General features: G+C 38.9%; 1 protein-coding gene across 3 annotated transcripts; it reads left to right on the top strand.

Annotated features, from left to right (window-relative positions):
• Positions 1-16,397: 16,397 nt before the first annotated feature.
• Positions 16,398-98,585, top strand: LOC137710039 (uncharacterized). Of its 3 annotated transcripts, none has more exons than XM_088680800.1 (2): positions 16,398-17,431; positions 98,347-98,585. In XM_088680800.1, exons 1-2 carry the CDS (start codon positions 16,585-16,587, stop codon positions 98,460-98,462), a joined length of 963 nt encoding a protein of 320 aa, XP_088536926.1. In that variant the 5' UTR covers positions 16,398-16,584; the 3' UTR covers positions 98,463-98,585. The 3 variants fall into 3 exon arrangements, with proteins under 3 accessions (XP_088536926.1, XP_088536924.1, XP_068305100.2); XM_088680798.1 differs by lacking the exon at positions 98,347-98,585 and adding an exon at positions 36,631-36,796; XM_068448999.2 differs by lacking the exon at positions 98,347-98,585 and adding an exon at positions 17,528-17,711.
• Positions 98,586-120,031: the final 21,446 nt, after the last annotated feature.

Genomic DNA, 120,031 nt, shown 5'->3' with positions numbered 1-120,031 from the left:
CAATTGTGATTTGTTAAGTTGTGATTGCAATTCAATTATCTGTTTATTAAAAACTTGTTTGTGTATGTTGATTAAGGATGCATACTTAGTTTTCATGCATGAACTCAATACTAGTTTATAAACGAGTTTCACCTAATCGTCACAAGTTTATAAACATGAGTAGTGAAGGTTGCTAGTCACAATCGCGTTAATTGAATTCTTGGCAAGAGTATCATGCATTCATAGTTACAATTGCCTCGTCAACACTTATGATTCTCATAGAGCATAATGATCTCTCACTGTACCTCTTCTATGCATTCATGTTGAGGACCGTTGGAGAATAATTTGAATTGTCGCATGCATCATCCAATTGAATGACATAAGGAAATCTGAGGGTTAATTAGTGCATCACGGTTAACTTGGGGTGTTGAGCATCATAGTTAGTGAAAAGCAATTGGAAAGTCGATTCATATACAAATATGTCATGTGTGGAGAATGGACCTCTAACTAATCCATCCATCATCTTGTTTTCAAAATTCGTTTTACAATCTGCCTAGTTTTATAACTTGTTTTGTTATTTCAATTTTCGTCAAATCAAAACCCCCCTTTACTTTCTTGTTCTATAGTGTTTAGAATCTGTTTCGTTTGTGTTTTAAAGTGTTTTGAGTCAAACCATAACCTTAAATTCGTCCAAAATTGTGTTTAAGGTCAGAAACTGCCTAGTTAGTGTTTTTAGGCAGTTTTGAGTCTTTTGAACCTGTTTTGAGTCCTTTGAGTCTTTGTGAACGTTTTTAACTTTGTTTTTATGTTTTTAAGTCAGTTTAGAGGTTTTAGCAAGCCCTCCTAATCCCCGGTCTTGAACGATCCCTACTTGCATCCTTACTACAATTTGACAACAAGAGGGTTAATTTGTGTGCTTAACTATTTTCGCATCAAGCACCAGGGACAGTGACATCTTGGGAAAGTATGAAACGAGCGTTCTTGGAGAAATTTTTCCCCACTTCAAGAATCATTCTCCTGAGGAAACAAATCAGTGGCATACAACAAAAGCAAGGTGAATCCTTTCCTACTTATTATGAACGTTTTAAATCACTTGTTGCTTCTTGTCCACAGCATCAAATGAAGGAAGAGTTGCTCCTTCAATATTTCTATGAAAGCCTTCTACCAATCGAACGTCAAATGCTAGATGCCTCGGCGGGGGGAGCTTTGGTAGATAAAACACCCATGGCAGCCAAGACACTCATTGCAACCCGTGCATTGAATGCACAACAATACGAAGGCATGGGACAAAGGGATAACCCACGGCCACAAGTTAATGAGGTAAGCTCTTCATCCAATATTCAATCTCAATTAGCTAATCTTACTTCTATTGTGTCTCAGATGGCCGAAGGTATGAGGATCCAAGGACCAATGGTGTGTGGAGTATGTTCTATCCAAGGACATGTTTCTGACAAGTGTCCTCAACTTATTGAGAATGGTGGATGGGAGACCGGGAATGCAATTGGATTTCAAAGCCAAAGTCAACCAAGGAACGATCCATATTCCATCACCTACAATCCCGGTTGGAGAGATCACCCAAACTTCAAGTGGAGGGAGCCACAACAAACCCAATCACAAGGAGGCTTTAGGCAACAACCCCCGGGCTTCTACAACAATCCATACGCACCCACACAAGCACCTCCACAATCTGCCCAAACAAGTTCAGGTAACACTTTAGACAATGATACACTTCTTAAATTACTAACTAACTTGTCTCAGGGGCAAGAAAATCAAGCCAAGGCAATGCAAAACAATGACAAAAGGGTGGATCAATTGGAGAAACAAATTGGGCAGATTGTGGAGTTTGTAGGGCAATTCCGAGACCAAGGCAAGCTCCCAAGCTCAACCATTCCAAACCCAAAGGGAGGGTTCGAAACGGCCAATGCAATCATCTTGAGAAGTGGAAAAGAAGTTGGGGCAGGTCCTAAACCATCCAAAACAAGTCCTAATGACGAAGGGAAGCTGCAACATGAGGAGGAGGATGCAAGCAAGCCCACGGCAAGGGTACAAACACCATTGCCGCAACTACCTAGGCACCCTAATGCATCCAACTCATCCAATTCGGCCACCAAGGGTAAGTTGGGTTCAAATTTGATTAATTCTAACCCCATTCCACCCAATGTTCCTTTTCCTCACAGATTTTTGCAAATTGGAAACACTAGATTTGAACAATGCATGTTAGATTTAGGTGCTTCTATTAATGTCATGCCATATTCCATTTATGCATCTATGAACCTTGGTGAGTTAAAACAAGATGGCGTTATAATTCAATTGGCCGATCGTTCTAATGTTTATCCCAAGGGAGTCCTTGAGGATGTTTTAGTGCAGGTCAATCATCTCATCTTTCCTGCAGATTTTTATGTCTTAGAAATGGAGGATTCGAGCCATGCTCCATCATTGCCAATCTTGCTAGGCCGTTCGTTCATGAAAACAGCCCAAACAAAGATTGATGTGGCCAAGGGAGCACTAACAATGGAGTTTGGTGGTGATATAATTAAATTCAATGTTTATGACTCTATTAAGAATCCTAACGATAGTCATTCTTGTTTTGTCGTAGATGTGCATAAGGAAATAGGGCCGAAAGGATCCACACTTATCACGAAGGATGTATCAAGAACCACCATTGGAGAAGAACTTGGAGTGATTGCCCTACAACCACCCAATATGGCCGAAAGTAGCCATGGTGACATTGTTGATAGGGCTGCCGATTTTGAGCCTTCACCACAATATGTTTGTAAGTCTTCAATCCCAATTTCAATTCCCATTTCAATTAATAGGTTGTTACCTTCTTTGGTGCAGGTGCCCAACCGACTTAAAGGTGGTGGGAGCATTTACATGGACTTTCGAAGCTAAAACACCACCATCAGGGAGGATCACTACCCCCTCCCATTCATTGAGCCATATTATGAAAGTGTTGAAGGGCATGTTGTGGAAGAGATTCCCTTGCATGCCGTGGGTTCCAAATTGGAGTGAAGATGTGCTTCGTCCGGCTGTACGACGTTAAAGCAAGCGCTATGTGGGAGGCAACCCATCCATTCAACAAAGGAAGCCCTAGGAATCCCCCAAATTCCAGATTTGCATTCCTCAAACCCTTCTCTTTGTTGTTGTTTCTATTCTGCCATGTTATGTTGTTTAGTTGCTGTTTGTGTGTTTACTTGTGTTTTATTGGAATTTATGATTAAAACATTGAGGACAATGTTTGATTTAAGTGTGGGGGGGGGGGGGGTAACTAAGTATATTTGATGCAAATTCGTGGGATTTTATCACCCATAACTTCAAGTGTTGTTCCTTGCTGTTTTAAAGTGTTTTTAAGCTGTTTTGGAGTGTTTTAGTGTGTTTTGTGTTATAACTCCGAAAATCATATAAAAATTTGAAAAACATGTTTTGAAAAGCCTAAAAAGAATGTTTTGAGTTGTTTTTGTGTGTTTGTGTCTTAGGGTACCTTCCAACACAATGATGAGGATTTGGTTTTTAATTGCATGACTGTTAAAAAGAGTTATAAACATGGAGAAAAGTTTGATTTACTCTTGGTATATGCTTGGTTATGGTTATAATGTATGACTTCACATGCAATCATAAAAGAAAAATTAGTTTTTGTAACATGCTTGAAGGAAGGAACTCAAACAAATACTACAACCTTGTGAGACTTGAGCCTAAACGTTATTTGGAGAGTTAAAATCTGTGCATTATTGTTTTCTAAAGTCGTTGCATGATCTCATTATTCTTTGCTTGGTTACTACTTAGAAGGCGTTTCATTATATAGTTCCAAATGCTAGAACTCATGCCCATTTCATTCGAAGCATGTTATTGATTTGCATAACACATATTCAAGAAGAAGTTGTGTAGTGACCACCACCAAAGCCAAATTGCCGTGTATCCTACTTCATTATATGTTTAAGTTAACCCCATTGAGCCTTTTAAGCTTACATTCTTTGTTAACCCACTTTATCCTCACCTAGCCTAGATTAGGACCATCCACACCCTTATTCTTGAAGCATAGCAAAGCATGATTTGAATTGAACTCCTTTTGATTAATGTATGGCAGAAAACAAGTGTGGGGGAAGTATTTCTCATGTGAGTTAGTGTGCCATAGGCACGGGTGGAAAAGAAAAAAGAAAAAAATTCGTGGAAAAAGAAAAAGAAAAGAAAAAGTTGTGAAAAGAAAGAAAAAAGAGTATGAAATCAATGAAAATAAGTTCACATGTTTATGGTAGTTGAAGAAAGGGTCCAAAATGTTGAATATGGCCCTGAGTGTTGCTTAGATCTTCCCTTTGTGTTAAAAGTTGATTTCTGTGTTTTAAAGTGAATTCTAAGTCTCAATTTCATTACTTTGCTTGCTATTGCTTCGAGAATGTTTGTTATCCCTATCCTTCCATTGTTAACCAATACCCCAAGCCCCATTACAACCCTTGACTTCAATCTTGAGTGTTATGTGTTTCAATTTGTGGAGTTTGAATTTGGTATGAGCATATGGTGTCACTGGTTCTCGCGTCTAAGTAGTAGCATTCCATTCATGAGATCATATCTAAACATGCTTATTAACTCCAGAAATTGCTTTCTTTGTGATACATATATGTGAGTGTTCGTTTTCATGTTTACATCAATCTTCTCACATATAACTAGATTAGGGTGTGTAGTTAGAAAATCTGAGTGAAAATTGAGTGCATATCTTGTAAGGAATTGAGCAAATTCTCTAAGGCATGTTACTCCACTCAAAACATGGTTTTAAATGCTTAATTGTGAACTAGTATGTGGTGACTGTGATTAAGTATGTGCTCAAGTGTAAAGATGACCAAAATCTGTGGGAATGATGATTTTTAACATGTCATGTGCATTGGAAATCCCTGAGGCAAATGTTGGAAGGTTTAGGTTGTGTTTTGCTCGTTTTGTCTAGTTTCGTGTTCTTTTGTTTGTTTTGTTTTGCTCGAGGACTAGCAAAAGCTAAGTGTGGGGGAATTTGATAGGAGCATATTTATGCGACCTAATTGGCTTGTTCTCATGCATTTACGTTGTGTTTTCTTAGTTCTTTAAGTCTTTTAAGCCATTTTCGTATGTTTTCAGGTTCTAAGGGCTAAAGGAGCAAAGAAGTGCATTTTGGAGTGTTTTGGAGCACTTTTGGGCCAAAGATGGATAGCTTATGCTTGGAGCCAAAGTGTTGGACGAAATTGAAGACCAAGTGAGCCTAGAATCGAAGGAAGAAGGAGGAATCAAGAATTGGAAACCAGTTTCCATTTGTGAAGGTGTCCATTTTTGAAGTTTCCAAATAATGTTGGTTGCCTAAATCACATGTTCTAGAAGCCCTAGACATGTTCTAAATTGTGCCGCACCTTACCTTCCTTTTCTCTCCCAAAATCTGCAAGATTATGTCACAATCCCTTTCTTAAAAGTCTTAGCCGCACCTATACATTCCCTTTCACTCAAAATCTGCAAGTTTAATTGCACTTTCCCCTTCTTTTCCTCCCTTTTTCCGCAAGACTTAGCCCTTCTCCTTAATTCCTGATTCTTAGAATGGATTTGGGGAATTAAACACTTACTTATTTCCTATGCAAGCCTTGCCGTGCAAGGGAGATAGTTCTTTCCTATTTCCTTGCATTAAAACACATTACTATTGTGTTTTATGCCATTGCCACCTTCCTTTAATTTTCTGATTTGATTTCCTATTTCTAGAAGCTTTTGACGTAATTTCTGTTTACCTAAATAACCTAGGGTTTTAATTCCTGAAATCCTATAAAGAAACATTCTTGTTGCAGCCACAAATGAATTGATTCATTCACCATTCACGCCAGAAAATCATCCCATCCCTCTAACACATCCATACTTCACCATTCTCCATTTTTTTCTGCCCAAAACCAACTCTTTGCCGTCCCCTACATCCTTCCCAACCCTAAATCCATCATTCTACATCATCCATAACCCCCAAAACTCACAATAACCTCTTGTGCCGCAGCAATTAGGAGAGGAATGAGGCCTTGAACGTTTCATGCTTGCAGATTGGAGCGTTCTTAGGTGTACTTCGTTCTTGTTTTCAATGTTTACTTTGTTATTACTTTCTGAGTTTGCTGTAATCATGAGTGGCTAAACCCCTAATTAGTTAGGGGAAAGTTTGAAGCTATGAACATGTTTGAGATATGAATTGATTTCTTCCAATTGTGATTTGTTAAGTTGTGATTGCATTTCAATTATCTGTTTTATTCAAAACTTGTTCTTGTATGTTGATTAAGGATGCATACTTAGTTTTCATGCATGAACTCGATGCTAGTTTATAAACGAGTTTCACCTAATCGTCACAAGTTTATAAACATGAGTAGTGAAGGTTGCTAGTCACAACCGCGTTAATTGAATTCTTGGCAAGAGTATCATGCATTCATAGTTACAATTGCCTCGTCAACACTTATGATTCTCATAGAGCATAATGATCTCTCACTGTATCTCTTCTATGCATTCATGTTGAGGACCGTTGGAGAATAATTTGAATTGTCGCATGCATCATCCAATTCAATGACATAAGGAAATCTGAAGGTTAATTAGTGCATCAGGGTTAACTTGGGGTGTTGAGCATCATAGTTAGTGAAAAGCAATTGGAAAATCGATTCATATACAAATGTGTCATGTGTGGAGAATGGACCTCTAACTAATCCATCCATTATCTTGTTTCCAAAAAAATTCGTTTTACAATCTGCCTAGTTTTATAACTTGTTTTGTTATTTCAATTTTCGTCAAATCAAAACCCCCCTTTACTTTCTTGTTCTATAGTGTTTAGAATCTGTTTAGTTCGTGTTTTAAAGTGTTTTGAATCAAACCATAATCTTAAATTCGTCCAAAATTGTGTTTAAGGTCAGAAACTGCCTAGTTAGTGTTTTTAGGCAGTTTTGAGTCTTTTGAACTTGTTTCGAGTCCTTTGAGTCTTTGTGAACGTTTTTAACTTTGTTTTTATGTTTTTAAGTCAGTTTAGAGGTTTTAGCAAGCCCTCCTAATCCCCGGTCCAGAACGATCCCTACTTGCATCCTAACTACAATTTGACAACAAGAGGGTTAATTTGTGTGCTTAACTATTTTCGCATCAGTAAGTGAGCCTTGGTATGCGGATTTGGTGAATTATTTGGTGACTAAACAAGTTCGAAACACTCTAAACAGAAACCAACGTGAGAAATTGAAAAAAGATGCTAAGTTTTATGTTTGGGATGATCCATACTTGTGGAAATATTGCTCGGATCAGATTATACGTAAGTGTGTGCATGACATGGAATTCAATTCTATTTTAACATTCTGTCACACTTATGCATGTGGGGGACACTTTAGGACACAACGGACAACCCTTAAGGTTTTAGAATATGGAGTTTATTGGCCAACTTTATTTAAGGATGCTAGAACCTTTTGTATGTCTTGTGATCATTGCCAAAGAATGGGTAACAACGTCACGCATAAGGTTTCAACACCTTATCATCCTCAAACCAATGGGCAAGCTGAGGTTTCAAATAGGGAGATTAAGCAAATTCTAGAGAAGACCGTTGGGACAACAAGGAAGGATTGGAGCATACATTTGGAGGATGCATTGTGGGCAGATTGCACGGCATATAAGACACCCTTGGGCATGTCCCCATTTGATGTGAAAATTACTTGACACACAAATTAAACCCTATTTGTGACAATTGTAGTAGATATGTAAGTAGGGATCGTTCTAGACCGGGGATTAACTAGGGATGCTAATCTATACAAATAAGACTCAAAAACACTAAACTAGACTCTATAGACTTAAAACTAACTTTAGACACTTAAAACAGCAGCCAATACTCAAAAAGACTCAATTTTAGACTCAATAAGGGTTTTGGACGAAAATAGGACTTGACTTGACTCAAAAGACTCAAGGAAAACAAGTTTTGACTCAAATATGAAGACTAAGTAAAATGGGGATTGTTTTTGACGAATTTTAGACTCAAAACAAAAACTTTATAGGAAACACTTTTGAAAAACGAATTTAAGTAAAATAAATGGGTAAAAGGCTAGTTAGAGGGTCCTTCTCCACACATGATATATGCATACAAACCAATGTCCAGTTATTATTCCTTTAGACTATTAATGACAACGCCCCGAATTAGTTGCATCGCACAACTAACCATCAGATTTTCCTTATTTCATTGAGTTAGATGGAATACGCATCTAAACCAAATTATCTTTTTCAAGTTCTTTATATGAGACGCATACAAAGATACATATCAAAAGTCATTAAGTTTTGTGAAAACTATAAGCATTGACAAGGCATTCATCACTATGAAACACATGAGACTCATACCGAGGATTTACTTAACGCGATTGTGACTAGCAACCTCCACTACTTGTGAATATAAGTGAATAACTATTATGTGAAACCCCTTTATATTCTAGCATCAAATTCATGCATGCAAATTAAGTGTTAACCCCCAACCCACATACATAGACCAGTTTTAATAACTTAGATAAGCAAATCTCATTCATGCCTTAAGAAATAATAACCGGACGTAATCAATTCATATAAAACATATAATCATGGCTTCGAATTCACCTCCAACTAAAAAGAAATTAGTTCCTCACGTTCACAAAACAAAGATAATTAAATTTAAACATTGAACTAAGACAAAGGATAGAATACACCTAGAAACTCTCCACACCCCAATGGCAGATTTCAAACCCTCCTTGGATGGCAGATTGCACAAGTCTTCTTCTCCTTCCTTCCTTGCTTGCAGCACTAGGGTGGTGTAGGGTGAATGGTGGAGTTTGATGGCTGAAAGTATGAATGAATGAATGAGTGAATGGATGGATTAAATGGTGAGGCATTGGCTGTTTATATAGGCTAATTATGCACACTTAGTGAAGGACAAGGATTGCACAATCCCATGGAAAAAGGGTTAAGTCTTTGTAGAAACCAAAAGGGAAAGGGATAGGGAATTTTTGCCAGAAATTAAGGGCTTCTAGAAACTAGGTATTTTTTGGCAGAATTTAGACATCTAGAAGGGGTAAAGGGTAGATTTCTGGACCTAAATGGATAAGGACTCATGATATAGGTGTAGAGGAAGGATTGCAACTCCTAAACCTACAAGGAATGGTCCACATGCGGCAAACAAATGGATAAGGCTTCTAGAAACTGAAATAGGTGTTTTAATGTGTAATTAATCCCCTCTAATTAGCTAGATTTAAGTTTTAACCTGATTTGGATAGGATAGGATAGGATAATGTTAGAGTTAGGAAAGGATAAGGTTGGTTGGGATAAGATAAGGTTGGATAAGATTCCTTATTTCTTGTTATTTCCTTATCTTCTTTGCATTAGGACTTCATCCACCAGATTTGTAGCCTTTCCTAGCCCTTCTTGACTTCAATTTCGTCCATCCTCTATGCTCCATAGTTAAGCTATCTAATCCATGCCCAAAACTGCTCCATTTAGCTTCAAAATGCCCTTTCTTGCTCCTTTTGCCATTAGGACCTAAAAACATAAGAAAATAGCTTAAAAGACTAAAATAAATAGTAATTAACTCACCAAATGCAAGGAAACAACATAACTAAGTAGCATAAATATGCTTCTATCACCATTTCGGCTCATTTATGGCAAACCATGCCATCTTCCCGTAGAATTGGAGCACAAGGTGCATTGGGCTGTCAAAACATTCAACATGGACATTGACGCCGTTGGAATTCATAGGAAGCTCCAATTGAATGAACTTGAAGAGATTAGGAATGAGGCTTATGAAAACGCTCGAATTTACAAGGAGAAGACAAAGGCTTTCCATGATAAGATGATTCGAGGCAAATCATTCTCCATTGGGCAGAAAGTGCTACTCTTTAATTCCCGCCTTCGCTTGTTTCCTAGTAAGTTGCGTTCCAAGTAGGTTGGCCCGTTTGTTATTACTAATGTCTTTCCTTATGGTGCAATCCAAGTTCAAAGCTTGAAAACAGGACAAGAGTTCAAGGTGAATGGCCATCGGTTAAAGCCCTACTATGAGAGTTTCGAGGAGCATCTTGTGGATGATGTACCCCTCCAAGCCGTGGGGACTAGTGAAGCTTAACATGGCATATTTGTCCGGCTAGAAGACGTGAAAGCAAGCGCTTCGTGGGAGGAAACCCATGCATTCAACAAGGAGAAGATGGAACTTCCACTCCAAACCCAGATTTGCGTTTCTAAACCCTTCTCTTCGCTGCTTTATGTTATTATGCTTAATTGTTTGTGTTTGTTTGCTTTTGTGTGAGTGATGTGATATATAATAGCACACAAATTAAACCCTCTTTTGACAATTGTAGTATATGTATAAGTAGGGATCGTTCTAAACCGGGGATTAGGAGGGGTTGCTAAAACACTTGAAAACTGACTCAAAAACGTAAAACAAAGGTTAAAACACTAAACTAGACTCAAAGAATGTAAAACTAAACACTAGAACACTCAAACAAACCAAAAGACTCAAAACAGCAACAAAACACTCAAAACTGCCTTAAAAACACAATCTGGGCAGTTTTGAACACTTAACACTAATTTGGACGAAAATACAATTTGTTTTGACTCAAACGACTCTAAAACACACTTTTGGAAAGATTTGGAATAAGTAAGAAAGGGGGATTTGTTTTTGGACGAATTTAAAAGAAAACAAGTAACTTAAAACTTAAAACAGATTTTTGGACGAATTTGAGTAAAACCAATGGATGATGAACTAGCCAAGGGATACTTCTCCACACATGATACATTCAAACATAAGTTGATTTCCAGTTGCTTTTTCTATAAACCATGAACCTCAACACCCCAGATCACGACATCACTAATTAACCCTCAGATTTCCCTTAAGTTATTGGATTGGATGACATCATACGACAACCCAAAGATCATTACGTTCAATGGAAATCATAAGTATTGACAAGGCACTTGTAACTATGACATCATGATACGCATGCTAGGAATTTACTTAACATGATTGTGAAAACAACCATAACTACTTGTGAATATAAGTTTGTAACGATTATGTGAAACACCCTTATATTCTAGCACCAAATTCAAGCATGCAAATTAAGTAGGCCTCCCTAATCAACATACAAGAATAAGTTATCCATCAAACGGTTAAGTAAATTGCATTCACAATTTATGAAATCACAACTGAAATTTATCAACTCATATTATAAATATAATCATGGCTTTAAAGCATCCCTAGGCTAAAATGAGTTTAGCCTCTCATGTTCATAACAAAACAAAGGAAATTACAATTAAACATTGAAAACAAAAGATAGATTACACCTAGAAGCGTTCCAACACTTCAACTCGAATGCATAAACGTCCAAGGCTTCGTCTTCTTTCTCCTCTTCTTTGCTAGGTCACGGCACAAGTGCTAAGGTGGGTTTTATGGATGAGTTTCTGTGTTTAAGGTGGGTTTATGGAGGTATGGTGGTGCGGCAAGGCTAGTGGTGGTGTAGGGTGGTTTGGACGAAGGTTTGAAGGTTGAAAGATGGTGGAAATTAGGATGGAAAGCTGCAGCAAGGCTGGATGTATTTGTCAGTGAAGGCTGGTTGTGTGGAAGGGGGAATTAGCTTTCTAAAGGTGCGGCACAAGGGTATTTATAAGGAAGAAAAGACCTAAAGGCTTTATTACTTGGTTTAGGAAAGGAATTAATTCTAAATCTTTGAAGAATAGGAAACACAAAATCAGAGATTGAAAGAAATAGGAATGTGACTTGCGGCAAAGGTTAGAGAGAAAGGGAATGTCTTTTATTTCTGAATTTAGGCAAGGATTTAGGAATATAAAAGGGTATGTGAGTTATGGCTGAGATTGGTATGAAAAAGGAAGGTGTTTAAGTGTTTAAAATAGGGAACAAAGCCCTTCCTTGCACGGTAAGGAAGGGAGACACAAGGAAACACACGGCATTGTCCTAAGGTTGCAAGGAATGTTGTTTTTGTGACCTAGAATAGATAGGAGCCTTTGATCTTGCTGAAATATGGAGTCTTTAAGGATTAGGAAAGATTAAACCAAAATAGGAAACCTTGGCTTAACTTTCCTACTTCAAGTAGGAAACCTTCTTTGACTAGGATTCCACATTTGATTAGGAATCCTCTTGTGATTAGGAATCCTAACTTCATTAGGTCTTCAATTTCGTCCATTCCTTTTGCTCCAAACATAAGCCATCCATTCCAAGTCCAATTTTGCTCCAAAATGCTCCAAAATGCATCTTTTTGCTTCCTTAGCCATATGAACCTAAAAACACACGAAAATGGCTTAAACTACTAAAACAACTATGAATTAACAATATAAATGCACGAAAACAAGCTAAGTAAGTCGCCTAAATATGCTCCTATCAAATTCCCCCACACTTAGCTTTTGCTAGTCCTCGAGCAAAACAAAACGAAAGAAACTAAAAACAAACCAAAACACATTCTAAACCTTCCAACATGTATCTGTTGGAAATATGCCCTAAAAGTCAATCTTTGGAAGAAACCTTTCAGGACAATGAATTGATGTATATATGACTCTTATACATCGGAAGGCAAAGATACTAATTAGGACTATCTCAATGAACAAAATATGTCCTAAATAGTGAATCCATGGACAATGGATCGATGGAAGAAGTAACCTAATGATGTTAGATTACAGAGACCTTCTTCTCATAACCATCATGTCCAAAAAGGTTCTTGGTCATAAGGATTGTCGGAGGGATACTGACAATCCATAGACCGGTACATACTATGTCTGCTTCAATTGGAAGGATGGAAAGTCTCATCCCATTCGTGTAGCGACACTAAGACAAGCATGTAGGTGCTCATTAAGGGAATGAGTTCACTGAACACAATCGAACGAGAGTACTTGCATGGAGGTCTACTCACATGTCAAGCAAGTAACTCTAATGGTTGGAATAATGTAAGTAATCCTTTGACCTGAGGCATCGTCGTTGTCTTGTGGTTAAGTACTTAATCTTTGATTATGTTAAAGTCATTCCATACGCGAGTGTCCAAGGCATCGTTGGGGTTAAGCCACTTAGCCATGAAGGCAAGTGAATGCGCAACAAGGAATCTCTAATCCTCGATAAGAAAGGATGAATACTCTAAGATATGATTCGGGAATCTTCGGCCGAAGTATCGAGCGTAATAAAGGAAAGCGTTCCTATACGTCTCAATTGAATCGTATAAGAAGGAATAATCACATTAGGGGTTTGACATTATAAATCCATACCCTAGTGATGTGATTGAGAGTATTGTTTTAGAGAAGGATCGAATTACATTGTAATTCCAACTGAATAGGTTCTCCGAATAAACTTCTACATTAGCTTGGGTAGCCATGATATATGGTTAGATGTCACTCATGGCTTGTGAGTTCTTCTAGATAATTAAATGTAGTCATCAAAAGGAAAGTGAATTAAAAGTAAGTTTTAATTCACTAAGTGATTGGATAATCAATTGGATTGGTACCAATCACCTCACTGCCTTGCTAATTAGAACCTAAAAGATTGTTCACCAATACACTCTTGTAGTGAGTAACTAATGGATGAAGGAAATAATTAATTGGATTAATTAAGTGTTTTGATTAATTTAGAAAGTCTAAAGAAATCATAAAAGCGATAAAGATCGTTTTGGGCTTATAGAAACGTTCGGGTTTAATTAGGCCCATTGGGCCAAAACCCATTGGGCTTTTATTCAAGCATTGGATGACTTGAAATAATTAAAAGCCCAAAGCCCAAACCAAACACATATGGCCGGCCAAAGAGAGGGAGAGAGAGAAGGTCAATTGTTGACTTGTTTCTTTATGTAATAAAAGGAACATTATAGTGAAAGATGGATTAGGGTTTTTGATGTGTTCTAAAACAACAAAAGAGAAAAAGAAAAACTCTCTCTCTTGAACACAAAGGGCCGGCCACCAAGGGGGTGATTTAACTAATCATCTATACACCCTTTTGGTTATTCCTTCATCTTTCTCATTACAAAGTGGGTGAGGATCTTTAGAGGTTTTCATATCTTTGGAAACTTGAAGAGAACCTAGGAGCACTTACTATACAAAGTGGAGGAAGCAAGGAGGGAGGCTAGGCTCAAGGAGTTTGAGGAGCAAAGATCTTGGAGGTGGTCCATCCTTGGTCTAAGATCTAGATCAAGAGGTATAAAACTAAACCTCTAGTTTGTTCTTCTTATAAATTTTGTTTTGATGCATCTTATATAAACCTATGCATCTTGAAGGGGATTTGCATGACTATAGCTTTGATAAAATGTATGACATGCTTCCGTTGCTTTCGTATATATATATTTTGAATTGTATATGCATGCTAGTCACTAGAAATCCCACATGAATCTCATAGATTTCCCTTCAAGTGGTATCATAGCCAAAGGTTTATATTTGATGTGTCTTTTTGGATTTTATGCATATGGGTATTAATTTTATGTTTGACATATTAGTTCTTCATTCAAAGTATGTTTATCTTTTGTTTTTTCAAATGTTGAAAAATTGTGAATCAATAGTTGAAAAGATATGTATGCAAAAGGTGTTTTGGATGCATGAATGAAGAGTGAGTTTAGAACAATTTTTTGGGGTTATGAATCATAGGGAGGGCACGGCAAAAAGGGGATTTTTTGGCTATGTGTTTGTGTTTTGTTTTGAACCTCACACACACACTTTGAAGCTAGAAAAATGTGTTCTTGAAGTTCTTGATTATGTTCTTGGTGTTCATGGTTTTGTTTTTTGAAAATAGTTTTATTTAAGTTCATAAATTGTTTTATGGATTTGGATGATATTCTTATCATCAATATTTATTACAAAAGGTTTTTTCAATCCTAGACTTCTTTAGGATATTTTAAAACTTTTTCCCTAATTTTCTTAAAGCAAAATCAAGTGCAAGCATAATTTGAATTCTTTTTCTTCTTTATGTTGAAATAATGCAAGGTGGGTGAGACCTACCCATTTCCCCCTTCATTTGGCCGGCCAACTCAAGTGGTTTTCCCACTTGAGGGTCCTTTTGTAATCATGAAAAGTTTGGTATTACTTTTAGTATTTATGGTTTGACCCCTAACTTTTTCATATTTGCATTTAGACCCCTACTATTTAAAAATTGAAATGTTTGATTTTAATTTTGTTTAATGTTTAAACTCATCATTGAATTATGCCCATATGCACTAAATCTAATTGTTTATATGTTGCATTCCATTTGATTATTTAATATGATTAAGTAGTTAGAAAATGGGTGACTATGGACTTATGCCTTAAACGATAATTGAGCTATGAGATAAGGCGCTAAAATCAAATTGTTTGAACCTTGGGAATGTGTTTTAATTACTGTTTCAATTGGACCTTGTCACGTTTCGACATTAATCTATCTCTCCCTCTTAGTATGTGTAATTTGTAGGAATTTGTACAAATCGGTTTGTAATTCTTATTACTTCTTAATCTCTTTTAGTTAGTTGATTCCCTCTAGTACTAGACTAGAGTTTCTTTAACTATTGGTAAGGAGACATATTTAAAAGAGGGTTTTGACATGAGATAAAAAGATTAAATGGGTCCAACGCCCTAATTAGCAATGAATCATTGTCTTTCATTTCTAATGGCTCAATCAAAAATGTTTTAATTGAATTGAAAAGCACGTAATTAAAATGACACAACCTCCCTGAGATCTTATTCAACAATGTTGGCTCGTTGTTGCAATAACCCAATAAGTCCATGGTCATCCAAGAGCCTAAGATAACTATAAAGTCCAATTTCAAAGGATTGCAAAAACCGTAGTAGTAGTAGTTACTTCCAATATTTGAAAAATTCGTTTTTGATATTGATTTGTTTTTCTCAAAACAAATAGTGGGAGTATCATACGCTACTAAACTATAATGATTTCAATTAGTAGTTATATATATCTCCAATATTTTGAAAAATGTTTTGATATTGATTTGTTTTATGAAAACGAATAGTGGGGATATCATATGCTACTAATTTCATTAACTTTGGACTAGTAGTTGTAATAGGACAATTTATTTGAATATGTTTAAATAAATAAAATTGATGAGACCTTAAAATCCCTCAACCAACAAAGAATATTAAGTTGATAAGCGAGAGATGCTTTGAACATTTCTTCGTAGGCCTTCCACCGTGGTGGGCTCCAATCGTTTGTGACTCATGCACCGACTTCACCCTATAATGGGGAAGTACAAAGTATGGGCTTACATCCAGGAGGAGTCCATAAACATATGATGAGGTGAGTGTAGACAACGAGTATGACCAACATGATATAATTCTGAGGTTGTGCTTGAACCTCTACATAAACTAAGCATGGTGGGAATAACTTAACTAAGTGCAATGGTGCCAACATGATATAATTCTGAGGCATTCATTCTCTAGAGGCCAAACTAGATGGGTAATTACAAGAGTTGTAAATGAATAAAGTGTTATTCTCTCATCATTATTTTTGCTAACCAACATGATATAATTCTGAGGTGGGCTTGGTAATGGTGAGTCTCCCATACCCCGCTAAGAGTTCAACATAACTCTCGGATTCTATTTGAGGGATATGGAATTTGCCAAAAATGGTGGGTGGTGTCATTCGGTTCAAAGACCCGAATCGTGTGACTTAATCAACAATCAAACTAATTTATATTATTGTTTATGTATTTAGATATGGTTGGAAGCACATTCGCGAAAATACTCGACAAACATTGCCTAGAGGGGCACAATTTCCCATCATGGTATCGTAATGTCAAGATTCTCCTAACATTGGAGAAGATTATTTACGTACTTGATAAGCCTCTTCCTGACATACCTCTTGGCCCTGAAGCCACAGAGGATGAACGTGCTAAGTATGACAAGCATGTTGAGGATGATACACAAGCCAAGTGCTATCTGTTGGCTTCCATGAATGAGGAGCTACAGAGACAGCACGAGGGCATGGACAGTGCATTTTCCATAATACTCCATCTTACGGAGTTATATGGTGAAGGGACGCGCAACCGTCGCTTTAACACTGTTTGTGAACTTGTGAAGACCAAGATGGTCAAAGGGGCTCCAGTGCATCAACATGTACTGAAGATGATAGGATTCATAGAACAACTGGAGAACCTAGGTACTCCACTTGACGGGGAATTGGCCCAGGACTTTATATTGGCTTCTCTTCCTGATTCATTTTCGCAGTTCGTAATGAACTACAACATGAATAAGATGGATCATACTCTCTCTGAGTTACTAAACATGTTAGTAACTGCTGAGAAAACTATGATGAAAGAGAACGTTGTAGGGACTTCTGCAGTAGCCTACAACAAGCCATCCTCTTCCAAGTCTAAGCCGCAAGGCAAAGGCAAAGGGAAGGAGAAGAAGTCACCCACTCTTAAACCGAAAGGGGGAGTGAAGAAAAAGAAGGCAATGGAGCCCAAGGGGGCTTGCCACCACTGTGGAAAGGAGGGACATTGGAAGAGGAATTGCAGGTTATACCTTGCAACTCTTAAGGACAAGCCACAAGGTATGGTTTATGTTCTTATCTTCAATTCTAATTGTTAGATCTTCTAAATATTTATATTTGATATAAAGTGCTAATCACTTATATAATTGTATATAGGTGGAGGAGCTAAGTAGAAGAGGAACAAGCAAATAAAAGAGTGGAGAAGGGTTCGGTCACCATGTTTTTGCTTACTACTTGGGAAGTTTGTTTAGGCATTTAAAGATTGTCTTTAAACTTTCTTATTGTGTTAAGAACTTATTATGTGGCTTCATATGATGGAAGACCACTATTAATGCCTAAATGTTTAAAGGTACTTAAATAAGTCTCTAAATGTTTAGAGATAATTCCTTTTAAGTTAAACATTGTGAATGTTTGTGTTATCATATTAATGTAATATGACGAATGCCTTCTAAAATATTTCCTTAAAGTAATGTTATGAATTGAAGATTGTCTTGTTGTATCCTAGATAAGATACATGATAATAATGATATTAGAAATAAGAAAAACGTTTCTTATATGGTTATCACTTAAACCACAATAATCAAGATCACTCTTGATTCAATTAGTAGTTTTGAACAATTAATTGGACATTCTTAAAATTGTTTTAAAATGTCAAGTGTGTTTAAACCAAAAATTTAAGTGTCTAAATCAATAAAATGTTTAAAGGTTTTAGTCACTTAATAACAAGACATCAACTTAGTGAAGAGTGAAACAAATGAGCTTGAAAGGTTTTAAAGCTACTACACAATGTCCTCAACCCGTATACTCCACGTTTATACAATTTTTGAATGTATGAAATGATTTCTCATTAAAGTCATGAGAAATAGTGGGAGGTGATAAAATTGGATATAAACTTGAATATGATTGGTTTATAGTTGTCTAAATAATAATAGTACTTGACTATTATTGAGAGTTTATAATTTTAATTGTTAAAAGACTCAAGCTCTACAAAACATTAATATTCTATGTTGTGTAACATTCTAAAGAATAGTCTTTGAATGTAGGTTTCGTCAACCTAGCATAAAATGGTTATATGTTGGGAGTTGTCCACATTCTCTTTTATGAGAACAAGCTAAATTACAAAGCATATGGACAAGTTGATGAAACAAAAGGGAATAGTTTCAAAATGAGTCACAACATATAGTTTAACAACAAGACAATCCGAATTCGTCACCTTATGTAACTATAACGCTCCATGTAGTTTTTTGATAAAGAATTATATCAACCACCTAGAAGGAATGGTTGAGTTTCTATATCCTTAGTAGAAGCCTTGCTTTCACTAAAGACTTGGATAATTCTTATATGACTACATTAAAGTCTTAGTATGACTAAAACTTGAAGAATGGTGTATGACACCATTTAAATGATTCATTTAAATAACTTGTGTTAGCTAGTATTGTTGATAGTCTCAAAATTGTTGAGACATCATTAATAAGCTAATGGATCTCAATGATTGTCAATAGATCCAAAACAAGTTAGTGGGAGCAATATGCATTCAAATCAAGAAAAATTTAAGTGTTAAGTTTTGAATGAATGCTAAGTTACAACAAGCCCAATGGGAGTGATGTCATAATTTGAGCAACAAGATATGAATGAAGTCTATTTTGATAGACTTGATCAAACCTAGATGTTACTCGAAAAATGACAAGACATGACACGGTTAATTTTAAGTATAGACTTGAATTGGACTTATTGATATAACAAAGGCTATCTCAAGGAAGTTATATGGGGAAATTAAATCTCAAATGTTGAAGATTTAAGAAAGCATTTTACTATATGATAGAAAATCACTTTCATAACCCTTATAATGAATGTGTCATAAAATCACAAAAAGGGACACATGTATGGACTTGTGAGTAGATATCCAAAAGTGAAAAACCATGGGTTATCACTTTAAGATATTACTATATCCCAGGATCAGAACCAAAGCAACTGATAGAGTATTATTGCCTTTAAGAAAAGAACATCAGAGTGGGACTTTGGAAGCGTGCATTCACTTAGGTTACGAACCAAAGTGAAAATAACCCATTTTAACAAATGGAACTTCATAATGGATGAAGTACTAATCATATGAATGTATTGTTAGTATCGTACTACAATGGTCTCAAGGTTGGAGCAAAGTTTGTATAAAGTATACAAACAAAATACATGTCGATATATTGTTTTAGAAACTGCTTCAAAAGGTGTTTTGAAAGGAAGGGGTTCTTTTAGAACCAATGATTGAATCCAAACCATAAGGTCGTTAGTAGGATACTACGACGTAATGGGGCGATAGCTCAAGCCATGGAATCAAGGTCTCATCAAAGTATTCGAACACAAGAAAGAGACATCATCAAAATGTTTTAGAAACATTTGATAAGTAAATCCCTTTTAAATTAAAAGGTGACTAATACATAACCAAGTTAACCTACGAGCATAAGCTCACTCAACTAGCATGTATAAGATACACTAGTGATTGACTTTAGTGCAAGTGGGAGATTGTTGGAAATATGCCCTGAAAGTCAATCTTTGGAAGAAACCTTTCAGGACAATGAATTGATGTATATATGACTCTTATACATCGGAAGGCAAAGATACTAATTAGGACTATCTCAATGAACAAAATATGTCCTAAATAGTGAATCCATGGACAATGGATCGATGGAAGAAGTAACCTAATGATGTTAGATTACAGAGACCTTCTTCTCATAACCATCATGTCCAAAAAGGTTCTTGGTCATAAGGATTGTCGGAGGGATACTGACAATCCATAGACCGGTACATACTATGTCTGCTTCAATTGGAAGGATGGAAAGTCTCATCCCATTCGTGTAGCGACACTAAGACAAGCATGTAGGTGCTCATTAAGGGAATGAGTTCACTGAACACAATCGAACGAGAGTACTTGCATGGAGGTCTACTCACATGTCAAGCAAGTAACTCTAATGGTTGGAATAATGTAAGTAATCCTTTGACCTGAGGCATCGTCGTTGTCTTGTGGTTAAGTACTTAATCTTTGATTATGTTAAAGTCATTCCATACGCGAGTGTCCAAGGCATCGTTGGGGTTAAGCCACTTAGCCATGAAGGCAAGTGAATGCGCAACAAGGAATCTCTAATCCTCGATAAGAAAGGATGAATACTCTAAGATATGATTCGGGAATCTTCGGCCGAAGTATCGAGCGTAATAAAGGAAAGCGTTCCTATACGTCTCAATTGAATCGTATAAGAAGGAATAATCACATTAGGGGTTTGACATTATAAATCCATACCCTAGTGATGTGATTGAGAGTATTGTTTTAGAGAAGGATCGAATTACATTGTAATTCCAACTGAATAGGTTCTCCGAATAAACTTCTACATTAGCTTGGGTAGCCATGATATATGGTTAGATGTCACTCATGGCTTGTGAGTTCTTCTAGATAATTAAATGTAGTCATCAAAAGGAAGGTGAATTAAAAGTAAGTTTTAATTCACTAAGTGATTGGATAATCAATTGGATTGGTACCAATCACCTCACTGCCTTGCTAATTAGAACCTAAAAGATTGTTCACCAATACACTCTTGTAGTGAGTAACTAATGGATGAAGGAAATAATTAATTGGATTAATTAAGTGTTTTGATTAATTTAGAAAGTCTAAAGAAATCATAAAAGCGATAAAGATCGTTTTGGGCTTATAGAAACGTTCGGGTTTAATTAGGCCCATTGGGCCAAAACCCATTGGGCTTTTATTCAAGCATTGGATGACTTGAAATAATTAAAAGCCCAAAGCCCAAACCAAACACATATGGCCGGCCAAAGAGAGGGAGAGAGAGAAGGTCAATTGTTGACTTGTTTCTTTATGTAATAAAAGGAACATTATAGTGAAAGATGGATTAGGGTTTTTGATGTGTTCTAAAACAACAAAAGAGAAAAAGAAAAGCTCTCTCTCTTGAACACAAAGGGCCGGCCACCAAGGGGGTGATTTAACTAATCATCTATACACCCTTTTGGTTATTCCTTCATCTTTCTCATTACAAAGTGGGTGAGGATCTTTAGAGGTTTTCATATCTTTGGAAACTTGAAGAGAACCTAGGAGCACTTACTATACAAAGTGGAGGAAGAAAGGAGGAAGGCTAGGCTCAAGGAGTTTGAGGAGCAAAGATCTTGGAGGTGGTCCATCCTTGGTCTAAGATCTAGATCAAGAGGTATAAAACTAAACCTCTAGTTTGTTCTTCTTATAAATTTTGTTTTGATGCATCTTATATAAACCTATGCATCTTGAAGGGGATTTGCATGACTATAGCTTTGATAAAATGTATGACATGCTTCCGTTGCTTTCGTATATATAAATTTTGAATTGTATATGCATGCTAGTCACTAGAAATCCCACATGAATCTCATAGATTTCCCTTCAGTATCTCAGGGATTTCAAACGAACATGACACAATATAGAACATCATTCCCACGACATTTAGCTTACTTTACACTTCAACAAACATTTAATCATAGTTACCACTTATTAGTTCACATTTAATCAATTAAAACAACATTTTGAATGTAGTAACATGCCTTAGAGAATTCCCTCAATTCCTTACTAGAATGCACTCAATTTTCACACAGATTTTCTAACTCCACACCCTACACTAGGTAGATGTGAGAAGATTGATGTAAATATGAATTCTAACACTCACATATGTTATATCAAAGAAAGCATTTTCTGGATTTACGACAATGACATGAATATGATCTCATGAATGGAATGCTACTACTTAGAACGAGAACCAGTGATTCCATATGCTCATACCAAATTCAAACTCCACATATTGAACACATAACATCAAGATAGAAGTTGAGGGTTGTAACGGGGTTAAGGGTATTGGTTAACAAAGAAAGGTAAAGAAAAACAAAGGTTCTTAAAGCAATAGGAAGCAAAGTAATGAAATTGACACTTAAACTCACTTTTAATGGCAGAAATCAACTTTTAAACACAAGGGAAGATTCATGCACGAACTAGGGTCAAATTCACTCTTTTGGACCCCTCCTTCAATAACCAACACTTGTGAGAGCATTCTCACTTATTTTTCAACTCTTTTCTTTCTTTTCACCACTTTTCTATTTTCTTTTATTTTTTTCCACGAATTTTTTCTTTTATTTTCTTCTTTGCCGTGCCCTATTATCTTCCCCCACACTCTTTTTCTGCAATATATTGATCAAAAGGAGTTCATTCTAAGTCATGCTTCACTATCCTTTAAGAACAAGGGTATGGGAAGTCCTAATCTAGGCTAGGTAAGGATAATGTGGCTAACAAAGAAAATAGGCTTGATAAGGCTCAAAAGGGGTAATCCTACAATACATGTGAAAAGGGATAGGCTTTTTGGCTTTGGCTTGACTAACAACTTCATCTTATTGTATGTTATGCAATCAATATCATGCTTTGATTGAAATGGGCATGAGTTCTAGTATTTGGAACTATAATGAAATGCATTCCAAGTAGCAACCAAGCAAAGAATGATGAGATCATGCAACGACTTTAGAAAACAAGAAATCACAGATTTATACTCTCCAAAGAACGTTATAGGCTCAAGTCTCACAAGGATGTAGCTTTAGTTTGAGTTCCTTCCTTCAAGCATGTTACAAAAACTGATTTTCTCTTTGTAATTACATGTGAATTCATAAGCTATAACCATAACCAAGCATAAACCAAAGCATAAATCAACTTCCAGCCATGTTTACAACATTCTTTAATAGTCATGTAATTTAAAACCAAATCCTCATCATTGTGTTGGAAGGTGACCTAAGACACAAACAAACACACAAAACAACTTTAAAACAACTCTTTTTGGGTTTTTCAAAACTGTTTTGCAATTGTTTTGTAAATTTTCGGATTTTCTGATCAAAAGACATTAAAACACTTCAAAACACTCTAAAACACTTAAAAACAGTGAGAAACAACATTCTAAGTGATAGGTGATAAAATCCCACGAAAATCATGTAAAATCATGCAAAAACACTTGTTTACCCCCCCACACTTAAATCAAACATTGTCCTCAATGTTTCAAACAAAAACACACAATCAACCAAACAATATAAACTAACTATCATAAAAACAGTAAAGAGATAGGGATTGAGGAACGCAAATCTGATTTTGTAGCATGAATTGGTGAATTGCCCAAATCCTCTCTAGTTGAATGCATGGGTTGCCTCCCAAGGAGCGCTTGCTTTAACGTCGTGTAGCCGGACGAACATGCTTCTTAGCCTCACTTAGAGCCCACAGCATGGAGAGTATTATCCTCCACAATCTGCCCTTCCACATTTGCATAATAGGGCTTCAAACGATGCCCATTCACCTTGAATTCTTGGCCATTCCTCAAGCTTTGGATTTGAACTGCGCCATATGGAAAAACATTAGTAACAACAAAAGGTCCAATCCACTTAGAACGTAAGTTACCAGGAAATAAACGTAAGCGAGAATTAAAAAGTAAAACTTTTTGCCCTATGGAGAATGTTTTGCTTCGGATCATCTTGTCATGAAAAGCCTTGGTCTTTTCCTTGTAAATGCAAGCATTCTCATATGCTTCACGTGTTAGCTCCTCAAGTTCGTTCAATTGCAACTTCCTATGTATTCCAGCCGCATCTATGTCCATGTTGAATGTCTTGATCGCCCAATGAGCCTTGTGTTCCAACTCCACGGAGAGATGACAAGGCTTTCCATACACTAGCCGAAAAGGGGACATGCCTATTGGTGTCTTGTATGCCGTCCTATAGGCCCATACTGCATCCTCCAAACGCACACTCCAATCTTTTCTTGTTGGTCCAACGGTCTTCTCGAAGATTTGCTTGATTTCTCGATTAAACACCTCGGCTTGGCCATTGGTTCGGGGATGGTAAGGTGTTGAAACCTTATGGGTGACTTGATACTTCTTGAGTAGTGCTTCAATGATAAGATTGCAAAAGTGAGACCCTCCGTCACTAATAAGTACTCGAGGCATCCCAAATCTAGCAAAAATGTTAGTCTTTATAAAATCTGCAACAACTCTAGAATCATTAGTCCGGGTGGCCTTGGCTTCCACCCATTTGGAAACATAATCCACCGCAAGCAAAATATAAGTAAAACCAAATGAAGATGGGAAAGGGCCCATGAAATCAATGCCCCAAACATCAAAAATTTCAACATTAAAGATGGGTGTTTGCGGCATTTGGTCCCTTGCACCTATATTTCCCATTCGTTGGCAACGATCACAAGTTAAACAAAATGTTCTAGCATCTTTAAAGATTGTTGGCCAATAAAAACCACATTCTAATACTTTAAGGGCAGTGCGTTGTGTGCCAAGATGTCCACCACAAGCATAAGTATGATAAACGGTTAAAATCGAATTAAACTCACAATCATGCACACAACGACTCACAATCTGATCTGCACAAAACTTCCACAAATAGGGGTCATCCCATACATAAAACTGTGACTCTTTCTTTAACTTATCACGTTGGTGCCTAGCTAGGGTACTTGGAACACGTTTTGACACCAAAAAATTAACCAAATCGGCATACCAAGGTTCACATACCTTAATGGACAGCAATTGCTCATCAGGGAAAGTCTCTTGGATGGGTAAGGAGTCCTCATTGCACACCAAACGACTTAAATGGTCAGCAACTACGTTCTCACTCCCTTTCTTGTCTCGAATTTCAATATCAAACTCTTGGAGAAGAAGCATCCATCTAATGAGCCGTGGTTTAGCCTCATTTTTAGTGAATAAGTACCTAAGAGCTGCATGGTCAGAAAATACAATCACTTTAGTGCCAAGTACATAAGAACGAAACTTATCTAAAGCAAACACAACGGCAAGAAGTTCTTTTTTAGTGGTAGAGTAGTTTAATTGAGCATCATTTAAGGTCCTAGAAGCATAGTAGATGGCGTGGGATTGCTTATTCCTCCTTTGACCCAAAACAGCCCCTATTGCATAATCGGATGCATCGCACATGAGCTCAAAAGGCAACGTCCAATCAGGTGGAAGGATGATAGGTGCCGTGGTTAACTTGTCCTTGAGAAGCTTGAATGCCTTCTCACACTCCTCGTTGAACTTAAACGCCACTTCTTTTTGTAGGAGACGGCATAGTGGTTGTGCAATTTCAGAAAAATCCTTGATAAATCGCCTATAGAATCCTGCATGGCCAAGAAAAGAACGAACCTCTCTAACCGAAGTAGGAGAGGGTAAGTGACGTACAAGATCTATGTTAGACTTATCAACTTCAATTCCTTTTTCAGAGATGATATGACCCAAAACTATACCTTGCTTAACCATAAAATGACATTTTTCCCAATTCAAAACAAGGTTAGTTTCCACGCATCTTTTCAAGATTAAAGTAAGATTATGCAAACAATCATCAAATGAGTCTCCAAACACACTAAAATCGTCCATAAATACTTCAATTATCTTTTCAACATAATCTGAGAAGATACTTACCATGCATCGTTGGAAAGTGGCCGGTGCATTGCATAAACCAAATGTCATACGAAGATATGCAAAAGTACCAAATGGACAAGTAAAAGTGGTCTTTTCTTGATCATTCGGCGCTATGACAATTTGATTATAACCCGAATAACCATCAAGAAAGCAATAAAAAGAATGACCGGCTAACCTTTCAAGCATTTGATCGATGAATGGCAAGGGAAAGTGATATTTCCTTGTTGCGGCATTTAGCTTCCTATAGTCAATGCACACTCTCCAACCGGTTTGAATGCGTGTAGGCACAAGTTCATCTTCTTCATTCTTCACCACCGTGACTCCGGACTTCTTGGGAACCACTTGGACCGGCGAAACCCAACAACTATCCGAGATAGGATAGATGACGCCACAATCAAGCAATTTGATGATTTCCTTCTTCACTACTTCCATCATTGGTGGGTTGAGTCGACGTTGGGCTTCCCTTGATGGTTTGGCGCCTTCTTCCAAGAGAATTCGATGCATGCACGTGGTAGGACTTATGCCCTTGATATCGGCCAAAGTCCACCCTATAGCCGTCTTGTGCTCTTTGAGAACCCTCACCAATTTCTCCTCCTCTTGTGCCGTGAGTGATGAAGCTATAATGACGGGCAATGTGTCTTGCTCGCCCAAGAACACATACTTCAAGTGATTTGGCAACGGTTTGAGCTCAAGGGTAGGTGGTTGTTCTATAGAAGGAAGCAACTTATTAGTCGAAATTGGAATTGAAAGTGGAGTAGGGGACTTAGCTTGGAGCCGTGGCAATGACTCTATGGCTGCCACGGTCTCAATTACATCATCATCAAAGGCCACGGTATAGGGTGGCAAGTGTGTGCCGTGGGGTGCCATGATCTCAACCATGTGATCCTTCACTTCTATGCCGTTTGCGATGAACGTTTCAAGTGCATCTCCATGTAATTGATCAAGGTGTACCTGCGCCAAAGAATCAAGAATATCAATAGAGAAACAAGAGTGATCATCATTAGGAAATTTCATAGTTTCAGAAATATTAAAATCAATCACTTCCCCATCGAATTCCATTGTTAAAGTGCCCTTAAACACATCTATCTTTGTTCGGGCCGTCTTCATGAAGGGCCTCCCAAGAAGAATCGGCAAAGATGGAGCATGGGTGGTCTCTTCCATTTCAAGAACTGATGCAAAAATTAACTTAACACACAAATTAACCCTCTTTTGACAATTGTAGCATATAAATAAGTAGGGATCGTTCTTACACCGAGGATTAGGAGGGCTTGCTAAACACTCTAAACTGACTCAAATAAATAAAACTAACCTTTAAAACACTTAAACTCACTTAAAAAAGACTCCCACACGTTCACAAGACTCAAAATAGGCTAAAAACACTCAAAACTGCCTTAAAAACACAATCTGGGCAGTTTTGAGCCTAAACACAAACTTGGACGAAAATTGGTTCTAACTTGACTCAAAACTCTTAAAAACACAATCTAAAACATATTTGGACCAATTAGACACTCTAAGACAATGGGGGATTTGGTTTTTGACGAAAATCAAACAAACAAAACAAATATGTAAAATAGGCAGATTTGGACGAAATTGATAAAATTAAGTGGATGGTGAGATGGCTAGGAGGTTTTTCTCCACACATGGCATACTTGCATACAACACAATCTTCAGTTGCTTATTCGATGAATTATGAACCTCAACACCCCAAGTTAATTAGGTACGCTTAAATTAACTCTCAGATTTCCCTTAGGTCATTGAATTGAATGGAATTAGCGCATTGCAATCAAATTATTCCTTAAAAGTTTTCTATATGAAAGCGCATAATAGAAAGACAATCAAAGATCATTAGGTTCTATGGAAATCATAGGTGTTGACGAGGCATTCGTAACTATGAAAGCGCATGATACTTATGCCAAGAATTTACTTAACATAATTGTGACCAACAATCTTAACTACTCATGAATATAAGTTCCCAACGATTAGGTGAAGTTTCCTTATACCCTAGCATCATATTTATGCATGCAAATTAAGTGCGCACTCTCAATTCATATACATAAACAAGTTTTAATTAAAACAGATAAGTAAATTGAATTCATCATTCATGAAATCACAACTGAAAGTAATCAAATCATCATGCAAATATAACCATGGTTTCGAAATTCCCCTTAGCCAAAAAGGGGATTAGTTCCTCATGCTTGCACAACAAAAAGTATTGAATTTAAACATAGAAATCATAAGAAAGATTACACCTAAACGCTCAGCAATTCCAAGATGGATTTGATGCACGGTTTGGCTCTTCCTCCTCCTCCTTGCTGCGGCACAAGATGTGTGTGGTGGAATTGGGGGGTTTGGATGGTGTTTTCTTGTTTAGAGGGATGGAGGATGGTTGATTATGGTGGGAAGGGTGCGGTAGATGTGTATGGATGTGTAGGGAGGTGTATGGAGGTCAAGAATGGAGAATGGAGGTGCGGCACAAGGGTTTCTGAATAGCAGAAGGGGGTTGTACGAATTTTTGGCTGCAATTAAGTTTATATAGTCCTAGGGTTAAGTAGATTAGGGTTAGGCTTAACAGATTTAGTGGACTAGGGCCCTAGGGTTCGGCTATGGTTAATCAAATCCACTTAGGAGGAGGTTTTGGCCCACATAGCTTTATAAAAGGATTTGTATACCCAAATCCACAAGGATTAGGCCTTGAAAATCAGAATCCTAAAGGAATTGGGCCTAGGAAGGTGCGGCAGATTTAGGGGAGAGGGTTGCTTGGCTTGCAAGGCAAGGCAAAGCCTTCTAGAAAGGTTTGGGGCGCCACTTTTCTAGGGTTTCTAGAAAGAATAGGTTTTGTGGCAGATTTAGGCCTTCTAGAATAGGATGCTTCTAGAAATAGGTTCTAGAATTATCCATTTAGGTCCCCTTGCAATTAGGATTAAGACATGATAAGGTTTGGATAGGATAATATGAGATAAGGTTTGGATAATGTTTTGGATCATGTTGGATAAGGTTAGATAAGGTTTTGGATAATGTTTCCTCTTTTGATCTCCTTCCTTATCCCCTTTGTCCTTAGCTTAGTTCCTTCCTCTTCTTATCACATTTCCAACTTCTTGAAGTCCAAATTCGTCCATCCATGTTGGCCCGTATGTAAGCTATCCACATAGTGTCCAAAATAGCTCCAAAATGCACCAAAATGCACTTTCTTGATACTTTAACCCATAGGACCTACAAACGCACGAAATTGAGTGGTAATACGACATTAACTAAGAAATAATAGCACAAATGCACAAGAATAAGCTAGTTAAGTAGCCTAAATATGCTCCTATCAAATTCCCCCACACTTATCTTTTGCGAGTCCTCGAGCAAAACAAACAAACAAAAGTAACAAAACAAACAATCTAAACCTTCCAACATTTGCCTCAGGGATTTCCAATGAAACATAACATGTCAAAGATCACCACTCACATAGATTTAAGCAATCCTTACCCTCGATCATACTTAATCATAGTCACCATTCACTAGCTCGCATTTAATCAATTAAAACAACATTTTGAATGTAGTAACATGCCTTAGAGAATTCCCTCAATTCCTTTCCAGATGTACTCTCAATTTTCACACAGATTTTCTGACTACACTCCCTACACTAGGTATATGTGAGAAGATTGATGTAAACATGTAGACGAACACTCACATATGTTATAACAAGGAAAGCATTTTCTGGAATTATCAACATGTATAAATATGATCTCATGAATAGAATGCCACTACTTAGACGCGACAACCAGAGATACCATATGCTCAAACCCATTTTAAACTCCACATATTGAAACACATAACAATCAAGATAGAAGTCAAAGGGTTGTAACGGGCTAGGGTATTGGCTAACAACGAAAGGTAAAGGATAAACAAACATTCTTAAAGCAATAGTGAGCACAATATTGAATTAGGCACTTAGAATTCCCTTTAGAACGCAGGAGTCAACTTTGATCACCCAAGGGAGAAACACACAAAACTTAGGGCCATATTCAAACTTTTTGGACCCTTTCTTCAACAATCAACACTTATGAGTTCATTCTCACTTATTTTCACTTCTTTTCTTTCTTTTCTTCTTCTTTTTCTTCTTTTTCACACCTTTTTTTTTTCCTTTATTTTTGCTTTTTCACATTTGTTTTTTCTTTCGTTTTTTCTTTCTTTTTCTTTTCTCGTGCCTCTTTCAAGACGTTGGCACACACACACTCATAAAATCCCTTCCCCCACACTTGTTTTCTGCACAAATGTCACTCAAAAGGAATTCCTTCTAAGTTATGCTCCACTATACTTCAAGAACAAGGGTATGGAAAGTCCTATTCTAGGCTAGGTGAGGATGATGTGGTTAACAAGAAAATAGGCTAAATAAGGCTCAAAGGGGTTTAAACCTACAATACAAATGACAAGGGTGGATTCGACTATTTGGCTGTGGTGGTGACTACTACACAACTTCATCTTGTTATTTGTTATGCTAATCAATTTCATGCTTTGAATAAAACGGGTATGAGTTCTAGTATTTGGAACTATAGTGATGAAACGCATTCTAAGTAGCAACCAAGCAATGAATAATGAGATCATGCAACGACTTTAGAAAACAAGAATTCACAGATTAATAACTCTCCAAATAAACGTTTAGGCTCAAGTCTCTCAGGGATGTAGCGTTTGTTTGAGTTCCTTCCTTCAAGCATGTTACAAAAACTGATTTGATCCTTTGTGATTACATGTGAATTCGTAAACTATAACTACAACCAAGCATAAACCAAAGAGCAAATCAAGCTTCCATCATTGTTTGTAACTCTCTTTAACAGTCATGCATTAAAAACCAAATCCTCATCATTGTGTTGGAAGGTACCCTAAGACACAAACAAACACACAAAAACAACTCTTTTTGGCTTTTTTGAAAACATTTTTTCAATTTTTTCCAAATTTTCGGATTTTTACTTCAAAACACACTAAAACAGCTTAAAACGCACTAAAAACACTTAAAAACAGTGAGAAACAACATTAGAAGTGATAGGTGATAGAATCCCACGAATTTTGCATAAAAACACTTGTTTACCCCCCCACACTTAAATTAAACATTGTCCTCAATGTTTCACACAAAGACTCACATAAAAAGCAAACAAATAATAAGCAACTAAGCATGATAAAATAAAGAGCAAGGAGAAGGGTTTAGAAACGCAAATCTGGGTTTGGAGTGGAAGTTCCATCTTCTCCTTGTCGAATACATGGGTTGCCTCCCAAGAAGCGCTTGCTTTAACGTCTTCCAGCCGGACGAATACGCCATGCTAAGCTTCACTAGTAGTACCCATGGCATGGAGGGGTATGTCCTCCATGGCATGCTTCTCAACGTGCTCATAGTACGGCTCAATGAATGGGAGGGGATAGTGATCCTCCCCGATTATGGTGTTTTGGTTCCTAAAGTCCATGTAAATGCTCCCACCATCTTGAAATCGATTGGGTACCTGCACCAAAGAAGGTAACAACCTATTAGTTGAAATAGGAATTGGAATTGGGGTTGGAGACTTACAAACATATCGTGATGGAAGCTCAAAAGTGGTAGCCCTATCAACAATGTCACTATGGCTACTCTCGGCCAGATTGGGTGGTTTTAGGGCAACCACTCCAATTCCCTCTTCAATGGTGGTTCTTGATGCATCATTCTTGATAGGTGTGGATTGTTCATGCCCTATATCCTTATGCACATCAATGGCAAAACAAGAACGAACATCATTAGGCTTCTTAATAGAGTCATAAACATTGAATTTAATTATATCACCACCAAACTCCATTGTTAATACTCCCTTGGCCACATCAATCTTTGTTTGAGCTGTTTTCATGAATGGTCTCCCAAGTAGGAGTGGCAAGGGTGGAGAATGAACTGAGTCTTCCATTTCACAAGCACATAAAAATCAGCCGGAAAGATTAAATGATTGACCTGCACTAAAACATCTTCCAAAACACCCTTTGGATAGGCATTAGATCTATCGGCCAATTGAATAACCACGCCATCATTTTTTAACTCACCTAAGTTCATAGATGCATAAATTGAGTAAGGCATGACATTAATAGATGCACCTAAGTCTAGCATGGCATGTTCAAAACGATTATTGCCAATAACACAAGGAATTGTAAAACTACCCGGATCTTTGCATTTAGGGGGCATTTTACGTTGTAAGATGGCTGAGACATTTTCACTTACCTTTACAACCTCTTTGTTCAAAATTCTCTTCCTAGTGGTGCAAAGTTCTTTTAAAAACTTGGCATACCTTGGAACTTGCTTAATTGCATCCAAAAGTGGTATATTGACTTGGACTTTTCTAAATGTCTCCAAAATGTCCTTTTCAGCCTCCTCCTTCTTCGATTGCATGAATCTACGAGGAAATGGTGCATTTGGAGGAATAACATTAGAAATAATCGAATTTGGAACCTCCTTACCCTTGGAAGCTGAATGGGGTTGTTTGGGTGGCTGCGGCATGGTGTCTCCTACCCTTGCCGTGGCTTGTTCTTGCTCCCCCTCCTCAAATTGCAACTTTTCGTCCTCCATTGGGGCTGAATTAGAGGGTTGTGAGGCCGTTCCAACTTGTTTGCCACTTCTCAAGGTGATAGCCTTAGCGGTTTCAAAACCTCATTTTGGATTGACGATGGTCGAGCTAGGCAACTTGCCTTGCTCTCTGAATTGGCCCATGAACTCCGCAATCTGCCCTACTTGCTTCTCCAATTCATCAACCCTTTTATCCCTATTTTGCATTCCCTGCGCCATAGAAGTTAGTAATTGAAAAATTTGCTCATTATCTATGGACGAACCTGATTTGGATTGGGTAGGTTGTGCTTGGGGTTGTGTGGGTGCATACGGCCTTTCGTAGAATCCCGGAGGTTGCTGCCTAAATGTGCTTTGTTGTTGAGGTTGTTGTGGCTCCCTCCATTTGAAATTTGGATGATCTCTCCAACCGGGATTGTATGTGTTAGCGAAAAGATCACTCCTTGGTTGGTTTTGGTTCCCATAACCCACGGCATTGGCAGATTCCCACCCTCCGTTCTCAATCAATTGAGGGCACTTGTCCGTGAGATTTCCATTCATGGAGCACACGCCACAAACAGCCACATTTTGTGCCTTTGGTATTTCAACCACCTGCGAAAGAAGAGAAGTAAGATTAGCCATTTGATTTTGAAGTTCGGAAATAGCACTTACCTCATTAACTTGTTGCTGTCGTGGCATGTCTCTTTGGCCAACTCCTTCGTATTGTTGAGCATTCAAAGCTCGATTGGCAATGAGAGTCTTGGTGGCCATGGGTGTTTTGTCCACTAAAGCTCCACCCGCTGAGGCGTCTAGCATTTGACATTCAATTGGTAGAAGCCCTTTGATGCGAAATATATAAGCACACAAATTAAAACCCTCTTTTGACAATTGTAGTATATGAATAAGTAGGGATCGTTCTAGACCGGGGATTAGGAGGGATTGCTAAATCACTTGGAAACTGACTCAAAAACGTAAAACAAAGGTTAAAACAATAAACTAGACTCAAAGAATGCAAAACTAAACAATAAAACACTAAAACAAACCAAAAGACTCAAAACAACCCCAAAACACTCAAAACTGCCTTAAAAACACTTTCTGGGCAGTTTTGAGCACTTTGACTAATTTGGACGAATTTGAGTAATAACTTAAATCAAAACACTTAGAAACACAAACTAAGACACTTTCTAACTAAAATGAACACTAAAGTAAAGGGGGATTTAGTTTTTGACGAAATTAAATAAAATGCACAGATTGTAATTAAAACAGATTATAAAGATGAATTTGATGAAAATATGGATGGAATGCTAGCTAGAAGGTTCTTCTCCACACTTGCATACAAGATGATTTTCAGTTGGTCTTTCGATGAATTATGAAACTCAACACCCCGGGTTAATTAGGTTCGCTTAAATTAACCTTCAAGTTTTCCTTAAGTTAATGAATTGGATGGGACAGCGCATACACAATTCAAAACATTCTCCAAAAGTCCTTTACGTGAAAAGCACAATAAAGATACAATCAAAGATCATTAAGCAACATGAAAACTATAAGTGTTGACGAGGCATTCGTTACTATGATGAGCATGAAACTAGTGCCAAGAATTCATTTAACGCGATTGTTTATAAGCAACCTCCACTACTTGTGAATATAAATTTGTAACTATTAGGTGAAACTCATTTATATTCTAGCATCATATTCATGTATGAAAATTAAGCGTGCACTCTCAATAAACATACACAAATAAGTTATCAATCAAACAGTTAAACGAATTGAATCCACAACTCATGAAATTCCAACCAAAGGTAATCAATTCATATTGCAAGCATAAACATGGTTTCGAATCACCCCTAGCTAACTAGGGATTTAGCCTCTCATGTTCACAAAAAGAGAAACAAAATTGAAATTAAACATAGAGAACAAAAGATTGATTACACCTAGAACGCCCAACGAATCCACTTGAATTTCTGCGCGTTTAAGCTCCTCTTTCTTCTTCTCCTTGTTGCGGCAGAGATGGTTTAGGGGGTTTTTGGATGTTATTTTGGGTTGGGAATGGATTTAGGGAGGTGAAGGGTTGCGGCAAGGTGATGGGAAGGTGTATGGAGGTGTGGATGGTGGCTGCAATGGTGGGAAGGCTGCGGCAATATGGAATTTGGGTGATGGTGGCTGCGGATTGAAGGGAGAGAATGGAATGGATGGTTGCGGCTGAGAGCTTAGGGTCAATGATGGTGAATGTGAGAGAATGAATAATAATTGAATGAATAGAGACTAGGGTGGAATAAAGGGTACGACTCAGATTAGAAGGCTTAGGGTTTTTGGATGGGAATTACGGCTGAGATGATTTTGTGGCTGAAAAATATGAAAAGAAAATAATGAGAGGTCCCTAGGGTGTGGCTAAATGGTGGAAAACCTAGGGTTTCAGAAATTCAAACCCTAGCTTATTTTTATTAACTAAAATTAAATTAAAGGCTGCTAGAATTAGGGAATTAAATCAGAAATTAAAGGGGATGGCTGCAAGGTGTGGCTAGGGTTTAGGTTAGGAGAGGGAAATAGGGTTTAAGTGCACAACATTGGACAAAAATGCCCCCCTTGCATGGCAAGGGAAGGAGAGAAGAGAAAAGGGCACGGCAAGGTTGTTTAAGGGGCCTAGGGCCTTCATTTTGTGTCCTAAAGTGCCTACAAGGCCTTCAAAGTGGCTAGAAAATACGGACGTTTAAGATTAGGAAAGGTTACCAAAACGGGAAACCTAGGGTTAACTTTCCTATTTCAAGTAGGAATCCTTGTTGAAGTAGGATTCCTCGTTTGAGTAGGAATTCATCGTTTCTTCAAGTCTTCAACTCATTCATTCCTCTTTTGCTCCAAAAGACTCCAATTTGCATCTCTTTGCACACTTTGGCCTTATAATCTGAAAATACACAAAAGTGACTTTAAACACTAAAATAACTATGGAAACACAACATAAATGCACGAGAACAAGCTAATTAAGTCGCATGAATATGCTCCTATCAAATTCCCCCACACTTAACTTTTGCTAGTCCTAGTCCTCGAGCAAAACAAAACAACTAAAGAAAGTAAGACGAAACAAAACAATTAAAACATAACCTAAACCTTCCAACGTTTGCCTCAGGGATTTCCAATAAAACATGACATGTCAAAGATCATTACTCACATAGCTTTTAGTCTTCCTTCCCCTCGAGCACATACTTAATCATAGCCACCATTCACTAGTTCGCATTTAATCAATTAAAACACATTTTGAATGTAGTAACATGCCTTAGAGAATTCCCTCAATTCCTCACTAGTTATGCACTCAATTTTCACTCAGATTTTCTGACTACACACCCTACAATAGTTATATGTGAGAAGATTGATGTAAACATGAAAGACTAGTACTCACATACGTTGTAACAAAGAAAGTAATTTCTGGAGTAATTAAACATGTTTAGATATGATCTCATGAATGGAATGCTACTACTTAGATGCGAGAACCAGTGACACCATATGCTCATACCAAATTCAAACTCCACAATTGAAATGCACAACACTCAAGATAGAAGTCAAGGGTTGTAACGGGGCTTGGGGTATTGGCTAACAAGAAAAGATAGGGATAAACAAAAGTTCTTTAAGCAATAGCAAGCAAAGTCATGAAGTTAAGACTTAGAATTCACTTAGAATGCAGAAATCAACTTTTAGACAAATAGGGAGGATTCAAGCAACTCTTAGGGCCTAATTCATTGTTTTGGACCCTTACTTCAACAACCAATACTTTGGAATTCTCTTTTTTTTTCTTTTTTTTTTTTTACCTCTTTTCAACTCTTTTTCACTTCTTTTTTCTTTTCTTTTCTTTTTTTTTTTTTTTTTTTTTTTTTTTTTTTTTTTTTCTAGCCGTGCCTATGGCACATAACTCACATCAATAATCCTTCTCCCACACTTATTTTCTGCAACGCATTAATCAAAAGGAATTCATTCTCAGTCATGCTTACTATGCTTCAAGAACAAGGGTATGGGTGGTCCTAATCTAGGCTAGGTGAGGATGATATGGGTTAACAAAGAACATGGGCTAACACGGCTCAATGGGGTTAAACTTAAACACAAAATGAGTTAAGGGCACAAGGCTATTTGGCTTTGGTGGTGGTCACTACACAACTTCATCTTGAATACGTGTTATTGATAGGAGCATATTCATGCGACTTAAATGGCTTGTTCTCGTGCATTTACGTTATGTTTCTTTAGTTATTTTAGTACTTTAAGCTATTTTCGTGTGTTTGTAGGTTCTAAGGGCAAGGTATGCAAAAGGATGCATTTTGGTGCCTTTTGGAGCAAATTAGAGATTGGAATGGATATCATATGCTTGGAGCCAAGAGGATGGACGAAATTGAAGACTTGAAGTAGGAAAGTTAAATCCTAAAAGACCTCATGTTTGAGCATCATTGAAGACTCCTACGCATTTTAGAACACAAAAACAACATTCCTTGCAACCTTAGGACATTATCGTATGTTTCCTTGTGTCTCCCTTCCTTGCCATGCAAGGAAGGGCTTTGTTCTCTATTTTAAACACTTAAACCATTCACTTAACATATCATTCACCACATATCATACACTTATCATATCATTCACTTATCATATCATACACTTATCATCACCACTTATCACTTATAATAACCACATATCATATCACTTATAACCATACACTTATCACTTATCATACCCATAATCATTCACACCTTGCAGCCACATTCATCACCAAAGAAACCATCATTTCAGCACATTCCCTTGCATTCCAACCAAAACCATGCACATGCTATCACTATGCATTCACATGCACTTGTTCCTCCATCATTCCATCCTTTAAAACATTACACATGCACTTTAATCATTCAACACATGCACTCCCATTCTTTAATCCATGCAGCCACACATTCACCCACATGCATTTCCACCCACATGCTCTCCCATTTCAGATTGCATTTCCATTCACACACCAACACATCCCTTTGTGTCGTGCACTTTAATCATTCAATTCAGCCATTCCACATGAAGAGAACCCACGGCAACAAGGTTGCTGTTTTTGTGTTTGTTGTTGTGTTGTGAATGAGATGTGAATGAAAATGAGATGTGATTTTTGTGTATGAATGCATGGGTTTTTATAGGGGGAATGGGAGAATATGTGGGTGATTGTTTAAGAGTGAATGTGGTTGTTATGATTGAGAGTGCATGTGGATGAAATGATGAAGTAGGAAGGTGGAAATGCATGTGTTGAATTGGTGGTGCAATGATGAAAGAGTAAGTGCATGTGTGTGTGAATGGTGGTAGCTAGGGTGAATTATGATGAATGCATGTGGAATAAAGATGGAGAAGGTGGTGTAATGATGAAGGATTAAGTGCATGTGTGTGTGAATGGTGGTGCAATGATGAAAGAGTAAGTGCATGTGTGTGTGAATGGTGTTTCTTGATGGTTTTGGGGTTGTGATGCATGTGAATGCATGTGGCTAAGGGTTGTTGATTGGGCTAGAGGTTTTGCATGGCTCAAAGGATTGTTTGATTGGGCTAGGCCCTTTGTTTTATGTCCAAAGTGCATACAAGGCCTTCAAATTCGTCCAACACTTTGGCTCCAAGCAAATGCAATCCAATCCAAGCCCAATTTTGCTCCAAAATGCTCCAAAATGCATCTTTTTGCTTCCTTAGCCATATGAACCTAAAAACACACGAAAATGGCTTAAACTACTAAAACAACTATGAATTAACAATATAAATGCACGAAAACAAGCTAAGTAAGTTGCCTAAATATGCTCCTATCAAATTCCCCCACACTTAGCTTTTGCTCGTCCCCGAGCAAAACAAAACAAAAGAAACCAGAAACAAAACAAAAACGAACAAGTAAAACACAACCTAAACCTTCCAACAAACGTCTCAGGGATTTCCAATGCACATGACAAGTTAAAAATCATTATTCCCACAGATTTTAGCCATCTTTACACTTAAGTACATTCTTAATCATAGTCACCACATACTAGTTCACAATTAAGCATTTAAAACACATTTCGAATGTAGTAACATGCCTTAGAGAAATTGCTCAAATCCTTACAAGATATGCACTCATTTTTCACACAGATTTTCTGACTACACACCCTACACTAGTTATATGTGAGAAGATTGATGTAAATATGAATTCTAACACTCACATATGTTATAACAAGGAAAGCATTTTCTGGATTTACTATCATGACATGAATATGATCTCATGAATGGAATGCTACTACTTAGAATGAGAACCAGTGATTCCATAAGCTCATATCAATTCCAAACTCCACATTATTGAACACATAACGATCAAGATAGAAGTCAAAGGGTTGTAACGGGGCTAGGGTATTGGCTAACAATGAAAGGTGAAGGATAAACAAACATTCTTAAAGCAATAGTGAGCAAAGTATTGAATTAGGTATTTAGAATTCCCTTTAGAACGCAGAAGTCAACTTTGAACACCCAAGGGGAAGTCACAAAACTTAGGGCCATATTCAACTTTTTTTTTTTTTGGCCCTTTCTTCAACAATCACACTTGTGAGTCCATTCTCACTTATTTTCACTCTTTTTCTTTCTTTTCTTCTTCTTTTTCTCACCATTTTTTTTTTTTTTTCTTTTTCCCGTGCCTCCTTTAAGACTTAGGCACATACATACACACAAAAAAAAATCCCTTCCCCCACACTTATTTTCTACAACATATTAATCAAAAGGAATTCATTATCCGTCATGCTTACTATGCTTCAAGAACAAGGGTACGGATGGTCCTAATCTAGGCTAGGTGAGGATGATATGGGTTAACAAAGAACATGGGCTAAACAAGGCTCAACGGGGTTAAAACTTACAACATATACGAAATATGGGAAGTAAGGCTATTTGGCTATGGTGGCAACTACATAACTTCATCTTGATATATGTTATGCAATTCAATGTCATGCTTTGAATGAAACGGATATAAGTTCTAGCATTTAGTTCTATCATGATACAATTGCATTCTAAGTAGCAACCAAGCAAGGAATAATGAGATCATGCAACAACTTTAGAAAACAAAGAATCACAGAAAATAACTCTCCAAAGAAGGTAATGGCTCGAGTCTCACAGGGATGTAGCGTTATTATGAGTTCCTTTCTTCAAGCATGTTACAAAAACGAATTTTTCTTTTATGATTGCATGTGAAGTCATACATTATAACCATAACTAAACATATACCAAGAGTAAATCAAACTTTCATCCATGTTTATAACTCTTTTTAACAGTCATGCAATTACAAACCAAATCCTCATCATAACGTTGGAAGGTTCCCTAAGACACAAAAACAACTCAAAACACTCTTTTTAGGCTTTTCAAAAAAATGTTTTTCAAATTTTTATGTGATTTTCGGAGTTATAAAACAAAACACGCTAAAACAGTTTAAAAACACCTTAAAAACATTTAAAACAGCAAGGAACAACACTTGAAGTTATGGGTGATAAAATTCAACGAATTTGCATCAACATACTTAGTTACCCCCCCACACTTAAATCAAACATTGTCCTCAATGTTTTAAGCATAGATTCACACAAAGCATAAGTAAATACACAAAAAGCACTTAAACATACTAAACATGGCAGAATGTAATTAACAAAGAGAAGAGTTTAGAGACGCAAATCTGGTTATAGAGTGTAAATTCCATCTTCTCCTTGATAATTGCATTGAGGCTTTTGATCTTTGTGATTCCACAGGCTTACTCTTGAACTGGTTTCTGCCCATCGTTGATTTTCCTTTGTGCTACTTCTTGAACTGGGCAGCAGGATGGTTCTTTTGGTCTCCCCCGAAGGTCTGAGCTTATCCCTTTTTTTTGTTTCTTTGTTCAATCTTTCCAATTCGTATTGAAAAGGGTTGGAGGATAACTCAGCCTATGTTTGTCTCCACATGCTTCAATGTATCATTTTCACTTGCCTTACTCGCTCCCCTTTGCAGAAGTGGTCCCTTCTCCGGAAGTGTATCAACCGTTGAAGATGACTACTCGAGAGCAACGCTAGGTAAGCAATCAGGAATAGGTTCCAGGCAGTTGGCTCCAGATCGGAAGACTGACTCCAAGTGCCGGCTGATTGCTTCTTTTACTTTGCCATGCGAGTAAGAACAAGGACAAAGAAAAAGACAGGGAAAGAGCATGATATGAGATACTTTTGCTTTTGACCTTGATGATATGAGATACCTTTGCTTTTGAAGAAGCGGTGCATGAATCAGCACATGTATTTCCTCCTGGGTCATCTTTACTCCAGGCATCTGGTATCATCTTTGGGGAAGAAGAAAAAATTGAGTATTTCGAAAGGCTTTGCTGGGAGTGCGCCCTCAGAGGTGAGGGAGAGTTGGGCAATTTCTTCAGGTTTGCCCTGCCATAAAAGACGAAGGTCGACATATATAGAGATAATATCAAGTGGTGGTACTTTTTACCCTTGTCGACAAACGTTTTGATCCCGCAATTCCGGCTTTTTGAAATAGTGGCGCCTCTTCGATCTTTGAATACGCCTCTTCGATTTCCGAGCAGGCGCCCCTTCGATTTCTGAACGACGCCCCTTCGCTTTCTGAACGACACGTGGTAGTGCAGATGCGGCTCCTTTTGACAAAGCTGCACGCGTCTTCTGAAAAGTAGAGAAAGCGTCGCCGAACTTTGCGCTTGTCGGCTAAAGATGTGTAGTTGCGATGATGGCCTCCACGTGTTTTCAGCTTTGTCAGAAATCTTTTGACAAAGTTGAACGCGTCTTCTGAAAAGCCGAGAACGCGTCGCCTAAATTACGCCGGAAATTCCGGCTTTTTGAATTGGTGGACGCGTCGCCTTGGCTTCTTATAGAGCTATCGATCACCACAACAAACACACTCTGAAGAACTCCCATTCTTGAAAATCGACTCCGACCCTTTGAAAATTTACTCCATCAACCCCTATCTTTGAACACCTTTGAAAAAATGGCAAACTCATCGAACCTTAGCTTGGAATTGAGCCTTAGCAGTGATACGGGCGCGCCGCGTCAAGGTAACGTATGGCGCCCTTCTTTTTTATCTTCTAACGGTCCTCTTTCAGGTGAAGACTCTGTGATGCAGGACGCCACAACAGCTACAATAGTAGCTAGGAACCTCCTCACTCCAAAAGATAGTAGGCTGCTGTCAGGACGGTCTGATGAGTTGGCCGTTCAAGAGTCCCTCGCACTTAGTGTTCAGTGTGCGAGCTCTGTGTCCAACATGGGCCTACGCCTGCTTGCCCGCTCTCGTCAGGTGGAATCGTTGATGGCAGAGGTGGAAAGACTTAAGCAAGAGATCCAGCAGCTTAAGTACGAGAATAGAAGTTTGCATGTGCTTGCAAATAACTATTCGTCGGGGATGAAAAGGAAGCTTGATGAGCTGCAAGAATCTGAGGGTCGAATTCACAGTGACCGTCAAAGGCTTGCGTCTTATCTCCAGAGGCACCTTTTTCCTGGGTCATCCAGCGCTTGGCCAAGTATTGAGGCCTGGAATGCTCTAGCTCCGATGCCTCCCGCTCCGATGGCTTCCGCTCCGATGCCTCCCGCTTCTATGCCTCCCGCTTCTGCGCCTTCCGCTTCTGCGCCTCGTAGTGGGGCTTCACGTAAACAACCTTTGTGAAGCTCCACCTTTCTCCATGTTTAGTATCTTTTTTTTTTTTTTTTTTTTTTTTTTTTTTACATAAATAAAATCAAACGGCATGGAATTTATCTTTGAATGGGCGGTGATACTTGAAATGATCCGGTAATAGTTTAAATTCCAGATTGGGTGCCTGAATCATTAACCACATGTTAGTATAAAAGAAAATTGAAATTCGGGGAGGCGGCTTACCTGTGTGCTCCAAAATGAACTCCAAAATAAACACCCCTTCGAAAGTTATGACTTGTCCCGTGTCATAAAATCCAACTTCCTTGGGAATTGTGGTTTCAAATTTGTCCTCTTTGATGCCTTCTACATCTTCTCCAGCCACTACCTTCTCTTGAATCATTCTTCTTGGTGTACAAAGTCCTTTGAAGAATTCAACACCATCTAAAACTTGCTGTGTTGCACCAAGAATTTGAATAGCATTTTGCACCTTTGGGAAGGCTTCCACGATGTCCTTTTTACTCTCTTCTTGGTTGGGAATCAAAAACCTGCTAGGAAAAGGGACATTGGGTGGAATAACATCAGAATAACATGAAATTGGGACGTCCTTACTGGTGGTGGGTGGTTTAGAGGGCTTAGGGGGTTGCGGCAACGGTTGTTCTACCCTTGCCGTGTGCATGTCTTCTTCCTCCTCCTCAATTAGCAGTTCTTCATCCACTTCTAGGCTATGTTTGGACATTTTTAGGTCAGCTCCAACCTCCATAGCACTTCCCAAAGTGATAGCATTATGGATTTCAAAATCTTCCTTCGAGTTTTCAATAGTTGAGTTGGAAAGTTCACTTTGCTCTTGAATTTGTTTCATGAACTCCATAATCTGCCCAAATTGCTCGTCCAATTTACCCAACTTCTTGTCTTGATTTTGTTCGTCCTGCGTCAAAGAGGTTAGTAGTTGAAATTTTTTATCATTATCCATGGACATACTTGAACTTGATTGGAATTGTTGTGGGGGAGGTTGTGGTGGCTGCATAGGTGTTGTATTGAACTCCTCATATGGTTGCCAATATGCTTCTTGTTGAGCCTCCTTGGCTTGATTTTGTGACCCCTGCGCCAAAGAATTTATTTCATTAAGAATTTGAATATAATCTACTGGCGAACTTGAATTTAATTGAGCATATTGCATATGAAGTTGTGGTGGCTGCATAGGTCTTGAATAGAACTCCTCATATGGTTGCCAATATGCTTCACGTTGAACTTGTTGATCTTCCCACCATATAGAGTTTGAATGATCCCTCCAATCTCTTTGTGGACATTGATTGGCTTGAAATCCTTGCCTATATGAAGCACCAAATGTAGGGACACTCTGCATTGTGGTCCTTTCGACATACGGCGACAATTTAGAAGTAAGATTTGCCAATTGAGCTTGAATGCTAGCAAAATCCATATCTTACTTCTCTAGTACCTAAAATCAAAGAAAGAGAACTAAATCAAAAATCAAAAGTAACAACAAACAAAGAAAACAACACTAAGTTAGAAACTAAAACGAAAACAACTAAACAAAAAAAAAAAAAAAAAAAAAAGAAAAGAACCAAGGGATTAGCAAAGTTGCTAATCCCCGGCAACGGCGCCAAAATTTGATGCGTGATTTATGCGCACACAAATTAAACCCTCTTTTTGACGATTTGTAGTATAAGTGCAAGTAGGGATCGTTCTGGACCGGGGATTAGGAGGGATTGCAAATCTCTTGGAAACTGACTCAAAAATGTAAAATAAAGTTTAAAACACTAAACTAGACTCAAAGAATGCAAAATTAAAATTTAAAACACTAAGACAAACCAAAAACTCAAAATGCTTTAAAAACACAAACTAAATTGAATTCTAACTAAAATGAGCATTAAAGCAAAAGGGGGATTGAGGTTCTTACGAAAATTGAAATAACGAAACAAGTTAATAAACTAGACAGAATGTAAATATGAAGTTTATGGATGAATGCTAGCTAAGGGGTTCATCTCCATACATGTTACACTTGCATACAAGATTGATTCTCAGTTGGTCTTTCGATAAATTATGAAACTCAATGCTCCAAGTTAATTAGGTTCGCTTAAATTAACTTTCAGATTTCCCTAGATTCGTTGGATTGAATGGAATACGCATTACAACCAAATTATTCTTAATCAAAGTCCCTAACTATGGAATACGCATGATAGAGACATTCAACAAAGATCATTAAGTTCAACGGAAATCATAAACATCGACGAGGCATTCGTTACTATGGAATACGCATGAAACTTATGCCAAGAATTCGTTTAACGCGATTATGAGCAACCTCCACTACTTGTGAATATAAGTTCGTAACGTTTAGGTGAAACTCACTTATATTCTAGCGTCATATTCATGCATGAAAATTAGGCTTGCAATCTCAATGAACATACATAAATAAGTTATCAATCAAACAGTTAAACGAATTGAATCCACAACTTATGAAATTCCAACGAAAGTTAATCAATTCATATTGCAAATATAAACATAGTTTCGAATCACCCCCTAGCTAAAGGGGGGTTTATTTCCTCATAACTTTGAAATTAAAGAAACACCTAAACATTCCAACAACTCAAACTTGAATTGTATGAACGTTTAGGCACTCTTCTCTTCCATTCCTCATACGTACAAAACAAAGAGAATTGAATTTAAACTTTGAAATCAAAGAAACACCTAAACATTCCAACAACTCAAACTTGAATTGTATGAACGTTTAGGCCCTCTTATCTTCCTCGTTATTGTAGCACAAGGTCTAAGGTGAGGTTTGGGGGATTATGGAAATGGTAGAGGAGTGGTTTGGAGGGTTGGGAAGTGGTGGAAATAGAAGGGAATGATGCTGGAAATGAAGAGAACCCACGGCAACAAGGTTGCTGTTTTTGTGTTTGTTGTTGTGTTGTGAATGATATGTGAATGAAAATGAGATGTGATTTTTGTGTATGAATGCATGGGTTTTTATAGGGGGAATGGGAGAATATGTGGGTGATTGTTTAAGAGTGAATGTGGTTGTTATGATTGAGAGTGCATGTGGATGAAATGATGAAGTAGGAAGGTGGAAATGCATGTGTTGAATTGGTGGTGCAATGATGAAAGAGTAAGTGCATGTGTGTGTGAATGGTGGTAGCTAGGGTGAATTATGATGAATGCATGTGGAATAAAGATGGAGAAGGTGGTGTAATGATGAAGGATTAAGTGCATGTGTGTGTGAATGGTGGTGCAATGATGAAAGAGTAAGTGCATGTGTGTGTGAATGGTGTTTCTTGATGGTTTTGGGGTTGTGATGCATGTGAATGCATGTGGCTAAGGGTTGTTGATTGGGCTAGAGGTTTTGCATGGCTCAAAGGATTGTTTGATTGGGCTAGGCCCTTTGTTTTATGTCCAAAGTGCATACAAGGCCTTCAAATTCGTCCAACACTTTGGCTCCAAGCAAATGCAATCCAATCCAAGCCCAATTTTGCTCCAAAATGCTCCAAAATGCATCTTTTTGCTTCCTTAGCCATATGAACCTAAAAACACACGAAAATGGCTTAAACTACTAAAACAACTATGAATTAACAATATAAATGCACGAAAACAAGCTAAGTAAGTTGCCTAAATATGCTCCTATCAATGCTCAAGATATGCCATGCCACAATCTCAAAGTGATATGCAAGTGCCCAGGTATAACCATATCAATATCATGTAATCTGGCAGCCGGAGTCACCTAACGTGACCTGTACGGCTGCATCTAGAGCTCAAATCTCAATCTCAATATCTAAACCTGCCCACGAGTCGGAACCACCTAAAGTGGTCTGTACGACAAGCCTGGGTGTAACATATATATACGCTCTAGTGCTACGATCACGTGAAGGCTGTGCGAATAATCGCGGGTCACCTACGAGTCGGAACCACCTATTGTGGTCTGTACGACAGGCCTATGCACCTAGCTTGGATCCAAGTTGAGCGTATGGTGCGGGAGGTGAACAACACGTGAAGGACTGTGCCCTACTCTGGGCGGGAGCACTAACACCGGGGGTGCAGGTTATGAGCTCTCTAGGCATCTCTAACCACTAATTAATGCAATCGTTAATTAACGCTTACCTGGCACTTACCTATGCCTCCACAGCACCCACATATAAATATGTATATGCATGCCACTACTAATAAATGTGATGATGCATAAACGATAATAATAACATGCATGGCATAAGGCAAATAACCCTTTTTAAATCAATTTCTGGGAATATAAATGTATATAGGTATATACGGAAAACAAAAGCCCACTCACTGGTATGTAGAAGGGTCGTAGCCCCCCTGCCTCGCGTGTGCACGCTCGTCCTCTGGGTACGTGTCACCTAAATGCGAAACAACTATAAAAACGTTAACTTTAAAGCACATAACCCGTTTCTCGTAATAACTTCTCATACATTGCTCAAAATGGACAAATGAATATACCAACGTGCTCTACACAACCTCAGGATCACAACCATATTTTTAAAATAATTTTTGGACCCCGCACGCGCCCCCACGCGCCAGCACAGGCACGGACCTACGCGCCCCCCACGCGCGGCCACGTGCCAGGCACACTGACGGTGTCAACAGACGCCGTCAGGAATATTCCGTTAAACTGACGGAATATTCCGTCAAATCTAACCGGATACCGTCACTGCCGTTAGGAATATTCCGTCAAACTTGACGGAATATTCCCCATTCTTCTCCGGCCTACCCTCGCCGGACTCCGGTCGCCGGAAACTGGGAAAAACTTTAAACTTACTAATCTCCTTCGTTTCTCAACCATTTTCTATGATTCTTGGACCAAAAGAAAGCCCTAGACTAGAAGAATCACGTTGGACCACTTTTAAAGGCTAAAAATTACGAAATCTTACCTGTGCAAACAACCAAAACCGGCCAACTTCGAGTAGGACGATCCCGACGTCCAATTTCGTCCAACGAAGCACTCCGAGGCTCCTTGGGACACCACCAAGCTACCTATGAGCTTAGAAATCCCAAAAACTCAACGTATAAATTTTGCATGAACAGTACATAAATCGGGGCTTGTGAATTCGACGTGAAAACGTTGAGGTTCCTACCTGAAAATGGTATGGTTGTGCTCGCCTCGACCTCACGAGTTGAGTGGTGTCCTTAGTTTCCTCGATCTGTCACGGTTTGAGGGGTATGTGTGTTGGTCCGTACGTTTTTAGGAAGAAGAAGAAGAATAGAGGACTCGGGAGAGAGAGAAGACAGAGGGAGAGAGAGAAGGATAGTGTCCGTGTGTGTGTGGGAGTGTGTGAGGTTCCAAACACATGCCACAACACAATAAACAACCAAAACGTGACGAAAGCACACTAGGGTTAAAATTGTAATTTCATACGTACATTTCGGTATTTCCGGGACGGGATGTCACAACCTTCCCACCTTAAAAGAATTTCGTCCCGAAATTCAAAACAACCAAATAACAACCCCTAGTGGTCAAAGAACAACCGGGGATACAAATCCCTCATCCGATCTTCTGTCTCCCACGTAGCTTCCTCAACTGAATGGTTCCTCCACAAAACCTTCACTAAATTCACTGTCTTGTTCCTCAAAACCTTCTTTTTCCAATCAATGATCGTCACCGGTTCCTCATCATACGTCAGATCTGGGTTAATCTCAAGCGGTTGAGGAGGTATCACGTGAGATGGATCAGCAACATAGTGTCGGAGCATAGACACGTGAAAAACATTATGCACTCTAGCCAACTCCGGAGGCAACTCCAACCTGTAAGCTACCTCACCAACTCGTTCGGTGACCATGTATGGTCCGATGTACCTAGGACTCAGTTTCCCCTTCTTTCCGAACCGCACAACACCTCTCCACGGTGAAAGCTTCAGAAATACCCAATCTCCGACCTCATATGTTCTGTCCGTAGCACGCTGATCCGCTAGACTCTTCTGCCTGTCCTGAGCTGCTTTCAGGTTAAACTTAATCACCTGAACATTCTGAGTAGTCTCCTCGACAATCTCTGGACCCACTAAAACTCTTTCTCCAACCTCTGACCAACATAACGGTGTGCGACAAGCTCTGCCATACAAGGCCTCAAATGGCGCCATGCCAATGCTCGAATGAAAACTGTTGTTGTAAGCAAATTCCATCAAATCCAATCTTTGGTGCCAAGCGTCACCAAACTGCAACACCGAAGCTCGCAGCATATCCTCCAAGGTCTGAATAGTTGTCTCTGACTGTCCGTCTGTCTGTGGATGATACGCCGTGCTGTAAAGTAATCTCGTGCCCAAAGCTTCCTGGAAAGCTACCCAAAACTTCGACGTAAATCGTGGATCTCGATCCGAAACAATACTCACTGGGACACCGTGGTACTTCACAACCTTCGAAATGAACAACTCCGCTAAACGGCTCAGAGAATACTTCTCTCTCACAGGAATAAAATGAGCCGACTTAGTGAGTCGATCGACGATCACCCAAATGCCGTCAAAGCCATTATGTGTACGCGGGAGTTTGTACACAAAATCCATGGTGATATTTTCCCATTTCCACTCTGGAACGGGAAGCGGCTGCAACAACCCAAACGGCTTCTTCCTTTCTGCTTTAACTTGCTGACAAACAGCACACCTGCTCACATACTCGGCTATCTCCCTCTTCATACCCGGCCAATAATAAAACGGTCGAATGGTATGATACATTTTAGTAGCTCCTGGGTGCATGGCATAAGCCGAGATATGTGCTTCATCGAGAATTTCTTTCTTCAACTCCACACTCTTAGGCACGAACATTCTACCTTCTAGCATCAACATGCCATCCGAATCCCGAACTCTGAGGTCTCGCCTCCTTCCTTGCTCTCGAGCTTGAATAAGTTCTTGAGTCTCCAGATCAGTTACTTGGGCTTCAAGCACCCGATCAACAAGTATCGGCCTAACTTGGAAATTAGCAAGTAATGCCACATCTCGATCTTCGGCTTCTAGCCTTACCCCCGTAGTACGCAAGTCCACCAAAAGAGGAGCACGACTAGCGTACAACGCATTAATACGGCCCTGTGACTTCCTGCTAAGTGCATCAGCCACTACGTTCGCACAACCAGGATGATAATCAATCGTGCAATCGTAATCGCTGAGCAACTCCAACCACCTCCGCTGACGAAGATTGAGTTCCTTCTGAGTAAAGAGATACTGGAGACTCTTGTGATCCGTAAAGATCCTGCACTTTTCTCCGTAAAGATAGTGCCTCCACAACTTTAACGCAAAAATGATAGCAGCCAACTCCAAATCATGTGTAGGGTAATTCCTCTCATGAGGTTTCAACTGCCGCGAAGCATAAGCAATCACCCTACCATGCTGCATCAATACACATCCCAAACCATTCAAGGAAGCATCGCTATAAACCTCGAAATCACCGCTATCGTCTGGGAGTGCCAAAACAGGTGCATGAGTGAGACAATGCTTCAACTGTTGGAAACTCCGCTCGCACCTATCATCCCACTCAAATTTGACATCCTTCCTCGTTAACCTCGTCAGTGGTAAGGCAATCACCGAAAAATCCTTAACGAATCTCCGATAATACCCTGCCAAACCAAGGAAACTTCTCACCTCGGTGACGGTTCTCGGTTGCTCCCAACTCTCTACCGCTGCAACCTTCTGAGGGTCAACCAAAATACCCTGAGCAGAAATGACGTGTCCCAAGAACGCAACTTGGTCTAACCAGAACTGGCACTTGCTAAACTTAGCATATAACTGGTGTTCCCTCAACCTTTTCAACACCAAAGTAAGATGTCGAACATGCTCCGCTTTCGACTTAGAATACACCAGAATATCGTCAATGAAGACAATGACGAATCTATCCAAGTAAGGCTGGAATACTCGGTTCATCAAATCCATAAAGGCGGCTGATGCGTGAATTATACGCACACAAATTAAACCCTCTTTTTATCATTTGTAGTATAGGTGCAAGTAGGGATCGTTCTGGACCGGGGATTAGGAGGGATTGTTAATCACTTGGATTTGACTCAAAAACATAAAAACAAAGTTAAAAACGTTCACAAAGACTCAAAGGACTCAAAACAACACAAACACACTCAAATCTGCCTAAAAACCACTTTCTGGGCAGATTTGAGCACAAACACAAATTTGGACGAATTTGTGTAACAAAATGACTCAAGAACGTAAAAACACAATATAAAACACTAAACTAACTCAAAGAATGTAAAACTAAATGCTTGAAACACTAAAACAAACCAAAAGACTCAAACATCACCCAAAACACTCAAAACTGCCTTAAAATCACTTTCTGGGCAGTTTTGAGCACTTTGGTGAATTTGGACGAAATTGGGAAATAAAATGAATCAAAACACTCATAAACACAAACTAAGATACTTTCTAACTAAATTGGACAATAAAGTAAAGGGGGAATTAGATTTGACGAAATTAAATAAAATACACATATTGTAATTAAAACAGATTGTAGAGATGAATTTGATGAAAATATGGATGGAATTCAAATGAATGAATGATAGAATGGCTAAGGGGTTCATCTCCATACATGTTATACTTGCATAATAAAATGATTTCCAATTGCATTTCAATAAACTATGATACTCAACACCCCAAGTTAACCGTGATGCACTAATTAACCTTCAAATATTCCTAACGTTATTGAATTGGATGATGCATGCGACAATTCAAAACATTCCCCACAAGTCCTCAACATGAATGCATAGAAGAGGTACAAGCAAGAATCATTACGCTCTATGAAAATTATAAGTGTTGACGAGGCATTCGTTACTATGGATTGCATGAAACTTATGCCAAGAATTCATTTAACGCGATTGTTTATAAGCAACCTCCACTACTTGTGAATATAAGTTCATAACGATTAGGTGAAACTCACTTATATTCTAGCGTCATATTCATGCATGAAAATTAAGTGTGCATTCTCAATGAACATACATAAATAAGTTATCAATCAAACAGTTAAACGAATTGAATCCACAACTTATGAAACGCAATTAGAAGTATTCAAATCAAAATGCAAGCATAAACATATATTTGAATCACCCCCTAACCAAGGGGGGTTTAGTTCCTCATGGTACAAAACAAAGAGAATCAAAGAAACGCCTAAACATTCCAACAACTCAAACTTGAATTGTATGAACGTTTAGGCCCTCTTATCATCCATTCCTCATTCGTACAAAACAAAGAGCATTGGAATTAAACATTGAAATCAAAGAAACACCTAAACATTCCAACAACTCAAACTTGAATTGTATGAACGTTTAGGCACTCTTCTCTTCCTCTTCGTTGTGGCACAAGGTCTAAGGTGAGTTTGATGGTGTGAATGGTTTGGGGAGTGGTGTTTGGATTAATAGGGAAGGCACGGCACAAGGGTGGTTTGATGTCTACATTTCTGCAATGGATGAGTTTATGGAAGAGTGTTTGGAATGGATGAATTTCTGGCACAAAGGCCTTATTTCTGTGGTGAATGGATTGTGTATGAATGAGAATGAATGAATGAGTATTTATAGGTGAAATGGGGGGAACATGACAGCTAGGAACTTGGTGGAAATCTGAAATGGTGATGGGAGATGCATGTGGCTGTTTGTGCATGTGATTAAAGGGTGGAAATGCATGTGTTTTGACAGAAATGAAAGGGAATGCACGTTTTTGGTTGATTTCTGGTGGTTGTGAGGTGGAAATCTAGGTGGAAATGCATGTGGATTAAAGCTATGTGAATGATTAAGGTGAATGTGCATGAGTGCATGTGAAATCTGCCAAGATGCATGTGTTATGAAGTGGATTTTCTGCAAATGCAAGGTGAATGTGCATGTGATTAAATTAAAAGATGGAATGCATGTGAATGACAGCTAGATATGTTGATGAATGCATGTGACTTGTTTGTGGTGAGTGAATGCATGTGCAAAGCTTTTTGGGAGAAAGGTGGATGAATGTACATGTGACTTAGGTTGTGAAATCTGATGGAATGATGAAGTGGCTGAAATGATGAAAGAATGAGGGTATGCACGGCACAAGGGAAGTGTTGGGTGATGGATGCATGTGGGTTAATTAATTAAGTGTATGATATGATAAGTGATTGATAAGATAAGTGAATGATATGATAAGTGGTTGATAAGATAAGTGGTGAATGATATGTGGTGAATGATATGTGATAAGTGATAAGTGATAAGTGATAAGTGATGATGATAAGTGGTTATGATAAGTGATAAGTGGTGATGATAAGTAATGGAAGCATGTGAGGGAATGAATAATGAATGCATGTGATAAGGGAATTGGAAAGGTTTAAATGTCCTAAAACTAAAGGGAACAAGGTTCCAACACTTTGGTCTTCAATTTCGTCCAACATTTTGGCGCCAAGCATAAGCTATCCATCCTTAGCCCAAAAGTGCTCCAAAAGTCTCCAAAATGCATCTTTTTGCTCCTTTAGCCCTTTGGACCTACAAACACACGACAATAGCTTAAAGGACTAAAATAACTAAAGAAACATAACGTAAATGCACGAGAACAAGCCATTTAAGTCGCATGAATAAGCTCCTATCAAATACCCCCACACTTATCTTTTGCTAGTCCTCGAGCAAAACAAAACAAAAGAAATAAAAAAAAAACGACACTGAACAAGAAAAACACAACCTAAACCTTCCAACAATCGTCTCAAGGATTTCCAATGCACATGACAAGTTAAAAATCATTAGTCCCATAGATTTTAGTCATCTTCACACTTAAGTACATTCTTAATCATAGTCACCACATATTATTTCACAATTAAGCATTTAAAACCATGTTTTGAATGTAGTAACATGCCTTAGAGAATTTCCTCAATTCCTTACTAGAATGCACTCTATTTTCACATAGATTTTCTGACTACACACCCTACACTAGTTATATGTGAGAGATTGATGTAAACATGAAAGACTAGTATCTCACATATGTTATAACAAAGAAAGCATTTTCTGGATTTACGATAATGACATGAATATGATCTCATGAATGGAATGCTACTACTTAGAATGAGAACCAGTGATTCCATAAGCTCATATCAATTCCAAACTCCACATATTGAACACATAACGATCAAGATAGAAGCATAAGGGTTGAAACGGGGCTAAAGGTGTTTGGCTAACAAAGAAAGGATAGGGAAAACAAACGTTCTTTAAGCAATAGTGAGCAAAGTATTGAATTAGGCACTTAGAATTCCCTTTAGAACGCAGAAGTTAACTTTGAACACCCAAGGGGAAGTCACAAAACTTAGGGCCATATTCAAACTTTTTGGGCCCTTTCTTCAACAATCACACTTGTGAGTCCATTCTCACTTATTTTCACTCTTTTTCTTTCTTTTCTTCTTCTTTTTCTCACATTTTTTTTTCTTTTTCCCGTGCCTCCTTTAAGACTTAGGCACATACATACACACAAAAATCCCTTCCCCCACACTTATTTTCTGCAACATATTAATCAAAAGGAATTCATTATCCGTCATGCTCACTATGCTTCAAGAACAAGGGTACGGATGGTCCTAATCTAGGCTAGGTGAGGATGATATGGGTTAACAAAGAACATGGGCTAAACAAGGCTCAATGGGGTTAAAACTTATATATACGAAATATGGGAAGTAAGGCTATTTGGCTATGGTGGCAACAACACAACTTCATCTTGATATATATTATGCAACTCAATGTCATGCTTTGAATGAAACGGATATAAGTTCTAGCATTTAGTTCTATCATGATACAATTGCATTCTAAGTAGTAACCAAGCAAGGAATAATGAGATCATGCAACAACTTTAGAAAACAAAGAATCACAGAAAATAACTCTCCAAAGAAGGTAATGGCTCGAGTCTCACAGGGTTGTAGCGTTTGTTTGAGTTCCTTCCTTCAAGCATGTTACAAAAACGAATTTTTCTTTTATGATTGCATGTGAAGTCATATATTATAACCATAACCAAGCATATACCAAGAGTAAATCAAACTTTTCTCCATGTTTATAACTCTTTTTAACAGTCATGCAATTACAAACCAAATCCTTATCATTGTGTTGGAAGGTACCCTAAGACACAAACACACAAAAACGACTCAAAACACTCTTTTTAGGCTTTTCAACACATGTTTTTCAAATTTTTATGTGATTTTCGGAGTTATAAAACAAAACACTCTAAAAACACTCTAAAACAACTTAAAAACATCTTAAAACAGCAAGGAACAACATTTGAAGTAATGGGTGATAAAATCCCACGAATTTGCATTAACAACATTAGTTACCCCCCACACTTAAATCAAACATTGTCCTCAATGTTTTAAGCATAGATTTAAACAAAGCATAAGTAAACACACAAAAAGCATTTAAACATACTAAACATGGCAGAATGTAATTAACAAAGAGAAGAGTTTAGGGACGCAAATCTGGTTATGGAGTGTAATTCCCTCTTCTCCTTGGTAATTGCATTGAGGCTTTGATCATAGTGACTCCACAGGCTTACTCTTGAACTGGTTTCCGCCCATCATTGATTTTCCTTTGTGCTACTGTTGAACTGGGCAGCAGGATTCTTTTGGTCTCCTCCACTTGTTGATTTTCCTTTGTGCTACTGGGTTGGAGGATTCTTTTGGTCTTCCCCGAAGGTCTGAGCTTACCCCTTTGGTCTGTTTCTTTGTTCAATCTTTCCAATTCGTATTGAAAAGGGTTGGAGGATAACTCAGCCTAAGTTTGTCTCCACATGCTTCAATGTATCATTTTCACTTGCCTTACTCGCTCCCCTTTGCAGAAGTGGTCCCTTCTCTGGAAGTGTATCAACCGTTGAAGATGACTACTCGAGAGCAACGCTAGGTAAGCAATCAGGAATAGATTCCAGGCAGTTGGCTCCAGATCGGAAGACTGACTCCAAGTGCCGGCTGATTGCTTCTTTTACTTTGCCATGCGAGTAAGAACAAGGACAAAGAAAAAGACAGGGAAAGAGCATGATATGAGATACTTTTGCTTTTGACCTTGATGATATGAGATACCTTTGCTTTTGAAGAAGCGGTGAATGAATCAGCACACTTCAATCCGCCGTTTCCTCCTGGGTCATCTGTACTCCAGGCATCTGGTATCATCTTTGGGGAAGAAGAAAAAATTGAGTATTTCAAAAGGCTTTGCTGGGAGTGCGCCCTCAGAGGTGAGAGAGAGTTGGGCATGGTTCTTCAGGTTTGCCTTGCCATAAAAGACGAAGGTCGACATATATAAAGATAATATCAAATGGTGGTACTATTCTTTTACCCTTGTCGACAAATGTCTCTTCGATATCAGAACGACGCCTCTTCGATTTCTGAGCAGGCGCCCCTTCGATTTCTGAACGACGCCCCTTTGCTTTCTGAACGACACGTGGTAGTGCGTATGCGGCTCCTTTTGACAAAGCTGCACGCGTTTTCTGAAAAGCAGAGAAAGCATCGCCGAACTTTGCGCTTGTCGGCTAAAGATGTGTAGTTGCGGTGATGGCCTCCACGTGTTGTCTGAAAAGAAGAATTCTTTTGACAAAGTTGAACGCGTCTTCTGAAAAGCCGAGAAAGCGTTGCCTAAATTACGCCGGAAATTCCGGCTTTTTGAATTGGTGGACGCGTCGCCTTGGCTTTTTTATTGAGCTATCGATCACCACAACAAACACATTCTGAAGAATTCCCATTCTTGAAAATCGACTCCGGCCCTTTGAAATTTAACTCCATCCCTTCTCTTTGAACACTTTTGAAAAATGGCAAACTCATCGAACCTTAGCTTGGAATTGAGCCTTAGCAGTGATACGGGCGCGCCGCGTCAAGGTAACGTATGGCGCCCTTCTTTCTTATCTTCTAATGGTCTTCTTACAGGTGAAGACTCCGTGATGCAGGACGCCACAACAGCTACAATAGTAGCTAGAAACCTCCTCACTCCAAAAGATAGTAGGCTGCTGTCAGGACGGTCCGATGAGTTGGCCGTTCAAGAGTCCCTCGCACTTAGTGTTCAGTGTGCGAGTTCTGTGTCCAACATGGGCCAACGCCTGCTTGCCCGCTCCCGTCAGGTGGAATCATTGATGGCAGAGGTGGAAAGTCTCAAGCAGGAGATCCAGCAGCTTAAGTACGAGAATAGAAGTTTGCACGTGCTTGCCAACAACTATTCGACGGGCATGAAGAGGAAGCTTGATGAGCTGCAAGAGTCTGAAGGTCGGATTCACAGTGACCGTCAAAGGTTTTCGTCTTTCCTCCAGAGGCATCTTTTTCCTGGCTCATCCAGCGCTTGGCCAAGTATTGAGGCCTGGAATGCTTTAGCTCCGATGCCTCCTTCTCCGATGCCTTCCGCTCCAATGCCTTCCGCTCCGATGCCTTCCGCTTCGATGCCTTCCGCTTCGACGCCTCGTAGTGGGGCTTCACGTAAACAACCTTTGTGAAGCTCCACCTTTCTCCATGTTTAGTATCTTTTTTTTTTTTTTTTTTTTTTATTTTTTTTTTTTATGACATAAATAAAATCAAACGGCATGGAATTTGTCCTTGAATGGAGGGTGATACTTGAAGTGAACCGGCATTGGTTTGAATTCTAGTGTAGGTGCCTGATTCATAAAAAACAGTAAGTTAGTATAAAATGTAATGGAATTTGGAAAAGATAACTTACTTGTTTTGTCCGACAAGAACTCAATGACAAACACCACTCCTTTGAAAGTTTCAGGGATATTGGACTTGGCCAGATTGCATGTGATGGTTTCAAGAACGTCCTCTTTGATGAATTCATGACATTCTCTACTTTTCACCTTTGGAAGGGCTTCCGAGGTGTCTTTTTCACTTTCTTCTTCCTTGGAATTCATGAACCTGCAAGGAATAGGATTATTAGTTGGAACGGGGTTAGAACTAATTGGAACAACCATACCTGAATTAGATGGCATAGGAGCAATAGGTGCCTCCGGTAAAGGTGTTTCCACCCTTTCCGTGGGTTGGGTGTATTCCTCTTCCTTGTGATTTGATTTTGATGGTTGAGGGTCCGTTCCAACCTCTTTGTCACTTCTCAACATGATTTCCTTGGCAGTTTCAAATTCTCCCTTCGGATTTGCAATGGTTGAACTAGGGAGTTCGCCTTGGTCTCGAAACTGTCCTACGAACTCCGCGATCTGCCCAATTTGCATTTCCAAGTGGTCCAACCTTTTGTCTTGATTTTGGCCCTCCTTGACTTGATTTTGTGAGCCCTGCACCAAACAAATTAATTCATTAAGCTTTTGATTATAATCTATTGACGAACTTGAGTTTGGTTGGGCATATTGAATATGAGGTGGTTGCCAATATCCTTCTTGTTGAACATTTTGAGGTTCCCACCACATAGAAGTTGAATGATCACTCCAATCCGAATTGTAAGTATTGGAAAACACGTTATTCCTTGATTGAAGATCAAATATATCAATGCTTTGCATTTGAGACCTTTCCATGAGCTGTGACAAAAGAGAAGCATTATCAAGTGCCATGTTATGCTTCTCTAGTACTTGAATTCAATAAACAAAACACAAATCACAAACTAAAACTAAAATATATAACAAAAACGAAAACTAAAACTAATAAGAAAACGAAAATAACAATCCAAAGGATTAGCAAAGTTGCTAATCCCCGGCAACGGCGCCAAAATTTGATGCGTGAATTATACGCACACAAATTAAACCCTCTTTTTATCATTTGTAGTATAGGTGCAAGTAGGGATCGTTCTGGACCGGGGATTAGGAGGGATTGTTAATCACTTGGATTTGACTCAAAAACATAAAAACAAAGTTAAAAACGTTCACAAAGACTCAAAGGACTCAAAACAACACAAACACACTCAAATCTGCCTAAAAACCACTTTCTGGGCAGATTTGAGCACAAACACAAATTTGGACGAATTTGTGTAACAAAATGACTCAAGAACGTAAAAACACAATATAAAACACTAAACTAACTCAAAGAATGTAAAACTAAATGCTTGAAACACTAAAACAAACCAAAAGACTCAAACATCACCCAAAACACTCAAAACTGCCTTAAAATCACTTTCTGGGCAGTTTTGAGCACTTTGGTGAATTTGGACGAAATTGGGAAATAAAATGAATCAAAACACTCATAAACACAAACTAAGATACTTTCTAACTAAATTGGACAATAAAGTAAAGGGGGAATTAGATTTGACGAAATTAAATAAAATACACATATTGTAATTAAAACAGATTGTAGAGATGAATTTGATGAAAATATGGATGGAATTCAAATGAATGAATGATAGAATGGCTAAGGGGTTCATCTCCATACATGTTATACTTGCATAATAAAATGATTTCCAATTGCATTTCAATAAACTATGATACTCAACACCCCAAGTTAACCGTGATGCACTAATTAACCTTCAAATATTCCTAACGTTATTGAATTGGATGATGCATGCGACAATTCAAAACATTCCCCACAAGTCCTCAACATGAATGCATAGAAGAGGTACAAGCAAGAATCATTACGCTCTATGAAAATTATAAGTGTTGACGAGGCATTCGTTACTATGGATTGCATGAAACTTATGCCAAGAATTCATTTAACGCGATTGTTTATAAGCAACCTCCACTACTTGTGAATATAAGTTCATAACGATTAGGTGAAACTCACTTATATTCTAGCGTCATATTCATGCATGAAAATTAAGTGTGCATTCTCAATGAACATACATAAATAAGTTATCAATCAAACAGTTAAACGAATTGAATCCACAACTTATGAAACGCAATTAGAAGTATTCAAATCAAAATGCAAGCATAAACATATATTTGAATCACCCCCTAACCAAGGGGGGTTTAGTTCCTCATGGTACAAAACAAAGAGAATCAAAGAAACGCCTAAACATTCCAACAACTCAAACTTGAATTGTATGAACGTTTAGGCCCTCTTATCATCCATTCCTCATTCGTACAAAACAAAGAGCATTGGAATTAAACATTGAAATCAAAGAAACACCTAAACATTCCAACAACTCAAACTTGAATTGTATGAACGTTTAGGCACTCTTCTCTTCCTCTTCGTTGTGGCACAAGGTCTAAGGTGAGTTTGATGGTGTGAATGGTTTGGGGAGTGGTGTTTGGATTAATAGGGAAGGCACGGCACAAGGGTGGTTTGATGTCTACATTTCTGCAATGGATGAGTTTATGGAAGAGTGTTTGGAATGGATGAATTTCTGGCACAAAGGCCTTATTTCTGTGGTGAATGGATTGTGTATGAATGAGAATGAATGAATGAGTATTTATAGGTGAAATGGGGGGAACATGACAGCTAGGAACTTGGTGGAAATCTGAAATGGTGATGGGAGATGCATGTGGCTGTTTGTGCATGTGATTAAAGGGTGGAAATGCATGTGTTTTGACAGAAATGAAAGGGAATGCACGTTTTTGGTTGATTTCTGGTGGTTGTGAGGTGGAAATCTAGGTGGAAATGCATGTGGATTAAAGCTATGTGAATGATTAAGGTGAATGTGCATGAGTGCATGTGAAATCTGCCAAGATGCATGTGTTATGAAGTGGATTTTCTGCAAATGCAAGGTGAATGTGCATGTGATTAAATTAAAAGATGGAATGCATGTGAATGACAGCTAGATATGTTGATGAATGCATGTGACTTGTTTGTGGTGAGTGAATGCATGTGCAAAGCTTTTTGGGAGAAAGGTGGATGAATGTACATGTGACTTAGGTTGTGAAATCTGATGGAATGATGAAGTGGCTGAAATGATGAAAGAATGAGGGTATGCACGGCACAAGGGAAGTGTTGGGTGATGGATGCATGTGGGTTAATTAATTAAGTGTATGATATGATAAGTGATTGATAAGATAAGTGAATGATATGATAAGTGGTTGATAAGATAAGTGGTGAATGATATGTGGTGAATGATATGTGATAAGTGATAAGTGATAAGTGATAAGTGATGATGATAAGTGGTTATGATAAGTGATAAGTGGTGATGATAAGTAATGGAAGCATGTGAGGGAATGAATAATGAATGCATGTGATAAGGGAATTGGAAAGGTTTAAATGTCCTAAAACTAAAGGGAACAAGGTTCCAACACTTTGGTCTTCAATTTCGTCCAACATTTTGGCGCCAAGCATAAGCTATCCATCCTTAGCCCAAAAGTGCTCCAAAAGTCTCCAAAATGCATCTTTTTGCTCCTTTAGCCCTTTGGACCTACAAACACACGACAATAGCTTAAAGGACTAAAATAACTAAAGAAACATAACGTAAATGCACGAGAACAAGCCATTTAAGTCGCATGAATAAGCTCCTATCAGCGGCTGGTGCATTCGTCAACCCAAATGGCATAACCAGAAACTCGTAATGACCGTAACGAGTCCTGAACGCCGTCTTAGGGACATCATCCCTACTGATCTTCAGCTGATAGTAACCAGACCTCAAGTCTATCTTAGAGAACACGCAAGCACCTCTCAGCTGATCGAACAAATCATCGATACGAGGCAATGGATAACGATTTTTAATCGTCACCCGATTGAGTTGCCTGTAGTCGATGCACAGTCTCAAAGTTCCATCCTTCTTCCTCACAAACAACACTGGAGCACCCCAAGGCGAAGTACTAGGCTGGATAAATCCCTTATCTACTAACTCTTGCAGCTGAACTTTCAATTCCCTTAACTCCGCAGGAGCCATACGATAAGGAGTTAAAGAAATAGGATTGGTACCTGGAATCAACTCAATGGTGAACTCTACGTCTCGATCTGGGGGTAACCCAGGTAAATCCTCAGGAAATACATCAGGGAAGTGTCTGACCACTCTCACATCCTCTATTCTGCTAGTAACAACCTCATCCAGCACCACATGAGCCAGATACCCCTGACAACCCTTAGTTAACAACTTTTTCGCTCGTAGCGCCGAAATAACGCCATATCTCACCCCACTCTGCTCACCCACGAAGGTAACCACAGGTAGTCCAGGTCGGTGAAACGCAACCACTTTTCCATAACAGTCAATGTTGGCACGATAGAAGTGCAACCAATCTGTGCCCAGAATCACATCAAAGTCCACAATATCTAACGGGATAAGATCGGCTGACAAAGCAACACCCTCTACGATCACTGGACACCCCGGGTACACACAATCTACAACGCAACTCTCTCCCCTAGGCATAACAAACTCTAAATCATACCCTAGGGGTGTGGGGCGAGGTTGCGTCGCTTGAGCAAATGTATGAGAAATTACGGAATGTGTAGCTCCACAATCAATTAAGACTCTAGCAAAACAACCAAGAATGTTCAATGTACCCATAATCAAGTCTGGGTTGTTCTGAGCGTCCTGCAGAGAAATATTGTGAAGACGCCCCTGTCCCTGCTGACGCCCACCGCGGCCTCGGCTCGCCTGAACACCGCGTCCCTGAGCACCACGCCCCTGACTGGGCTGGCCTGACTGTCTCGAAGATCCTGCACTGCTAGTGGCAATCTCCCCCTGCTGATATTGTCCTCCCTGATACCACTGTGAACCACCCGTTGGGGCTGGAGGATACGGCATATAGCCGCCCGAATACTGGGGATAGCCACCCTGGGAATAGGGATCCTGAGGGTACTGATACTGCCCCGGAGCATAAGGGACAGCATCACCCTGATAGTGGTAAGCACCACCTCGACCCGTCTGGCCGTAACTACTAGGACCCTGGATCTGCTGGAGTGGTGCAGGCGGTGGCATAAAGGTCTGCTGTGGTTTCTGCTGCTGCTGACCCTGGGGACAATTTGCCGCTCTATGTCCCACCTGTCCACATGTGAAACAACCGTTGCTACCACGTCTACACTCACCGAAATGTCGGTTGTTACACCTGCGGCAAATAGGGGCTCTGCCTCGCCCACCATCGCCCTGCCTCTGGCCTCTAGCGCCACCAGAAAATCTACCTCCACGACCCTGCCCAGTGGCACTGAAGCCACCACTCGAAGAACTAGAACTAGCTCCACCTCTCTTGAAGCTCTGAGTCTGACGGGCCCCGAGCGATGCCTGGCCTTTGCCTTTGTCATCTTTCTTCTGGTTGCCGTCCTTCTCTTCATCAGTATCGCTCGACATATTCTCGGAGTCCTCGATCCTCAGTAGTATCTCATAGAAGTCCCGATAAGTCTCGCTGTGGACCGTAGACGCCATAGAACGCCACTTCTTCCTGGTGCCCAGACGGAAAAGACGGAGCATCTCCGCCGGATTACCAGCGACATCAGGGTGATAACGGGACAAGTCCGTAAACTTACGGTAGTACTCATTCGCTGACATCTTCCGCTGTTTCAGTTCGGAAAACTCCTGCTTCTTGCGGTCAATGTACTCAGGGGGTACATATCTTCTCCTAAACAACCCCGTAAACACGTTCCAATCAATCCTCTGATCCGGAGTCAACCTACGAAGCTCCTGCTCCCACCAAGCTGCCGACTCCGTATCTAGAAACCAAGCGGTCGTCTCGACCCACCTCTCCATAGGCAAGTTCCCCTGATTATGCAGCACCCGGAAAGTCTTCTCTATGTGTTCTAGCCAGCGCTCTGCGCTCTCGGGTCCCTCACTGCCCTTAAACTTATCCAACTTCAGATTGTACATGGTCTCCAGAGGAGTCCTCTGGGGAGGGCGCATCACTGCCTGAAGGGCTGTAGCAAAAGCTTCCCCCAACTGAGTAATATCGGGGAACATAGGCTCAGAAGAGCGACGGGGTTCCCGACGAGGCGGCATAGTTCTGACAGAAGACACCAAAATTATTAGAATACTCACAAGGACACAGGACTGCCAAACCTAGGCTCTGATACCAAACTGACACACCCCGACCGAGATCGGAGCGTGCTGGCCGTCACACAAAGGTGACGTAGCCATGTGCACGTGCGGAAGCTAATAAGTAGTAATACAAAAGTACGAATAATTAAAAACTAGCATACAAGTACTAGAATGAGTGCTAGTTAGTGCGATACAAATTCAGAGCAGGTCTATAGCAGTCCAAATAAAACGACAACAGTAGTACGCCCGAAGGCGACCCTACAATGTGGAGTGTCTGTCAGAACGCCGAAAAGCTCACAAGGGAAACCACCGCAACGGCCAAGCAACTAGAACCTGGAGGGGCGCAAAACAAAAGCGTGAGTGGGCAAAAACAATTCTTTCTAAAACCATTTACAAAATACTTTCTAACCCCTCGCCGTAAAACCTGTATACTTCCCAGAAAATAAACATATATACGTAAGTGTAAAGATGCAAAACATGCTCAAGGGTATACCAATCATGCTCAAGATATGCCATGCCACAATCTCAAAGTGATATGCAAGTGCCCAGGTATAACCATATCAATATCATGTAATCTGGCAGCCGGAGTCACCTAACGTGACCTGTACGGCTGCATCTAGAGCTCAAATCTCAATCTCAATATCTAAACCTGCCCACGAGTCGGAACCACCTAAAGTGGTCTGTACGACAAGCCTGGGTGTAACATATATATACGCTCTAGTGCTACGATCACGTGAAGGCTGTGCGAATAATCGCGGGTCACCTACGAGTCGGAACCACCTATTGTGGTCTGTACGACAGGCCTATGCACCTAGCTTGGATCCAAGTTGAGCGTATGGTGCGGGAGGTGAACAACACGTGAAGGACTGTGCCCTACTCTGGGCGGGAGCACTAACACCGGGGGTGCAGGTTATGAGCTCTCTAGGCATCTCTAACCACTAATTAATGCAATCGTTAATTAACGCTTACCTGGCACTTACCTATGCCTCCACAGCACCCACATATAAATATGTATATGCATGCCACTACTAATAAATGTGATGATGCATAAACGATAATAATAACATGCATGGCATAAGGCAAATAACCCTTTTTAAATCAATTTCTGGGAATATAAATGTATATAGGTATATACGGAAAACAAAAGCCCACTCACTGGTATGTAGAAGGGTCGTAGCCCCCCTGCCTCGCGTGTGCACGCTCGTCCTCTGGGTACGTGTCACCTAAATGCGAAACAACTATAAAAACGTTAACTTTAAAGCACATAACCCGTTTCTCGTAATAACTTCTCATACATTGCTCAAAATGGACAAATGAATATACCAACGTGCTCTACACAACCTCAGGATCACAACCATATTTTTAAAATAATTTTTGGACCCCGCACGCGCCCCCACGCGCCAGCACAGGCACGGACCTACGCGCCCCCCACGCGCGGCCACGTGCCAGGCACACTGACGGTGTCAACAGACGCCGTCAGGAATATTCCGTTAAACTGACGGAATATTCCGTCAAATCTAACCGGATACCGTCACTGCCGTTAGGAATATTCCGTCAAACTTGACGGAATATTCCCCTTTCTTCTCCGGCCTACCCTCGCCGGACTCCGGTCGCCGGAAACTGGGAAAAACTTTAAACTTACTAATCTCCTTCGTTTCTCAACCATTTTCTATGATTCTTGGACCAAAAGAAAGCCCTAGACTAGAAGAATCACGTTGGACCACTTTTAAAGGCTAAAAATTACGAAATCTTACCTGTGCAAACAACCAAAACCGGCCAACTTCGAGTAGGACGATCCCGACGTCCAATTTCGTCCAACGAAGCACTCCGAGGCTCCTTGGGACACCACCAAGCTACCTATGAGCTTAGAAATCCCAAAAACTCAACGTATAAATTTTGCATGAACAGTACATAAATCGGGGCTTGTGAATTCGACGTGAAAACGTTGAGGTTCCTACCTGAAAATGGTATGGTTGTGCTCGCCTCGACCTCACGAGTTGAGTGGTGTCCTTAGTTTCCTCGATCTGTCACGGTTTGAGGGGTATGTGTGTTGGTCCGTACGTTTTTAGGAAGAAGAAGAAGAATAGAGGACTCGGGAGAGAGAGAAGACAGAGGGAGAGAGAGAAGGATAGTGTCCGTGTGTGTGTGGGAGTGTGTGAGGTTCCAAACACATGCCACAACACAACAAACAACCAAAACGTGACGAAAGCACACTAGGGTTAAAATTGTAATTTCATACGTACATTTCGGTATTTCCGGGACGGGATGTCACATTAGGTGTTTCTTTGATTCCAATGTTTAAATTCAACTAAACCCCCCTTGGCTAGGGGGGGGATTCGAAATATATGTTTATGCTTGCATTTTGATTTGATTACTTCTAATTGCGTTTCATAAGTTGTGGATTCAATTTGTTTAATCGTTTGATTGATAACTTATTTATGTATGTTTATTGAGAATGCGCGCTTAATTTTCATGCATGAATATGACGCTAGAATATAAGTGAGTTTCACCTAATAGTTACGAACTTATATTCGCAAGTAGTGGAGGTTGCTTATAAACAATCGCGTTAAACAAATTCTTGGCATAAGTTTCATGCAATCATAGTAACGAATGCCTCGTCAACACTTATAATTTTCATAGAGCGTAATGATTCTTGCTTGTACCTCTTCTATGCATTCATGTTGAGGACTTGTGGGGAATGTTTTGAATTGTCGCATGCATCATCCAATTCAATAACGTTAGGAAGATTTGAAGGTTAATTAGTGCATCACAGTTAACTTGGGGTGTTGAGTATCATAGTTTATTGAAATGCAATTGGAAATCATTTTATTATGCAAGTATAACATGTATGGAGATGAACCCCTTAGCTAGGTTCCCATCCATTCAATTCCATCAAATTCATCTTTACATTCTGTCTAGTTTATTAACTTCTTTCGTTATTTCAATTCTCGTCAATTTAAAACCCCCCTTTACTTTCTTGTTCTTTAGTGTTTAGACTTTGTTTAGTTTATGTTTTAAAGTGTTTTGATTCAATTTATTTCCCAAAATTCGTCCAAATTCACCAAAGTGCTCAAAACTGCCCAGAAAGTGATTTTAAGGCTGTTTTGAGTGTTTTGGGTGATGTTTGAGTCTTTTGGTTTGTTTTAGTGTTTTAAAGTTTAGTTTTGCATTCTTTGAGTCTAGTATAGTGTTTTATATTGTGTTTTTACGTTTGAATCAAACCATAATCTTAAATTCGTCCAACATTGGGTTTAAGGTCAGAAACTGCCTAGTTAGTGTTTTTAGGCAGTTTTGAGTCTTTTGAACTTGTTTTGAGTCCTTTGAGTCTTTGTGAACGTTTTTAACTTTATTTTACGTTTTTGAGTCAGTTTCCAAGTGATTTGCAATCCCTCCTAATCCCCGGTTAAGAACGATCCCTACTTATACTTATACTACAATTGACAAAAAGAGGGTTTAATTTGTGTGCGTATAATTTTCGCATCAGTTATGCAAATCAATAACATGCTTTGAATGAAATGGGCATGAGTTCTAGCATTTGGAACTAAGTGATGAAACGCCTTCTAAGTAGTAACCAAGCAAAGAATAATGAGATCATGCAACGACTTTAGAAAACAATAATGCATAGATTTTAACTCTCCAAATAACGTTTAGGCTCAAGTCTCACAGGGATGTAGCGTTTGTTTAAGTTCCTTCCTTCAAGCATGTTACAAAAACTAATTTTTTCTTTGTGATTACATGTGAATTCGTAAACTATAACTACAAACAAGCATAAACCAAAGAGTATATCAAACGTCTATCCATGTTTGTAACTTTCTTTCACCATCATGCAATTAAAAACCAAATCCTCATCATTGTGTTGGAAGGTAACCTACGACACAAACAAACACACAAAAACACCTCTTTTTGGGATTTTCGGATTTTTAAGTCAACACACACTAAAACACTCTAAAATGGCTTAAAAACACTTAAAAACAGCAAGGAACAACATTGGAAGTTATGGGTGATAAAATCCCACGAATTTTCATCAACAACATTAGTTACCCCCCCCCCCCACCCTTAAATCAAACATTGTCCTCAATGTTTTAAGCTTAAAATCACACGTAACAAAAACAAACACACAAACAGCAACTAAACACACTAAACATGGCAGAATGTAAATAACCAAGAGAAGAGGTTAGGGACGCAAATCTGGCTATGGAGTGTAAATTCCATCTTCTCCTTGGTGATTGCATGGGTTGCCTCCCACGAAGCGCTTGCTTTAACGTCTTGCAGCCGGACGATGGTATGCTCATTCCCCATTGGAGCCCACGGCATGCAATGGGATCTCCTCCACAACATGCTCAACAAAGTTCTCGTAGTAGGGTTTCAACCTATGGCCATTCACCTTGAATTCTTGTCCAGTTTTCAAACTTTGTATTTGGACTGCACCATGCACAAAAACATTAGTGATAACAAATGGACCAACTCACTGAGAACGTAACTTACCGGGGAATAACCGAAGACGGGAATTGAATAACAACACTTTCTGCCCGATTGAGAAGGTTTTGCCTCTAATCATCTTGTCATGAACGGCCTTGGTCTTCTCCTTGTAAATTCGGGCATTCTCATACGCCTCATGTCGAATCTCTTCAAGCTCGCTCAATTGTAGCTTCCTATGGTTTCCAGCCGTGTCCACATTCATATTGAAGGTCTTGACCGCCCAATGTGCCTTGTGCTCAAGCTCCACAGGTAGATGGCATGGCTTGCCATAGACTAGCCGAAATGGGGACATACCAATGGGTGTTTTGTAAGCCGTTCGATAGGCCCACAGTGCATCCTCCAAACGCAAGCTCCAATCTTTTCTATTCGGCCCAACGGTCTTTTCCAGGATTTGCTTTATTTCTCGATTTGAGACTTCGGCTTGGCCACTTGTTTGGGGGTGATAAGGTGTGGAAACCTTATGCATCACGTTGTACTTCTTGAGCAACGCCGCAATGGTGCGGTTGCAAAAATGTGACCCACCATCGCTTATGAGCACTCGAGGCATCCCAAATCTAGAGAAAATGTTAGATTTCACAAAATCTGCTACAACTCTAGAATCGTTAGTTCGGGTGGCTTTAGCTTCCACCCACTTCGACACATAATCAACGGCAAGTAAAATGTAAGTATAACCAAACGACATAGGGAAAGGACCCATAAAATCAATACCCCAAACATCAAAGATTTCAACAAGGATTGGGGTTTGCGGCATTTGGTCTCTTTGGCCTAAATTTCCGGTCTTTTGACATCAATCACATGTTAAACAAAAAACCCTAGCATCTCTAAACAATGTAGGCAATTAAAAACCACTTTCAAGAACCTTAAACGCAGTGCGTTGTGTGCCAAAGTGTCCACCACATGCATATGTATGGCAAAAACTCAAAATGGAATTAAATTCAGATTCATGAACACAATGACGCACAATCTGATCCGGGCATATTTTCCACAAATAAGGGTCGTCCCAAACATAAAAACGTGCATCCTTTTTTAATTTATCACGTTGAGCCTTGCTTAAGGTGTTAGGAACTTGCTTAGACACCAAAAAATTAACCAAATCGGCATACCAAGGGGTACTTACCTCAACGGACAGAAGTTGTTCATCCGGAAACGTTTCTAAAATGGGAAGGTCCTCTTCTTCACGCACCATTCGACTTAGGTGGTCAGCCACCACGTTTTCACATCCCTTCTTGTCCCTAATTTCAATGTGGAATTCTTGAAGTAGGAGCATCCAACGAATGAGCCTTGGTTTGGCCTCCTTTTTGGTGAGAAGATACTTCAAGGCTGCGTGGTCAGTGAAAACAATTACTTTAGTACCAATTAAATATGATCTAAACTTATCTAATGCAAATACAACTGCTAAAAGTTCTTTTTCAGTTGTAGAATAATTCAATTGGGCATCATTTAAAGTGCGTGAAGCATAATAAATAACATGTGGCTGTTTGTTTTTCCTTTGGCCCAAAACAGCTCCAAGGGCATAATCCGATGCATCACACATCAACTCAAAAGGAATAGACCAATCTGGTGGAGTCATGATTGGTGCCGTGGTGAGGAGGTCCTTGAGGTGGTTGAATGCTTTCTCATACGCCTCGTTGAACTCGAAAACCACCTCTTTTTGAAGCAATCAGCATAGTGGCTGCGCAATCTTGGAGAAATCCTTTATGAACCGCCTATAAAAACCTGCGTGACCAAGAAACGAACGAACCTCTCTAACCGAAGTTGGAGAGGGTAAGTGACGAACAAGGTCTACCTTAGATTTATCTACTTCAATGCCTTTTTCAGAAATAATATGTCCTAGAACAATACCTTGCTTAACCATGAAGTGACATTTTTCCCAATTAAGCACAAGATTTGTTTCAACACAACGCTTCAAAATTAAGGTCAGATTATGTAAACAATGATCAAAAGAATCCCCAAACACACTAAAGTCATCCATGAATATTTCAATAATCTTTTCAACATAATCAGAAAATATGCTAACCATACACCATTGGAACGTGGCAGGAGCATTGCACAAGCCGAATGGCATGCGTCGATATGCAAACGTTCCAAAGGGACAAGTAAAAGTTGTCTTTTCTTGATCATCCGGGGCAATAACAATTTGATTATAACCAGAATATCCATCAAGAAAACAATAAAATAAATGACCCGCTAACCTCTCAAGCATTTGATCTAGGAACGGCAATGGGAAGTGATCCTTCCTTGTGGTGGCGTTTATCTTCCTATAATCAGTGCATACATGCCAACCAGCTTGGATTCGGGTGGGCACCAGCTCGTTCTCCGCATTCTCCACAACCGTCACTCCAGATTTCTTGGGAACACATTGGATAGGTGAAACCCAACGGCTATCGGAGATGGGGTAAATCGCTCCACAATCAAGGAGTTTGATTATCTCCTTCTTCACTACTTCCATCATCGGAGGGTTGAGACGGCGTTGAGCCTCTCTAGTTGGTTTGGCCCCCTCCTCAAGAAATATGTGATGCATACATGTGGCGGGACTAATACCTTTTATATCGGCCAAGGTCCACCCTAGGGCAGATTTGAACTCCTTCAAAACACGCACTAATTTCTCTTCTTCTTGTGCCGTGAGTGATGAAGAAATAATAGCAGGTAAGGTCTCCTCTTCCCCCAGGAAAATGTACTTCAAATGGCTAGGTAGTGGTTTGAGATCAAAGGTAGGTGCCTGAACTATGGATGGAAGCAACTTATTAGTCGAAATGGGAATTGACTCAAAGTTAGGAAATTTACCCTCGTGCTTAGGCAATGACTCAAGGGCAGCAACCAACTCAAGGAACTCCTCCCTAGGATGCACGGCATGCAATGGAATGTGTGTGCCGTGGGTTTTCAACAATCCCCCTCCATTGGTTTTGAGTTCCATGCTTCTTGTAATGACATTTTCAAGCGCATCGACGTTCAAATCTTCAAGGTATCCCTGCGCCAAAGAGTCAATTACATCAATGGAGAAACATGAGTGATCCTCACTAGGATACTTAATAGAATCAGAAAGATTAAAATTAACAACTTCCCCATCAAATTCCATGGACAATGTTCCATTAAACACATCGATTTTCGTCCGAGCCGTCTTCATAAATGGCCGTCCAAGGAGGATTGGCAACGTAGGGGCATGGTCAGATTCATCCATCTCGAGCACATAGAAGTCCGCCGGAAAGATTAAATGATTTACCTGCACTAACACATCTTCCAAAACTCCCATTGGATAAGCGTTAGATCTATCGGCCAATTGTATGATTACACCATCATTTTTCAATACTCCTAGGTTCATAGATGCATAAATTGAATATGGCATGACATTTATAGAAGCACCTAGGTCTAGCATGGCAGATTCAAAATAAGTATTACCTATCACACAAGGAATGGTAAAACTACCCGGATCTTTGCATTTAGGGGGTAGTTTGCGTTGCAAGATGGCGGAGACATTTTCACCCACCTTTACCACCTCTTTGGTCGACATCCTCTTCCTAGTGGTGCAAAGTTCCTTCAGAAACTTGGTGTACCTCGGGACTTGCTTGATTGCATCCAAAAGGGGTATGTTGACTTGAACTTTCCGAAATTTCTCAAGTATGTCCTTCTCGGCTTCTTCTTTCTTCGTTTGCATAAACCTACTAGGAAAAGGCACATTCGGAGGAAAAACATTAGTAGGAACTGAATTTGACACATTCTTACCCTTTTTGGCCGAATTGGACACTTTGGAATGACTTGAAGCTTGCGGCAAAGGTGTTTCCACCTTTGCCGTGGCTTGGCCTATTTCCTCCTCTTCAATCCTCAGTTTTTCATCCTCGTTAAGACCTGATGGTGATGGTGTAGGACCTGCCCCGACTTCTTTTCCACTTCTCTAGAGTATGGCCTTTGCACTTTCGAAGCCTCCCTTGGGGTTTGGAATGGTAGAACTAGGAAGTTGGCCTTGCTCACGAAACTTCCCTACAAAATCTGCAATCTGCCCAATTTGTTTCTCTAATTGCTCCACCCTCTTGTTTTGGTTTTGCATGGCAAACTCGACTTCAACTCGAACTCGTCGGGCTTCCCTTGGGCAGGTGGGGGATATTGGATACACAATGGTGCGGCATTATCCAATCCCGAGGCCGAAAGCTCCTTGAGTGTTCGATTGTCCATGGCCATGACTTGTGGTTCTTCAAAAACCCTTGCCGTCGGTTCCTTGATTAGGAGGGATTACTAAATCACTTGGAAACTGACTCAAAAACTTAAAACAAAGGTTAAAACACTAAACTAAACTCAAAGAATGCAAAACTAAACACTTAAAACACTAAAACAAATCAAAAGACTCAAAACAGCACCAAAACACTCAAAACTGCCTTAAAAACACTTTCTGGGCAGTTTTGAGCGCTTTGACTACTTTGGACGAATTTGGGAAATAAATTGATTCAAAACACTTAGAAACACAAACTAAGACACTTTCTAACTAAATTGGACACTAAAGTAAAGGGGGATTTGGTTTTGGACGAAATTAACTTAAATGCACAGATTCTAATTTAAAACAGATTGTAAAGATGAATGTGATGAAAATATGGATGAATGCTAGCTAGAAGGTTCTTCTCCACATATGTCCCACTTGCATACAATTTGATTTTCAGTTGGTCTTTCGATGAATTATGAAACTCAACACCCCGGGTTAATTAGGTCCGCGTAAATTAACCTTCAAGTTTTCCTTAAGTTAATGAATTGGATGGGACAGGGCATACGCAATTCAAAACATTCTCCAAAAGTCCTTTACGTGAAAAACACAATAAAGATACAATCAAAGATCATTAAGCATCATGAAAACTATAAGTGTTGACGAGGCATTCGTTACTATGATGAGCATGAAACTAGTGCCAAGAATTCATTTAACGCGATTGTTTATAAGCAACCTCCACTACTTGTGAATATAAGTTCATAACTATTAGGTGAAACTCACTTATATTCTAGCGTCATATTCATGCATGAAAATTAAGCGTGCACTCTCAATAAACATACACAAATAAGTTATCAATCAAACAGTTAAACAAATTGAATCCACAATACATGAAATTCCAACCAAAGGTAATCAAATCATATTACAAGCATAAACATAGTTTCGAATCACCCCCTAGCTAATTAGGGATTTAGCCTCTCATGTTCACAGAAAGAGAAATAAAATTGAGTTTAAACATAACGAACAAAAGATTGATTACACCTATAACGCACAACGAATCCACTTGAATTTCTGCGCGTCCAAGCTCCTCTTTCTCCTTTCCTTGCTGCGGCAGAGATGTTTTAGGGAATTTCTGGATGTTATTTTGGGTTGGGGATGGATTTAGGGAAGTTTGGTGGTGCGGCAAGGGTGGTGGAAGGTGTATGGAGGTGTGGAAGGTGGCTGGAATTGATGTGGTGGCTGCGGCAATGGTGGAAAGTGGCTGGAATGGAGGGGGAATGCACGGGTTGGATGGTTTTTTGGGTAATGGTGGCTGCGGCTTATGGGAGAATATAGGAGAGAATGGTAGTGACGGCTGATGAATGAATGGGAGCTACGGCTGAATGGAGAAAAAGTGTATGGTGGCTGCGGCAAGGGAGTGAATGGGATGATTTCTTGCGGCTGCTAGGTTTTGTGTGTGTGAAGGCTGAATAGAATGAATGGAATGAAAAGTTGCGGATTGAATGGAGAAAAGGGTGATGGAGGCCACAGCTTAGGTGGGAGAATTAGGTTTTTGTGGCTGAAGGATTACTTAGAATGAATGAGAGAGAGCTAGGGTTAGAATAGGTGGTACGGCTCAGATTAGAACTAAGGTTAAGGTGGCTGAATGATTAAAATGAATATAAGGTGCGGTTAAGTGGTGGAAAACCTAGGGTTTCAGAAATTCAAACCCTAGTTTATTTTTATTAACTAAAATTAAGTTAAAGGCTGCTAGAATTAGGGAATTAAATCAGAAATTAAAGGGGATGGCTGCACAGTGCGGCTAGGGTTAGGTTAGGAGAGGGAATTAGGGTTTAAGTGAATGACATTGGACTTAAATACCCCCCTTGCACGGCAAGGGAAGGAAAGAAAGGGATTGGGCACGGAAAAGGGTTTTAAGGGCCCTAGGGCCTTCGTTTTGTGTCCTAAAGTGCATACGAGGCCTAAAAAGTGGCTAGAAAATATGGACGTTTAGATTAGGAAAGGTTACCAAAACGGGAAACCTAGGGTTAACTTTCCTACTTCAAGTAGGAAACCTTGTTTGAGTGGGAATCCTCGTTTTGGTAGGATTTCATCGTTGGAGTAGGAATTCATCGTTTCTTCAAGTCTTCAACTCATTCATTCCTCTTTCGCTCCAAAAGATTCCAATTTGCATCTTCTTGCACACTTTGGCCTTATAATCTGAAAATACACAAAAGTGGCCTTAAACACTAAAATAACTAAGTAAACACAACATAAATGCACGAGAACAAGCTAATTAAGTCGCATGAATATGCTCCTATCAAATTCCCCCACACTTAACTTTTGCTAGTCCTTGAGCAAAACAAAACAACTAAAGAAAATAAGACGAAACAAAACAAACAAAATGAAACTTAAACCTTCCAACGTTTGCCTCAGGGATTTTCAATGAAACATGACATGTCGAAGATCATTACTCACATAGCTTTTAGTCTTCCTTCCCCTCAAGCATATACTTAATCATAGTCACCATTCACTAGTTCGCATTTAATCAATTAAAACACATTTTGAATGTAGTAACATGCCTTAGAGAATTCCCTCAATTCCTCACTAGTTATGCACTCAATTTTCACTCAGATTTTCTGACTACACACCCTACACTAGTTATATGTGAGAAGATTGATGTAAACATGAAAAACTAGTACTCACATACGTTATAACAAAGAAAGCAATTTCTGGAGTAATTAAACATGTTTAGATATGATCTCATGAATAGAATGCTACTACTTAGATTTCTTACCAGTGACACCATATGCTCATACCAAATTCAAACTCCACAATTGAAATGCACAACACTCAAGATAGAAGTCAAGGGTTGTAACGGGGCTTGGGGTATTGGCTAACAAGGAAAGATAGGGATAAACAAAAGTTCTTTAAGCCATAGCAAGCAAAGTAATGAAATTGAGACTTAGAATTCACTTAGAGTGCAGAAATCAACTTTTAAACAAATAGGGAAGATTCAAACAACTCTTAGGGCCTAATTCATTATTTTGGACCCTTAATTCACAGATTTTAACTCTCCAAATAACGTGTAGGCTCAAGTCTCACAGGGATGTAGCGTTTGTTAAGTTCCTTCCTTCAAGCATGTTACAAAAACTAATTTTTTTTCTTTGTGATTACATGTGAATTCGTAAACTATAACTACAAACAAGCATAAACCAAAGAGTATATCAAACGTCCATCCATGTTTGTAACTTTCTTTAACCATCATGCAATTAAAAACCAAATCCTCATCATTGTGTTGGAAGGTGACCTACGACACAAACAAACACACAAAACAACTCTTTTTGGGTTTTTCAAAACAATTTTTCAAATTTTTAGGGGATTTTCGGATTTTTAAGTCAACACACACTAAAACACTCTAAAATGGCTTAAAAACACTTAAAAACAGCAAGGAACAACATTGGAAGTTATGGGTGATAAAATCCCACGAATTTGCATCAACAACATTAGTTACCCCCCCCCCCCCCCCACACTTAAATCAAACATTGTCCTCAATGTTCTAAGCTTAAAATCACACCAAACAAAAGTAAACATAAAAACAGCAACTAAACACACTAAACATGACAGAATGTAAATAACAAAGAGAAGAGTTTAGGGACGCAAATCTGGGTATGGAGTGTAGATTCCATCTTCTCCTTGGTGATTGCATGGGTTGCCTCCCACGAAGTGATAGAAGCATATTTATGCGCCTTAGTTAGCTAGTTCTTATGCATTTATGTTGTGTTTTCTTACTTAATTTAGTGTTTAAAGTCATTTTCGTGTGTTTATAGGTTCATATGGCTAAGGATGCAAAAGGATGCCTTTCGGAGCCTTTTGGAGCAAATTAGAGATTGGAATGGATTGCATATGCTTAAAGCCAAGTAGATGGACGAAATTGAAGACCAAAGGAATGAAAATGAAGAACAAAGAGTTCACATTCATCACCAACACAACCATACATCCACACATTCTTTCTCCATCATTGCCGTGCAAAACACCATCATTGCAGCCACATGCACATTCCACTTCATCATTTCAGATTTCCACCATCAACAAAGAACCATTCATTAATCATTTACACTTTAATCATTCAACCACATTCACACATCACCCATTCACCTTTGTGCCATGCTTCTACCTTTGTTCAAGCCCTTCCACATAACCTGCCTTCATTCATTCAGAAAATGCATTCCTTGTCGTGGCTTACATGCACTTCCCACTACCTTTCATTGCAGCCACATCACATGCATTCCCACATGCATTTCCACCCACATACACCCATAATCATTCAACACATGCATCCATAATCATCTCTCAAAACCGTGCATTTCATGTTCATTCCAACCTTTATTCCACATGCACTCCCTTTAAATAATCAACCCACATGCACCATTCAAACATAAACCCATTCACCACCAGAAAACAACCATGCCGTGGGTTCCCATTCCAGATTTCCAGCATTCCCTTTTATTTTCTGTCAAAACACATGCATTCCCACCCTTTAATCACATGCATTTCTGCCACATGCATCTCCCATCACCATTTCAGCTTTCCACCTAATTCCTAGTCATCATGTTCCCCCCATTTCACCTATAAATAAGCATGCATTGCAGCCACAAAACACACACTCTTCCATTTCAGCAAACCATCTCTCATACACATTCATTCACGCCAGAAATTCCTCCTCTCCCTCTAGCACTACCATACTTCACCATTCTTCATATTTTCTGCCCAAAAACACTCCTTGCCTTCCCCTACATCCATCCCTACCCTAAACACATCATTCTACATCATCCATAACCCCCAAAACTCACCAAAACCCCTTGTGCCGCAGCAACTAGAGGAGAAGAGGCCTAAACGTTCATACAATTCAAGATTGAGTTGTTGGAATTTTTAGGTGTACTTCGATTCTTGTTTTCAATGTTTACTTTGTTATTACTCTCTAAGTTTGTTGTAATCATGAGTGGCTAAACCCCTAATTAGTTAGGGGAAAGTTTGAAGCCATGAACATGTTTGAAATATGAATTGATTTCTTCCAATTGTGATTTGTTAAGTTGTGATTGTAATTCAATTATCATGTTTATTAAAAACTTGTTTTTGTATGTTGATTAGGGATGCATACTTAGTCTTCATGCATAAACTCGATGCTAGTTTATAAACGAGTTTCACCTAATCGTCACAAGTTTATAAACATGAGTAGTGAAGGTTGCTAGTCACAACCGCGTTAATTGAATTCTTGGCAAAAGTATCATGCATTCATAGTTACAATTGCCTCGTCAACACTTATAATTCTCATAGAGCATAATGATCTCTCATTGTATCTCTTCTATGCATTCATGTTGAGAACCATTGGAGAATGATTTGAATTGTCGCATGCATCATCCAATTCAATAACATAAGGAAAATTTGAGAGTTAATTAGTGCATCACGGTTAACTTGGGGTGTTGAGCATCATAGATAATGAAAAGCAATTGGAGAATCGATTCATATATAAATGTGTCATGTGTGGAGAATGGACCTCTAACTAATCCATCCATCATCTTGTTTCTCAAATCCGTTTATACAATCTGCCTAGTTTATTAACTTGTTTTATTTAATTTAACTTCGTCAAAACCTTAATCCCCCTTTACTTTAATGTCCAATTTAGTTAGAAATCAATTTAGTTTGTGCTTTTAAGTGTTTTGATTCATTTTATTTCCCAATTTCGTCCAGATTCACCAAAGTGCTCAAAACTGCCCAGAAAGTGATTTTAAGGCAGTTTTGAGTGTTTTGGGTGATGTTTGAGTCTTTTGGTTTGTTTTAATGTTTTAAGTGTTTAGTTTTACATTCTTTGAGTTAGTTTAGTGTTTTATATTGTGTTTTTACGTTCTTGAGTCAAGTTATTACTTAATTTCGTCCAAATTTGTGTTTGTGCTCAAATCTGCCCAGAAAGTGGTTTTTAGGCAGATTTGAGTGTGTTTGTGTTGTTTTGAGTCTTTTGAGTCAATTTCACATTGATTAGCATCCCTAGTTAATCCCCGGTCTAGAACGATCCCTATTTGCACATTTACTACAATTGTCATCCATAGGGTTAATTTGTGTGTTTAACTATTTTCGCATCAAATTTTGGCGCCGTTGCCGGGGATTAGCAAAATTGCTAATCCCTTGTGTTTTTGCCGTATGTTTTTAGTGTAATTTACCTAGTTTTCTCATTTTGTTTTGTTTTCTTGGTTTAGGTACTAGTGCATGACGCGGAGTTCTCAAACTGTGCATGCACATATCTTGGACTTTAACGACGATTTTGAACGTGATTTGAGAAGAAAGAGGAGGCATCCCGAACCTAGTGAACCTAGTTCAAGTTTAGAGGCCGAATCTGAGTTTGAAAGTGTGGAAGAAGAAGTTATGGCAGCAGACAATCGGACCATTAAAGAGCTTTCGGCCTCGGGGTTGGCCAATGCCGCACCATTATGCATTCAATACCCCGCGGCTGCCCAAGGCAAGACCGATGAATTCGAGTTGAAGTCAAGCTTGTTGCACCACATTCCGAAATACCATGGGCTTTCCATGGAAGATCCCAACAAGCATCTCAAGGAGTTCGAGGTTGTTTGTTCGAGCATGACACCCATAAATGTCGATGGGAACATTCTAATGATGAAAGCTTTTCCATTCTCTCTTGTGGAAAAGGCTAAGGATTGGCTTTATGAATTGGCACCCGGGACCGTTACTTCTTGGGAGAGCATGAAGAGAGCGTTCTTGGAGAAGTTCTTCCCTACTTCAAGAATCATTCTCTTGAGGAAGAAAATTAGCGGAATCCAACAAAGTCAAGGAGAATCTTTTCCGGCATACTACGAGCGTTTTAAAGCCCTTGTTGCATCGTGTCCTCAACATCAAATGAAGGAGGAGCTTCTCCTTCAATATTTCTATGAGGGCCTTCTTCCCATTGAAAGGCAAATGCTCGATGCTTCGGCGGGAGGTGCATTGGTGGACAAAACTCCTATGTCGGCCAAGACCCTAATTGCAAACCGTGCTCTAAATGCACAACAATATGAAGGACTTGGGCAAAGGGACCCCCCACGGCAACACTTGAATGAGGTAAGTTCTCAATCCGATATTCAATCTCAGATAGCTAATCTTACTTCTATTGTGTCTCAGATGGCCGAAGGAATGAAGATACAAGGACCGATTGTATGTGGTGTATGTTCTATCCAAGGACACCCTTCGGAAAAATGCCCTCAATTGATTGAGAATGGGGGATGGGAGAGTGCAAATGCCATGGGATTTCCGAGCCACAATCAACCAAGGAATGATCCATATTCCAACACATACAATCCGGGTTGGAGAGACCATCCAAACTTCAAGTGGAGGGAACCTCAACAACCTCAACAACAAGGAGGCTTTAGACAACAACCCTCGGGGTTCTACACCAAGCCATTCGGCCCCAATCCAAACCAAGCACAACCTGCCCAAAACAATCAAGGTACGTCGTTGGGCAATGAAACACTTCTTAAATTACTTACCAATTTGTCTCAGGGGCAAGAGGATCAAACCAAAGCCATGCAAAACCAAGACAAAAGGGTGGATCACTTGGAGAAACAAATTGGGCAGATTGCGGAATTTGTAGGACAATTCCGAGACAAAGGCAAGCTCCCTAGCTCAACCGTTGTCAATCCAAGGGGAGGATTCGAATCTGCCAAGGCAATCATGTTGAGAAGTGGTAAGGAGGTCGAAACCACCCCAAGCACGTCCAAAACAAGTCAAGAAGAGGACGTGTTGCTGCAAGAAGAGGAGGAACAAGGAATAAAGGCCACGGCAAGGGTGAAAGAATCTTTGCCGCAGCCCCCTATTGTGCCAAAACCGTCCAATATGCCTAAGGTAAGTCCAAATTCGACTTTGTCAAGTTCCATTCCACTAAACGTGCCCTTTCCTAGCAGGTTTAGGCAATCAAAGAAGGAGGAGAGTGAAAAGGACATTTTGGAAACCTTTAGGAAAGTTCAAGTTAACATTCCGCTCCTTGATGCAATCAAGCAAGTCCCTAAGTATGCCAAGTTCTTAAAAGAGCTTTGCACAACGAGGAAGAGGATTTCAAACAAGGAGGTGGTCCAGGTAAGTGAAAATGTCTCTGCTGTGTTACAAAGGAAATTACCCGGCAGTTACAAAGGAAACTGCCGGGTAGTTTTACAATTCCGTGCGTTATTGGTAATACTAAGTTTGAACAATGCATGTTAGACTTAGGGGCTTCGATTAATGTTATGCCATACTCTATTTATGCATCTATGAACTTAGGTGAGCTTAAAAATGATGGTGTGATAATTCAATTAGCCGATCGTTCTAATGCATATCCAAAGGGTGTTTTGGAAGATGTTTTGGTACAGGTTGATAACTTGATTTTTCCAGCGGATTTCTACGTGCTTGACATGGAGGATTCACCCCATTCCACCCCATTACCGATTCTATTAGGGAGGCCCTTCATGAAAACAGCCCGCACCAAGATAGATGTGTTTAAAGGAACTTTAACGATGGAATTTGATGGGGAAGTCATTGATTTCAATCTTTCTGAAAGTATTAAATTTCCTAAGGACGATCATTCTTGTTTTTCTATTGATATAATTGATGATTTGGCGCAGGAATTTCTCGATTCTTTGGAGAGGAATTGGGCAACAATTGCACAAGGAATTGCACAAGGAATTGGGCAAAAATCTGGTTTTGCCGTGCCTAGAAGTGAAGATGAGGCCGAGATGGTTGCTGCACTTGAGTCATTGCCACAACACTTTGGTAAGCCTCCAAAACCGAGTCCAATTCCTGTTTCGACTAACAAGTTGTTACCTTCAGTGATTCAGGCACCCATTCTTGAGCTTAAACCATTGCCGGATCATTTGAAGTATGTCTATTTGGGAGACAATGAGACGTTGCCTGTCATAGTTTCCTTATCCCTCACAGCAATGGAGGAGGAGAAATTGATTCGGGTGTTGAAAGAGCACAAGACGGCCATAGGATGGACCTTGGCCGACATAAAGGGTATTAGTCCTACAACTTGCATGCATCGCATACTTTTAGAGGAGGGGGCTAAACCAACCAGAGAGGCTCAACGCCGGCTCAACCCTCCAATGATGGAAGTTGTGAAAAAGGAGATTATCAAGCTTCTAGATTGTGGGGTGATCTATCCTATCTCGGATAGCCGTTGGGTTTCACCGGTTCAAGTTGTGCCAAAGAAATCCGGAGTGACTGTGGTGAAGAATGAAGAAGATGAACTTGTGCCTACACGCATTCAAACCGGTTGGAGGGTGTGCATTGACTATAGAAAGCTAAATGCCGCAACAAGGAAAGATCACTTCCCTTTGCCATTCATTGATCAAATGCTTGAAAGGTTAGCCGGTCATTCTTTTTATTGCTTTCTTGATGGTTATTCGGGTTATAATCAAATTGTCATAACGCCGGATGATCAAGAAAAGACCACCTTTACTTGTCCATTTGGTACTTTTGCATATCGTCGTATGCCATTTGGTTTATGCAATGCACCGGCCACTTTCCAACGATGCATGGTAAGTATCTTCTCTGATTATGTTGAAAAGATAATTGAAGTATTTATGGACGATTTTAGTGTGTTTGGAGACTCATTTGATGCTTGTTTGCATAATCTCACTTTAATCTTGAAAAGATGCATGGAAACTAACCTTGTTTTGAATTGGGAAAAATGTCATTTTATGGTTAAACAAGGTATAGTTTTGGGTCATATCATCTCTGAAAAAGGAATTGAAGTTGATAAGTCTAAAATAGATCTTGTACGTCACTTACCTTCTCCTACGTCGGTTAGAGAGGTCCGTTCTTTTCTTGGCCATGCAGGATTCTATCGACGATTTATCAAGGACTTTTCCAAGATTGCACAACCCCTATGCCGCCTACTCCAAAAGGATGTGTCTTTTGAGTTCAACGAGGCGTGTGAGAAGGCATTCAAGCATCTAAAAGACTTACTCACCACGGCACCCATCATAACTCCCCCGGATTGGTCCATTCCCTTTGAATTGATGTGTGATGCATCGGATTATGCACTTGGGGCTGTTTTGGGTCAAAGGAAAAATAAACAGCCACATGTTATTTATTATGCTTCACGCACTTTAAATGATGCTCAATTGAATTATTCTACAACCGAAAAAGAACTCTTGGCGGTTGTATTTGCTTTAGATAAGTTTAGATCATATCTTCTTGGTACTAAAGTAATTGTTTTCACTGACCATGCAGCCTTGAAGTATCTTCTCACCAAAAAGGAGGCTAAGCCAAGACTCATTCGTTGGATGCTCCTACTTCAAGAGTTCGATCTTGAAATCCGAGACAAGAAAGGGTGTGAAAACGTGGTGGCTGACCACCTAAGTAGAATGGTGCGTGAGGAAGAGTCCACCCCCATTTTAGAAACGTTTCCGGATGAGCAACTTCTGTCCATTGAGGTAAGAACCCCTTGGTATGCCGATTTGGTCAATTTCTTGGTGTCTAAGCAAGTTCCTAGTACCCTAAACAAGTTCCAACGTGATAAACTTGTTCATGATGCACGTTTTTATGTTTGGGATGATCCATATTTATGGAAATTCTGCCCAGATCAGATTGTGCGTAGATGTGTGCCCGAATCTGAATTTAATTCCATTCTTACATTCTGCCATACTTATGCATGTGGGGGACATTTTGGCACCCAAAGGACAGCCCTAAAGGTGTTACAATCTGGATTTTATTGGCCTAATCTCTTTAAAGATGCTAAAATGTTTTGTTTAACATGCGATAAGTGTCAAAGAACAGGTAACATAGGGCCTAAGGACCAAATGCCACAACAATCTCTCTCATTTGTGGAAATTTTTGATGTGTGGGGTATTGATTTCATGGGCCCCTTCCCTCCATCTTTTGGTTTCACTTATATCTTGCTAGCTGTCGATTATGTTTCCAAATGGGTGGAAGCCAAAGCCACCCGTACTAACGATTCTAAGGTTGTTGCAGATTTTGTGAAATCTAATATTTTTGCTAGATTTGGGATGCCACGAGTTTTAATTAGTGATGGGGGTTCTCACTTTCGTAACCGCACCATTGAAGCTTTGCTCAAGAAGTACAACGTTACTCATAAGGTTTCCACACCTTATCACCCTCAAACCAATGGGCAAGCGGAGGTTTCAAATAGGGAGATCAAACAAGTCCTAGAGAAAACCGTGGGACCCTCAAGAAGAGATTGGAGTTTGCGCTTGGACGATGCATTGTGGGCCTATCGTACGGCTTACAAAACTCCCCTTGGCATGTCACCTTTTCGGCTTATCTATGGTAAGCCATGTCATTTGCCCGTTGAGTTAGAGCACAAGGCACATTGGGCTGTGAAAACCTTCAATTTGGACATAGACGCTGCTGGAGTTCATAGGAAGCTCCAATTAGATGAACTTGAGGAGATTAGGAACGAGGCTTACGAGAATGCTCGCATCTACAAGGACAAGACGAAGGCTTATCATGATAAGATGCTTCGTACCAAAACGTTCTCCAAGGGGCAGAAAGTGTTGCTTTTTGATTCAAGACTTCGGTTATTCCCTGGTAAGTTACGTTCTAAATGGATTGGACCTCTTGTTGTTACTAATGTTTTTCCTCATGGTGCAGTCCAAGTCCAAAGCTTAAAAAGTGGCCACGAGTTCAAGGTGAACGGACATAGATTGAAGCCATACTATGAGAACTTTGTGGAGCATGTCGTGGAGGAGACCCCACTCCATGCCGTGGGCTCCAATGGAGCATGAACGTGTCTTCGTCCGGCTGCAAGACGTTAAAGAAAGCGCTACTTGGGAGGCAACCCATGCAATTCAACAAAGGAAGCTCAAGGAATCACTCCAATTCCAGATTTGCGTTCCTAACCCCTTCACTTTGTTGTTTATTTCGAATCTGCCTATTTAGTTGTTTTACTTGCTGTTTGTGTGTTTCTTTGTGTTTTGTGTGATTTTATGCTTGAAACATTGAGGACAATGTTTGATTTAAGTGTGGGGGGGTAACTAAGTGTTTTTGATGCAAATTCATGGGATTTTATCACCCTTTACTTATAGACTTGTTCCTTGCTGTTTTTAAGTGTTTTTAAGCAGTTTTGGTGTGTTTTAGTGTGTTTTGAAGTAAAAATCCGAAAATCACATAAAAATTTGAAAAATTTGTTTTAAAAACCCAAAAAGAGTTGTTTTCAAAGTGTTTTTGTGTGTTTGTTTTTGTTTTAGGGTACCTTCCAACACAATGATGAGGATTCGGTTTGTAATTACATGGCTGTTAAAGAGAGTGATTAACATGGATGAAAGTTTGATTTACTCTTTGTGTATGCTTGGTTGTGATTATAACTTATGACTTCACATGCAATCATAAAAAAATAAAAAAAAATAAAAAAAAAAAAATCAGTTTTTGTAACATGCTTGAAGGAAGGAACTCAAATTAACGCTACAACCTTGTGAGACTTGAGCCTAAACGTTTATTTGGAGAGTTAGAATCTGTGCATTTTTGTTTTCTAAGTCGTTGCATGATCTCATTATTCTTTGCTTGGTTACTACTTAGAGGCGTTTCATCATTTAGTTCCAAATGCTAGAACTCATGCCCATTTCATGCAAAGCATGTTATTGATTTGCATAACACAGATTCAAGATGAAGTTGTGTAGTGACCACCACCTTAGCCATATTGCCGTGTATCCCATGTCATTTTATGTTCAAGTTAACCCACATTATCATCACCTAGCCTAGATTAGGACCATCCACACCCTTGTTCTTAAAGCTTAGTAAAGCATGATTCAAATTGAATTTCTTTTGAATTATGTTGGCAGAAAACAAGTGTGGGGGAATTGTTCTTGTGTGAGAATTTGTGTGCCATAGGCACGGCATGAAAGAAAAGAAAAAGAAAAAAAAAAAAAAAAAGGCGTGAAAAGTATGAAAAAGAGTTGAAAAGTTGTGAAAAAGAATTCCAAAGTATTGTTTGTTGAAGTAAGGGTCCAAAACAATGAATTCGGCCCTAAGGAGTTGTCTAAGTCTTCCCCTTGTGTTTTAAAGTTAATTTCTGCAATCTAAATGAATTCTAAGTCTTAAGTACACTACTTTGCTTACTATTACTTGAAGAACGCTTGTTCTCCTTATCTTTTCTTTGTTAACCACTACCCCAAGCCCCGTTACAACCCTTGACTTCATTCTTGAGTGTTATGTGTTTCAATTTGTGGAGTTTGAATTTGGTATGAGCATATGGTCATTAGTTCTCGCATCTAAGTAGTAGCATTCCATTCATGAGATCATTTCTAAACATGCTTATTAACTCCATAAATTGCGTTCTTTGTTATACGTATATGTGAGCATTCGTTTTCATATTTACATCAATCTTCTCACATATAACTAGTATAGGGTGTGTAGTTAGAAAATCTGAGTGAAAATTGAGTGCATATCTTGTAAGCATTGAGCAAATTCTCTAAGGCATGTTACTACATTCAAAACATTCTTTTAATCGATTAATTGTGAACTAGTAAGTGGTGTCTATGATTAAGTATGTTTTCAATTGTAAAGATGACTCAAATCTGTGGGGATGATGATTTTTAACTTGTCATGTACCATTGGAAATCCCTGAGGTGAACGTTGGAAGGTTTAGGTTATGTTTTGTTTCTTTGTTTTGCTCGAGGACTAGCAAAAGCTAAGTGTGGGGGAATTTGATAGAAGCATATTTATGCGCCTTAGTTAGCTAGTTCTTATGCATTTATGTTGTGTTTTCTTACTTAATTTAGTGTTTAAAGTCATTTTCGTGTGTTTATAGGTTCATTGATGCGTGATTTATACGCACACAAATTAAACCCTCTTTTTGACAATTGTAGTATAAGTATAAGTAGGGATCGTTCTGGACCGGGGATTAGGAGGGATTGTTAATCACTTGGATTTGACTTAAAAACGTAAAAACATAATATAAAACACTAAACTAGACTCAAAGAATGTAAAACTAAACTTTAAAACACTAAAACAAATCAAAAGACTCAAAATGCTTTTAAAAACACAAACTAAAATGCTATACTAAACTCGAAGAATTCAAAACTAAAAATAAGAAAGATTAAGACTAAGACTTAAACGAAATATGGGGGGATTGATTTTGGACGAATTTAAACTAAAATGGATAGATTGTAAAGAAAACAAATTGTAAATATGAAATTGACGGAAATGAATGGATGGTATGGCTAGCTAAGGGGTTCATCTCCATACATGTTACACTTGCATAATAAAATGATTTCCAATTGCATTTCAATAAACCATGAATTCTCAACGCCCCGGGTTAATTAGGTCCGCTTAAATTAACCGTCAAGTTTTCCTTAAGTTAATGAATTGGATGATTGCATACGACAATCCAAAGCATTCCTCACAAGTTCCCTACATGAATTGCATAATAGAGATACAAGCAAGAATCATTAAGCAATATGAAAACTATAAGTGTTGACGAGGCATTCGTTACTATGATTGCATGAAACTTATGCCAAGAATTTGTTTAACGCGATTGTTTATAAGCAACCTCCACTACTTGTGAATATAAGTTCATAACTATTACGTGAAACTCACTTATATTCTAGCGTCATATTCATGCATGAAAATTAAGCGTTCATTCTCAATAAACATACATAAATAGGATATCAATCAAATAGTTAAACAAATTGAATTCACAACTTATGAAACGTAATTAAAAGTAATCAAATCATATTGCAAGCATAAACATATATTTCGAATCACCCCCCTAGCTAGGGGGGGGTTTAGTTCCTCATACAAAACAAAGAGAATTAAAATTAAACATTGAAATCAAAGAAACACCTAAACATTCCAACAACTCAAACTTGAATTGTATGAACGTTTAGGCCCTCTTCTCTTCCTCTTCGTTGTAGCACAAGGTCTAAAGATAGTTGGTTTGGGGGGATGGAAGTGTGGAATGGAGTGGGGAATTATGGAAATAGGTGAGGAGTGGTGGAGAAAATGGTGCAGAAAATGGAGAGAAACTCACGGCTAGAGAAGGAATGGAGTGTTTGTGTTGTGGTATCTACAATGGAATGAGATGTTTTGAATGATGGGAATGCAAGGGTATTTATAGGAGGAGTGGAGATGTATATGGCTATTTGTTTAAGGTGTTTGTGTGGAGGAATGATGGAGAATTGCATGTGGAATGGCTGCAATGATGAAGAATGAAAGCTGGAAAATAAAAGGGAAAGCTGGAAATCTGAAAATGCAAATGGGAATCCTGAAATGCAAAGGTGGCCACGGTTTTGAGTGTGTTTTGTGTTGGAAATGCATGTGAATGCATGTGAATGTTGTTTGTGTGAAGTGTGTGTGGGTTAAAGAGTGAATGGTGGTGTAATGATGAAGTGTGATGGCTGAAAATGTCAAGGGAAATGCATGTGATTGCATGACAAAGAATTTCAGGATGCATGTGTGTGTTGAATGGTTTCTTGGTGAAGGATGTGGAGTGGTTGAATGTGGTGCAATGATAATGTTTTGTGGCTGAATTGGTGGTGGAATTATGATGGGAGTGCATATGATTAAAGAGTGGGAGTGCATGTGGGTGAATGTGAAGGGAATGCATGTGTTGATGACTAGGTTAGTGGGTGGAAATCTGAAAATGGCATAAGGGAATGGGAGCTCACGGTTTTGAGTTGTTTGTTTGTGTGAAGTGTGTGTGAATGCATGTGAAGATGCTAATAAATAATGCATGTAGGGTTAGGAAATAAAATCATAACTTAAAGGGAGATGATTAAAGGGTGTTGAAAGGTTTGAAATGCATGTGTTGAATTGGTGGTTGAATGATGAAAGAATAAGTGAATGATTATGATAAGTGTATAAGTGAATGATTATGATAAGTGTATGATATGTTAAGTGATAAATGAATGATATGTTAAGTGATAAATGAATGGTTTGATAAGTGAATGATATGATAAGTGAATGCTTATAATAAGTGAATGATATGATAAATGAATGCTTTAAGTGTTTAAAATAGGGAACAAAGCCCTTCCTTGCATGGCAAGGAAGGGAGACACAAGGAAACACACGACAATGTCCTAAGGTTGCAAGGAATGTTGTTTTTGTGTTCTAAAATGCGTAGGAGTCTTCAATGATGCTTAAACATGAGGTCTTTTAGGATTTAACTTTCCTACTTCAAGTCTTTAATTTCGTCCATCCTCTTGGCTCCAAGCATATGATATCCATTCCAATCTCTAATTTGCTCCAAAAGGCTCCAAAAGGCATCCTTTTGCATACCTTGCCCTTAGAACCTGAAAACACACAAAAGAAGCATAAAGGACTAAAATAACTAGAGAAACATAACGTAAATGCACGAGAACAAGCCATTTAAGTCGCATGAATATGCTCCTTTCAAATACCCCCACACTTATCTTTTGCTAGTCCTCGAGCAAAACAGAAAGAAAAACAAAACAAAACCAAACGAAACAAAACAAGTAAAACACAACCTAAACCTTCCAACAACCGTCTTAGGGATTTCCAATGCACATGACACGTTAAAAATCATCATTCCCACAGATTTTAGTCATCTTCACACTTAAGTACATTCTTAATCATAGTCACCATATACTAGTTCACAATTAAGCATTTAAAACCATGTTTTGAATGTAGTAACATGCCTTAGAGAAATTGCTCAAATCCTTACAAGATATGCACTCGTTTTTCACACAGATTTTCTGACTACACACCCTACACTAGTTATATGTGAGAAGATTGATGTAAACATGTAGACGAACACTCACATATGTTATAACAAGGAAAGCATTTTCTGGATTTACGATAATGACATGAATATGATCTCATGAATGGAATGCTACTACTTAGAATGAGAACCAGTGATTCCATAAGCTCATATCAATTTCAAACTCCACATTATTGAACACATAACGATCAAGATAGAAGTCAAAGGGGTGTAACGGGGCTAAAGGTGTTTGGCTAACAAAGAAGGTATATGGAAAACAAAGGTTCTTAAAGAAATAGCGAGCAAAGCATTTGAATTAACGTAGAATTCACTTTTGAATGAAAACTCAACTTTTGAACAACAAGGGGGAACAAGCTCTTTTTTTTTTTTTTTTTTTTTTTTTTGCTTTCTTTCTTTTCTCTTTTTTTCTTTTTCATATGTTTTTCACAAATTTTTTTTTTCTTCTTTTCTTTTGACTCTCAAAACATACAAACTTAAGAACAAACTTTTACTCCCCCACACTCATTTTCTTGCAAAATGTACTCAAAAGGAATTCATTTAAGTCATGCTCACTATCTTTTAAGAACAAGGGTACGGATGGTCCTAATCTAGGCTAGGTAAGGGGTGATATGGTTAGCAAAAAATAGGTTAAACGAGGCTCAACGGTGTTAAGACTTACAATATATATGAAATATGGGAAGTAAGGCTATTTGGCTATGGTGGCAACTACACAACTTCATCTTGATATATGTTATGCAACTCAATATCATGCTTTGAATGAAACGGATATAAGTTCTAGCATTTAGTTCTATCATGATACAATTGCATTCTAAGTAGCAACCAAGCAAGGAATAATGAGATCATTCAACAACTTTAGAAAACAAAGAATCACAGAAAATAACTCTCCAAAGAGGGTAATGGCTCGAGTCTCACAGGGTTGTAGCGTTTGTTTGAGTTCCTTCCTTCAAGCATGTTACAAAAACGAATTTTTCTTTTATGATTGCATGTGAAGTCATACATTATAACCATAACTAAGCATAAACCAAGAGTAAATCAAACTTTTCTCTATGTTTATAACTCTTTTTAACAGTCATGCAATTACAAACCAAATCCTTATCATTGTGTTGGAAGGTACCCTAAGACACAAACTCACAAAAACGACTCAAAACACTCTTTTTAGGCTTTTCAAAACAATTTTTCAAATTTTTATGTGCTTTTCGGAGTTATAAAAACAAAACATACTAAAACACTCTAAAACAACTTAAAAACACCTTAAAACAGCAAGGAACAACATTTGAAGTTATGGGTGATAAAATCCCACGAATTTGCATTAACAACATTAGTTACCCCCCCACATTTAAATCAAACATTGTCCTCAATGTTTTAAGCATAGATTCACACAAAACATAAGTAATCACACAAACAACAACTAAACATACTAAACATGGCAGAATGTAATTAACAAAGAGAAGAGTTTAGGGACGCAAATCTGGTTATGGAGTGTAAATTCCCTCTTCTCTTTGTTGATTGCATTGAGGCTTGATCTTGATGATTCCACAGGCTTACTCTTGAACTGGTTTCTGCCCATTGTTGATTTTCCTTTGTGCTACTTCTTGAACTGGGCAGCAGGATGGTTCTTTTGGTCTCCCCCGAAGGTCTGAGCTTACCCTTTTGGTCTGTTTCTTTGTTCAATCTTTCCAATTCGTATTGAAAAGGGTTGGAGGATAACTCAGCCTATGTTTGTCTCCACATGCTTCAATGTATCATTTTCACTTGCCTTACTCGCTCCCCTTTGCAGAAGTGGTCCCTTCTCCGGAAGTGTATCAACCGTTGAAGATGACTACTCGAGAGCAACGCTAGGTAAGCAATCAGGAATAGATTCCAGGCAGTTGGCTCCAGATCGGAAGATTGACTCCAAGTGCCGGCTGATTGCTTCTTTTACTTTGCCATGCGAGTAAGAACAAGGACAAAGAAAAAGACAGGGAAAGAGCATGATATGAGATACTTTTGCTTTTGACCTTGATGATATGAGATACCTTTGCTTTGAAGAAGCGGTGGATGAATCAGCACATGCTTCAATCCGCCGTTTCCTCCTGGGTCATATGTACTCCAGGCATCTGGTATCATCTTTGGGGAAGAAGAAAGAATTGAGTATTTTGAAAGGCCTTGCTGGGAGTGCGCCCTCAGAGGTGAGGGAGAGTTGGGCATTTTCTTCAGGTTTGCCCTGCCATAAAAGACGAAGGTCGACATATATAGAGATAATATCAAGTGGTGGTGCTTTTTACCTTTGTCGACAAACGTTTTGATCCCGCAAATCCGGCTTTTTGAAATAGTGGCGCCTCTTCGATCTCTGAACACGCCTCTTCGATTTCTGAGCAGGCGCCCCTTCGATTTCTGAACGACGCCCCTTCGCTTTCTGAACGACGCCCCTTCGCTTTCTGAACGACACGTGGTAGTGCAGATGCGGCTCCTTTTGACAAAGCTGCACACGTTTTCTGAAAAGCAGAGAAAGCGTCGCCGAACTTTGCGCTTGTCGGCTAAAGAGGTGTAGTTGCGATGATGGCCTCCACGTGCGTCTTCTGAAAAGCCGAGAAAACGTCGCCTAAATTACGCCGGAAATTCCGGCTTTTTGAATCGGTGGACGCGTCGCCTTGGCTTTTTATTGAGGTATCGATCACCGCCACAAACACACTCTGAAGATTTCCCATTCTTGAAAATCGTCTCCGACCCTTCGAAATTTAACTCCATCCACCCATTCTCTTTGAACACTTTTGAAAAAAAATGGCAAACTCATCGAACCTTAGCTTAGATTTGAGTCTCAGCAGCGATCCGGTTGCGCCCCGTCAAGGTAATGTATGGCGTCCTTCTTTTTTATCTTCTAACGGTCATCTTTCAGGTGAAGACTCTGTGATGCAGGACGCCACAACAGCTACAATAGTAGCTAGGAACCTCCTCACTCCAAAAGATAGTAGGCTACTGTCAGGACGGTCCGATGAGTTGGCCGTTCAAGAGTCCCTCGCACTTAGTGTTCAGTGTGCGAGCTCTGTGTCCAACATGGGACTACGCCTGCTTGCTCGGTCCCGCCAAGTGGAATCGTTGATGGCAGAGGTGGAAAGTCTTAAGCAGGAAATCAAACAGCTTAAGTACGAGAATAGAAGTTTGCATGTGCTTGCAAATAACTATTCGGCGGGCATGAAGAGGAAGCTTGATGAGCTGCAAGAATCTGAGGGTCGAATTCACAATGACCGTCAAAGGCTTGCGTCTTATCTCCAGAGGCACCTTTTTCCTGGGTCATCCAGCGCTTGGCCAAGTATTGAGGCCTGGAATGCTCTAGCTCCGATGCCTCCCGCTCCGATGGCTTCCGCTCCGATGCCTCCCGCTTCTATGCCACCCGCTTCTATGCCTTCCGCTTCTGCGCCTCGTAGTGGGGCTTCACGCAAACAACCTTTGTGAAGCTCCACCTTTCTCCATGTTTAGTATCTCTTTTTTTTTTTTTTTTTTTTTATTTTAATTTTTTTTTTTTCTCTTTTTTTTTTTTTTTTTTTATTTTTTATTTTTATTAACATAAATAAAATCAAACGGCATGGAATTGGTCCTTGAATGGAAGGTGATACTTGAAGTGAACCGGCAGTGGTTTGAATTCTAGTGTAGGTGTCTGATTCAAAAAAAATAGCAAGTTAGTATAAAATCTAATGGAATTTGGAAAAAAAAACTTACTTGTTTTGTCCGATAAGAACTCAATGACAAACACCACTCCTTTGAAAGTTTCAGGGATATTGGACTTGGCCAGATTGCATGTGATGGTTATGACTTGTCCAATGTCATCAAATTCAACTTCTTTGGGCATTGTTGTCTCAAGTATATCCTTTTTGATGCATTCATGACATTCCCTACTTGTCACCTTTGGAAGGGCTTCCAAGATGTCTTTTTCACCTTCTTCTTCCTTGGAAGTCATGAATCTACAAGGAATAGGGATACTTGTTGGAACGGGGTTAAAATTAATGAAATTTAGAACAACCATACCTGTATTAGATGGCATAGGAGCAATAGGTGCCTCCGGTAAAGGTGTTTCCACCCTTTCCGTGGGTTGGGTGTATTCCTCCTCCTTGTGATTTGATTTTAATGGTTGAGAGTCCGTTCCAACCTCCTTGTCACTTCTCAACATGATATCCTTGGCAGTTTCAAATTCTCCCTTTTGATTTGCAATGGTTGAGCTAGGGAGTTCGCCTTGGTCGCAAAATTGTCCTTCAAACTCCGCTATCTGCCCAATTTGCTTTTCCAGAGTAGTAAGTAATTGAAAAATCGTATCATTATCATTTGAATTACCTACATTACTTTGGGCAGGTTGTGGAGGTTGCATAGGCGTTGAATAGAACTCCTCATACGGCTGCCAATATCCTTCTTGTTGAGCCTCATTGTCTTGATTTTGTAAGCCCTGCACCAAACAAATTAATTCATCAATCTTTTGATTATAATCTATTGACGAACTTAAATTTGGTTGGGCATATTGAATATGAGTTTGTGGAGGTTGCATAGGTCTTGAATAGAACTCCTCGTATGGCTGCCAATATCCTTCTTGTTGAACATGTTGAGGTTCCCACCACGTAGAGTTTGAATGATCACTCCAATCTGAACTGTAAGTATTGGAAAACACGTTATTCCTTGATTGAAGATCAAATATATCAACTCTTTGCATTTGGGACCTTTCCATGAGCTGTGACAAAAGAGAAGCGTTATCAAGTGCCATGTTGTTCTTCTCTAGTACTTGAATTCAACAAACAAAACACAATTCAAAAACTAAAACTAAAATACATAACAGAAACGAACAATCCAAGAGATTAGCAAATTTGCTAATCCCCGGCAACGGCGCCAAAATTTGATGCGTGATTTATACGCACACAAATTAAACCCTCTTTTTGACAATTGTAGTATAAGTATAAGTAGGGATCGTTCTGGACCGGGGATTAGGAGGGATTGTTAATCACTTGGATTTGACTTAAAAACGTAAAAACATAATATAAAACACTAAACTAGACTCAAAGAATGTAAAACTAAACTTTAAAACACTAAAACAAATCAAAAGACTCAAAATGCTTTTAAAAACACAAACTAAAATGCTATACTAAACTCGAAGAATTCAAAACTAAAAATAAGAAAGATTAAGACTAAGACTTAAACGAAATATGGGGGGATTGATTTTGGACGAATTTAAACTAAAATGGATAGATTGTAAAGAAAACAAATTGTAAATATGAAATTGACGGAAATGAATGGATGGTATGGCTAGCTAAGGGGTTCATCTCCATACATGTTACACTTGCATAATAAAATGATTTCCAATTGCATTTCAATAAACCATGAATTCTCAACGCCCCGGGTTAATTAGGTCCGCTTAAATTAACCGTCAAGTTTTCCTTAAGTTAATGAATTGGATGATTGCATACGACAATCCAAAGCATTCCTCACAAGTTCCCTACATGAATTGCATAATAGAGATACAAGCAAGAATCATTAAGCAATATGAAAACTATAAGTGTTGACGAGGCATTCGTTACTATGATTGCATGAAACTTATGCCAAGAATTTGTTTAACGCGATTGTTTATAAGCAACCTCCACTACTTGTGAATATAAGTTCATAACTATTACGTGAAACTCACTTATATTCTAGCGTCATATTCATGCATGAAAATTAAGCGTTCATTCTCAATAAACATACATAAATAGGATATCAATCAAATAGTTAAACAAATTGAATTCACAACTTATGAAACGTAATTAAAAGTAATCAAATCATATTGCAAGCATAAACATATATTTCGAATCACCCCCCTAGCTAGGGGGGGGTTTAGTTCCTCATACAAAACAAAGAGAATTAAAATTAAACATTGAAATCAAAGAAACACCTAAACATTCCAACAACTCAAACTTGAATTGTATGAACGTTTAGGCCCTCTTCTCTTCCTCTTCGTTGTAGCACAAGGTCTAAAGATAGTTGGTTTGGGGGGATGGAAGTGTGGAATGGAGTGGGGAATTATGGAAATAGGTGAGGAGTGGTGGAGAAAATGGTGCAGAAAATGGAGAGAAACTCACGGCTAGAGAAGGAATGGAGTGTTTGTGTTGTGGTATCTACAATGGAATGAGATGTTTTGAATGATGGGAATGCAAGGGTATTTATAGGAGGAGTGGAGATGTATATGGCTATTTGTTTAAGGTGTTTGTGTGGAGGAATGATGGAGAATTGCATGTGGAATGGCTGCAATGATGAAGAATGAAAGCTGGAAAATAAAAGGGAAAGCTGGAAATCTGAAAATGCAAATGGGAATCCTGAAATGCAAAGGTGGCCACGGTTTTGAGTGTGTTTTGTGTTGGAAATGCATGTGAATGCATGTGAATGTTGTTTGTGTGAAGTGTGTGTGGGTTAAAGAGTGAATGGTGGTGTAATGATGAAGTGTGATGGCTGAAAATGTCAAGGGAAATGCATGTGATTGCATGACAAAGAATTTCAGGATGCATGTGTGTGTTGAATGGTTTCTTGGTGAAGGATGTGGAGTGGTTGAATGTGGTGCAATGATAATGTTTTGTGGCTGAATTGGTGGTGGAATTATGATGGGAGTGCATATGATTAAAGAGTGGGAGTGCATGTGGGTGAATGTGAAGGGAATGCATGTGTTGATGACTAGGTTAGTGGGTGGAAATCTGAAAATGGCATAAGGGAATGGGAGCTCACGGTTTTGAGTTGTTTGTTTGTGTGAAGTGTGTGTGAATGCATGTGAAGATGCTAATAAATAATGCATGTAGGGTTAGGAAATAAAATCATAACTTAAAGGGAGATGATTAAAGGGTGTTGAAAGGTTTGAAATGCATGTGTTGAATTGGTGGTTGAATGATGAAAGAATAAGTGAATGATTATGATAAGTGTATAAGTGAATGATTATGATAAGTGTATGATATGTTAAGTGATAAATGAATGATATGTTAAGTGATAAATGAATGGTTTGATAAGTGAATGATATGATAAGTGAATGCTTATAATAAGTGAATGATATGATAAATGAATGCTTTAAGTGTTTAAAATAGGGAACAAAGCCCTTCCTTGCATGGCAAGGAAGGGAGACACAAGGAAACACACGACAATGTCCTAAGGTTGCAAGGAATGTTGTTTTTGTGTTCTAAAATGCGTAGGAGTCTTCAATGATGCTTAAACATGAGGTCTTTTAGGATTTAACTTTCCTACTTCAAGTCTTTAATTTCGTCCATCCTCTTGGCTCCAAGCATATGATATCCATTCCAATCTCTAATTTGCTCCAAAAGGCTCCAAAAGGCATCCTTTTGCATACCTTGCCCTTAGAACCTGAAAACACACAAAAGAAGCATAAAGGACTAAAATAACTAGAGAAACATAACGTAAATGCACGAGAACAAGCCATTTAAGTCGCATGAATATGCTCCTTTCATTCATATGGCTAAGGATGCAAAAGGATGCCTTTCGGAGCCTTTTGGAGCAAATTAGAGATTGGAATGGATTGCATATGCTTAAAGCCAAGTAGATGGACGAAATTGAAGACCAAAGGAATGAAAATGAAGAACAAAGAGTTCACATTCATCACCAACACAACCATACATCCACACATTCTTTCTCCATCATTGCCGTGCAAAACACCATCATTGCAGCCACATGCACATTCCACTTCATCATTTCAGATTTCCACCATCAACAAAGAACCATTCATTAATCATTTACACTTTAATCATTCAACCACATTCACACATCACCCATTCATCTTTGTGCCATGCTTCTACCTTTGTTCAAGCCCTTCCACATAACCTGCCTTCATTCATTCAGAAAATGCATTCCTTGCCGTGGCTTACATGCACTTCCCACTACCTTTCATTTCAGCCAAATCACATGCATTCCCACATGCATTTCCACCCACATACACCCATAATCATTCAACACATGCATCCATAATCATCTCTCAAAACCGTGCATTTCATGTTCATTCCAACCTTTATTCCACATGCACTCCCTTTAAATAATCAACCCACATGCACCATTCAAACATAAACCCATTCACCACCAGAAAACAACCATGCCGTGGGTTCCCATTCCAGATTTCCAGCATTCCCTTTTATTTTCTGTCAAAACACATGCATTCCCACCCTTTAATCACATGCATTTCTGCCACATGCATCTCCCATCACCATTTCAGCTTTCCACCTAATTCCTAGTCATCATGTTCCCCCCATTTCACCTATAAATAAGCATGCATTGCAGCCACAAAACACACACTCTTCCATTTCAGCAAACTATCTCTCATACACATTCATTCACGCCAGAAATTCCTCCTCTCCCTCTAGCACTACCATACTTCACCATTCTTCATATTTTCTGCCCAAAAACACTCCTTGCCTTCCCCTACATCCATCCCTACCCTAAACACATCATTCTACATCATCCATAACCCCCAAAACTCACCAAAACCCCTTGTGCCGCAGCAACTAGAGGAGAAGAGGCCTAAACGTTCATACAATTCAAGATTGAGTTGTTGGAATTTTTAGGTGTACTTCGATTCTTGTTTTCAATGTTTACTTTGTTATTACTCTCTAAGTTTGTTGTAATCATGAGTGGCTAAACCCCTAATTAGTTAGGGGAAAGTTTGAAGCCATGAACATGTTTGAAATATGAATTGATTTCTTCCAATTGTTATTTGTTAAGTTGTGATTGTAATTCAATTATCATGTTTATTAAAAACTTGTTTTTGTATGTTGATTAGGGATGCATACTTAGTCTTCATGCATAAACTCGATGCTAGTTTATAAACGAGTTTCACCTAATCGTCACAAGTTTATAAACATGAGTAGTGAAGGTTGCTAGTCACAACCGCGTTAATTGAATTCTTGGCAAAAGTATCATGCATTCATAGTTACAATTGCCTCGTCAACACTTATAATTCTCATAGAGCATAATGATCTCTCATTGTATCTCTTCTATGCATTCATGTTGAGAACCATTGGAGAATGATTTGAATTGTCGCATGCATCATCCAATTCAATAACATAAGGAAAATTTGAGAGTTAATTAGTGCATCACGGTTAACTTGGGGTGTTGAGCATCATAGATAATGAAAAGCAATTGGAGAATCGATTCATATATAAATGTGTCATGTGTGGAGAATGGACCTCTAACTAATCCATCCATCATCTTGTTTCTCAAATCCGTTTATACAATCTGCCTAGTTTATTAACTTGTTTTATTTAATTTAACTTCGTCAAAACCTTAATCCCCCTTTACTTTAATGTCCAATTTAGTTAGAAATCAATTTAGTTTGTGCTTTTAAGTGTTTTGATTCATTTTATTTCCCAATTTCGTCCAGATTCACCAAAGTGCTCAAAACTGCCCAGAAAGTGATTTTAAGGCAGTTTTGAGTGTTTTGGGTGATGTTTGAGTCTTTTGGTTTGTTTTAATGTTTTAAGTGTTTAGTTTTACATTCTTTGAGTTAGTTTAGTGTTTTATATTGTGTTTTTACGTTCTTGAGTCAAGTTATTACTTAATTTCGTCCAAATTTGTGTTTGTGCTCAAATCTGCCCAGAAAGTGGTTTTTAGGCAGATTTGAGTGTGTTTGTGTTGTTTTGAGTCTTTTGAGTCAATTTCACATTGATTAGCATCCCTAGTTAATCCCCGGTCTAGAACGATCCCTATTTGCACATTTACTACAATTGTCATCCATAGGGTTAATTTGTGTGTTTAACTATTTTCGCATCACGAAGCGCTTTCTTTTACGTCTTGTAGCCGGACGATGGTATGCTTATGCCCCATTGGAGCCCACGGCATACAATGGGATCTCCTCCACAACATGCTCAACAAAGTTCTCGTAGTAGGGTTTCAACCTATGGCCATTCACCTTGAATTCTTGTCCAATTTTCAAGCTCTGTATTTGAACTGCACCATGCACAAAAACATTAGTGATAACAAATGGACCAACCCACTTAAAACGTAACTTACCGGGGAATAACCGAAGATGGGAATTAAATAACAACACTTTCTGCCCGATTGAGAAGGTTTTGCCTCTAATCATCTTGTCATGAACGGCCTTAGTCTTGTCCTTGTAAATCCGGGCATTCTCATACGCCTCATCCCGAATCTCTTCAAGCTCGTTCAATTGTAGCTTCCTATGGTTTCCAGCCGCGTCCACATCCATATTGAAGGTCTTTGATAGGAGCATATTCATGCGACTTAAATGGCTTGTTCTCGTGCATTTACGTTATGTTTCTCTAGTTATTTTAGTCCTTTATGCTTCTTTTGTGTGTTTTCAGGTTCTAAGGGCAAGGTATGCAAAAGGATGCCTTTTGGAGCCTTTTGGAGCAAATTAGAGATTGGAATGGATATCATATGCTTGGAGCCAAGAGGATGGACGAAATTAAAGACTTGAAGTAGGAAAGTTAAATCCTAAAAGACCTCATGTTTAAGCATCATTGAAGACTCCTACGCATTTTAGAACACAAAAACAACATTCCTTGCAACCTTAGGACATTGTCGTGTGTTTCCTTGTGTCTCCCTTCCTTGCCATGCAAGGAAGGGCTTTGTTCCCTATTTTAAACACTTAAAGCATTCATTTATCATATCATTCACTTATTATAAGCATTCACTTATCATATCATTCACTTATCAAACCATTCACTTATCACTTCCATTCACTTATCACTTATCACTTCCATTCACTTATCACTCACCACATATCATTCATTTATCACTTAACATATCATTCATTTATCACTTAACATATCATACACTTATCATAATCATTCACTTATACACTTATCATAATCATTCACTTATTCTTTCATCATTCAACCACCAATTCAACACATGCATTTCAAACCTTTCAACACCCTTTAATCATCTCCCTTTAAGTTATGATTTTATTTCCTAACCCTACATGCATTATTTATTAGCATCTTCACATGCATTCACACACACTTCACACAAACAAACAACTCAAAACCGTGAGCTCCCATTCCCTTATGCCATTTTCAGATTTCCACCCACTAACCTAGTCATCAACACATGCATTCCCTTCACATTCACCCACATGCACTCCCACTCTTTAATCATATGCACTCCCATCATAATTCCACCACCAATTCAGCCACAAAACATTATCATTGCACCACATTCAACCACTCCACATCCCTCACCAAGAAACCATTCAACACACACATGCATCCTGAAATTCTTTGCCATGCAATCACATGCATTTCCCTTGACATTTTCAGCCATCACACTTCATCATTACACCACCATTCACTCTTTAACCCACACACACTTCACACAAACAACATTCACATGCATTCACATGCATTTCCAACACAAAACACACTCAAAACCGTGGCCACCTTTGCATTTCAGGATTCCCATTTGCATTTTCAGATTTCCAGCTTTCCCTTTTATTTTTCAGCTTTCATTCTTCATCATTGCAGCCATTCCACATGCAATTCTCCATCATTCCTCCACACAAACACCTTAAACAAATAGCCATATACATCTCCACTCCTCCTATAAATACCCTTGCATTCCCATCATTCAAATCATCTCATTCCATTGTAGATACCACAACACAAACACTCCATTCCTTCTCTAGCCGTGAGTTTCTCTCCATTTTCTGCACCATTTTCTCCACCACTCCTCACCTATTTCCATAATTCCCCACTCCATTCCACACTTCCATCCCCAAAACCAATTATCCCTAGACCTTATGCTACAATAAAGAGGAAGAGAAGAGGGCCTAAACGTTCATACAATTCAAGTTTGAGTTGTTGGAATGTTTAGGCGTTTCTTTGATTTCAATGTTTAATTTCAATTCTCTTTGTTTTGTATGAGGAACTAAACCCCCCTTTAGCTAGGGGGGGATTCGAAATATATGTTTATGCTTGCATTTTGATTTGATTACTTTTAATTACGTTTCATAAGTTGTGAATTCAATTTGTTTAACTATTTGATTGATATCCTATTTATGTATGTTTATTGAGAATGAACGCTTAATTTTCATGCATGAATATGACGCTAGAATATAAGTGAGTTTCACCTAATCGTTATGAACTTATATTCACAAGTAGTGGAGGTTGCTTATAAACAATCGCGTTAAACGAATTCTTGGCATAAGTTTCATGCAATCATAGTAACGAATGCCTCGTCAACACTTATAGTTTTCATGATGCTTAATGATTCTTGCTTGTTTCTCTATTATGCAATTCATGAAGGGAACTTGTGAGGAATGCTTTGGGTTGTCGTATGCAATCATCCAATTCATTAACTTAAGGAAAACTTGACGGTTAATTTAAGCGGACCTAATTAACCCGGGGTGATGAGTTTCATAATTTATTGAAATGCAATTGGAAATCATTTTATTATGCAAGTGTAACATGTATGGAGATGAACCCCTTAGCTAGCCATACCATCCATTCATTTCCGTCAATTTCATATTTACAATTTGTTTTCTTTACAATCTATCCATTTTAGTTTAAATTCGTCCAAAATCAATCCCCCCATATTTCGTTTAAGTCTTAGTCTTAATCTTTCTTATTTTTAGTTTTGCTTTCTTCGAGCATTAAATAGTGTTTTATATTGTGTTTTTACGTTTTTAAGTCAAATCCAAGTGATTAACAATCCCTCCTAATCCCCGGTCCAGAACGATCCCTACTTACATCATTACTACAATTGTCAAAAAGAGGGTTTAATTTGTGTGCGTATAATTCCCGCATCAGTCTTGACCGCCCAATGTGCCTTATGCTCAAGCTCTACGGGTAGATGGCACGGCTTGCCATAGACTAGCCGAAATGGGGACATACCAATGGGCGTTTTGTAAGCCGTTCGATATGCCCACAGTGCATCCTCCAAACGCAAGCTCCAATCTTTTCTATTCGGCCCAACGGTCTTTTCCAGGATTTGCTTGATTTCTCGATTTGAAACTTCGGCTTGGCCACTGGTTTGGGGGTGATAAGGTGTGGAAACCTTATGCAACACGTTGTACTTCTTGAGCAATGCCGCAATGGTGCGGTTGCAAAAATGTGACCCACCGTCGCTTATGAGCACTCGAGGCATCCCAAATCTAGAGAAAATGTTAGATTTTACAAAATCTGCAACAACTCTAGAATCGTTAGTTCGGGCGGCTTTAGCTTCCACCCACTTTGACACATAATCAACGGCAAGTAAAATGTACGTAAAACCAAAAGACATAGGGAACGGACCCATAAAATCAATACCCCAAACATCAAAGATTTCAACAGCAAGGATTGGGGTTTGCGGCATTTGGTCTCTTTGGCCTATACTTCCGATCTTTTGACATCTATCACATGTTAAACAAAAAGCCCTAGCATCTCTAAACAATGTAGGCCAATAGAAACCACTTTCAAGAACCTTGAACGCTGTGCGTTGTGTGCCAAAGTGTCCACCACATGCATATGTATGGCAAAAACTCAAAATGGAATTAAATTCAGATTCATGAACACAACGACGCACAATTTGATCCGGGCATATTTTCCACAAATAAGGGTCGTCCCAAACATAAAAACGTGCATCCTTTTTTAATTTATCACGTTGAGCCTTGCTTAAGGTGTTAGGAACTTGCTTAGACACCAAAAAATTAACCAAATCGGCATACCAAGGGGGTACTTACCTCAACAGACAGAAGTTGTTCATCCGGAAACGTTTCTAAAATGGGAAGGTCCTCTTCTTCACGCACCATTCGACTTAGGTGGTCAGCCACCACGTTTTCACATCCCTTCTTGTCCCTAATTTCAATGTCGAATTCTTGAAGTAGGAGCATCCAACGAATGAGCCTTGGTTTGGCCTCCTTTTTTGTGAGAAGATACTTCAAGGCTGCGTGGTCAGTGAAAACAATTACTTTAGTACCAATTAAATATGATCTAAACTTATCTAATGCAAATACAACCGCCAAAAGTTCTTTTTCGGTTGTAGATTATTCAATTGTGCATCATTTAAAGTGCGTGAAGCATAATAAATAACATGTGGCTGTTTGTTTTTCCTTTGGCCCAAAACAGCTCCAAGGGCGTAATCCAATGCATCACACATCAACTCAAATGGAATGGACCAATCTAGTGGAGTGATTATTGGTGCCGTGGTGAGGAGGTCCTTGAGGTGGTTGAATGCTTTCTCACATGCCTCGTTGAACTCGAAAACCACCTCTTTTTGAAGCAATCGGCATAGTGGCTGTGCAATCTTGGAGAAATCCTTTATGAACCGCCTATAAAAACCTGCATGACCAAGAAACGAACGAACCTCTCTAATCGAAGTTGGAGAGGGTAAGTGACGTACAAGGTCTACCTTAGATTTATCTACTTCAATGCCTTTCTCAGAAATAATATGTCCTAGAACAATACCTTGCTTAACCATGAAGTGACATTTCTCCCAATTTAACACAAGATTTGTTTCAACACAACGGTTCAAAATTAAACTAAGATTATTCAAGCAACCATCAAATGAATTACCAAAAACACTGAAATCATCCACAAAAACCTCAATAATTTTCTCAACATAATCTGAAAATATGCTCATCATGCATCTTTGAAATGTGGCAGGTGCATTACATAAACCAAATGGCATGCGACGATAAACAAATGTACCAAAGGGGCATGTAAAAGTAGTCTTTTCTTGATCATCCGGGGCAATAACAATTTGATTATAACCAGAATATCCATCAAGAAAACAATAAAATGAATGACCCGCTAACCTTTCAAGCATTTGTTCTAGAAACGGCAATGGGAAGTGGTCCTTCCTCGTGGTGGCGTTTATCTTCCTATAATCAGTGCATACACGCCAACCGGTTTGGATTCGGGTGGGCACAAGCTCATTCTCCGCATTTTCCACCACCGTCACTCCAGATTTCTTCGGAACACATTGGATAGGTGACACCCACTTACTATCCGAGATTGGATAGATGACTCCACAATCGGTTCCTCCTCTTCTAGAACTTGTTCTTCGAGGTCAGGTTCCGGGCTTTGTGGATTTGATTCGTGTTGCTTCCTCCATCGTCTCAAAGTCCTCTCAAAATCGCTGTCAAAGTCTAAGATATGCTCACGAATCGGTTGAGAACTCCGAGTCATACACTAGTACCTAAAACAAGGAAAACAAAACAAGGTCAGAAACTTTAACAAAATAACTAAATAAACAGAAAGTAAACAATCCAAGGGATTAGCAAAGTTGCTAATCCCCGGCAACGGCGCCAAAAATTTGATGCGAAATATATAAGCACACAAATTAAAACCCTCTTTTGACAATTGTAGTATATGAATAAGTAGGGATCGTTCTAGACCGGGGATTAGGAGAGATTGCTAAATCACTTGGAAACTGACTCAAAAACGTGTAAAACAAAGGTTAAAACAATAAACTAGACTCAAAGAATGCAAAACTAAACAATAAAACACTAAAACGAACCAAAAGACTCAAAACAGCCCCAAAACACTCAAAACTGCCTTAAAAACACTTTCTGGGCAGTTTTGAGCACTTTGACTAATTTGGACGAATTTGAGTAATAACTTGAATCAAAACACTTAGAAACACAAACTAAGACACTTTCTAACTAAAATGAACACTAAAGTAAAGGGGGATTTAGTTTTTGACGAAATTAAATAAAATGCACAAATTGTAATTAAAACAGATTATAAATATGAATTTGATGAAAATATGGATGGAATGCTAGCTAGAAGGTTCTTCTCCACACATGTCACACTTGCATACAAGATGATTTTCAGTTGGTCTTTCGATAAATTATGAAACTCAACACCTCGGGTTAATTAGGTCCACTTAAATTAACCTTCAAGTTTTCCTTAAGTTAATGAATTGGATGGGACAGCGCATACACAATTCAAAACATTCTCCAAAAGTCCTTTACGTGAAAAGCACAATAAAGATACAATCAAAGATCATTAAGCAACATGAAAACTATAAGTGTTGACGAGGCATTCGTTACTATGATGAGCATGAAACTAGTGCAAAGAATTCATTTAACGCGATTGTTTATAAGCAACCTCCACTACTTGTGAATATAAATTTGTAACTATTAGGTGAAACTCATTTATATTCTAACATCATATTCATGTATGAAAATTAAGCGTGCACTCTCAATAAACATACACAAATAAGTTATCAATCAAACAGTTAAACGAATTGAATCCACAACTCATGAAATTCCAACCAAAGGTAATCAATTCATATTGCAAGCATAAACATGGTTTCGAATCACCCCCTAGCTAACTAGGGATTTAGCCTCTCATGTTCACAAAAAGAGAAACAAAATTGAAATTAAACATAAAGAACAAAAGATTGATTACACCTAGAACGCCCAACGAATCCACTTGAATTTCTGCACGTTTAAGCTCCTCTTTCTTATTCTCCTTGTTGCGGCAGAGATGGTTTAGGGGGTTTTTGGATGTTATTTTGGGTTGGGAATGGATTTAGGGAGGTGAAGGGTTGCGGCAAGGTGATGGGAAGGTGTATGGAGGTGTGGATGGTGGCTGCAATGGTGGGAAGGCTGCGGCAATATGGAATTTGGGTGATGGTGGCTGCGGATTGAAGGGAGAGAATGGAATGGATGGTTGCGGCTGAGAGCTTAGGGTCAATGATGGTGAATGTGAGAGAATGAATAATAATTGAATGAATAGAGACTAGGGTGGAATAAAGGGTACGGCTCAGATTAGAAGGCTTAGGGTTTTTGGATGGGAATTACGGCTGAGATGATTTTGTGGCTGAAAAATATGAAAAGAAAATAATGAGAGGTCCTTAGGGTGCGGCTAAATGGTGGAAAACCTAGGGTTTCAGAAATTCAAACCCTAGCTTATTTTTATTAACTAAAATTAAATTAAAGGCTGCTAGAATTAGGGAATTAAATCAGAAATTAAAGGGGATGGCTGCAAGGTGCGGCTAGGGTTTAGGTTAGGAGAGGGAAATAGGGTTTAAGTGCACAACATTGGACAAAAATGCCCCCCTTGCACGGCAAGGGAAGGGGAGAAGAGAAAAGGGCACAGCAAGGGTGTTTAAGGGGCCTAGGGCCTTCATTTTGTGTCCTAAAGTGCCTACAAGGCCTTCAAAGTGGCTAGAAAATACGGACGTTTAAGATTAGGTAAGGTTACCAAAACGGGAAACCTAGGGTTAACTTTCCTATTTCAAGTAGGAATCCTTGTTGGAGTAGGATTCCTCGTTTGAGTAGGAATTCATCGTTTCTTCAAGTCTTCAACTCATTCATTCCTCTTTTGCTCCAAAAGACTCCAATTTGCATCTCTTTGCACACTTTGGCCTTATAATCTGAAAATACACAAAAGTGACTTTAAACACTAAAATAACTAAGGAAACACAACATAAATGCACGAGAACAAGCTAATTAAGTCACATGAATATGCTCATATCACCCTTCGTAGAAATATTGAAGAAGAAGCTCCTCCTTCATTTGGTGCTGTGGACATGAAGCAACAAGGGTTTTAAAACGTTCATAATAAGTTGGAAATGATTCACCTTGATTTTGCTGAATGCCACTAATTCTTTTACGTAAAAGAATGACTCGAGAAGTTGGGAAAAACTTCTCCAAAAACGCCCTTTTCATACTCTCCCATGATGTGACAGTTCCGGGAGCTAATTCATACAACCAATCTTTGGCCTTTTCCAAGATATAAAAGGGAAAAGCCTTCATCTTCAAAATGCTCCCATCAACATTCACCGGGGTCATACTTGAACAAACAACCTCGAACTCCTTCAAGTGTTTGTTAGGATCTTCCATGGACAGCCTATGGAACTTAGGAATATGGTGCAATAAACTGGACTTGAGTTCGAACTCGTCAGTCTTGTCGGGGGCTGCCCTTGGATATTGAATGCATAGAGGCATGGCATTATCCAATCCCGAAGCGGAAAGCTCCTTGATTGTTCGGTTGTCAGCTGCCATAACTTGTTCTTCCTCAACAACCCTTGCCGTGGCCTCCTCCTCCACTTGTATTTCGTCCTCTTCAAGCTCAGGGGCAGGTTGAGGCTCTTGTTGATTCTTCTTTCTTCTCAAGGCTCGCTCAAAATCGTCGTCAAAGTCTAAGATATACGCATGAACCGGTTGAGAACTCCGAGTCATAAACTAGTGCCTAAAACAAGAAAACAAACAAGTTAGAAACTAAAACAATTAACAAACCAATAACACACGAAAATAACTAAAAAGAAATAACAAGGGATTAGCAAAGTTGCTAATCCCCGGCAACGGCGCCAAAATTTGATGCGAAAATTAACTTAACACACAAATTAACCCTCTTTTGACAATTGTAGCATATAAATAAGTACGGATCGTTCTTACACTGGGGATTAGGAGGGCTTGCTAAACACTCTAAACTGACTCAAATAAATAAAACTAACCTTTAAAACACTTAAACTCACTTAAAAAAGACTCACACACGTTCACAAGACTCAAAATAGGCTAAAAACACTCAAAACTGCCTTAAAAACACAATTTGGGCAGTTTTAAGCCTAAACACAAACTTGGACGAAAATTGGTTCTAACTTGACTCAAAACTCTTAAAAACACAATCTAAAACATATTTGGACCAATTAGACACTCTAAGACAATGGGGGATTTGGTTTTTGACGAAAATCAAACAAACAAAACAAATATGTAAAATAGGCAGATTTGGACGAAATTGATAAAATTAAGTGGATGGTGAGATGGCTAGGAGGTTTTTCTCCACACATGGCATACTTGCATACAACACAATCTTCAGTTGCTTATTCGATGAATTATGAACCTCAACACCCCAAGTTAATTAGGTACGCTTAAATTAACTCTCAGATTTCCCTTAGGTCATTGAATTGAATGGAATTAGCGCATTGCAATCAAATTATTCCTTAAAAGTTTTCTATATGAAAGCGCATAATAGAAAGACAATCAAAGATCATTAGATTCTATGGAAATCATAGGTGTTGACGAGGCATTCGTAACTATGAAAGCGCATGATACTTATGCCAAGAATTTACTTAACATAATTGTGACCAACAATCTTAACTACTCATGAATATAAGTTCCCAACGATTAGGTGAAGTTTCCTTATACCCTAGCATCATATTTATGCATGCAAATTAAGTGTGCACTCTCAATTCATATACATAAACAAGTTTTAATTAAAACAGATAAGTAAATTGAATTCATCATTCATGAAATCACAACTGAAAGTAATCAAATCATCATGCAAATATAACCATGGTTTCGAAATTCCCCCTAGCCAAAAAGGGGATTAGTTCCTCATGCTTGCACAACAAAAAGTATTGAATTTAGACATAGAAATCATAAGAAAGATTACACCTAAACGCTCAGCAATTCCAAGATGGATTTGATGCACGGTTTGGCTCCTCCTCCTCCTCCTTGCTGCGGCACAAGATGTGTGTGGTGGAATTGGGGGGTTTGGATGGTGTTTTCTTGTTTAGAGGGATGGAGGATGGTTGATTATGGTGGGAAGGGTGCGGCAGATGCGTATGGATGTGTAGGGAGGTGTATGGAGGTCAAGAATGGAGAATGGAGGTACGGCACAAGGGTTTCTGAATAGCATAAGGGGGTTGTTGATGCGAAAATTACTTGACACTCAAATTAAACCCTCGTTTGACAATTGTAGTAGAATGGATAAGTGAGGGATCGTTCTGGACCGGGGATTAGGAGGGATTGTTAATCACTTGGATTTGACTTAAAAACGTAAAAACACAATATAAAACACTATTTAATGCTCGAAGAAAGCAAAACTAAAAATAAGAAAGATTAAGACTAAGACTTAAACGAAATATGGGGGGATTGATTTTGGACGAATTTAAACTAAAATGGATAGATTGTAAAGAAAACAAATTGTAAATATGAAATTGACGGAAATGAATGGATGGTATGGCTAGCTAAGGGGTTCATCTCCATACATGTTACACTTGCATAATAAAATGATTTCCAATTGCATTTCAATAAATTATGAAACTCATCACCCCGGGTTAATTAGGTCCGCTTAAATTAACCGTCAAGTTTTCCTTAAGTTAATGAATTGGATGATTGCATACGACAACCCAAAGCATTCCTCACAAGTTCCCTTCATGAATTGCATAATAGAGAAACAAGCAAGAATCATTAAGCATCATGAAAACTATAAGTGTTGACGAGGCATTCGTTACTATGATTGCATGAAACTTATGCCAAGAATTCGTTTAACGCGATTGTTTATAAGCAACCTCCACTACTTGTGAATATAAGTTCATAACGATTAGGTGAAACTCACTTATATTCTAGCGTCATATTCATGCATGAAAATTAAGCGTTCATTCTCAATAAACATACATAAATAGGATATCAATCAAATAGTTAAACAAATTGAATTCACAACTTATGAAACGTAATTAAAAGTAATCAAATCAAAATGCAAGCATAAACATATATTTCGAATCCCCCCCTAGCTAAAGGGGGGTTTAGTTCCTCATACAAAACAAAGAGAATTGAAATTAAACATTGAAATCAAAGAAACGCCTAAACATTCCAACAACTCAAACTTGAATTGTATGAACGTTTAGGCCCTCTTCTCTTCCTCTTTATTGTAGCATAAGGTCTAGGGATAATTGGTTTGGGGGATGGAAGTGTGGAATGGAGTGGGGAATTATGGAAATAGGTGAGGAGTGGTGGAGAAAATGGTGCAGAAAATGGAGAGAAACTCACGGCAACAAGGTTGCTGTTTTTGTGTTTGTTGTTGTGTTGTGAATGAGATGATCCTTGAATGAATGAATGCAAGGCTATTTATAGGAGTAATGGAGGGAACATGACAGCTAGGAGGTGGGTGGAAATGTGGCTGCAAGTTTGGTGAATGATTATGAGTGAATGCATGTGAATGTGGCTAGGTTGGAAAGCTGGAAATCTGAAAATGCAAATGGGAATGCTGAAATGCAAAGGTGGCCACGGTTTTGAGTGTGTTTTGTGTTGGAAATGCATGTGAATGCATGTGAATGTTGTTTGTGTGAAGTATGTGTGGGTTAAAGAGTGAATGGTGGTGTAATGATGAAGTGTGATGGCTGAAAATGTCAAGGGAAATGCATGTGATTGCACGGCAAAGAATTTCAGGATGCATGTGTGTTGGTGTGTTGTGTGATTTGTTTTGTGGTTAATGGGAATGTGGTTGAATGATTAAATGGACATGTGGGTGAATGTGAAGGGAATGCATGTGTTGATTGATTTGTGGTGCAATGATGAAAGGCAAAGTGGAAGAATGTGGCTGAAATGGTTGAGGAATTATGCACGGCAATGGGTTGATTTTTTTGATGATTTAAAATGTTGATGCATGATGAAGAGTTAATAAATAATGCATGTAGGGTTAGCTAGGTTGTGTGATGATGAGTGTATGTGACATTGTTTTGTGACAAAGAATGGATAGGGTGAATGATTATGTGGCTACATGTTTGAATAATTAAAGTGCATGTGGGTTGATTGAATGAATGCAAAGTGAATGATTAATGAAATGGGAAAGCATGACCAAGGTGGAAATGCATGTGAAATGTTGGAAAGGGATTGGGAATGCACGGCTTTGGGGAAAGAATGAATGGATGTGCAAATGTGTTTTAATTAATGAAAGTGTTTGGAGAATGAATGCAATGATGAAGAGTGAATAAAGAATGCATGTAGGGTTAGCTAGGTTGGCTTTGTTTGGGTGCATGTGTGTTAATGGTGGTTTTGCATGTGAATTGATGGATTGTTTTTGATGGAATGGATGGTTCTTTGCATGGCTATAAGGGAGAGAATAAGAGAGAATGGGCTAGGCCCTTTGTTTTATGTCCAAAGTGAATACAAGGCCTTCAAATTCGTCCATCCTTTTGGCTCCATGGATAAGCTATCCAATCCATGCCCAAAAATGCTCCAAATGGCCTCAAAATGCACTTTCTTGCTCCCTAGGCCCTTAGAACCTGAAAACACACAAAAGAAGCATAAAGGACTAAAATAACTAGAGAAACATAACGTAAATGCACGAGAACAAGCCATTTAAGTCGCATGAATATGCTCCTATCAAATACCCCCACACTTATCTTTTGCTAGTCCTCGAGCAAAACAGAAAGAAAAACAAAACAAAACCAAACGAAACAAAACAAGTAAAACACAACCTAAACCTTCCACAACTGTCTTAGGGATTTCCAATGCACATGACACGTTAAAAATCATCATTCCCACAGATTTTAGTCATCTTCACACTTAAGTACATTCTTAATCATAGTCACCATATACTAGTTCACAATTAAGCATTTAAAACCATGTTTTGAATGTAGTAACATGCCTTAGAGAATTTGCTCAATTCCTTACAAGATATGCACTCGATTTTCACTCAGATTTTCTAACTACACACCCTAATCTAGTCATATGTGAGAAGATTGATGTAAACATGTAGACGAACACTCACATAAGTTATAACAAGGAAAGCATTTTCTGGATTTACGATAATGACATGAATATGATCTCATGAATGGAATGCTACTACTTAGAATGAGAACCAGTGATTCCATAAGCTCATATCAATTCCAAACTCCACAAATTGAAACACATAACACTCAAGATAGAAGCATAAGGGTTGAAACGGAGCTAAAGGTGTTTGGCTAACAAAGAAGGGATATGGAAAACAAAGGTTCTTAAAGAAATAGCGAGCAAAGCATTTGAATTAACGTAGAATTCACTTTTGAATGAAAACTCAACTTTTGAACAAGGGGGAACAAGCTCTTTTTCCTTTCTTTCTTTTCTTTTCTGTTTTTCTTTTTCATATGTTTTTCACAATTTTTTTTTTTTTTTTTTTTTTTTTTTTTTTTTCTGACTTCTCAAAACATACATAAACACTTAAGAACAAAACATTCTCTCCCCCACACTTATTTTCTTTCATAATGTAACTCAAAAGGAATTCAATTAAGTCATGCTCACTATCTTTTAAGAACAAGGGTGGGGATTGTCCTAAACTAGGCTAGGTGAGGAAAATGTGGGTAAACAAAGAATAAAGGCTAAACAAGGCTCAACGGGGTTAAAACTTACAACATATACGAAATATGGGAAGTAAGGCTATTTGGCTATGGTGGCAACTACACAACTTCATCTTGATATATGTTATGCAATTCAATGTCATGCTTTGAATGAAACGGATATAAGTTCTAGCATTTAGTTCTATCATGATACAATTGCATTCTAAGTAGCAACCAAGCAAGGAATAATGAGATCATGCAACAACTTTAGAAAAGAAAGAATCACAGAATATAACTCTCCAAAGAAGGTAATGGCTCGAGTCTCACAGGGGTGTAGCGTTATTATGAGTTCCTTCCTTCAAGCATGTTACAAAAACGAATTTTTCTTTTATGATTGCATGTGAAGTCATACATTATAGCCATAACTAAACATATACCAAGAGTAAATCAAACTTTCATCCATGTTTATAACTCTTTTTAACCGTCATGCAATTACAAACCAAATCCTTATCATTGTGTTGGAAGGTACCCTAAGACACAAACACACAAAAACGACTCAAAACACTCTTTTTAGGCTTTTTAAAACATGTTTTTCAAATTTTTATGTGATTTTCGGAGTTATAAAAACAAAACATACTAAAACACTCTAAAACAACTTAAAAACAATTTAAAACAGCAAGGAACAACACTTGAAGTTATGGGTGATAAAATTCAACGAATTTGCATCTACATACTTAGTTACCCCCCCACACTTAAATCAAACATTGTCCTCAATGTTTTAACCATAGATTCACACAAAGCATAAGTAAATACACAAAAAGCACTTAAACATACTAAACATGGCAGAATGTAATTAACAAAGAGAAGAGTTTAGAGACGCAAATCTGGTTATAGAGTGTAAATTCCATCTTCTCCTTGGTAATTGCATTGAGGCTTTTGATCTTTGTGATTCCACAGGCTTACTCTTGAACTGGTTTCTGCCCATCGTTGATTTTCCTTTGTGCTACTTCTTGAACTGGGCAGCAGGATGGTTCTTTTGGTCTCCCCCGAAGGTCTGAGCATACCCTTTTGGTCTGTTTCTTTGTTCAATCTTTCCAATTCGTATTGAAAAGGGTTGGAGGATAACTCAGCCTATGTTTGTCTCCACATGCTTCAATGTATCATTTTCACTTGCCTTACTCGCTCCCCTTTGCAGAAGTGGTCCCTTCTCCGGAAGTGTATCAACCGTTGAAGATGACTACTCGAGAGCAACGCTAGGTAAGCAATCAGGAATAGATTCCAGGCAGTTGGCTCCAGATCGGAAGATTGACTCCAAGTGCCGGCTGATTGCTTCTTTTACTTTGCCATGCGAGTAAGAACAAGGACAAAGAAAAAGACAGGGAAAGAGCATGATATGAGATACTTTTGCTTTTGACCTTGATGATATGAGATACCTTTGCTTTGAAGAAGCGGTGAATGAATCAGCACATGCTTCAATCCGCCGTTTCCTCCTGGGTCATATGTACTCCAAGCATCTGGTATCATCTTTGGGGAAGAAGAAAGAATTGAGTATTTCGAAAGGCTTTGCTGGGAGTGCGCCCTCAGAGGTGAGGGAGAGTTGGGCATTTTCTTCAGGTTTTCCTTGCCATAAAAGACGAAGGTCGACATATATAGAGATAATATCAAGTGGTGGTACTTTTTACCCTTGTCGACAAACGTTTTGATCCCGCAATTCCGGCTTTTTGAAATAGTGGCGCCTGTTCGATCTTTGAATACGCCTCTTCGATTTCTGAGCAGGCGCCCCTTCGATTTCTGAACGACGCCCCTTCGCTTTCTGAACGACACGTGGTAGTGCAGATGCGACTCCTTTTGACAAAGCTGCACGCGTCTTCTGAAAAGCAGAGAAAGCGTCGCCGAACTTTGCGCTTGTCGGCTAAAGATATGTAGTTGCGGTGATGGCCTCCACGTGTTGTCTGAAAAGAAGAAATCTTTTGACAAAGCTGCACGCGTCTTCTGAAAAGCAGAGAAAGCGTCGCCAAAATTACGCCGGAAATTCCGGCTTTTTGAATCGGTGGACGCGTCGCCTTGGCTTTTTTATTGAGCTATCGATCACCACAACAAACACACTCTGAAGATTTCCCATTCCTGAAACTCGACTCCGGCCCTTTGTGAAATTTTTAACTCCATCCACCCCTTCTCTTTGAACACTTTTGAAAAAAATGGCAAACTCATCGAACCTTAGCTTAGATTTGAGTCTCAGCAGCGATCCGGTTGCGCCCCGTCAAGGTAATGTATGGCGCCCTTCTTTTTTATCTTCTAACGGTCCTCTTTCAGGTGAAGACTCTGTGATGCAGGACGCCACAACAGCTACAATAGTAGCTAAAAACCTCCTCACTCCAAAAGATAGTAGGCTGCTGTCAGGACGGTCCGATGAGTTGGCCGTTCAAGAGTCCCTCGCACTTAGTGTTCAGTGTGCGAGCTCTGTGTCCAACATGGGCCTACGCCTGCTTGCCCGCTCCCGTCAGGTGGAATCGTTGATGGCAGAGGTGGAAAGACTTAAGCAAGAGATCCAGCAGCTTAAGTACGAGAATAGAAGTTTGCATGTGCTTGCAAATAACTATTCGTCGGGGATGAAGAGGAAGCTTGATGAGCTGCAAGAATCTGAGGGTCGAATTCACAGTGACCGTCAAAGGCTTGCGTCTTATCTCCAGAGGCACCTTTTTCCTGGGTCATCCAGCGCTTGGCCAAGTATTGAGGCTTGGAATGCTCTAGCTCCGATGCCTCCCGCTCCGATGCCTTCCGCTTCGATGCCTCCCGCTTCTATGCCTCCCGCTTCTGCGCCTTCCGCTTCTGCGCCTCGTAGTGGGACTTCACGCAAACAACCTTTGTGAAGCTCCACCTTTCTCCATGTTTAGTATCTTTCTTTTTTTTCTTTTTTTTTTTTTTTTTTTTTTTTTTTTTTTTTTTTTTATTTTTTTTTTTTTTTTTGTTTTTTTTTATTTTTTTGGTTCCGTATTATGCAATTCATGAAGGGAACTTGTGAGGAATGCTTTGGGTTGTCGTATGCAATCATCCAATTCATTAACTTAAGGAAAACTTGACGGTTAATTTAAGCGGACCTAATTAACCCGGGGTGATGAGTTTCATAATTTATTGAAATGCAATTTTTTTTTATTATTATTATTTTTTTTTTTTTATTAACATAAATAAAATCAAACGGCATGGAATTGGTCCTTGAATGGAAGGTGATAATTGAAGTGAACCGGCATTGGTTTGAATTCTAGTGTAGGTGCCTGATTCAAAAAAAATAGCAAGTTAGTATAAAATCTAATGGAATTTGGAAAAAAATACTTACTTGTTTTGTCCGACAATAACTCAATGACAAATACCACTCCTTTGAAAGTTTCAGGGATATTGGACTTGGCCAGATTGCAAGTGATGGTTATTACTTGTCCAATGTCATCAAATTTAACTTCTTTGGATTTTGTGGTTTCAAGAACGTCCTCTTTGATGGATTCATGACATTCCCTACTTGTCACCTTTGGAAGGGCTTCCAAGATGTCTTTTTCACCTTCTTCTTCCTTGGAAGTCATGAATCTGCAAGGAATAGGGTTAAAAATAATGAAATTTGGAACAACCATACCTGTATTAGATGGCATAGGAGCAATAGGAGCCTCCGGTAAAGGTGTTTCCACCCTTTCCGTGGGTTGGGTGTATTCCTCTTCCTTGTGATTTGATTTTGATGGTTGAGGGTCCGTTCCAACCTCCTTGTCACTTCTCAACATGATTTCCTTGGCAGTTTCAAATTCTCCCTTCTGATTTGCAATGGTTGAACTAGGGAGTTCGCCTTGGTCGCAAAATTGTCCTTCGAACTCCGCTATCTGCCCAATTTGCTTTTCCAGAGTAGTAAGTAATTGAAAAATCGTATCATTATCATTTGAATTACCTACATTACTTTGGGCAGGTTGTGGTGGCTGCATAGGTGTTGAATAGAACTCCTCATACGGCTGCCAATATCCTTCTTGTTGAGCCTCATTGTCTTGATTTTGTAAGCCCTGCACCAAACAAATTAATTCATCAAGCTTTTGGTTATAATTTATTGACGAACTTAAATTTGGTTGGGCATATTGAATATGAGGTTGTGGTGGCTGCCAATATCCTCCTTGTTGAGCATTTTGAGGTTCCCACCACATAGAGTTTGAATGATCACTCCAATCCGAATTGTAAGTATTGGAAAACACGTTATTCCTTGATTGAAGATTAAATATATCAACTCTTTGCATTTGGGACCTTTCCATGAGTTGTGACAAAAGAGAAGCATTATCAAGTGCCATCTTGTTCTTAACAAACAAAACACAAATAAAAAAAAATAAAAAAAACTAAATCTAAAAGACAATACAGAAACAAACAATCCAAGGGATTAGCAAATTTTCTAATCCCCGGCAACGGCGCCAAAATTTGATGCGAAAATTACTTGACACTCAAATTAAACCCTCGTTTGACAATTGTAGTAGAATGGATAAGTGAGGGATCGTTCTGGACCGGGGATTAGGAGGGATTGTTAATCACTTGGATTTGACTTAAAAACGTAAAAACACAATATAAAACACTATTTAATGCTCGAAGAAAGCAAAACTAAAAATAAGAAAGATTAAGACTAAGACTTAAACGAAATATGGGGGGATTGATTTTGGACGAATTTAAACTAAAATGGATAGATTGTAAAGAAAACAAATTGTAAATATGAAATTGACGGAAATGAATGGATGGTATGGCTAGCTAAGGGGTTCATCTCCATACATGTTACACTTGCATAATAAAATGATTTCCAATTGCATTTCAATAAATTATGAAACTCATCACCCCGGGTTAATTAGGTCCGCTTAAATTAACCGTCAAGTTTTCCTTAAGTTAATGAATTGGATGATTGCATACGACAACCCAAAGCATTCCTCACAAGTTCCCTTCATGAATTGCATAATAGAGAAACAAGCAAGAATCATTAAGCATCATGAAAACTATAAGTGTTGACGAGGCATTCGTTACTATGATTGCATGAAACTTATGCCAAGAATTCGTTTAACGCGATTGTTTATAAGCAACCTCCACTACTTGTGAATATAAGTTCATAACGATTAGGTGAAACTCACTTATATTCTAGCGTCATATTCATGCATGAAAATTAAGCGTTCATTCTCAATAAACATACATAAATAGGATATCAATCAAATAGTTAAACAAATTGAATTCACAACTTATGAAACGTAATTAAAAGTAATCAAATCAAAATGCAAGCATAAACATATATTTCGAATCCCCCCCTAGCTAAAGGGGGGTTTAGTTCCTCATACAAAACAAAGAGAATTGAAATTAAACATTGAAATCAAAGAAACGCCTAAACATTCCAACAACTCAAACTTGAATTGTATGAACGTTTAGGCCCTCTTCTCTTCCTCTTTATTGTAGCATAAGGTCTAGGGATAATTGGTTTGGGGGATGGAAGTGTGGAATGGAGTGGGGAATTATGGAAATAGGTGAGGAGTGGTGGAGAAAATGGTGCAGAAAATGGAGAGAAACTCACGGCAACAAGGTTGCTGTTTTTGTGTTTGTTGTTGTGTTGTGAATGAGATGATCCTTGAATGAATGAATGCAAGGCTATTTATAGGAGTAATGGAGGGAACATGACAGCTAGGAGGTGGGTGGAAATGTGGCTGCAAGTTTGGTGAATGATTATGAGTGAATGCATGTGAATGTGGCTAGGTTGGAAAGCTGGAAATCTGAAAATGCAAATGGGAATGCTGAAATGCAAAGGTGGCCACGGTTTTGAGTGTGTTTTGTGTTGGAAATGCATGTGAATGCATGTGAATGTTGTTTGTGTGAAGTATGTGTGGGTTAAAGAGTGAATGGTGGTGTAATGATGAAGTGTGATGGCTGAAAATGTCAAGGGAAATGCATGTGATTGCACGGCAAAGAATTTCAGGATGCATGTGTGTTGGTGTGTTGTGTGATTTGTTTTGTGGTTAATGGGAATGTGGTTGAATGATTAAATGGACATGTGGGTGAATGTGAAGGGAATGCATGTGTTGATTGATTTGTGGTGCAATGATGAAAGGCAAAGTGGAAGAATGTGGCTGAAATGGTTGAGGAATTATGCACGGCAATGGGTTGATTTTTTTGATGATTTAAAATGTTGATGCATGATGAAGAGTTAATAAATAATGCATGTAGGGTTAGCTAGGTTGTGTGATGATGAGTGTATGTGACATTGTTTTGTGACAAAGAATGGATAGGGTGAATGATTATGTGACTACATGTTTGAATAATTAAAGTGCATGTGGGTTGATTGAATGAATGCAAAGTGAATGATTAATGAAATGGGAAAGCATGACCAAGGTGGAAATGCATGTGAAATGTTGGAAAGGGATTGGGAATGCACGGCTTTGGGGAAAGAATGAATGGATGTGCAAATGTGTTTTAATTAATGAAAGTGTTTGGAGAATGAATGCAATGATGAAGAGTGAATAAAGAATGCATGTAGGGTTAGCTAGGTTGGCTTTGTTTGGGTGCATGTGTGTTAATGGTGGTTTTGCATGTGAATTGATGGATTGTTTTTGATGGAATGGATGGTTCTTTGCATGGCTATAAGGGAGAGAATAAGAGAGAATGGGCTAGGCCCTTTGTTTTATGTCCAAAGTGAATACAAGGCCTTCAAATTCGTCCATCCTTTTGGCTCCATGGATAAGCTATCCAATCCATGCCCAAAAATGCTCCAAATGGCCTCAAAATGCACTTTCTTGCTCCCTAGGCCCTTAGAACCTGAAAACACACAAAAGAAGCATAAAGGACTAAAATAACTAGAGAAACATAACGTAAATGCACGAGAACAAGCCATTTAAGTCGCATGAATATGCTCCTATCAGTTGTACGAATTTTTGGCTGCAATTAAGTTTATATAGTCCTAGGGTTAAGTAGATTAGGGTTAGGCTTAACAGATTTAGTGGACTAGGGCCCTAGGGTTCGGCTATGGTTAATCAAATCCACTTAGGAGAAGGTTTTGGCCCACATAGCTTTATAAAAGGATTTGTATACCCAAATCCACAAGGATTAGGCCTTGAAAATCAGAATCCCAAAGGAATTAGGCCTAGGAAGGTGCGGCAGATTTAGGGGAGAGGGTTGCTTGGCTTGCAAGGCAAGGCAAAGCCTTCTAGAAAGGTTTGGGGCGCCACTTTTCTAGGGTTTCTAGAAAGAATAGGTTTTGTGGCAGATTTAGGCCTTCTAGAATAGGATGCTTCTAGAAATAGGTTCTAGAATTATCCATTTAGGTCCCGTTGCAATTAGGATTAAGACATGATAAGGTTTGGATAGGATAAGATGAGATAAGGTTTGGATAATGTTTTTGATCATGTTGGATAAGGTTAGATAAGGTTTTGGATAATGTTTCCTCTTTTGATCTCCTTCCTTATCCCCTTTGTCCTTAGCTTAGTTCCTTCCTCTTCTTATCACATTTCCAACTTCTTGAAGTCCAAATTCGTCCGTCCATGTTGGCTGATGTGAAATATTCTAACACTCAAATTAAACCCTCTTTTTGACAATTGTAGTATAGATATAAGTAGGGATCGTTCTAGGCCGGGGATTAGGAGGGATTGCTAATCTAATAAAAATTGACTCAAAGATGTGAAAATATGCTTTAAAACACTTTAAATAAACTCACAAGACTCTTACTAACTTGTATGACCAAAAACAAACTTTAAAGACTCAAAACAACTCAAAACAACCAAAAAGACTCAATTTAGACTCTAAGACTTAATTTGGACGAAAATACACTTGGTTTTGACTCTAAAGACTCAAAAAGACTCTTTTGGACAGATTTGGAACAAATAAGAAAAGGGGTTTTGATTTTGGACGAATTTAAAAGAAAACAAGTGACTTAAAACTTTAAAACAGATTTTGGACGAATTTAAGAAAAACTAATGGATGATGGGATAACCAAGGGATACTTCTCCACACATGATACTTTCTAACATAAGTTGATTTCCAGTTGCTTTTCCGATAAACCATGAACCTCAACACCCCAGATTAACCGTGACATCACTAATTAACCCTCAGATTTCCCTTAAGTTAGTGGATTGGATGACATCATACGACAACCCAAAGCATTCTTCAAAAGTCCCCTACATGACATCATAATAGAGATACGGTCAAAGATCATTACGTTCAATGGAAATCATAGGTATTGACAAAGCACTTGTAACTATGACATCATGATACGCATGCTAGGAATTTACTTAACATGATTGTGAAAACAACCTTAACTACTTGTGAACATAAGTTTGTAATGATTATGTGAAACACCCTTATATTCTATCCCCAAATTCAAGCATGCAAATTAAGTAGGCCTCCCTAATAAACATACAAGAATAAGTTATCCATCAAACGGTTAAGTAAATTGCGTTCACAATTTATGAAATCACAACTGGACTTAATCAACTCATATTATAAACGTAATCATGGTTTCAAAGCATCCCTAGGCTAAAACGAGTTTAGCTTCTCATGTTCATGACAAAACAAAGCAACATAGAATTAAACATTAAAATAAAAGATAGATTACACCTAAAAACGTCCAACACTCCAACTCGAATGCACAAACGCCCAAGGCTTGGTCTTCCTTCTCCTCTTCCTTGCTAAGTCACGGCACAAGGTCTAGGGTGGTTTTGTGGATGATTTTCTGGGTTTTGGATGGATTTAGGCAGGTGAGGTGGTGTGGCAAGGGCTGTTTATATAGGCTAGTTTGGCACACTTAGTAAAGGAAAAGGATTGCATAATCCCATTGAAAGAGGGTTAACTCAAGGCAGAAATCAAGTGGGATTTGGAATAGGTAGTGCGGCTAGGAATTAGGGAGTTCTAGAAGGCTAGGTGCGGCACACATGTAGGGATAGGATAAGGTGTTCTAGAAACTGTGTTTAAGGCAGATTCCTAATCCTAAAGGGCCTAGGACATGTGATATAAGAGTAGGACAAGGATTGTGATTCCTAAACC

The sequence above is a fragment of the Pyrus communis genome, chromosome 12 (assembly GCF_041283825.1).
Source record: "Pyrus communis isolate YQ-2024b chromosome 12, ASM4128382v1, whole genome shotgun sequence".
Taxonomy (NCBI): domain Eukaryota; kingdom Viridiplantae; phylum Streptophyta; class Magnoliopsida; order Rosales; family Rosaceae; genus Pyrus; species Pyrus communis.
Note: the sequence above shows the minus strand (reverse complement) of the source record. Positions and strands in the feature narration are given on the sequence as shown.

Bases quoted from the DNA above. Each gene is read 5' to 3' on its own strand.
- LOC137710039 (XM_088680800.1), top strand. From the start codon at position 16,585: ATGTATTTAGATATGGTTGGAAGCACATTCGCGAAAATACTCGACAAA. The intron at 17,432-98,346 runs GTATGGTTTATG...GTGTGTTTTCAG, and splicing joins TCTTAAGGACAAGCCACAAG to GTTCTAAGGGCAAGGTATGC.